A 144,179-nucleotide genomic window follows, 5' to 3' on the forward strand; every position below is an offset into this window, starting at 1 on the left:
AGTGTAAGCTCCAATAATACCAATATAATTCTCATGGCATACATCGCCGCGATGGGCATTGGACTATCCTTTGAACTGACAGATAGAGCGACCTTCATGTACCAATAGTTGGGCCACCACTCACTACGCCACATCTACCTGGAATGTAGCCTTGGTAGCTACTTCGCTAAAATATAACTCAGCGCGGGGCGCGTGGAATAACATGAATAGCGACCTCAGACTGGCCTAAATTTCCACTACCTGAAATGTTTTATTCGTATCTTTAAAACAGGGAAGCCTTATTCTCTCGCTCATTCAGCAAACAATCTATAATAACGATACATTATAGCGCTGAAGTTTGGTGTACCGGGATTAAGCATTTCGGGAGAGACAGCACGGAACATTTTTAGGTCCGCATACTTTCTGTAGAAAAAAAGTTTGTACGGATATTTGTATTGTAATTATGGCACCGACCTTGTTTGAGTGCGGGTGAATTTGCTGATCGCTTTCAGAGTCGTTTGAGACTTCCCTGGGCAAAGTAAAGGTGCTGAGTTCGATTCTGGACACAGTTTGAGGTGAAACACTCTTTTACGTTGATGTTGGTGAGCTAAATATGGTGTAGTGTAGAGTTCGTCTAGGTAACACTTTGTCTCGTGAAGTAGCCTCAATATTGATTGTTTTAGGTCAGTTTTCGGGGTGGGGTCTATTCTACGGAACGGAACGGAACGGAATGATGGACTAAACTACGGAACGGAATGCTTTCTCAAATTGAAGCTTGCAGCTTACCATTGCTGTACAAGTTATCGGTGGCACTTCCAGCTGGTAAACAAACGTACTCCAAGAAAGATAAAACGAACTTAAGGATCGATTGTGGGTTCTTGCTGTTTATCTTGGGATGTATCAAGTAGGGAACTTAATGCATGACTTGTTTTTGCTAATATGTGAGTTGTTTTTGCTTACTTTGACTTTAGAATGTACAATCTGGCCGGGGCTCAGCCTTTCTAATAAGCATAAATCCGGCAGTATGTAGCTACACTACAAATTAAGGATGACAAGCTGAATCAACCCTGTCAGGCTAAACAGAATCTAAAGGAATTTTGTGCAGTGTGTGAGGAGCAAACATTCAGATACCTCAAGGAGGCTATATTGTGTGAACATCAATGATTCATTAACAGAATAGTGGACTACATAATGTCAGATATCTTAGCCTGAGTAGTGAGTTGAATCCAGGATGGGGTCTATTTTACAGAATGGGATGTTTTCTGAATCAAAATTTACAGCTTGTCTAGCCACTATCATTGCTGAAGTTGCATTCATCAGTGGAACTTCCAGGAAATGGAATAGGATAATAATAAAATATTAATAGCTGTTTCATGCATTGCATTGTTCTATTACCTGATATATCAAACAGGTCTCTTCAATTCATTTATTGCATGACGAAGGCAAGTTTTGTTACTACAATACAGTAGCTGATTGGATGTCAGTTGCTTCTGGTGATCTTGACAAGATAAATAGTTTAGAAGACCGCTCAATTTCTTCAGTTTCAGAGCGTAATATCCACAGAGAAATTAACTAGAAAGTTACTGGTGACAGGAAAAGTCTAGGTGATCATGACTTTATTCAGTCTAATAAACAGAATATATGGTTGATTGAGTGAGGTATCACTTGCAGAATGTTTAGACAACCAGCAATGAGATGCATGCATGGATTCATTGAATTTTTGTTACAGTTGGAGACATTAAATATCCAAAAGCAAACTGACTGTATAATATTAATTCACTTGCTTTATATTTTAGCCTGTATATATATATACAAGTAATTAAATTTTTCTCAGTCCTAGAATAAGATGGGAGAGTCTTTGTTTACCTATACTGTACAACTTCAAAGGAAATGAAGAATAAAATTAGTAAAACCACAACAAGGTGAATTACAGATTTAAATGCTAAATATGAATTAGAGCCTTTAGATAATTATTGTTCCAAAGCAAAATTGTAGATGGAAAAAACAAGGACTGGTGAGATCTTGGTTATTTAATGACAGCGGTTGGAGATTAAAAGGGTGGTAACTTCTTGTCCTTGAATATGTTGCAAAGTGGAGGTACAAATCAAAATGGGATATCAATTTCATTATGAAAAATTTGTATACTTAAATAATCTAGCATTACTGCATTCATTTGTCCTCCACTTAAATATGCTACAACAGTGTCGGTACATTGGCAGTCTACCTTGAAATCTCAACTCTAGAGTAGATCCAACAAAGAGCAGCCCACACTGTAACAAATACATGTGATCCCACTGTAATTTCATGGACCAGCTGGACTGGGAATCGCTTGAAAATAGATGAACAAATTTAACCTGTTTTGTTTGAAGTGAAGCATGTGAAATGTTACACTTAAGAAATCCTAGGATTCTTAGGTGGTATGTAATTAATGTGAGTGTTCCATTTCAGGTCTGACTAGATACATTGAAATTACACACAAACACATCTTGGTCCAAATCACATTTGCCTGGTGGCTACGGGCATGGTTTCACATGTATAGCTAGGCTTATAATTGAGATTTGGTTGATCTTGGAGTTTTGGCATTTGACCTGATTCAAGGCTAGCAGTCAGACACATCCTTGAATTTGTGCAACAGAAAAAATCAGTTCACTATTGAATACAGCATTAGTCCACTGCACCGGCTATTAATAACTCCATGCATACAATTCAGTGATGTTCGCAGAATATAGCCCCTTTGCGATCTGCCAAAATATTTGCTCCTCTCACACTGCACAAAATTCTTCAAGTTTTAATTCAGCTGGCTCTTTCCTGTTATTAGTGTTTTCCTGCTTGCTTTATTTGTACACTGACATATGACTTGAAAAGCCGGCCCAGACTGTTTTCTAAAGTCAAAATGAGCAAACCATCTCACATAAAGTTCCCTTCTTGGTATATCCGTAGATGAACCAAGGATGAACATCACTGATACAGCTCATCCCACAATTACTACTTCGTTACTAATGACAACCAACAAGAACCCACAATCGATCCTTTAATTCTTTTTATCTTATGTTTAATCACCCACTGGAGGTGCCACTGATAACTCGTAAGGGCAGTTTCAGCAATGGTAAGTTGCAAGCTTCAATTTGAGAAAGCGTTCCGTTCCGTAGTTTAGTCCATCATTCCGTTCCGTTCCGTTCCGTAGAATAGTCCCCACCAGTTTTCGGTAGCTTATTTTTAGCGGAATTTCGCGAATGCCAGTATTGTAGTTGTGGGGTCATATTATTATGATTATGTGTCTATTGTGTAGAATTGTTAGTGTTAATTGTTGGTTGGAGATGGCCTTGTCACTGCCTTACCTTGGTGAAAACTGTGAGCGAGTTGGAATCTCTGTTCAAGGCATTGTTAACTACATTTTACCAGTCTTACCAGTATCTTCGATTACTAAAGGAGTGGTTTTTGAGTTAAATGCATTTTGAGTTAACTGTAATTTTTCATGGAATTGCTTTTATGAGTGGCTGACATTGATGGTTGATGATGTATTACCATTAACACTGATGGCTATTAAATCACTTGTATTCAGACTGAACAAGAAACGCTGGAAATATGATGCTACAAATGTATCTTTGTTTGCAGAAACAATTTAAAGTCTGTTCCGAAGACCAACACTATCAGTGAGAGAGATTTTGCACAGCTGGATTGCTTCCTCAGAGAAAAACCAAATGCATCCATTTTATCACTAGAAGCTTTGATCTTGTTCTGCAACAACAAAACTGCTAGTTGATTGAATGATAAATCTCCTGCTGAGCACTGTGAGTTGCTACACAAAGCAAGAAGTAGTTCATCTGGGTTAAAGCAACAGTATCAAGTTCGGAGAAAGAAGCTGATTGAAGACTGCGCTAAACTTCTACAGGCAAAACAGGCTTCTTTGCTTCGTTTGCGAGAAAAGAAGGTACGAGAGAAAGAAAACCTTACCAAGGCAGTCATGAAGTTTGGGTTATGGCAGAATGAACAGCACATAGTGGATGGTCTTGCAAAACTAAAATCGAAAACTAGCAAGTTGCATGCTTTGAAAGTTCAATTGGATTTCAGACAAAGTTTTGGAGCAATGCCCTGCAGATAAAAGTATATTCCACCTCTCGAAAAATAAAAAATAAAGCTGTCCGTAGAAGAAGTTTGCAGCAACCTGCACAAACTTTTTTTGTCACCTAGTGAAGACCAAGAAGGACTAATCGGCCAAAGAATTAAACACAGATGGATGGTTGATGGAGAAGAGCAATGGTACTCTGGAATGATTCTAGATGTTGTCCCTGGTACAGATGACTGGTATAATGTCCAATATGACAATGAAGACCAAGTTCTGTCATTAAACTTGCTTTTGAACATTGAACAAGGTGACTTGGAATTTGTGGATTAAGTTTATCTTTGTTTTTGTATAATAGTATGTGATTTTAGTGTGTTCTAGTTATGAATTTGACGAATTCCTGTGAAACCAAAAGTGGGTGTGGCTAGTTAAGTGTGCAATTTGTTTCTATACATGTTTACATTATTGGGTCCAAATTTGGTTGAAAATTTCTCATGTTTACTGAAGTTATGAGTTGTAGAAAATTTGGTGCCATTTTCCCTATGGAGAAACTGTGTACAAAAAAACCCTTACACTGACAGACATTACTAGCCATAAAAAGACAATGGAATAAGATAATGAAAATCTGTTTTCAGATCTGGTATCCTCAATAATTTCTTTACACACCTGTAATGTAAAAATTTCAAAATATGCAATAATTAAAATTGGTCCGAGGTCGCTAACATGAATAACGAAGCACGTGTTGACACCTGCAGGTGCAAATTAAGCGCATGGCCACTGCTACAGCAAATCAAGCAACGAACATAATGTGATATTATGGAGCCTACCGTTCCTGTTCCTTACTGTAGAAGCCGTTGTACGCCCTATACCATAGATTATCGATATGTTCTATACCATAATTATGCGTATTTTGTACCGTACGCGTATGGTAGACCTATGTGCCATACGCGTATGGTACATACTGCTGATTGCACAAATCTTTAAAAATTGCGTGACGCATGCGTTTGTGCGCACACAAGATTTAAAAACATTTTGTTTCACGGAACAGGTTGCTGATGTAGGGGAATAAGATTCTCAATGTAAGCAACTTGTTCCGTGAAACAAAACATTTAATTCTTGTGTGCGCACACACGCATGTTTCACGCAATTTTTAAAGATTCGTGCAATCAGCAGTGCCATACCCATACGCGTACGGTACCATACGCGTACAGTATAGACATGTTCATGACACAAGGTTCAATTTTATCTACCCTTGTGGGGTGTACTTTGTAGAGGTTTCACTCTAGCCAAGTAGCACATTTGCACCATCACGTCTGTAATACTTCTTTAAAGCTCAATTAGTTAATGAATAGACATTTGTTACAAAGATAAAAAAATAAACATTAATGATAGCTGCATGTGCCAATGCCATACGACCTCTATATATGTATAGATAAGCTTTAATTGCAAGAACGTGTGATAATATACTCTTCTTTTATGCTCCTTGAAAATTACATTTTTCCCAACCTCCCCCATCTGCTATATTTTTTATTTACCAATTAAAGTTAATGAGTTCTTTTGTTACAGTATGTTAACAGTAATGTTACTACTTGAACAGTTTACAGTCAACATACTGTATAGATCAACTACCTACCTTATCGAGTCCTTGTTTAATGTTAAGTGTATATATATATACACATAATCTTTTTTTTTAATTTTCCGCAGATGTATTGTATCCAGCCACTCATTATTGATAGCTAATCAGAGGCTGGGGGTCTAGGTTGGTGGTGCCATGGCCTAGTTGTAAGTAGAAGACCAAAAAAAAGACACTACCTGCTGGCAATAGTTGCCCTCCACCAACTAGACCATATCTCCTTATTTATAACTATATACGGCTTGCTACACTGAGAATACTGTGACTGCTCTATTAGAGTATCTCGAATAATTGATGTTATTGAGTTAGGCTCTCCATCACAGCTACAGATAATTTTAGGGGCCTCCCATAATTTTTTTCACAGCTACAGATAATTTTAGGGAGGCTGAGCCCCCATAATTTTTTACAGGAGCTGCAACCTTCCTTGACCCCCCCCCCCCCCCCCCCCCCCCATTTTCTTCACCGCCCCTGCAGCTAATTCTATCAAGTTTGTGCAAGGGATATCTAACTGTATATGTGTGCAAACAGGAAGTGTCTGATATGCCAAGATGAGGATTTCCCAAAAAGAAGTCATGTGATCACTCACTGTAATCATTTTGTCTGTCATAGCAATAAGAGTTGTGTGTATAAGAGTCAACCATCTCCCCCCACCTCCCTGTTGAATTATATCCATATTATTATTACTCTCAATTTTTAAACCAGTAGGTATTTATACCCAGCTACTCTACCTACTCACAATGGCAGCAAGTAATATCTCCTAAAGTAACTGGTTAGTAGTTCTTTCATGCCAACTAGGGTTGTCGAACTGCTACACCTACAGTACATAGCAAATATTGAGTACATGTATGCCAGCACATGTTGTGTGTGCTAGCAATGGCCTACTACATGTGCCAGCAAGAGTATGAGGGTCAGCTAGTGTTATACAATGCCAAAAATTCCATTCGTGATAGCAAGGAATGTGATAACATAAAATCCTCCTACCTAGGAGTTATTGTTTTCTTGTATAATTTTATATCACCATTTTTACCCAAACTAAGAGTTGTGAGCATCAGGAATAGTGTTAATGTACTGTATAGTGTGGAATGTCATTAATATCTCATAGGCATTAAACAATGCAATACTCAAGTCTCAATGTCCTTACCAAACTCCACTTCAATCAGAAGATTTAGTATATAGCATAGGGTTCAATGAACACCAGAGCAGACTGTCTAAGTGGGGCAAAGGACAGATCACAAATTATGCAAGCTGAGGATATTTGATTGTCAAAATTTAATGGTAAGCAACATCGAACAAACTAAAAAATGTTTTGTTATTGCATTCCTACATACATAATCTGTAGCTAAAGTAAAAGTACTAAATAATTAGTATATATATGTATTTCACCAAGTACAAAATAGAATAGGTTAACTGATTTTTTTGTCATAGTTCAAGGAAACTTCCATTAATGGTATGCTGTGGTGGTGTACAGTGTAACAGTATGTATTGCCATAGAAACCTTTGGGCTACAAAGGATTTTCCATTTTTGTGGTGTGATACTTATATACAACCCTGCAGTGAGTCATCATAGCTGTTATGTAGTCCACAAGTCACAACTTGTGTAGATCCTTGTATCCACCTTCATATAAATTACCATGCAACTGTGTATATTGTATGGCACGTATGTGTTTGTTTTGTATATGTCTCTATAGATATTATATCCTATATATACATAGGCCCAGACCACCCAGTACTGCATGGTGTGTACAATAAAACACTATTATAGCAATTATACATGACGTGCACTGGCAGCAACCAACTTGAGATCCAATGTCACTATTAAAGAGTAATGGAATGGATCTATATGAAAGATGATTTGAACATAGCGTAACTAGGAGAATCATTGGTATGGCAGTAAGCTAGTCATGAACAATGCATGCAAATATAGAACCTACAGAACCTTGTTGTATGTTAATTTGTACATACATCAGAAACATTTTGCTACTTTGTAGCTAATGGAAACAATCTGCCCACACATTAATTCCCCAGCTAAGGTTTCAAACTGAGTGATTAGACATATTCCACAACTTAATTGACTTGTCACTCTCCAGTAATAATGAATTAATGACTGCCTGTTTTGTAACATTCAGTTCTCTTGGGTCCCAAGTAGGCTAGGCCTGTGGGAATTATGCTCCAAATTTCCATCATTATTCTATGCTGAATTTCTCCTAAAATTTCACTCATTTTTATTCATTTTGTGCTTCTGATTTTATCATTATTCCCCACTGAATAACTGTTAGTTGGTATATTCACCAAAACATACTAACATGCACATGCAAAAAAACGTCTAGTAAAATACTGCATCAAGACACACGGTAGTGTGCCGTGAGGTCCAAGAAGCCGGCGCGTAACACCCGTGAGTATATTGACAGGAAGAAAGAAAACGCAATTTTCGTAGCTCTGTGCTTCCTTGATGAAACAAGGCGATTTTTGCTGTGGACATGCCCTCCAACTTCAGCACTCCATATTCCAAATTTGAGCGAAATCGCTTCACGCGTTCCCGAGATATGCGACTTAAAAAATTGGCTCAATTTCTTCGTTTTTTCTTCTTATCAAGACTCACGCGCGGCCAGTAAAGCAGAAACTCGCGCCGCAGACAATAAATTACGCGACCACTACGTGAGGATTTTACAAGAACGAACGTTGTCAAATTCGGCCTCCACCCGTCACTTACGCTATCCCTCTGAAACTCTGGAGTTGAACTCATCGTGTCACTAGTAACTACCACACAAGCAGTGAAGCAAATCCATGCCGATTGTTTCGTGATCGAGGTTGCCGACATCAAAGGGGAAGTTTCATTTTTTTTATTATTTTTTTTTTATCGCATGCGGTTAGACGCAACCGGCCCGCAGGTGTATGCCTTGCGTTCCTTTGTGCATTCCGAACATTGATTGCCCTGTTATCGCTTCAGTATTCACTCAATCACCTCAAGATTCACATCATCGATTTCACCATACATGATTACCCTACAGTCGTGATTTCAGCACCAAACGAAGTTTCAGTCGTCCTCAGTCGACCTAGAGGCCAAATACAAATCCCAGATTGTTGTTTTCCGCTATACTCGCTTGGCATGTAGGGCAATGTGTCTTTAAACTGTTCTAAAAGTTTCGTTCAGATTGAAACATTTGTTTTCGAGAATGGCTAGATTGAAATTTGAATTAGTCGCCCCCACGTCATTTGCTCTCTAAGAATTTTACTCGGAATTTAAAGAATGACGCAGAGCACAACTGCGGTCACTGGGTATTGATGAACTAGCGCTCTATGTAGTTACATATAGCCACCAAGAAGTGTGCTGCCATAGATTATAGTCCATAGATATAATCTATGGTGCTGCATACCATCCTTCGTTTTTGAAATTAGTCGCCCCCACATAATTTGTCCTCTAAGGGCGCGGCTTAAAGAATGACACAAGAGTACAACTGCGGTTACCAGTTGTTGACAACACAAGCTGTGAGAAATTAGCACATGTAGCTAGCTTAAAAGGAAGTGTGCAAAATCGCCTAATACAATTGTCACCATGCATTATTGCATTTTATAGCACCCCAAACAAAATTACACATGTAATTACAAACATACAGAGGAGACACATGAATACCAAACACTTTTCACAACAATAATGTAAGAATTACACTATAATGACTGTAATATAACTGCTATGCAAATGTTTTCCAGTGGCCCGCCATGGTAGCAAGTTTCACATGACGGCATGTATATTCATCCAAACACAATGGGAGTAACGAGTAAGTATGATGACAAGTTGGTATGACTCCATTTGTAGAATCCAGATGAGTGGGTGTGGCTCCAGTATGTCTAAACAGTTAACAAACATTCCTGTTATAAATACGTGCTAGAGTTGCAATATAATAGTATAGTATTTAAATGCAATAATACATAGTCTCCATTGCATCACTATCAAACGACACTAAGTGAGGATACTGTTGCATCTCTAGTATGTACACTCTATCAGTACAACCTGTCTTAATGGCCACTAGTATAGAAAGACAACCACTCTTGAAAAGCCAAATAATTTATACACTGTTACCTGCTGAATGAGTGAAGATGGCAATAAACAAGTTCCACCGTAATTTATACACGTGATCTGATCCTGTATATTCTGTCAGTGGATGAGATCCACTTGGCCAGGACAAAATGTGACTCAAGTGTCCTGGATGATCCATACTCAACCAACTTATGACCCAGTGGCACAATAGAACTGACTATTAATAGAGAATACAATTATATTTATTTCTAAGATGTGTGGATGTGTGGACACATTACAACACATTACATATACATACCAGACATGCTACGTACTGTTTTAGCATTTCAAGTCACCACATTATACATGTACCAGTCAACAATGCTTCATAGTGCCCATCAGTAAACCTGAAGAAAAGTTACGAAAAATAAAAATTCACATAAGTACAATGAAACCTCATTAATATGGCCAGCTGTGGGACCAAAAAATTTTGGCCTGAATAACAAGGTGGCCTTATTAATGAGGTCATAAGTAATGCTTAGCTATATTTGGGACCTACTAGAGGTGGTCTTATTAAAGAGGTGGCCACTAAGTGAGGTTTCACTGTACATACAGTTCACAATATTGTGAACAATATTAATGGTTAACAATATACACTGAAACCTGCAGGTCACTTCTTGTGAAAGATTGCTCTCTACACAAAATGACACATTCAGAGATTGTATTTAGATGGATGATACAGTAACGCATAGTGACTTCAATACTCGTGATGTGTCACTGCTAGGCAGCAACCATATACACGGTACTGCCACATCGCACTTGCTCACGCACACAATTTTGCTAAAGATTTTACAAATTGATAATTAAGGGGTGTGGCAACTAGCTGTTTCGCTCGCAAGACTGTGTGGCAGCTGTTTCCCTTCTGTACAAGTGGCCACCAAGACAGGTCCACTGTAGATGAAAGCCAGGCATTAGATATTTGGTATTTCATGTGTTGAAGACATTCCAGGGCTTCTGGTAGTCTCAAATCTCACCACAGTTTAACTCAGGCAGTGTTGTGGTCACCACTAAACTACTGGAATGCTGTGTTATGTTCATCTTATGCTTGGTTACTATATTGTAGAACTGAAATGGATACTCTGAAAAATATATCCTATGGATAATGACTTCATCACTTTCTTCATCAGGAGCTTATAAGGACCAATAGTGAAACTTTTTACACTTGGGGCTGACAGTCAACTGCCTATGTCTGAAGCAGTGCTTTTGGTGCTCTAACAGATTGGCTGCCCCCTTGCTGCCAGCACTCACTATCTCATACGCTGTCATACACTAAATCCATCTCTATAGCCAGTTAGAACAGCACGTTTCTTACCTTTTTTTAAGGCCGCATAATGCAGCTACCTCTTTAAAAGGCAAGGTCAGAAAATTTTGTCCCTACGGCCTGAATAATGACCAGTTTTCACTGTACTATTAGTGATTAGTGATCATGGGGGATTATTTATTAAGATACTAAGATATACAAACGCTACAGCCTCTAAATATAGCAGTAAATTTTTTACCCTGGTCCAATGTCTCGTAATAATCGTGAGACACTCTACTGTGACAAATACATGTTTATCATGATATGTGCTAATCGCCTTTTCACAATTAAGTTTTACAACACAAATACATGTATAGTTAAACTCACCAATTGTGACTAAATCCCTTCAACACGAAAAGACAAGTAATGAGACAACCTTGGAGACAACAGCCTCACAAGCCTATTCTGGTGCGCTTATTTAGCAGTAATATAAATTTTAAAGGCGTTTATTTACAACAGGACATAATTACGCGCTCCTCTATTGTCTCTGTATATACTTGCCTTTTCTTTACTATTCTCATTTCATTTCACAAGATCTCTTGGCAGGGGCGTAGCTTCTTCACTTGAATTAGTCAATGCTTGAAGTAGATCGAGATACTCTAATAGAACAGTCACATTTCTACAAGTGCCATATTTTTATATTATAAAGTCTGTGAGTAGCTAGTAATTTAAACTATACAATCCGATGCTAAGCAGAAGTTATAACTATGCTAAATATTGATTGCTGTGTTACAGCTGTTTTGTGACTGCTCTAATAGAGTATCTTGATCGTTTTAATGCAGTACAAGAAGAAAGGCAAAGTGTTGTTAAGGGTTTACTAGTTAAACTGGGTGTTAGTTGGCTGCAGTTGCATGCCACTAACAGGGCCGTCCAGAGAAATTAAAGGGCCCAGGGAAAAGGGTTAAAGAGGGGCCCAGGGGCAAGGAGGGGTCTAGATCCTGACTGCTCTATTAGAGTATATCGATCTTTCCTTAAACAGGTATTCATGTGGCCCCTTTCGGGCTGTGGCAGGGGGCAAAATACCCCAGTTACCCCCAATGTGGGCGGCCCTGGCCACTAAAATTACAGTTATATTTTAATATTCTGTCACTGTAATCTGGGGTTTCTGTCAAAACCATGGAAACTCACCTACTGTTATCAACAGTGTATTGCTTATTCTAACAAAAAGTATTGAAATCCCATCCAAAACAGCTTATAGCTGTAAAAAAAGTGCGCGTCCAAGTAAAGCAGAGTTAACTGCGACAAAAAGTAATGATATCATAATGCGGCCATGTGCGAGGTGTGCAAGTTGTAAAATTAATATTTGCTAATCAGATAATACAATGTTATTGTTAAAGTGTTAATGAGAACTATGTGATGCTGCTAGTTTTTAAGTGTGTGAGCATCTTCATAAATGCCACATAAATTTAATTCTCAATAAAGCAATGTGTATAGATTCTCTGATAGTAATAAATAGTTTGAGTTTGGCCGCCTTTCCTGTATACTGTAACAGCAATGATACGAACAAAGGAAAGGTGGCCAAACTCAAACTATTTATTACTATCAGAGAATCTATACACATTGCTTTATTGAGAATTAAATTTATGTGGCATTTATGAAGATGCTCACACACTTAAAAACTAGCAGCATCGCATAGTTCTCAATAACACTTTAACAATAACATTGTGTTAACTGATTAGCTAATATTAATTTTACAACTTGCACACCTCGCACATGGCCGCATTATGATATCATCACTTTTTGTCGCAGTTAATTCTGCTTTACTAGGACGCGCACTTTTTTTACAACTATAAGCTGTTTTTGGATGGGTTATTTTCTTCCTCTTGTCGCACACTTACAAAAACTGCTATAAAACGCGAACGCCGCATCCGATTGCCTTGAAATTTGGCACACAGAAGGGGGGTATAAAGGCGCATCTTGGTACCGACCTTGGCTGGAATACGATAAACAGGCAAAGAGTTATGAGCGATTATTCACGAAAAATAACGCCAATATGTACCGCGTATGGGAAGAAGCTGAAAATCGGTGGGTGAATAGGTTAACTATTGAACCTCAAACCTTTTGTGGTTTGAAAGAAATCGAGCTAAAAAACAGGAAGATACAACGAAAAAAACCAACAGTGTGTAACAATTACGCAATCGAGATTAGCTAATAAAAAAAACCACTGCTTGCCACGCCTACCATGCAAATAAACCGCTTAGGGTAATGCTTTGAAAATCGTTGTACAGACGGAGTAATCATCTTAGAAAGACTCATCAATGGTGTAGAAGAATCAGACTTAAAGCCACGGAGTTATAACACGAAATCCAACATGGTGCAGCAAGTGCGAGATCGAGATACTCTAGTAGAGCAGTCATCCTAATAGAGCAGTCACCCTGAAGAGAATTCAAGAGATCAGCTAGAAACAAGAAGCCTGTATAGAGACCAGCTACACACAAGTCACCCTGTAGAGAGATCAGCTAGAAGAAGTTACCTTGTAGGGAGTTCATGCAACTATGGAAAGAGATAGTTCAGCTAGAAGAAATCACCTTGTAGAGTTCAGCTACAAAGAAAACACCATGTAGAGAGTTCAGCTACAAACAAATCGCCCTGTAGAGAGATCAATAGAAGAAGTTACCTTGCAGAGAGTTCAGCTACAAAGAAACCATCATGTAGAGAGTTCAGCAACAAACAAATCTCCCTGTAGAGAGATCAGCTAGAAGAAGTTACCTTGTAGAGAGTTCAGCTTCAAACAAATCACCCTGTAGAAAGATCAGCTAGAAGAAGTCACCTTGTAGAGAGTTCAGTTACAAAGAAACCACCATGTAGAGAGCTCAGCTACAAACTAGTGACCTTGTAGAGACATCAGCTAGAAGAAGTTACCTTGTAGAGAGTTCAGCTTCAAACAAATCACCCTGTAGAAAGATAAGCTAGAAGAAGTCACCTTGTAGAGAGTTCAGTTACAAAGAAACCACCATGTAGAGAGCTCAGCTACAAACTAGTGACCTTGTAGAGACATCAGCTAGAAGAAGTTACCTTGTAGAGAGTTCAGCTACAAAGAAACCACCATGTAGAGAGTTCAGCTGCAAAGAAATCACCCTGTAGAAAATTCAGCCACAAACAAATTGCCCTGTAGAAAGCTCAGTTAGAAGAAGTTACCTTTTAGAGAGTTCAGCTACAAAGAAACCATTCTGTAAAGAGCTCAGCTGCAAACAAATTACTTGTACAGAATTCAGCTACAAACAAACCACCCTGTAGAGAGATTCGCTAGAAGAAGTTACCTTGTAGATCCTTCAGCTACAAACAAATCACCCTGTAGAGAGATCAGCTAGAAGAAGTTACCTTGTAGAGAATTCAGCTACAAAGAAACCACCATGTAGAGAGTTCAGCTGCAAAGAAATCACCCTGTATAAAATTCTTTAACAAACAAATTGCCCTGTAAAAAGATCAGTTAGAAGAAGTTACCTTGTAGAGAGTTCAGCTACAAAGAAACCATTCTGTAAAGAGCTCAGCTGCAAACAAATCGCCTGTACAGAATTCAGCTACAAACAAATCACCCTGTAGAGAGATCAGCTAGAAGAAGTTACCTTGTAGATCGTTCAGCTACAAACAATTCACCCTGTAGAGAGAGCATCTAGAAGAAATCACCTTGTAGAGTGTTCAGTTACAAAGAAACCACCATGGAGATTTCTGTAATCAATATATGTATTATATATGTGACCGGATTTGCAAAAAGGTACCTTTTCCACACATTTTACATACCAGCAAACAAAATGATGTAACTGTTGCATTCGTATACTGATTAATTAGCTCTTAGTATCAAAATATAGCCAGATACTGTAGCTACAATTATGGAAATTGTCAGGCAATTATATGCCAAGACAAAAAAGTTATGAAGCTTCAAAATTCAAAAAATGGGTCAAATTTTGTGTGTGAAAAAGGTACCTTTTTGCAAATCTGGTCACATATATAATTTGTACATTTACTGATAAAATATTTAAAGTATACCTACTTCATCTTTTCTTCTTCCTGTGGTAAAGAAAAAAAGATAGGTTAAAAAAGTCCCAAAGCTGGCCATAGGCCAGCTTTGGGGTATACAAATACAAAAAGAAATGAAATCTAATCCAAAACAGCCAAGCTGTAAAAAAGTGTGCAGCCCTCAAAAAGGCTATGGTGAAAAAATATGTGAAATCCAAGGTGGCGGCCAAGAAATGGCTGTGATGGTAGGTTAATGGTGAAAATTTTAATAACAACAATTCAGGTGAATTTTTGTGCTGCTTGGTCTTGGCACAAAATTCACCTGAATTGTCATTATTAAAATTTTTACCATTAACCTACCATCACAGCCAATTCTTGGCCGCCACCTTGGATTTCACATCTTTTTTCACCATAGCCTTTTTGAGGGCCGCACACTTTTTTTACAGCTTGGCTGTTTTGGATTAGATATTAATTTCTTATATAACTGTCAATAACTGCATTATTATACACACATAATTTTAGTTGTTTTTTTTCTTCTTAAGGCTTTATATTTATAGCACAAGTGCTGAAGGTCTGTAAGACACCTGATCCTACAGCCTGCTCTTCATTGACAAACAAACAAACATTAACTTCATTAAGTATGTTTGAAAAGTTGAAGAAAGAAGAAAAACATCCATGACTGGACCTGGGCAAGCTCGAACCTGCAGCCATCTGATTTAGTGCTCATAGGTAAAGTTTGTGCTCATTATGCTGCAACTTTAATAAGGACACCTCCATGAAGTCTTGTAATGAACTTTGCTGCTGGGAGTTGAAAGAAGACTTCAACAGTAAAAAGATTCACTCAGATGTGGCTGATAATGGCTGCAATGTATTGTTTTCTGTTACTTAGTTTGCCTGGTGTTAGTTGAACGTGCTGATTATTCATGTATTATTCTCATTTATTCATAATGTTCCCAAATTATGCTAGAATAATTCTAACATAGCTTCTGCAATCAAAATTCCCAAATTATTCCAGCATAATTCCCACAGACCTAGTCCCAAGTGCAGGTACAGGTACCAGATAAAATTTTATATAAAAGAAATGGTACTAGTCTGTATTAATGTGCTGCATGCATTCATTTACTAAATAGAAAATGTATCGTGCGCTATATAACAATAAATCTGTTAATGTTGTAACCAAGAGTTATTTTATGAACAGTCAATGTATCAATACATGTAGCTACTGTAATGTTATGTTAGTCATCTAGGAGGTAAAACTATTGCACAGCTATCAATGATCAAAAGACTATATATGGCTTTTAATCCTTCTCCAAACTTGGGCCACTGTACTGGTATATCTTCCTTGGTCGACATCCTCTAAGGCCTTCACACACTCCTACATCTATTTCCTATAAATATATTATTATGAACTTGAAACTACTGTATATGACTATAAGTGCCAGTAGTATGTACATGTGTATGAACAATCCTTACCACTTCTTTTCTGCTAGCCACCTCTCTGTATTTCTCATAGTAACTCTTTCTATAGCACTCAGAAACACATTGGCACTTTTCAATTACTGTAGCCACAGCTATTTCAACTGCAACAGTTGTTTCTTTTATTGGCAGGCAGCTTATCCTATCAACTGTCATTGGGGGGTGAAACAATAAAATTAAACTCTTTCAGTTTATATTGTACAAATACATACACGTTCACACAACCTATATGTATTTTCATACCTCTGCAAGATCCCACGCATTGATTAACTTTTATTGTTGTTTCACTAGGGGTGCCAGCGAAATAAGTCACTTCCTTTTTGACTGCTGTACAAGATGATCCTCCACTTGACAGACACTGACATGACTCAATTATTTCCACTTCTCTTGGTCCAGAATAAAGACGAACAGTTTCTTTCCTTGTCTTTGTAGGTAAACATTGCCCTTGACAGTCTCCAGAGCATTTTCCGACATCTATCATCACATTTGAAAATGTGCCACCCGCTGGAAGACCTAACATACATATTATAAAAAATTTTAGAAGCAACAACAATTTTACTGAATTGCTAACCTGGTCCAAGGTTTTGTACATTCAGCATTCTACGACAAGATATTGCTATGCAAATATTCAATATGACAATTATATAGAATGCATAATATTCAAACCTGGACAGTCTTCCACATCAACACAAGTGGTGTTATCCAGTAACACTTGGCCGGGTGGACAGAAGCAGCCATCTACACAATGTTCAATACAAACTGATGAGTCTGCAGAATTTTTGCAAGTAGCAGGACAAGCTGTTCCACATTCTTGGTAAATCATTCCATTAGGGCAGGTAACAGCTAAAGGAAATATTATCAAAATAATTACATTATGGAACTAACATCTGCTTACGGCAATAAAAATTCTTCCACTTGTTCAACACAACTCCTTTCTCTGCACACTGTTTGGCATAATTCTCAAGACTATCACAATAACATTCTTCACTTTGACTGCTGGGACATCTACAGTAGTCAAATATACAGTCATCAATGTATGGAGCAGGATCTACAACACTATTACAAGCTGAGAAGTATATTCCTCTCAAAACATTACAACGAGCTGCTCCCTGTTGTTGGATTGTGGCTGAACATGGGTCTGGTGGTGGACGTGTGCAATTTTTCACAGAATATCCATCAAGCAACCAACTAAATCCAAATTCGTTAGTAGTGCTTACAATTACACCATCAGGTGTTTGAAAATCATCAGCAGCATTGTCATTGTATGTACCACAAAGGCCACAGAGATCATGCTTTAAATCCTCAGATACCTTAACGCTAATATAGGATGTTCCTGTCCAGGTCACAACCACACCAGTAGTGGTCAATATTACCACTATTGAAGTACTGCTTCGTATAATTTCTAATTCACCGATAGACAGAATCAACCCATTTCCATTATATTAGGAAGCAGTACACCATTGACAAAAAGTTGTCCACCTTGTGAACCCCGTTTGAGTAAAATGTTTAGATTAAGATTGGGCACTACAACTGTTGCTTCAGTGACACATGCAGCAGTACTTCCACAAGGAGTGTTAACAGTGGTGACTGTAAATCTGTTTCTTGTGCAATCCTTTGACAGTACATATTCACAAATACCTTGGAAGTGATGTCGGCTACCATCAAATGTGGTATAGTGTGGATCACCAGCGGCAGAACAAGTAGCTCCATTGAAGCATTCTGTTCTGGAACAAGACCATTCTCCATTTTGGCAAGTGCACTTTGTGGTGCAGTTTGGTTTGATCTGTTCACCATGTTGGTACTCTACACCATTGTGTGTACATGTTGCTGAACTGCAGCATCCTCCAGATTCAATTTTCCTTATAATTTCTTGTATCATGTCTAGGTAGCTTTTATATGCCTCTTCAGTAATGTCCCCTAAAGCCATTTCTCCTTTTTGCCCCTTTTCACCTTGTGTGCCTTTCTGACCCTTTGCTCCATTTATCCCAGGTGTTCCAGTATCTCCAGTATCCCCTTGAGGGCCAACAGAAGGTGGACAATCATCTCCTGTTGGTCCACGTCTTCCCTTTAATCCTATGAAACCCGTATCACCTTTTTGTCCTTTCTGTCCTGTGCTACCAGGCACTCCTCTTGGCAAACAAGTTTGGATGTAGTCTCTTCCTCAATTTCCTTTAGGCCCTATGAATCCCTGTGGTCCTGTTCTTCCTCTATCACCAGTAGGCCCTCGTCTACCAGTTGCTCCTCTTGGTCCAGTGGAACCACGGTCTCCAACATTACCTTTAGTTCCTGTTAACCCACGTGGGCCAGGTGGTCCCCGAACATAGAGGCAGCGAGATGTCTGTCTGCGTTGAGGGCCACGTTGACCATCTGGTGACTGTAATGGAACTTCACACAATGCTGGTAAGGTCTGCCTAATCACTCTATCTAAATCCCGCCCTAATCTAGATCCACTGCAGCACTCAGAGAGCGTTCTTCTTACAATATCAATGGTTTGCTGTAGTTTACGAATCAATGGTGATGATGAAATTGATTTACTGTCTCCTGGTTCACCAGTTTGTCCTCTTGCACTAGCATCACCTTTCCTACCATCAACTCCATCTTCACCAGCCAATCCAGGATGGCCAACTGCTCCTTTTAAGCACAATCCCAGTCTTCCTTGGAAACCTTTGTCTCCAATAGGCCCTGTTGCTCCTGGTGCTCCACGATTTCCTGGTGCTCCCCTGGCTCCTTTAGTGCCTTTATTTTGTCTACAAGGAGAGCAATCCCTAATAGTACCAGGTGGTCCAGTTGGTCCTTTTGAACCAGTGAAACCAAAGTCTCCTTGACTTCCAATACTTCCTTTTGGTCTTGTAAATCCAGTAGCACCAGAAAAACCACGTGAGCCACGCTGTCCTTTTTGTCCCTAACAATTTTCACACAGCATACAGTATAACCTTTTTCATACCTAAAATTCCTAATTCCAACATACTTTCTATCCTGGGAAGCCTACATCACCCCGGGGACCTGGTATAAACTAAAGCAAGCAACTTTTGAAAATTACAATATCAAATTAGTGTCATCTTACTCTTGATGGATATCCAGGAGGGCCAGGTGGGCCAGGCACTGGACGTGGTATACCTGGCTCTGAAGGTAAAAGATCCTATAGTGTGGTTAATATACATGTAACATTGGGTTATATAAACTCCTACACATACCCCATACATCTACACATTATTTACAAACTGTACAAGATAAAATGTGACTGGATTTGCAAAAAGGCACCTTTTCACATACACTTTGGTACTTTATAACTTTTTAATAATTGCATTACATTGTCCCCACAGAGCTTGGCTATATTTTGATATAAAGATAAATTTAATCAGCAAAAGGAATCAACTGTTATAGCATTTGCTTGCTCACTAGCTTGCATGTAAAATGTGTAAGAAAGGTACCTTTTCACTAATTTGGTCAGAAATGTATTGTGTAAAGTGTAAACCCAGTCTCTTCAGCCACCTTATTTCTTTTCTTTTGTCATTTGGTTGCAATTGGAGAAGCAATCCTTTTATTACACACTTTACCATAACTAATGGTAAAATAATAATATTCACGATCCATTAGTAGGTCATTTAACTGGTTAAAGCTGCAGTGCGAGTAGCTATCAAACATGTTATCAGACTGCCTTGTTTCCTGACCAGAAAAAATAGAGTTTACTTATATACAATTTGACTAGGTATTTAGTTGCATCATAAAGTAGGATTGCTTCTATTACACTTAATGGATATGACAGTGGGGCTTAAATGGTAAGACTTTACCTTTGTCATTCGATGTAGTTCCATCCCCCCAAGAACTTTGTATGCAGTATATTAACTGGTTCACCTTTAATGACTACGTTATTACAATGAGGTACGTATATAGTGCATGTAAATAAATAGCTGTACACTGTTAATCTGAATTTTTTTTGTGTCAAATAGTCTTTTGCATGGATAAAAGCCTAATGTAATACATAGGTAAGTGGTCTGCTTGAACTCATTGTACAAATTGCATCAAGCAAAAGTTTGCTTATACCAAATTTTTAGATTTACAGTATAAAGAAATGTGCTTGTGATGTACGGCAAGGTACTTACAGGTTCGGATTCAGTAAATCGTCGTTTTCCTCTTGCACCATCTGTGTACATATAAGCAAAATATTACTTGCTGGCAAGAATGTGTATAGCTCATATACCTTGACTCCTGCAACATTCCTCAATCTGTTAAAAAAAGAAATACATATTATTATTTTGCAACAGTTGTATCGTAGTTAGCATTATTTTGTTTGTACTTACCTGATCTTGCAGTTCCATGATATGCCTCTTCACAAGGCTTTCTTGCTGAAATGTAAATTATTATAAGTGATTATTTCAATATTTATGTAATTCATAGCTGTTTTACTTACCTGACTTAATCCAGTAGTAATTCCCATTTGTCCTTTGTATCCTTTTGGGCCCTACAAATGTAAAAAGTCACCACCATACGTAGATACTAGCTAGTAACATTGTTGCTTATTGTTATTAACTATGGCTTTCTGAAACTTGCAAACTCTCTACAGGATTAAAATTAATGTGCATATATCATTTTAGCATAATTATCTATCGTGACAGTCCTATACAAGTTCAGAACTGACACATAAGCACACAATGTTGTAACTACAATCTAACTTGTATCTACAGCTTACTAAATTATACTGAAAGTAGTGCATAGGTTTTTAGAATGTATTGTGTACTTGTAACTACAGTAAGTTAATTACTTCAGTTTCATGTCCTACCATATATGTAGTAGGAAACTTTGACAGGAGTAAACTCTAATGAATTACCACCTTAGGATATTGGCAAGGTGATTTTTTTTTGTTACATAGCTAATACATATTTTTATTGGACAAACAATTCAATTTGGCAAAACACTTCTCATTCACCAAATTTACTAATCTTTTGGTAGATACGTACATACTTAGTGACTCAATTAGCTATGTACGGAGAATGTAGTTACTTATGTTTAATAATTAGAAGAAAATAATAAGGTGCTACTGTTATAAATCATGACACTTTAGTACATATGCGTGATAGGCTACCTATAGTTACAATATATGGATACTTACAGTTGCTCCTCTTGTTCCAGGTTGGCCTGGGATCCCAGCAGGACCTTGGACACCCTATAACATAATGTGTGATAATTTGTTGTAGCAAATGGTAATGTTTAACAGAATCATGAACTGCACAATTAATAATTGTAAACTGTGCAATTGTAGCTTACCTTTGAACCTTTGACTGGACTTGTACAACAGCTACCCTAAAGAATGCAATAAGCATCATATTGAATAGTACCAGTCACCATAGATAAGCTTTGAGATATACTAACCCTCATTCCCTTTGGTCCTTGTGGTCCAGTTGCTCCTGTAGGTCCCCTTCGTCCCTATTTCAATAATAGTATGTACTGTAGGGCATAGCTGATGGTTATTTTACTTTGACTCCTTTTTCACCCTGGTCCCCTTTAATTCCAGTACCTGGAGCACCAAGAGCAGTGAAGCAGACACCATGATCTCCAGGTAAGCCAGTAGCACCACTTGCTCCTCTGTATCCTTTTGGACCTGTAAATCCCTTTGGTCCTGGAGGTCCTCGAGGGTCAGTGAATCCTCGCAAACCAGTAGAGCCCTTTTGTCCCTATGCACATAACATGATATACATGTATATATACAGTATGATAGAATTTGTTCCATGGTATTTTATGACACCTTCTGTCCTGAAGGTCCACGTGGTCCCTTGAAAAAACTGTAGTTGCAGGTTCCACATCCTCGTTGTGCACTAGCAAACTGTGAAGCGTATGCATACATTCATAAGTACAGTGAAAGTGGCACTAGAGTCTCTAGACTTACTGCAAAGCAGTTTGCTATCACTACAGATGAAAGTAGCAGTACAGGAAGAACTTTTACCATACTCCAGTTATAACACTTGTACCATAAATGACATTGCTTGCTATAGTACCAACTTTTATAGAAAGTGATGACAGGATGATGACATCATTTCACACCTCACATATGACATGCTATTACGTTACACATGCTATCACATGCTATTACACAGTAGTTCCTATTGCTTCCCACAAACCCAAACTTCAACCAGAACAAACTGGCGACCTTGCCCTACAGCATAAAACCTTAAAAGACTGAATCTTTCTATATAGTTTTGATGAGTTTAATTTTTGTTACAGTAGTTTGGGGAGTGTTGTATGCATAGCCATGTAATATGTAACTGCATGTTAATTGTCAAATCTCATGTTACATTATAATTCTACAATACAGCATATATCAGTGTAATAAAATTATATCAATAGCTAAGTGAAATCTCACTAAATATTATTATTGACTTGAAACCACTAACAATAAAGTAGTCAAGGTGCATCATCCCCTGCTGTGTGGGGTTGTTTAATAACAATGATGGAACAGGTGTGTAAACCTGGTATATGAACTCATCAGTAGTGCAAATGGAATCCTTTTTTGTACTCCATAGCAGCAGAAAACTGGTAACTTCTTATAATACTGACTGGCATAAATGCAGCTCTAAATAAATAAATAAAAATGTAGTGTATACAATCAGCTTAATGCAGTTTAAAGAGCTACAGTATCAATTCCAATTTCGCCCTCCAATGCCAAACTGGTAAAGCAGATAAAACAATTTTAAACAGCATCTAACAATGTGTAGACTATACTACAGTAATATTAGAGCCCACTTGTAGACTTGTTTTGTAACACTCATTGTGGTCTGGTGTGAGGTAAAGACCAATTGACACTATCTACCTCAGTGTGTACCATGGAGACATGTTAGCCACATCCTGCCACATGCTCAGCCAGTAATTTGTAGTAGACAATCAATGTTCAACTGCTTACATGGTACTAATATACCTAATTAATGTGAAGAATAAAAAGTCACTCCATGGTTACAAGTACTGTACACACATGTACTGCCTATATGAGATAACATATGATCCTTCACATATGGCCCATGGCCTTATTCAATGAAACAGTTTTATTAAATGCTAGGGACCTGTGAGGAGGCTAAAGCCTGTGAATACAGGGAGTCAGAGAAACATGCAACTAAATGCAGAAAAAATTCCCAAATACAGTGGTGATTTTTAAATGTATATCACATTCATTGATCATAAATAGTACCATAGTTGTTATAGCAAATAACTTGCTTTATGATACAGAACGGTTACAGCTTCACTTAACTTATCATGTGAGCCATTCACTAGTAAAATTATGTTTTTGTAACATTCTCATGATCATAGTATTGTAATGCACAGTGTTGTTGGATTCATACTAACAGATGTGGAGACATTGCAATTTATTTTCTTGTTGAAATGTCTGTATCTCAACATTGCAATAGTATAGTACATGAATAGCTTTTTGTTACATCAAGAGTTCAATTTTAGATTAAGAACTCTTGGTTACATGTAATTGTAATTTCACTAATTTGATTTACTGCACAGTAAATTCAAATGGATCAATTCAACCTCCACGAGTAAATTTAAGCTACAGAAATTTTGGTTAAAATGACCTTCTAAAGGTGGTTGTAACCGGAGTAGACACTTGAACTAAATCAATCAAAAAAGTCAATTTAACGTTCCAAACTAAATAAGAAGCCAAAATTTTTAGTTGTGGCCAGTTTTTCTCAAAACACAGCAACTTTTATGTGATGTATCAAAATTTACCCTTGTGTAAGAAGCATGGTTCCTACACTTGTAGGGCTATACACTGTATATTAGAAATTTTGTAGGAAATATTCCCACAATGTTGAATTTTTTAAGAAAGATTCCTGCACATGGCACAAAGTGTAGGACATTTTCATGCTCTGTAGAAATAATTCCTAAATTTGTAGGAACAATTCTTACACCGCAAGAAGATATCTTACACTTTGTGCCATGTGTAGGAATCTTTCTTACAAAATTCAACAGTGTGCATGGGAATATATAATTTATATATTTCCTACAAAATTCTATATAGCTCTACACTAATGTAAACTTCCTTCCTGCACCTTACCCCAAAATTATGATTTCTTATTTAATTAACGTATTTTGGTGATTTGAGTGTATATTGTCAAAGTCCGCTATGGTAAGGTTTATGATGCCCAGCTACATGGTTAAATTCACATTAGTACACTGGTTGTTATAGCATTTGTGGTTTACACTGTAATAATATAAACAAATTACATGTAAGAAGCATAAGCAAATATTTTGTGACAATTAAGAGTAATTTTACAATGGATGGTTAAAATGACTGTGATGGCATGGTTATTTCAAACACTTAGCTAGAGGTTGAACAGACCATGGGACATCTGGGTAATATGACTTTGGGTCAATACTACCAAACAAATTGGTTGAATTGTATAACCCAAACATTTGGGTCATTTGTACTCATTTGAATTTACAGTGTAGTTGTACAGTAGGTTGCAAAATAAAGTTTACATTTTGTAATTGTAATTACGGTGTGGTTACTAAGTAATTACCATGTTTGTACTGTAATTACATTTTAACCGTAATCCGTAATTATGCAAAAAAAGTAGTTTTTCACCAGCCATATATACAATATACTCATAGTTACCAATAGAGCATAATTCGTAATTACACTTTGTAATTACGCTACTACAGCGTAATTACAATTACGAAACGTTAACTTTTTTCTGCAGCCTACTGTACTTAGTATCTGTTACTATTGTGTATGTCCTGTTTAGGAGACATCACATCACAATATGCATCACAACATGACCAGACAAAGTTGTATATCAGTGCACGATTCATGTTATACAGAACTCCTGACCATACCGATGGAACTCCAGTATTTGGCTAGTAGTGAACTGTTCTATGTTGTGTGTCATTCATCCTGTTTGGATTATGTGAAATACAGGTTGTGTAGCACTTGAACACTGCACAAGTATACTGCCTATATACTGTACAGTTGTAGATCTCACATAGTCAGTTCACAAGCTATCAGACATGTCATGAAAATTTGCATGCAGCATGCACAACTCTGTTAGGAGAATAATTAAACTGACCAAAAACTTACATACATTTATAACACTGGACTAATGCAATGAACTACTGTACGTGCATGCAAGCATATCACTAAGAGTGTCTGTCACCACACTAGGTGTTGACACTGAATACTGAATAAATATCTATATTATCAACAGATTATGATTGAATGGTAGGGATTTTTAGCAACAGAAATATTGACATGTGTGTGCACAGACATTTAACTAGAAATGTAATTGCATTTATATTACATCTATTAGTCAATCAGTGACACTTTATCTTCAGGCTTAGTCTTGTTACCTCCAGTATTACTGGCGTCATTCATGCCTCCATCATTTGTTGATGTGGGCTGACCACCTTGTGGTGTTTGCCAGTCCATGTCACTACCGGGTGTAAACATCTCGAGATTGAGTGACTCACGATTGGCAGAAGTGACTAAGGAATCAGCATAAATATCAGTTATTATTTTGTTTCTTTGCCTCTCCAATGTTGCATCAATGGTGTAAGGATCACTGACATCTTGGTCTTTGGATTTTGATTTTGGCAATGAGTACTGATTAACTGGAGCTGCAGTGGTAGGCTTTTGTTTCCTATCAATACTTTCGTATGCTGTACCAGTGCTTGCTCGTTGATCAGCAGCTGCTTCCATTTTCATCTGATTAGCCTTCACCCTCTTATCAATAGTCTCATAAATGTTAACATCACTGGGTGGTCTGACTCCTTTTACAGATTCTGAGACACGTGGAGGTGGTGGTTTTGGTTGTGATTGTTGTTGTTGTTGTTGTTGTTGTTGTTGTTGTTTTAGTAGTTGAGTTCGTGGCACACCAATTGAAGCCTGACTACTGTGCAGGTGAAAGTTCTCTCGAGACGCAAACTCAAAGGCAGTCTTTGTTAAGCTGAAGCAAGGCAAAATTTCCATGTATATATATGTACAGTGTACTTCTATTGAAAAGATCACTCATTATTTCATACACTACTGCAATGTGTATTGCTAGTATGCATATTGTAACCATACAAAATTCAACATTCACCACATATGTGACTGGATATCAGAAAAACGATCCAAATTGCACATCAGAAGTTTTGAGATAAACGGTTTTTAAAGAATTCCAAGTCAGCATAACTTGCCAAGGATAGCAAGCACGTGTATGAAATTTACACAAGAGATGTATCAATCTATTACCTTTTAGACCACTTCCAGTACTTGTAACTGCTTGTGGAGTTTCCTGCCAAATAATAGAAAATCTGAGCAGTTGGATGAGCTAAGTAGTATCACGAATGCTCACAAAGGAGAGGAGGGTGGCGGGGTGGACAACAAAAATACATTTGGCTAAGCCATCCACCAGTAAACCACTGATTCTTGCCAAGCCAGGCCCTTCACAAATCCAAAAAACACCATTCGAGCTCTCCACACCACCCAGAAAAGGCAGCTGTTAAAACCAGCCTCAAATAGTTTGAGTAGTACTGAGGGTCAAAACTACTAGTATGATAGTGTAGCTATCCACTGGTGGTGTTAGTTTTATTTTGCCTGATGTGCGATTTGGATCAGGTTTGTAAAATTTAGTCGCATGACATGCTCATTGCCACTATAAATTATGTGCTATTTTCATTTGAAAAGGAAGTCACAGACATGCGCACACCGATTCATTCAACAAGCCTTGATGTATTTTAACCTGGATACACACAATTTAATACACAAACGAACATATTATATTTCAAGCATGGAAAGTCTTCAAATTAACCCAATATAATTGACTAGGAGACATAACTTTTTTATGGATACCAAGCATCCTCTTAGTGAATTTATTACAGAGCTTATTATGCACTTACTTGGTTTGAGATTCGTGATCTTCTTTATCCTTTTTCCACTGTCTCCACTGATAAAAGATCAGTATTAGTAGAGCAATCAAACAAATTATGAACAATACAATGAACACTACAGCAACCCCCAACATTGCAGTACAGTCACTTCCTCCCCCACCTCCACTACAAGTTGGTCCTGTACCTAAAATTGTCAATGGCACAGATATATTAAACTATGAAGCACTGTATGCATACTATACATCAACATTGCTGAATAAAGTGCTGCATCAGTTGTTCATTTATTTATTATTGGAATTTTATTACTGAATTCATATTATGTAAATGACATTCCAATATGTGATTGCTACATTAATGGGTTCGTCACCAATGCTTTGAAGTATAATGAAAGATAACACTATTATTTTGAAGTTGGTGTCATGGAACTGAAAGACTTGCTGTGTAAGTGTGTATCAGACATTATTTTAAAATGCATGTAGAACTGTTAAAGAATAAAGTTCCTGATCATGAGCCATACTTCAGTATAAATAATTGCTGATGTACAGTTAATATTACATTTTAAGTTCACAATGTATATCCACATCAGCATAAAATGTGGATAGGTTATTAGGATAATTGGAAGTGTTATATTTATTTAGATCAAATGTAAGACAATTTTTAGCCTACAAAAATAAACGGTATAGTATGGATTTAAAATGTACTATGTACAAATGTTTTGTATTGTGCTAGGGCTACCCTTGGATACATACTCATAGTATACCATGGATCATGACACCTGCTACTAAGCTTACCAGAACTGGGAGCCATAACACTGCTACTGCTTGGACCAGTCATTAGGCCACCACTTGCATTGACAGCCGCTGCAACTGACACTGTATAGGTCTCATCACTGACAAGATTCTCAATCACGGCAAATTTCTCAGAAGTATGGACAGTCTGAGCAGAGCTACCTGACATGGTTGATTGATATTGTACAACATACGTCGGATTTCCTCGGCTTTCACTGGCCAACAGTTCATTCCATGAAACAAAAATTCCGTCAATAAATCTTTTAACTGTAACATTACGAGGAGCAGTAGTTGGAGCTACAAAGGAAGTAAGAATACATGAATACATGCAACATTACTATAACATACTAACATTTAGTATGTGTATCCAAGCGTCTAGTGACCCATGGAATATGCTGTTAAAGCTCCCCATTATTTTCTTTCTAGCAATATGTTTTTCTTCACCTAGTATTCCCAACCCTAATATTTCTTTGAGTGATTTCTGAAAAATGGCAAATCACATCTGCAACTGTATGTTGTATACAATCACTGGACTGGACTAGTGGACTAAACTAATGGACTCAGATTTTTTTTCCTTTTTAGCACATATTTGGGCAAGTAGTTGTAGCTACTGCTTAATATGCATGCAGGCAAATCAGTTTTCTGGGCACTGCCTATTCATCTACTCAATTAACACAACAACAAATCTATAGTTAGCTCAATATCTGTAGTTGAGCGGATATCGCTCACTAGAATTCTGTGCAGAAGCAGCTCTTAGCAACATCACTGTGTTTTAGGGATGCAACAATATATCGGTATATATATCCATATATCGCAATATTTTCTATCGCAATACAATACAATATGCGTGATGAAACATGTCGATATATTGCTTATTGCAATATATTGCTTATTGCAATATATTGCTGCGTTACAATATATTGCATTATATTGCAGGGTTGTAATGAGCTGTGGCTTGTGAATAATTAGCCTATTCAGCTGCCACTCTCCCGGAGGGTGGGAATCAAAGCCACCACAATGTAATTGTTGATGTTTTAGAAGCCACATATCCTAAACAAACAGTGCTGGTTGTAGTACTGCCTAGTTGTACTGTAATACCTATTTAATAACTGTTGGCCATTATAAGCAGCTTTTTACTGGTTGGTGTACACCACATGACACTAATACTATCTGCTGTATCTTATGAAGCTTAAATCCATGAGTTATTTACACAAGTATAGTGCTTTAACATCACCAAAGGCCCTAATCCAAATATTGCAATACAGCAATATATTGCAATATTTTTTAAGGCAATACGCAATATGGTATTTACCCATATTGTTGCATCCTTACTGTGTTTAAATGGAGTATATGATATTAATGAGTTTTTAATAGACCATTTTATGGTCAAACATCTCTCTCTTGCTCCATTAGATGGCCCTACCATTCTTGCAGTATAAATCATACAGTAAGTATAGTCGTAACCATGCATCCTAAAGTATTGGACATCTTGGCCAGTGAAATTAAGTGGTTACAGGTAACTGTCTTGCTATTCCATACATTGGTAGCCATTACATAGCTGCAGCTGGGAAAAGTTGACTAATCTGGCATATGGCCACACCGGTTTTCTTTGTGTGTGAGAGGATTTAACTACATGACACTGCGTATTCTACATTACAACCAATATATTACCCAGATATTGTAAAAAGGGAAAAAACCAGTCCAGTCCACAAGTCCAGTCCAGTGATTGTACACAATCATAATTGCTAGCAAGCATAAAATTTTAGCTTAAAGACTGAGATACTGTAATAGAGCAGTCACATTACATTTTAGCAACTGCTTTATAAGGTAGGTGAATGCTCTATTAGAAATACTTGCAATAACAAAGTATCTAGCTCAAGTGTTATATGTGTCACATCAATGATTAAACCATTGCAATGATGTTAAAAAAATGTACACAAACAGTCTCCAATGGTGTATACAGGGCTTCACTTAAGGGCAGGGGGCACTCCCCCTTCCCTCAAATTTTAAGCATACGTATGTCAAAGTTTTAAGGCTGAGAACTGTTTCTGAGAATGTATATGGAACAACAATAGCTTGAGATTGCTTCTGGTCATTCTCAGGTACCTGAGAATGCATCAGAAGCAATCTGAAAGAGTCTAAATACTGGGAGGGCATGCCCCAACACTCCTAGATGCCATAAGCCCCCTTGAGTCATTTCCTAGACAAAGGCCTGGTATACAATTCTTTTAGAAAATAAGGCACACTTAATTGCTATAATTTTAAGGGAAGTGTTACTACTATTTAGGATATCTGACTGCTCTATTAGAATACAGACTGTACGTCTATTTTGCGGCATACATTGTCTTCAACATACAAGAATTTGCATATACGTACTACAATATCCTATCGACATGCTACATGTGTAGCAGTAAGCATAAGTATAAAAGTAATTCAAAGACAGACCTTTACTTAAAGCAAATATTTGTACAACATTCAGTAAAAATGATATCCTTGCTTCACACATTACAAAACATACCATTATAATGCAAGTCACGTATGAGAACATAAAATGGGGTGTGACTTACTCAACTGACTTCCATAGAACACTTCTCTCACTGAAGGTCCACTACCTTCATCATTTACTGCCATCACTAATACTTCATACAGTATTCCAGATTCTGCAAGAACAAGCATGGCTTACCAACACTTCTATGTGCATATACTGAAAATTCACATTTGATACATGGGAGAGCACCCAACAGAATTATCCATCATATAGCTTTATGGTGATTGGGAATTGGCATGGGTAATAAATAAAGCCAAGGGGACACCTTACATTAATTTATGATATTTATACAGCTTCAAATTAAACTTGCTGCTGATCTTGCAGTTACAGGATACACTTACCCAAATTTCGTAAGGAGTAGGATCTCACATCATCATCCACAGTAAAATCAGTAGGAATTACATCATCAGGACGAGTTATGATCAGTCTGTAGTTAGTGATCATTCCATTGGGATATAGTGGAGGTGTCCATTGTACAGTAGACAATGTATCTGATTGTTGGGTGACTTGTAGTGATGCCACATGACTTGGTACTACATATATATATATATATTAAATGTACGATGGATTTTTTCTCTACATGCAAGTTTCTATATTCAAATTTCTAAATGTCAACTTACAATCTGCTAAAGTTCTGACCATCATTGAAGTAGTAGATGGACCTTCTCCACCTCCAGTTGTAGCCGAAATGTTCGCTGATATTTCTTGATATGGTTGAAGGTCGGCAATGATGTGTGTCTGAGTCTGCAAGTATGACAAATGTAGTTGCAACAATGAATGAAAGATTGTCACCAAAGTACTTACCATAGCTCCAATGCTGGTCAGAGTCAAGGAATTCACAACGCCACCAACAGTGTAATAAAGAGTATAGTGTGATAATATTCCATTGATCATAGCAGGTGTTTCCCAAGACACTGAAACAGTACTTGAGTTCAGAACTGTGACCCCAAATGATTGAGGTTCTGATGGAGCTACGTACACAAATGTGAAATATTTGGTATCACGCATGCTATATATGGGCAACTTTATGCAGATATAATCATTATACCACACTCATAATTATAGTGTGCAATTTAGTTGTCTTTGAATTTGCTGGCAGTTTTGTCATATATTGCAATGGTCCAGATCTGCAAGAATGTGACTGATTTACACATCATATAGTATGGTCTTAGGGATCATGCATGGATGTTTGCACTTCTCACAAAGTAATATTGACCAGAAACCAGCCTCACAATACTTTCATGGAGCCTTGGCAGTATTGGTTAGGTATAACCAAGCCCAAAAGTGCCTTCAGCATGATTCAAAATGCTTTCAATAATAGGTTCCTACAAAATTTAATTTTAAAATTCTTTCTTTGGTGGAATTTTCTGCTGACTGACTAACTGATGCTTTCATACAAATGTAACTTGTTAACAGCTAAGGAGTTTTACTGTTAGATACTGCTTCAGCCTGACAGGTGTCTTTTGGTATGCCACAGTACATACAATGCATACATCATGAGATAACCTTGTGTCTCATTTATCTCTGCTGACAGCCCAAGGTATCAATTCACAACAGTGCATGATGGCTTTACTCTATATTTGTAATGGGATTTTTCTGTAGAGACTGGGTTGATTGCAGAGACACTTCTCGTACTGCTCTTCATTTGTAACGCTGTTTAACAGGCTAAACATAGCTGAAAACGAAGCATAATAGCAATTGATAATAATATTATTGGGATACATATTCAGACAAAAACAACAAGTCTGGAATTATTCTTTCATTTGATACGGTACCTAATCACACTTGAAATTTTTAATCCTTGTATATATATATATACTTGGTAGAATACAGATTGTTGAATATCACGCCTTACAGCAGCTTATTTGTTATATACACTAACTTTTTCCAGGAAATGGAGATATTTTAAGAATCTGCTCATCAATAATTGAGTTGTACTCAGATCAATAATCGGATCGGTAATCAGTAGAAGCTGATAATTAGCTGTTTTTACCATAATCTAGAAATTGGTTATAATGGGCTGTGACCAGCAGATTAGTAGCCTATTCAGCATTAGCAGCGGCAGTATCATTGGAGAGCTGGTGTCAAAGGCTCTGGCATGTACTTAGATAATTTGTTTATGTTTTGTGGTAACCACAAAGCCAACTCTATAATAAACAGTGATAGGTGGAGCCCTAACCCACTTGTCTGATTACTGTGGATTTTCTGTCCATTTGAACATTGCATACTGCATATCACATACTGAGTATTGCATACTACATCATAATCAATGTGATTTATGCAGTATGTGTTTCAAGTACGCAGTACGCAATGTTCAAACGGACAGAAAATCCACAGTAGCAACTTTGAGTTGAGGTAAGAATACAACCTCCACATATTGGCTTTACTAGCTGTACTTTTAGTGAAGTATGAACAAGTGTACCTACTATCGGGAATCAGTTAAAATAGGGTTAAAATATTGGATATCGGTTTTGCCTAAAAGGCGGGAATCAGTACAACGTTAATCAATATTACCACCACTGTGTTGCTACGCCATTACTACTTACAGTTTGGAGCACTTATTTCACACACAGCAAGGTGGAAAAAGCAAGTCTAATAACTTGTAACTGCATGCATGATCATAATTAAAGTGTAGTTTACTGAATTCGTGGATGCCTTTGTGAAACAATTCCACATGCTTAGGTCAATCTAGCATTATCGACAGACTACACACTCCCATTTAATCTTTCAACAGCCTCATACAAAGATAAAGCAGACAACCAACTGAAGCATGAAACGTTTGTGCATCAATATACAACCAACTACAGTAACAGTATCAATTTGAGTTGCAATCTCAAAATTGTTGCTTGCATTAAAAAGTCAGGTTTGGCAGATTTGGTTGCACAAGAAAACAATGTTTTACTTTTAAATTCATTGTTTTAAATTCTAATTCCAAATACAGCTGTAGCTGATTCATTCGTTTTCTAATTTCATATCTTCTCTATGCATATGATAAACTAACAAATTAAATGTTTTGTGTTAATTGCATAACATAGAGTTTTCAAAGGACAACAATTTCATGATTCTCACAGCTAGTACTGAGCAAATTTGATAGACAGTATAATTTTGTTACTTTACCTCATATTGCAATATAATTAAATTATTGGTATGCCTTATACAGTTAGGTGTCATCTTTGACATGATATAGACAAGAAATAAACGTTTTCCTTTAAGTATTTTTACATAATACATATCCTCTCATATAAAAGCTTCTTTATACAGTATGTAGCTACAAATATCACATTTAGTGTTTTAAAATGTACAGTATTGCAGTGATCAAGAAATTTGGCTATTTTAAAACAGATAGTATACCATCGTTAAACTAATGATCAGTATATTACTCAGCACATAGCCACAATGAGAATTTGATATCCTCAAAAGCAGCAGGTTCCATGCCTTAGAATCACCGGGTTTCATGTATTCTCAAAAATATATGAATCAAAATCCATACATTTTTCCTTGGTAATTTCAACGACACATGGTAAGTTTATTAAATTGATACCTGCTTGTAAAGTTGTAATTGATAGTGGATCAGACACAGGACCAACAATTTGAGAGTAACCAAAGATGGTACAAGAATACATTGTGTAGCTTAGGAGACCTGTCACTGCAACACTGCTAACACTGCCATTAACCTGAGTATAGGAGATGGAAGATGCATATAAATACATAGTTATGTACAAATTACTGCACATTAAGACATTTGTACATTTTCCTAAAGAATTGGTGGTAGAAAAACAAGTTTCATTTTCCAAGTTTCAAGTACAATGAATTTTGGGTGGAAGAAAAACTGTTATATGCAAAACAATAATGGCTGGATACAAACTGAAAAAGTCCTTCCTAAAGCTGTTTTGCCTCTGTAATAAGCAACAATACCTAGTGTACATAAATGGTAAATGTTTGTGTTGTACCGACAGTGTTGGGACAGTTACTTTTTAAAGTAACTTGTTACATATTGCATATTACTTGCAACAAAACTATATTTAGTTACAGTTACATATTACCCATAAAATAAAGTAACTTTAATAGTATTACATATTATATTACTTTGTGTCCACAGTCTTAAGCTGTCACGTGTGAAACTACCACTTTATCACGTGACATGATTGTGTTGTTGGACAATGTACAAATCTTGGCTATAAGTAAGAAGCTGGTGAATAAGCTTCATTCAGTAGGCTTCATTACTTCATTGTGGCTAGGCGTTACTCAGTGAATTACTAATGAGATTAGTAACTTTGTTACTTGTAGTAATAATATTATACTGATTACAGTAACTATATTACTTAGGTAACGCATTACATTTGTAAGTAAAGTAACTTGAGTTATATTACCTGTTTTTATAATGTATTTTGTTATATTACTTAGTTACCACAAAAGCAATAATATTACATAACGCGTTACATAAGTAACGTATTACCCTCAACACTGTGTACCGATAATTGGTATCAGGCTGATATTGGCCACTAGCTGATTAATCAATTTGATTAAATCAAAGCCCAGGGGCGGATCCAGAGTCTGGAAAGAGGGGGGCACCTTGCTGAAAAAAAGTTGAAGAGCAAAAAAAAAAAAAAAAGGTCACAACAATAATAGCTAGTTATCCTTTACCAAATATATTATATCACATATGTTATGTAAAATAAAATCCTTTTATAGCTTCATAAATAAGCTGCACTGCCTCATGAACATTGTGACTGCTCTATTAGAGTATCTCGATCTTGTATGCAATTTCTTGAAGGGGGGGGGGGGGGGGGGGCATTTGCCCTAAATGCCCCATCCTGGATCCGCCATTGAAGCCGATGTTAATCTTCACTGCACTGTGTAGTATAATAGCTAGACATAAGAAGTCATGCATTAACGGTGACTACAAGCCATGCCTAAAGTAAACTGTGAGGTATTAGGTTTCTGTGTAGCACCAGCAGTCAATTGTATAGCAGTAGTAAAATGTATTTAAAACTTGGTTAGCTACCATGAGTAGCTTTTATATACTTGTGATATACATCTCTTTACATTTTTTAGCCTAGTAACCCTGAATATCAGTGCTTACATCACTAATTTAATATTGGTTATTGGAATAATCAGCTGATTTAATTATCGGTGCAACACTAGTAAATGTCACTCAAATAAAACATACCCACCCTATACAACATACTGTACAATTGCAGCATACCCTAATTAGGTCATTTCCTGGATTACATGTAATATCATATCCTATTTGAAGACCACCTGGTTGGAAGCCAGGTATGGGAGTCCATGATAATGTAAAAGATTCAGAAGTAATGGATGTAGCTGCAAAGTTCTGTGGAGGCATTGTTGGGCCTGTACAAACAATAACATATATTTGTGAACAATAAAAATGTTTGCATAATATAACCACATACCACCAAGAGATATTGAATTAGATCTGCTCCCTCCACTAAACACAGGGATCATGTATGTGCATGTATAAACACCATAATCATCAGGACTCAGTGATGGAATAGTGTACTGTATGAAATGTTGACTTGTTTCAGTATCATGTGTTATAGCATCATAGTCATCATCAATTACTACACCATTTCTGGTCATGAAAAACTGGTCTGGTGGAGGCCCATTAGCCAAACAGCCAACAGTTAACGTAACTTCATTGGTATAGTTAGCATCTGGAATAAATGGTCCTGATAGGCTTGGTGCTATAATACAACAGAGAAAGATCCTTATTGGCTAAATTAGCAACATAAAATATGATTAATATTTTGTACATGTGTATGGTAGATACTTAACAACTAAGCAAGAAACAGCTTACTTCCTTCTCTGCGGATATAAAATCCAACTTCAAGCACATGTAGTTGAAAGTCAATATCCATTATTCTACAAGTGTATAATCCTTCAGATTGAAGGTGTAACTGGAAACCACCAAAACCACCACACTGTACTAATGACAATACACCAGGATTAGAAGATGATGGTGTTTCAACTGCAAAACTTGTACTAGCTGGACAATTCACAGGATCATCGCCAATTGGTTGATCATTGAAGAACCATCCTCCAAGAGATGATGTGTTGCCAGATAGACCAGATTTGCAATAGATAACTGGTGGCACATTGTCATGATAATAGAATGTGTAATTTCCTATGTCCATGGCATTTTTATCTTCTCCTGTCTCAAGCACAGCTCCTATTATGAAACATATATCAGTTAAATTTATGCCTATAAATAGAATTAGCTAGCTATAATGATAAGATATTTTTTATCATAAACTTACCAGTTACTCTTACAGCAAATGGTACACTAAAAATCATCAAACCATCAACAACAGGACGACACTCATATGTCCCACTATCATAAGGTTGTAATCTACTGGTACCAATAGTAGCTGTGGTTAGTCCACCACTCCCAAAACAAGGTGGACTCCCACCATCTCTGTTACAAGTTTCAACCCACTCATATGATACTGAAACACCATCACCAGGTGTTGGTGTAATCACACATGTTAGATTAAGTGCAGTAGAAATGGGGAAACCATTTGAACCATCTCCTGCTGGACTACTAACCACTGTGGCAGTGGTCTGTGCTTGACCTATATAAAGTACATAAATAATACATTTGTAATACATCCATTAATGGTAGCTACACACAGATATATTTTGAAAGGGGAATAGGGATTGCCGAAAACAGCCATGGAACACGAAGGGGTCACTGGGGTCATAATGTGAACCACAAATCCCCATTTTGACTCTCTGTCATAAATTTTAGCTACATGCTCCATCATTTTGGGATTAGTCAAAATAGGGATTTGTGTTACAATACCACCCCAGCAATCCCTTCTTGTTTCATGGCTTTTTCAGTGGTCCCTTTTCCCCTTTTAAATTTTTTATTCATCTAGTTTATAATAGATTTGTTTTATTGATAATCATTATGATGATTGTTGTAGATAAAGCATTTGCATTAGTGTCTTTAATGCATAGCTGTCACGTTCAGTGAGTGCAAGCTTTGTTGTTATCAGGCACACTCGACTGCATTATTAGAGTATTTACGTGACTGCTCTTGGTTGTGCACGAAACTATGAGCAGCTGTTGTCATACTACATATGTAGTTGTAGTTTCAGGACTCTTGGTCATGAACCCACTATCGTGCATGTGATTCATGATAATATACAGTAACTAGAATAACCCATGGAATGAAACACAGCAGCAAAAACCACAAGATAAAATACTGTATATTGTAGTTAACTGTATGCTTGTTGAGACAGATCCCCAGAAAATATATTGTTCTAGATTTGTAAAGCATGGAAGCATAGATAAAATGCTGAAAGTAAAGTCATGGCTACAACACAAGACATGTACAGAGTCAGACTTAGTAAATTCAGTTTTAGCCTTGCTTTCTTTATGTAGCAATGAATAATTGTGGTGTGCGCTATAATTTCTTGGCTGTGCAACTCACTACTGTGAGTCTTGATATAATAAAAATACGTCAGGCAGCAATCAGCACTACTATTATACTATTGCAATCAAGGAGTCTGCAACTCCCTTGAAATACATACACCCTGTAAAGATTTTGAAATCTGAAATCTTATCTCACAATAGAATTCTCGTATCTTCCTGGGTGCTTAACATCATATGGATCAAATATTCTGCTTTCATAAAATCTTCAAATCTTGGAAAATTTTAAAGATTTGGAATCTTGTACAGGATTTTTTTGAGTTGCAGACCCCCAGTTGTAGCACTGTATAATCGCCAGCACAATATTTGGCATACGTACAGTATCAGGATGACAAAAGCATCTAATAGTATGTTGAATGATAGCAGAATCTCCACCATTCACCAAATAAGGTAGCTAAATGGTTGGTAGCTACAGTACAAGTTTGGTTTGAGTTATCAAACCATTAACCTTATGTTCATGGCTATCATCAGATGCATACATACAAAATTTTGCTGCAGGAAATGCCAAAAAAAACATAGCTACGTAGCTAAAATAATAATGGGTGAATTGTAATACATCACTGACAGACAAAAGCCTACTGTACTGGAGTCAGACAAGCATGAGTATAAAGCGTATCGCGTACTGTCCCATCCATTCGCTGAAAAGTAAACTGTACACGCCTTGTTTTCTTTGTGGTGTCCTCCCCTATGAGATCACCATGGATACGACTGTAAACAAATCGCTATAACTATAATTGTACTGGAGTTCCACGCTGTTTCCTATGGGATTGTATGAACATACATACTGTATATTTAACTTGATGACGACTAAATGCTTTGTGTGCTCATTTTGTTCTAGACAGCCACACCCACTTTGGAAACTCATGTCGGCACACGTAACTGACTGTATTAGCACGCAGTGCAACACGCATAACATAATATGAACAACACTTACAAAGTTCAGTTAACAGTGTAAGCTCCAATAACACCAATATAATCCTCATAGTATACATCGCCGCGATAAAACAGGTAGATTTGAATCAATAATCCAATTTCGAACAACCAAAACCCACTATGTAAACTACGTGACTCAGGGTCAATTAACTCTATTACGTCGTAACTGTGTCATCATTACCACAATAAGTCTTTTGCCACACTGATTTAGTGCTAATCGTGAGCTATAGGAACCTATAGTGCTAAGAAAACACTAGATACACTCCCAAATTGATTACGATTAGTTCTCAATGTTCTCACTTATCCATTGTCATTGGGCCAACAAAGAGACAAATTAAGGACTTAAAATTTTCTTTTATCCCCTCTCAGTGTTATGAATGTACTGACAGAAAAAAAATATCTGTAGCTATATACTAGATGTGACAGACTCATTACAGGAAACTCTACTGACAGATGTTTAACTTGTTTGCTGGTGAAGCACACTTGTCTGATCATCAATTTGAAGTGTCGTGTGTGGTGGCTACATATATGTTATGAAGTACTGTAGCTATTGAATCCACAGTATCTAATACTGACTGAGTATCACTACATTGTAACTGCTATCTCACTAGGGACCTCAGTGTGTGTATATCAGTGGTTGCGCATGTGATTGTATTGTGGCTAATGGATGAACTGTTATGTAAACCATTGTGGGCTTTGTAGCTATAAGTGGCTATACCACAGAACACACACATAAAAGCCTGTGACCCACTAGTAGTGGATATTTCCTATACATCTACATTGCTACAGTTTTGTTCACAATATATATATATATAATATGTATTGTATATACCATCATACATTACAACAAAATCAAATCCCATTAACAAAATCAATGGCCAACATGTCATATTATACATCTACCATCTCCAACTTTTGTGTTCCTTGATTTGAGGAATCACTGCTGTGTGGGTGAGATATGGATGCAAGTGCAGCATTTGCAAAACAAACCCATTTAACATGGCAGTACTAACAGTAGGGATCAGCATGAGGTTGATATCAGTAGAGATCAACGGCTAATTGGAGGCTTAAGATGGATGTTCCGCCCAATCCATTATGAACACTGAAACCCTCCAATATTGTGTAAAATCAATGGACATGAAAAATGTGGAACTTAGTTTTCATCCCTTCTTACAAAATATAACAACAACATCTTTCAAATTTAAAGTTGAAACACTTCACTATTAGGGACGGATATACTTCCTGGACCCCTTAATGTACTGCTACTTATACATAATACATAAATAATGGTGTGCACCATGCAAACTCTGTACATATAACTATCATTGACCCTATAATACACACATTCCATATATCACTCAAAATTCATAATTGTGCATTCATTACTGAATTCAGATTTTATAATATTACAATTCTATACTCAAGTTTTATTGAAAAGTGCAATGACCAATCCTCAATCCTCTACATACACATGCATGCATCTGAAAGCCATAATGAATGAAAAACAAACTGAAATCCCACATATAAGGGTAAGTGGGATATATACAGTACATGGTCACCAGGTACTTATATACAAATTTCAAAGTGGTATTAATTGGCTATAATAAAATTGCAAAGTTTGTCATGAAGTTTTTTAGACCTTTAGCACACACTTGAGTTCATCACATTTCTAGTCTGTCTTTGATCTCTTTTGGCCTTAAGAGGATTGTAGACATAATTTAGGCTGATAAAGTCCATCTCTCAAAAATAGTGGATCCAATGAGTTTAAGGAACAAATAATGTAAAAATTTAATGGTTTTCAACACAATATTAATGTGACTGAGTCTGGGAAAACCGGTCTTATTGCCTATGACAGCAGGTTTGATTTCTCACCAAGAACACAAAGCTGCATAAACTATCAAATTTCACAATCAAAGTCAGCTAAACTTGAGCAGTCTGCTTTTGCTGGCTGCTTTTCCCAAACACAGTGGTGAGTGGTCTGGGGCCCTGATGGAGCTCTGGACAGCCTGAGGATGGCTGTATATACAGCTGTGTGGTGTTGAACTAAAACCTGTGCTGCAAATATCCTTTCAATTCAGCCAGTTTTGATATCTGAATGGTCCATAGTTTGACCAAAGTGTCCCTCTCATTTTTAAAGACAATTTCTTAACGCTTGCCTAATACAGTCAACATCAAGTTAAAAACTATTTAAATGGCAGGAACTTTAACTGTTGTCTACTTGTACAGTGGATGCTCTATCAAGTAAGGAATCTGTGTAAAACGTGTAGGAATTTGGTACAAGCACAATGTAGCTTCAATTATTGGTGAGCTACAATGTAATAAATGCTTAAATTCAGCATTTCTTGATACTTATAAATGGATGATCAGACTGGTTTTCCCATTATTGTATTAATAAATGAGCTCTTTATAAAATTATTGGATCACCAATACAAGCATATCTGATCTTTCTTTATGCATATGATTGTAATTACGGTTAGAATCTGTACATGTAATACATTTTTATGGAAAAGTTTAATATTGTGCAACCTCCACATTGCAAGATTAATGACACTCTCTCTACGTTATAATTACTTAAAACTGAAATTTGTGATACTGGACTATCAAAATACTCACGTACTTGGATTGAGACTCATGATCTACTCTTCTACTTTTCAACTGCTTCCACTGGTAAAAGACAAGAATAAAGGCTATCAAACATATAGTCAGGAACAGAACTATGAACAATACTAATAGCACCAATATAGCAGTACAGTCACTTCCTTCTCCATGTTCTTCACTTTCTCCAACACATGTTGCTAATAAAAATGGTTATATGTTAAACTTCTAATTCATACATACACATTATCAATATTTGACAAAGTAGTTTTAGGAGAGTCTCTGGGATAATACTCTTTTAAAAATACCCATGCATAGAATTAACACTCCATTAAAGCAACTAAGTCAGTGAACTTTGACTTGGCCTTTCCAAGAGAAGACAACACTTTGAAAGTAAAGTAACAATGTCTAAGAATCAGTTTTTTAGAGATGCTTAATACAGTAATTTACATTACTTTTGTGCAAAAAGTTTCATGTAAAATGATTTATGCCGAATGCATTTAAATTTGCATGACTGCTCTATTAGAGTAATCTCAACCATTTGCAGGACTGGTATTACTAGTAAATAAAATGGTTAAATAGATTGTCAGCAACTTTCTTTAACACTTGATGCATCTCAGTGAAAGCTACAGAATTTAAAGGGAGTAAGCCACACAAAAATTTAGCCATAGCTTTTAGTTAGGTATAATTTTTGCATACAAGATTATTTTACAATGAAAAGTAAATTGCACAGTAGATCTCGATATAACATTTCAGGGGCGGATCCAGAGTCTGGAAAGAGGAGGGGCACCTTGCTGAAAAAAAAGTTGAAGAGCAAAAAAAAAAAAAAAAAAAGGTCACAACAATAATAGCTAGTTATCCTTTACCAAATATATTATATCACGTATGTTAATATGTAAAATATAATCCTATTTATAGCTTCATAAATAAGCTGCACTGCCTCATGAACATTGTGACTGCTTTATTAGAGTAATTGACTGCTCTATTAGAGTATCTCGATCTTGTATGCAATTTCTTGAAGGGGCATTTGCCCCAAATTCCCCATCCTGGATCCGCCATTGCATTTAGTGAGAAAGTACAAAATATTTAACAAGTGCTTTTGCCATACCTCAACTAGAGTGTATATTTGGTCAATTAATGTGCATTGTTTTACAGTTTTCCATCCAAATGTTTATCCAGACAGTGTGTATCCCATCCATACAATACATAATACATGTAGATAATATTGTGTGTTATTCAGATAATACACCCACTATAAATTCATACTGTAAGTTTTGCCAGTACATAGTGTTTTTTAAGCTACTACAACAGCAACTGTACATTACTTACCAGGACTGGGACCCATAACACTTGGAGCCATCACACTAGCGCTACTTGGCCCAAACATTAGTTTGCCATTTATTATGACAGCTGCTGCAACTGATACTGTGTAATTTTTGTCACTTGCAAGATTCTTGATCACAGCAAATTTCTCTAAAGTGGTAACATTTTGTGAGGAACTCCCTGGCATGGTTGATTGGTACTGTACAACGTATGTTGGGTTTCCTCGACTTTCACTGGCAGACAGTTTATTCCATGTAACAAAAATCCCATCAGCAAATCTTATAATTGTAACATTATGAGGTGCAATTGTTGGAGCTATAGAAGAATAATGATCAGCATATGCAAACAGCATGGCAGCTTTTCTCCATTACATTTTGTGCGTGTAGTGTGTGCATTAGCCCACACCATAGCTACCAGATAAACAGTGTACCATACAGTTACTGTATTAATTGTCACAATGAAATACGTGACCATGTAGTTCTATATAGTCAAACTTCCAAGTTTTCCAGGCTACTCATAGCTCCTCTTGTTTTGACCTATCACCTTAAAAATACACCTAGCAATAGTGTTAGGTGTATTTTTAAGGTGACCTGATACCTTAAAAATACACCTAGGTGACCTCGTATGTGACCTCGTGACCTGATACTGCACCTAGCAATAGTGTTTGGGGTATATACGATGTGACCAAACTTCAAGATAGTACTTTATTCATAAGTCACGTTGTAGGTTGCCATGTACATGCAATTGGAAAGGCATATTAAACATACACTCCACAATAATTATATGGTTAAATTTAATGTAGATATGTATGCTGTAATGCTGTAAACATCAACAGAGAGATTAAAATAAACATTGCACATACAATACTTTTTAACAAGTGTAAGGGAAAATTAGAAATTTTACATTTAAGTAGTCACAGAAAATATCAATGAAACAAGAGTGGTCATCTACATCTGCAGCAATAATAGCTGATAATAGCTGAGATTTAACTCCTACTTCAGCTTAGCTATGACTGAAGTAGGGATTAAATATTAACTAGCATAGCTCCAGGTATATCTTGTTTGAGTTGTTTCATTGCTGCTTCTTTTGTCTGTGATCCCTACTCTCATCTAATTTTTCCTTACACTTGTTTGTTTATTCTATTTGCAGTAACATAATTCCAGATGCATTAATCGTGCAACTGCATGAACATACACCCTAAATGAAATGCAAAGTCACTATTCCATTTTGTTTCTATTTCAGCTATATGTTCCACCAGCAATAAATGAAGAATACAAGAAGTACCTCTGCAATCAATCTAGTTATGCTACTGAAAATAAAGTACTGAAGTCATGCTGCAAGTTACTGCCAATCAACACGAAAGGAATGGGACACAAGGAGGACAAAGGTAGGTCCATGATGCATGTATTGTAGCTGTTGTGGTTGAAAAGGTAATTAAGTGATGTTGAACGGTGAAGAAATCTTATCCATAGTTGAGTTATGCTTGGCTGGAGGCAGTCTGTCATTTAGCAGAAAATTCATTTTAATGTTTTAGAAATGAAGTGTTTGGGGTCATTCTGAAGAAATTTATGGGCTTAGATATACCTAGTCTCGCGTGGCCAGACCCTTTCCATGCAGCTACTTATCGATTGGAGATTATAAGCGTTTAAAAATCACGAACTATTCCAGACCCTTGTAGTGTGCTGCTTATAATCTCCAATCAATAAGCGGCTGCGCGGAAAGGGTCTGGCCACATGAGACTAGGATATACCTACCTGATACTGCAAAACTGTTATGAAGGAATTGTGAGGCTGGGTTTTGGGTGATAATCTTGGGCAATAAAACCCTAATCTCCATGATTCCTACTATACATACAGTACTACCATACCGAATGATAAGTTAGAGCTAGTCTAAAGAGCATTGCATCTCAATACTGTTGGCATTACAGGATGTATTAAGTACACACAGTATGTTATAGAGCATATTTACACATATGCTAAAGTGCAACATACTTAGATGACTTCCATAGAACACTTCTCTCACTGAAGGACCAGCACCTGCACTGTTTATTGCCATCACTAACACTTCATAAAGTATTCCAGATTCTGCATAATTAGAAAAGTCAATTAAAAGAATGAATTTCTTGTGAGCTATAGTACATTGTACACTTTGTGGTGCATTTCGGAACTTTGCATAATTACATGCATTTTAAAACTGCAAGTTTCTATGGAAGCAACAAGTTAACAATTAACAACATAGTTTGTATAAAATTAATGCATTGTTCTTCACTATATGTATATAGTATAACCTCATTTATTATGACATACGATACTCTTGTTGCTGTTTTGGAAAGTATATGCATGTTTTGTACATTCAACCAACCCAGCAAAATACAGTATTATTTACAGTATGTTGATAGAAATCATTGTAGGTGTATAAACTAGGGCCCAAACGAACTTGGATTGTCAGGGTTCGAACATTCATCAACTAAAGTTCATGAATCTTTCGAACTTTTAAATGGAGCTGGTTCCTGTTTACAAATCACAGCATATTAAATGTTAAATGCATGTCTCAAAAGTTTGCAACACACGCATGCAGTTGTACTGACTCAACAGTTTTACTGAGAAAACTTGAATACCACAAGTAAAAATACCTGTGGTTACTAGGTTTTAAATACATTTTACTACTGCTATAGAGTTGAGACAAGTGACTGCCACCACATAGAAACCTTAAAACCTCATAGAGGCATGGCCTTGTGACCACCACTAAACCATCAACACATAACTCAGCCAAATACCATATGTCTAGCTTCCCCCACATCATTATGGAACACTGTATCGCTATCTAATTAGTAGCTATAGTTCGAACTGTTCAACCTGCATTCGAATGTTCGTTCATTCGAACGAACCTTCGAATTCACCTAAGTTCGTTTGGGCCCTAGTATAAACATCTCACACTTAGCTGTGTTAATATCAGTAGCAGAGTAAGTAGTTGAGGTGAGGGGGCTGACCATAATATAGAATCTCTGCAGCAGAGGGTCAAGCTATAGCCATTTTGGCTTTAACGGTGTCTCAAAGCTCACCAGAATCGAGGGGGCTGACCATAATATAGAATCTCTGCAGCAGAGGGTCAAGCTATAGCCATTTTGGCTTTAATGGTGTCTCAAAGCTCACCAGAATCAATTAATAGGTCAAGTTGTAGCATTTTAACTAAACACTAACCCATTTAGCTAGTAAGTATATAAAACAGGCTATTTGCAGTCAACAAATAGCTAATTTGAAAAAGTTATTAGAATTTCAAAACTTACACTGCATTTATATAAAGTGGATGGAAAACATTTTTTTTTCATTTGTAGAGAACAAAGTTTCATGAAGTGTTTGACTGCTTTATTAAGGTATTTGAATGTTCTATTAGAGTCTATCAATCTTTTATGCAGTTTTCAGCCCTACTTTAAGAAGAACAATAATTGGCATTCTTATGCAGGACCAAGGGGCTTCAGCCCAATTCCTACACTTACCCAAATTTGGTAAGGGATAGGACCTCACAGTATCATCCACAGTAACATCAGTAGGAATTACATCATCAGGATGAGTTATGATCAGTCTGTAGTTAGTAATCATTCCATTGGGATAGAGTGGAGATATCCATTGTACAGTGGACAATGTATCTGATTGTTGGGTGACTTGTAGTGATGCCACGTGACTGGGTACTACATATGTATAACAAAAATGAGTACAATAAGCATTCACATCAATAGTGATTTCATTACATGCATGGATGGACTAATGTGAATCATACATCCACCTTCTGTAAACTTTATTGCTATGTGCTTTATGTAAGTCTTCAAGTGATGTGATGATCTTTGGGCATACATAACTATTAGACAGCAGCATCATGTAAAGGGAGCAATCAGAATTTTAATAGAGCAACTACAATAGTAGTGATTCTAGTGGTGGTAGCTTCTGTGATATATATACCACTGCATGAGGCAACCAAAGCAGAACTATATTATTATGTCTCTAAATGCTCAGAATTTGCAATGGCAACAACACAGTGGACAGCAATCAGTCAATCAACTGAAGCTGTGAATATGTTTATAACACTAATAGCTAAATTTTTAAGCATCATACTATGTGCTATATATGACATCACACCAGGCATCTATTATCAATCAAATAGCAATATAAACTAACTTGAATTGTCATTCAAATTCCAAGTCCATGGCCTAATTTCACATTTTTGTCACAAGACACAATTGATTCCACTATATTATAGCAGAGGAAGTAGCAAAGTGTAATCAAAGTAATGTGATGATTTCTGGGAATGCTTGGAGTGCATTAATTACTGAGAAATGGAGGTAGTATATCAAATCAGTAGAAGGAAAAATTACGTTCGATTAGGGATTATAGCAATAAAACGTAGTGAAGCAAGAGAGGTTGCCTACACCTGCAGATATACTAGTGGAAATGTAATCCCTATATTCATGACTGAAGTAAGAATTAAATGTCCACTAGTATATCTGTATGTATAGATGACCTCCCTTGTTTCACTAATTTTTATGGTTATGATCCCTAATCAAACTTAAGAAATTTCATAATTTTTCCTCCTACTTGTTTACTTAAATTGCAGCAAATAATTTGAATGTAAGCCTTAGTCTGACAAACAGTGTGACCACTGCAGAAAAGATAACCCTAGATATTGACAATGTTTTGTTAACTGGAGTTTAGTATATAGCAAAATGTGATGAGAGACAATGATCTAGCTCTTACACATTGCTAACATTCAATACATTGCCACATTCCATCCATGGTATTACCTGTATTATGTGTTGCAGCTACACAATGACATGTGCATGATTTCATTTTATGTCAACTCACAGGCTGCTAAGGTTCTGACTGTCATTGATAAAGTAAATGGACCCTCTCCACCTCCAGTTGTAGCTGAAATGTTCACTGTAATTTCTTGATATGGCTGAAGGTTAGCAATGATGTGTGTGTGGGTCTGCAAGAGTAATAAAATACAGTTACAACAACGAATAAAAAATTATCATAATGTTTACCATATTTTCCACAGGCATAGAGTCCCCAACACCACCAATAGAGTAGTACAGGGTATAGCGTGATAATATTCCATTGATCATGGCAGGTTCTTCCCATGACACAAAAACAGCACTTGAGTTAACAACTGTGACCCCAAATGACTGAGGTTCTGATGGAGCTGCAAAAAGGATGAATACACTACATATAGCAGTGTTCTTGCATGACACTTGCAGTTATGTGTTCATAAGTATATTATACAATTAACTTTGTTATGTGGTTCTGCTTGTTAGATATCTTGTTAGCAATTACAAGTTGATGTGCTACTTCAAAAAGTAATGCTCACGTGAATGTGCTGACAGACACGCAGACACAGGAATTTTTAAAACAATTTCAGGCCTGACCTGACACTAGCTGTGGGCACACTCATGGTTTAAATAATTATATTAATATACATATTATATTATATTAGCATTATAAGTGTGACCGAATGTGCATATTATGAATGCATATTTTCATACCTGCTTGTAATGTAGTGATAGACAGTGGATCAGACACAGGACCAACAATTTGAGAGTAACCAAAGATGGTACAAGAATACATTGTGTAGCTTAGGAGACTTGTCACTACAACACTGCTAACACTACCAATAAACTATAGCATATACATACCGACATGCTGTATATGTACATAAATGTACTGCAGTTAAATATGAAAGTATCTACATAAAGTATGTGTTTTTGTTTCTAGACCATAAATAATGCTAAGCACAACACAGCATGATTTTTTGCTTTATACCCAAATCAATTCATTCAATTGTTATGTAATGTACTCAGGCATACCTTTTTTATTTATTTATTTATTTCTTTTTTATTTATTTATTTATTGAGGCTTTACAGCACAAGTGCTGAACTGGAAGGTCTGTAGGACACCTGGTCCTACAGCCTGTTTAAACATGTTATATTATACCCATGGTGTGCTGTTTCCGGGATCATACTTTGGAAACAGAAATTAACTTTATACAGTAGTGGTGATAGACTTTATGGAATTACAATTGTTTAAATCAGCAGGACATACCTTTAATTTAACTCAAGTACTTCAGATAGAGCATGCAGTAGTACAGTCACTCAGAGCAAGAATGAACCCCTCAAAGATCTTCATTCTCCCCATCCCCCATCTAAGAACTAAATTACAGCTATACATTTACCCTGATGAGACGGTTTCCTGGGTTGCACATGATATCATATCCAATTTGAATACCACCTGGTTGGAAGCCAGCCATGGGGGTCCATGATAATGTGAATGATTCAGTTGTAATAGATGTAGCTGTAAAGTTCTGTGGAGGAATCGTTGGACCTGCATGTACAGAACACAGTTCACCTTATAAAGAAATTTAATGTGTTCACATACCACCAAGAGGTATTGAATTAGATCTGTTCCCTCCACTAAACACAGGGATCATGTATGTACATGTGTAAACACCATAGTCATCAGGACTCAGTGATGGAATAGGATGCTGAATGAAAAACTGACCGGATGAAGCACTGTATTCTATAGTACTGTAGCTATCATCAATTACTACACCATTTCTGGTCATGAAAAACTGATCTGGTGGAGGCCCATTAGCCAAACAGCCAACATTTAATGTGACTCCAATGGTATAGTTAGCATCTGGAATAAATGGTCCTGATAGGCTTGGTGCTATAATAAAACAGAGAAAGAGATCAGTTATTGGCTAAACTAGGAGCAGCTATTATGATTAATATTTTGTACATGTGATAGATACTTAAATTAACAATTAAGCAAGAAACACCTTACCTCCTCTGCGAAAATAAAATCCAACTTGAAGCACATGTATCTGAAAGTCAATATCCATTATTCTACAAGTATATAATCCTTCAGATTGAAGGTGTAACTGAAAACCACCAAAACCACTACACTGTACTAATGGCAATACACCAGGATTAGAAGATGATGGTGTTTCAGCTGCAAAACTTGTACTAGCTGGACAATTCACAGGATCGTCGCCAATTGGTTGATCATTGAAGAACCATCCTCCAAGAGATAATGTGTTACCAGATAGACCAGATTTGCAATAGATAACTGGTGGCACATTGTCATGATAATAGAATGTGTAATTTCCAATATCCATGGCATTTATACCGTCTACTGTCTCAAGCACAGCCCCTATTATAAAGCATATATCGGTTAAAGTTATATGCCTAGAAATAGATTTAGCTAGTTATAATGGTAAGGTATAATACATTATACTGTTTTTGTGGTAAACTTACCAGTTACTCTTACAGCAAATGGTCCACTAAAAATCATCAAACCATCAACAACAGGACGACACTCATATGTCCCACTATCATAAGGTTGTAATCTACTGGTACCAATAGTAGCTGTGGTTAGTCCACCACTCCCAAAACAAGGTGGACTCCCACCATCTCTGTTACAAGTTTCAACCCATTCATAAGATACTGAAACACCATCGCCAGGTGTTGGTGTAATCACACATGTTAGAGTAAGTGCAGTAGAGACGGGGAAACCATTTGACCCATTTTCTGCTGGACTACTAACCACTGTAGCAGAAGGCTGTGCTTGACCTGAAAATTTAAAATTCATTAATTATGCATGTATAAATATAAATTTCAAAGTCTTGTACATCTGAATCAGGTGCACAAGACTACAAGATCCCAGCCATGCATTCATTTTAGTCTACACGATTGTTACCAGATTCCTGTTTACAACTGGTGTATGTCCATGCTTGTGGTAGATATTTAGCCTAGCTGGCCAGCTAGACACTAGCATTATTTCAATACCATGATGGTAAAAAGCCAAACTCTGCAGTTATAATTGTTTGACAACTTCATGTTATTTTACTCATAGGGTGGATCTGAGGGGGGCCAAAGGGTTGTTTTTTTCCCCTTTGGCCCCTCTGTTGCCCCCCTTGGACTGACTATATTGGAACCAGAGCAGGAATCATGCATCCATACTGTATTCAGAAGCACAGAAAGCCAACAGACAAATAGAAAACAACAGTTATAAGTGCACTTCACAATTATAAACTGTACACTGTGAAGAAAATGAGACAAATAAGTTTGAATTTTTTATGCTAAAGATTGAGATATTCTAATAGAGCAATCACTACTTTAATAGAACAGTTACAATTCTAATGTCATTAACAGACTATTTTTGTAAAAATTAATATTACAATACTTTCAAACAGGCTTACCATCAAACAGGTTTATCTAACCAATTTTATATGCTTTGCAAAGCATGCATTTTGTTAGCTAAATATAGCTATGAAAATGCTCCCAAATTCAAACCTATGAGGCCTAATTTAATTTTTTTTTCTCAGAAGATATCCAACTAGAGTCTTTGAAAGTGTGTTCCCTTCATTCATCCAGCTATGCCTGACAAAGTTATGTAAATGGATATAAATTGCATTGTGTACTAGACTTCCATTCTTCTCCTTTTATCCTTGCCCCCCAGCAGTGTCTCCTAGATCCACCTATGATTTTACTGGATACAATGCATTACATAGCACAGGTTGTTGGGACTCTAGCATCAAGTACAATGTCCTGTATATGTATTATATGACATTATATTCATCGTTCTATGCAGTTACTTTTTTAAATTCCTCGGAGCTTTCAAAAAATTGTAGTTGTGCAGTACAGTACATTAGACCAAGCAAACTTGATTACTTGTTTCTCATCAACAAAAATTCGAATTTTCATGCGTGCGGGAGTCATTTTTCATTATTCATTATACTCCAAATCAAGCTGTCTGTTACTACAAAGGTTAGCTAAAGCCTTTTTTTAAGAACTAGTACTTACATTTTACCACCATTTCTGAGATGCAAGTGACATTTGCTGTGCTGTAAAAACAATAGCCAGCCTTCTTAGCATCAGAATACGTGTGCACATGATTGATAACAGCAATAACGAAGTTAGAGACGGTGGGGTTAAAAGGGATGCGGCTGGGGATGAGAAACAATTAATCAAGTTATCAAGTTTGCCCTTACAGTACATTTTAAACGAATGATGCAGTTACTTAGTGTAACTGCATATTATGTGTAGCCACTTTTTTCACAACAATTTATTAAGGTTGATGTTTGTAATGTATCTGATTCTGCATTTAATGCTTTACTCATGCGCCAGCTTGAAAACGTATTTAAATGATCATTTTTCACTTAGTGATCTTTGTGCTTGTATCCAAGCTCTTTGTAGCTAACTAGCACACAGGTTTCACATTCGCTTGTTCAGCAACCAGACATCAGGCAAGTAGCTACTTAATGCAAGGATCAAATGTATTTGTATATGCACCTCAGGGCCAATTAAAGCTCCTACTTATAGCATTGGTTTTACAGGTCATAATATACAGAAACGGTTCACATTAAGGGGTATAGCTATACTATTGGAAAGAAATGTGTCCTCATTTTAGCAGTTTGCATAGAAGTATATCAGCATTTTATATACTACAGTCACCAGAGCAGAAGTATAAATCCGCATTCGCGTTAGTGGTTAAGCAACGCTAATTATTAATGAAAGCATATACAGCCACGCCCACACAGTGTTGCATGCTCCTGTCACCACACAAAATAGCTATACATTCAATAGACTTACAAACTCCAAAAAAGAGTACAAGTTCCAATAATGTTAATGTAACCGTCATAGTATCCCCTCGCGCAATGCTCAAAAATTATGAACCAAAACCCACAATTGTTTAAATCGAGAGACACATTGAATATTGATATACAATCTCGTTATGTATAGACTTGCTCAACCACAAAATTACGTAATACAGGAAACTGGGTTGTTACGTGATCACCACACATGCAGTTTTGTGGTCAACAAGTTTTCTGCATAACAATGACGATTGAGTGACCTTTATTTAAAGATTTTTTTTACAGTGGAGTGGATATGTACAACAGGTAACCTCAAGCTCAGCGGCGGAGGAAGTAGTTGATATGAGGGGGGGCTGGGCTGACCCAGACTTATTTCTATAGTTTGGTAAGGTGAGACCAAAAAAAAAAAAAAAAAAAAAGGTCGCAACCAACTGACAAGAGCTTTTCACCTCACCAGCTACCATTTCTAGCTGATAAACTACATAAAAATCCTTTCATAGCTCGCTGCATACTGACTACCTTATTAGAGTGACTGCTCTATTAGAGTATCTCGATCTTTATCACGGTTTTCAGCCCCACTCCAAGAAAGATAATTTCGGTGTGATATCATTCTGAGGGGGGGGGGGGGGCTTTAGCCCCCTAGCTCCCCCCTTTCCGCCGCCTATGCTCAAGCTACCCTATATCTTGGCTTCTGCTTCATGGAAGGTATTATAAAACTCAAGTTGTGTGGCTATGCTAACTAACTGAGGAGTGAGTTAAATACCTAGAGTAATAAGTAGTCAGTATAGTGTACTGGTAGTTGTGTATGCCAAGTAGTACTTTCATTACATGGATTCTAAGTAGTGATTGAGCCTTGAGCTAATAATGCATGGCATTGTCATCAGGTGGTTACAAATCAACCAAGCTTACCAACCAATGCCTGTCATGGGCATTTACCGGTTGCTTGCAAAATGTAAAAACAAAATCACATGCACATTTCACTTGAAGAATTTCTGATGAAAATTTGACAATCAGAATACTTATACATCATGTTTTGCTGGCAAACTGTTAACTACAATCCTTGCTATATAGTTCAAGATATTCGTATCACAGGTCACGTGTTTGATCATGTATTGTTCTTATACATTTTTGCAATTAACCTGAAAAATCAGTAGAAACATGATCAGTATATCCCAACTTCACGGCTTGTGTTGTACTCTTCTTGATGTTTTCCACGAACTCTATACAGCATTCTTCACTTCGTCATTTAATAGCACTGTTGCACAGAATGTTCAGAAATTATGACTGGTATTCATTTGATACTTGACGTTTGTTTAGTAGAACAATTGCTTGTATCCTCCCTATTGTGTTGTACATGTCAATCTTATACCGATTGTTTTATTTTGCAGAGTATTACAACAAGATGTCACAGAATTCACCAGCTTGGACAATCCTGATGTAAGTGTTTGTGATTTTACTATAAACTATATGCAGTCATGAACATGGTTATGTAAAAAAAGCTGTAGGTGTTGATCGATCCAACTATTCTAAATGCCATTACTACTGTACAGTATTTCTTTATATAAAAGCCCGGTCTTGTGTTTCCTTCCTAGCAGTATTGACACAGCCTGTAAATGTATCAGGCAGGCCCCAGTATTTATTTTCAAAGTGTGCTGGAAACTCCCTGGCTTATAATCAAGACAGGCGTTTATTTGCATATGCCTTTTATACGAAATATGGTATACAAGTACCGTGGAATTTGTTAATCAGGGTACTTAAAAATAAGGACACCTGCATATTCTGGTCACTTTGTAATGGTTAACAGTTAAACATAAGCATTAAAAATCTTCCCAGCATAGAATGATAAAGAATTTCTTGCTCTCAAAATAATGGAGTATGTGTAGTGCATATTAAGAGGACCATGTTCTAGATTACACATACAAGGAATACCCATCTACTCTAAGTTACATGGAACTGAATTGAGCGTCCTTAGTAGGGAGCTTGATTTAAGTGATGGTTATTTGCATTACCTATATAGGTTTGTAGTTGTAGATAAAGTAACCTCAGTGCCAGTAACTGTCTATCCAGTGCTTTTTTTTACAAAATTTGTCAGTAGTATGATCAGAGGAGGAAGGAAACAATTTAGGATTATTAAAAATACAAATAGTTGTTTTCTGGGACAAACTAAAATGAGTGGATGATGTGAAGTGTGATCACTTGTTTAAAGTATATGCCTAGTTAGTGTTACAATGTTACGAGCGAAACACTATTTTATAGATTTCATTTTGGAAAACTAATTATAAGTGTTTTAACAAAAGAAATGCTGACACAAAGTGCAATCTGAATACAACAACCCCTGCTTGCTAGTGTTGTATTGTAACTATTGAGGTGCTTATGTGGTAAAATTCCAGATACACTATGCAATTAACAAAATAGTTTTGAGTAGGGCTTTTATAAAGTGTTACCGACCTCTGTATAATGATAATTAAAGTGGGTTGGGCACCAACTAGGCTTTAAAATAAAGGACGAAAACAACAAGACTGGAGGGGGCTGTATTGGCTCTTTAGAAAATGTAATGCATTAAAATTTGTAAAGAAAATCGTACATCCTTCCTCCTCACCCCATACACACAGACTAACACAACGATATTTACATCATTCTTTCCTGCTGAGCCAGAAGGATGCCAAGGCCCAAACTGTCATTTGAATGGCACCTCTCAAAACTACCTTTACAGTAGCAGGGAACATTATATTTATTAATTTGTGGTTATAATAGTACATGGAGATATTTGTTTATATAACTTTGGTTGTAAATATTGTTATTATTTTGTTTTATACGTAGCTACTTTCAGACATAAGCAGAAATGGGTGATAATAATTACAAACCAGCACTATCCCTACCCAAGGTATATATTATGTGCTGAACCCTGGGACCAAGGACCTGCGGGATCCAACTTTTCTTGGAATTTTATACACTTCCCTGTGTTTACACGTTCAAGTCACGACATTTCATCTCGCATGGTCAGACCACTTTTATATCATCATTACCTCATATAATATCTATGATTAAAGCATCTTGAACAGTCTGGACTGGCTGCTCATTGGTTACCCCATGAATGCACTATTATATTACCTAACTGGAGACAAACTATTTTTACAAGAAGCGATCACTACTGGCTATACAAGCAGTTAGGCTTGTGTGCTTCTACATGAAGGCAAAATGTTTAGTTTTTATAAAGGTCACTATGTGGCTGGATTCGCTGGAAGTGTGAAAATCAGCATCCATCAGGCCTGTGCTAACCAGTCTTTCAGAGTAGGCCGGCACTAAATGCTAGGCATCATATGAAGCATTGTGATGGAGAGTAAGTGGTCTGGCCATGCAAGTCTGGACGCTGGCATGTGACTTGGAGGTACCAATAAATATTGTGAGTTATAGTTGGTCCCCACCCAACTTTTCTGAGGACTCCTCAGTACTGCTTGTATTATGTACACTAGTATCACTATTGTTATTTATATTCCAGGAGGTGAGAAGTCTATGTGATTGCAGGTGTGCTCATTCAGCACTGCCCATTTTATAGTGAAGAACCTTTGGTGATGATGTCCAGATAGGGTCAACCTTAAGGCAGCAATCAATCTGTAAAGTTGTGAATTTGTGTAACTGACAATTTGATTGTAGCTAGCTATCTACAGTACCAGTGTTGTTCTTTACTTTACATAAGTATTTGTGGAATAATCTATAATATATAGACGTGGGATTTTAGTTTGCAACACGCACTCCGATGTTGAACAATAACATCAGTATAATATTTACCACAGCAAGAATATTAACCCTCGTGTCGGTATTGTAATTGCTAATGTCTCTCTATACTGATACAATATGAATCACAAATCTATAACTGACTGCAATGCTATTCAGTATTGGGGCCTGTGGCCTGTTTTTGTTTGAGCCTAGGTAAATTTTTTGACTAGTGTGTAGTTCCAAGACCGTAACATAGACGGAATAAATACAGTTGTGTATGAATTATGTTGTGTACATAGTTAGAATTTTTATGCCCCAAGTGTTAAGGTCACACATCTGGTGAATGTGCGGATAGTACATTTGATGAAATTATGTATCTCACCACTTAAATAATTGTTTTGCAAGTCTTGCCTTTTCTATACCTCTCATGTCTTCTTTTTCACAGAAAATCTACTAGTGCCTTTCCATGCTCATCTTGTGTTAAGCTCACTCCACCTACCAATTCTCCCCTCACAGACCAAGGTCTGCCAGTCCACAGTCCAGGATGAGCATCCACCAGTCTTTATCTTGTCTGGCTGCTTCATACTACAGTATAGCCTGACAGACCAAATTAAGTCTTAGAATTAATTTTTTTTCCAACAGTTATGCACTTATATTGTCGAGCTATGCTGACTTTGTTCATGATTTGGATGTAGCATATCAATGGATAAAATCTTAATATTTAAAGGAAAAGTTGAAGGTAAAACTCTGATCCAATGATTTTAAGTTGTCATAGTGAGAGTGCAACAGGAAATTTTTGAGGTGATAAATTTGCATATTGAAATTCAGCAAGTTAAGAATCATTACAGCATAGCGGACCTACTTTACAACATGCAACGGGTGTAAACAAGTAATAACATCCACAACTCATTTTCTAAAGTGACAAACAGTAGGCAATTAGAATGTATACTATAAACTAATTGTGTGTTGTGTCTTCCCATAACCTTCAGTGTAGACAGCATGCAGTAGCTCCTTCGAACAGTAGATACCTGTACGGAATGTAAAAGAGGAGTTAAGAAATTTTTACAGTTGAGTAGGGACAGAAGCTAAAGTTTTGGTAGGGATCACAGAAGACAATCAAATCAGCAAGGGAAGCCATCACAAACCCACAAATTGACACTTCTAGATCAGTGGAGTAAGGAATTAGATAAAAGGTAATTCGACAATGCACATAATCTTGCAGCTGTGATGGTTGGCATAAGCCTATTTTAGGCCTAAATAATGTCTAACAGTGAAGAAACTGAGCCTTAAGTTGTGTTTGGCTGAAGCCATCTTTTAGTCAATGCAAATTTAAGATTTAATAACTTCTCAGAAGCATTTCAGATCACTCTGAAAGCATATTTGGGCTTTATTCTGCCTACCCAGTGCAGCCAAGTAAATTTCGAGTGAGAATTTTAGTCAATCTACATACATCATCCTTACTAGCCAGTACTGAATGAACTGAACAAGTGATGATGTTTGATTGATGATTTAATTGTCTATATGGTATATACGTACATCACTAAAACTTTGTGACAATAGACTTACCTCAGTGGTATCTTGAGGACTTTACATGTCATCCCAACAATACAAGCATCTCTGTGCCACTAGTACCTACAGTAAAATGAAGAAGAACATTCACTACTTGTGAAAGCAGTTGCTTCTCTAAACTAAAAATCACACAATATGTAGGTGATTTTGTGAACCAGACCCTCCAGTCAACATGTTGAATTGTTGGAAACTAATGATAAACACCATAGTCCCTGTCTAAGGTAACCCGAAACACTCCTTGAAATGAGTAATGGATGTTTAAAATATCATATGCTAGCTACAAAAAGAGTACAGTATATAATAGAAACCAAGAGTGTTGAACGGTACATTAGCCTGTGATTAATGATCGCATATAATAACATGGATATTTCAGTAATTGTTCATTTATGTGAAATGGTAATTTGAAATGTGTACGTGGCAACGGGCCTTTGTTCGCCAGTTTTCTGTGTTATTCAACCAAGTATTCAACAGTTATTGTACAAGGAAAGTGCACTAAGGACCCCCAGTTCGCTAAAACAATAGTTGAACAAATGAGAGTGTTGCCACGCCTTCAGGGATCCACTTAGCGTTTCCAGAACTTTAACATTAGCCATTTTCCCTTTACTGCTATCATGTTTCCACTGGCCGAATTGGGCTAAACACGGCAACCCTTAATGGCACTATAAACGAACAATTACTGAAATATCCATGTTACTTTAGGCAATCATTTATCATGGGTAATACACCCATTCAGTACTCTTGGTTTCTATTATATACTCTCGCTACAAATTATGAATTGGACTTTGTTATAGGTTGTGAACAGATAAATCATGCCAGTATCACTCATTTACACCCATGTCAATGTACAGTAAAGCACACCAATGTACAAATGTCACAATTCACAACCAAAGTTATAACAGGTAGTTCCATTTATGACTGCACCAAATTAAGCAGTAAACGCATGTTCCTAGGTAGTAGTAGTTTTACATCGCCAAAAATTAAATAAGATTACACACACAACAAATACCCAGTGATTGCAATTTATATGGAGGTGACTTTAGTAAGGAGCTTAATTTAAGCCCCCACATACTAGGGGTTGGAAACTAGCCACCTGCTACTGAGGATGTGGTCACCATTAATTTGTAAGCAAAATCTACAGCATTACATGCTGGAAAAATATTAAATACTCATAATTAAGGGAACCTTAAGACTATTACTATAGTGTTCTTGTGATACTTCAGGATGGTCATATCATGTACGATCAACACTTTCAATTTTTTTTATAAAACCATGTCCAAAGACTGGACATGGTCTATATTAAACAAATAATACACTTACATCAGGATTGTTCAAACTGGTGAATTCTCTGACATCTTGTTTTAATACTCTGCAAAATAAAACAAACAATCAGTATAAGGCACAACACAATAGGGAGGATACAAGTAATTGTTCAACTAAACAAATGCCAGGTATCAAATGAATACCAGGCATAATTTCCAAACACTCTGTGTGCAACACTGCTATTCAGGGGCGTAGCTAGCCAGAAGGTGATGGAGGGGCAGGCATGCCCCCACGAAACATTCAAAATCATTCATGATTGCAAAAAAAGGCTAATAACCCAATGGTGGGCTAGCCAACATACGGTGTTGTATTATTACAGCTTAAATAACTAGCTACGTAACTATTTCAGTACTGACTGCTTCCAATCGAGGTAGCTACATTCGTCGAGCATCATCGCACGTGCCACAACTGTACTCCAACAAATTCATCCACAGTCCGGTAGAGCTAATACTTTAGTGCAAATACAAACGTTAGCCACAGCCTGTGCTGCAGTCCTAGCACGCTGCTGACAGGATGACGTATTCACTCACTTCACTCGGCGACATTCAAATGCCATGTATTGCACGAAATCCCACCTGTCTTGCTAGTAGAACTTGTAAGCTTGACTGATCCACCTGACTGACTGACAAAGTAAAAACAGACTGCACTGCCGTACGTACAAAGGTCCAGTGTGATCGACTCGATAATGGTACATTTATTTAGCTAACACTTTATCACCTCGTAGGCAGTAGGTTCATAGCGTCATCTGGTCTCCTTTGTTACTTGTGAGTTGTGACTCCTGCCGAGGAGAAGCGGGTCACTCTTTTTAGATTCAAAAATGTTCTATCACGCGAGTAATCTAGGCTAAATTGTACGCAGAAAACTTGTTGACCACAAAACGGCTTGTGCGGTGATCACGTGACAACCCAGTTTCCTGTATTACGTAATTTTGTGGTTGAGCAAGTCTGTACATAACGAGATTGGACTTCAGCTAGGCGTCAAAGCGTTAATGTGTTAATGTGTGACGATTAAGATGTATCCATAAAAGTAAACAGGTATGCTATTAAATATATCCAAGATTTTTCAAGTAGTGCAGTTTCAATTTTTTTTCATTTTGAGAGTTATCGTTGCTAGTATAGCCGTTTCACTACGTTTCTCTTTTTTGTGTTTCCAATATGGACGACGTTTACAGCAACATGTCTGCAGACATTGAGCCAGTACAGGGGCAAGATTTCGAAGCAGTTGAGCTAAGCAACTTTCCAGCTATGAATGGTGAAGTAGTGAGTGACAGTCGCTTCATATCATTCCATAATATAACCTACACTGTGGAACAACGTGTATGTTTCAAGAAACGACCACCTAAAGTTATCCTAAACGACGTCAGGTAGCTAGCTATCATGTAATGTTATTTGAGATTTTGTAATGATGTTACCAATAGTTGTGATAACGAAGTGCATTATGGACATATGGCATCACCTTATTGTATAGTATTGTGTAATCAATGGACTGAACTGTTGTTGCAGTGCATATTGCAATTAATTTCCCTGTAGTTTCATGTACACTTGTAACTGCTGTGTCCTTGTGGTTGGTCATGCATCATAACCCTATGAAGTTTTGGGCATAGGGTTTCTGTTAGCTATAGAGTGGCCGGTAGGTATACATTTAAGCTGAAGAAATAAATATAAGAAGCCTAGAAGAATAGTATTGTGAAATTATGCCAAATAGCACCAACACTTGTTGGTTTTTTTTTTTTTTTAGCTGGGAGAGCACCACTTTGTGTGCTGAAAGGTCCTTTGATGCATCTGGCATGGATATGCAATTCGTCCATGCCATCATGCAATAGGAGGCGTCAATGTTGAATGATAACACACGACCAACCACCTCTGCCTTTAGTCTTTGTATTTTTTGTACATTAGTGTTTTTGTCTAGACATGCAATTAGCCTCACTTAGCAACCACCTCTTTCATAAGACCACCTCATTATAATGGTATAGGTCCCAACACAGCTAAACTGTACTTTATCACCTCATTAGTAAGACCACCTTGTTATGTAGTTCAAACTTTTGGTCCCACTGGTCCAGTAGTCCTATTAATAAAGTTTCACTGTATTTGCAAATAAATTTGTGTGTCATGATATGGTGCATAATGTATAGTGTAATACATTTTGTATGATTGTGCATACACTATGTACTTCATATCCTATAGTGGAATGATGAAGGTTGGGTTACATGCTATTATGGGGCCTACAGGAAGTGGAAAGACGTCGTAAGTGTGTATAGCACAAGTTATATAGCTTTGGACGAAAACTGTTCAAACATAAAATTGCTGTAGACAACTGTATCAAAGTGTTGGAGCCCATGTCTAGAACCTTAAATATGGCCTTTTAATGTTCATGATTGTTATTTTGACTCAAAGTCTAACTACACATGTTTATCAATGAATACATGGGTAAAGGACACATATTGACCATGCTTAAACAGCTTGTACATGTGTTACGATGACCATACATTGCATGATAAAGTTAAGACCTTCTTTGAGTATCAAACAGCTGCTTTGTGACTTTGACTCTTACTCTTTGTAATTAGACCTAAAATAATGTCATTTATCGCTGACAGCTTTAACAAAGATGGTGATAATATATGTTACAATTGTGTGAGCATTCCTCCACAAGGTGCTAAATTACTCAATTTAAAAGTTAGCTATTTAAGCTTCCCAACCTTTGAGACTTATATACTTCCAGCATTTGGTTATGGGCTTTGCTGTCAAGTTCTTGTATACAGATTCAGTGTATACGCCTTTGTTTTGTTATACTACCTTTGAAATTTTCCCCTTATAGATTTTCCATTAAGACATGTGAGTGAAACAGAGTGCTATTAAGAAAAAAATAATTATATATAGTGTTTTAAATTACTTTTAGCAAAGACTTTTTTTGAATGGTTAGAATTTGTGGTAGAGTGGTAAGTAACAGGGAAATACTGCACTGAATATTGCTAATCATTACAAAGTTCATTAGTTTAGTTTCTGACTCCCTGCTTCACAGTCTTAGTGTAGTACCTCCCTAGAGGGATAATTGAAAACAACTACAAGTCTTCCTTTAACCTATTACAGATTACTTGATGTCCTAGCTGACCGCAAGGCTAAGAAGGGACTATCAGGACATGTTCTTATTAATGGTAGGAGACAACCACGGAACTTCAAGTGTGCCTCTGCCTATGTAGTCCAGGCTAGTTTGTGTGCGTGCATGCGTACGTACATACGTGCGTGCGTGTGTGTGATAGAAGTGGATGTGGATAGTTTATATTCTTCATACTACTATACAGGATGATATTTTAAAGGGAACACTTTCTGTGAAGGAAAACCTCATGTTTTCTGCTGCCTTGCGACTACCAGCATCATACAGTTGGTCAGATAGAAAGGAGAAGGTTGATAAAGTGATCGATGAGCTGGGGCTGCTGAAAGTTGCCAAAAGTCGGGTATGTAAATCATTAACAAGTATGTGTACTGTTTTACACTACACACACACACACACACACACACACACACACACACACACACACACGCACGCACACACACACATACACACACTTTGTATATGCACTGCAAGAATTCTTTTTATGACTGATATGCCCACAGGTTGGTACAGAAGTTTTAAGAGGTATTTCCGGTGGTGAGAGGAAGCGTACCAGTATTGGAATGGAACTTATCATATCACCTGACATTGTATTCCTGGATGAGCCCACTACTGGTCTAGACTCATCTACAGCAATTTCAGTTATCAAATTGTTGAAGGAGTGAGTGAACTAGATGTGCACCTAAAGATGTGTAGTAAAAACTGTCAAGTTTTGTGTATAGTGTATTAACAGATGCACAATTTTTTTTGATACCTTCTAATTAAAAATTTACTCTCTTGTTTTTAAGTACATCTTTCATGGGCATGCATACATTATGCTGGAATAATTTTTTTGGAAATAATAGGAGGATCTTCTGTTAGAATTCTTGTGTATTTCTTGCAGTATCACAGAAAAGGCACATGCTTAAGCATTGCTGGCATAAATTGGCACTAAAGATTGAACTACTACCCTAACAAAACAGTCACCATTTGACTGCTCTATTAGAGTATATTGATCTCCAAAGAGTTTTTATCCTTGCTAGTAGTTATATGTTAGTTCCAGAAGAAATGCATGTAATTTGATATCTCATGAATTACTCTAGGAAACATTTTGGAATTCATTTTGAAGAAATACCAGAAAGAATAATGGATAATTTTTAAAAGCATAATGTATTCTTTCATTTCCTTGTGTATGTTTGTTATATGTAGTGTTGTGTTCGTACAGTTTGAGTGGTGCTGGTAGGGTAATTGTGATGGCAATACACCAGCCTCGGTATGCCATCTTTAAACTGTTTGACTCACTAACACTTCTCTCTAATGGAGAGCTGGTCTACCATGGACCAGCTGTAAGTGCACTTGACTACTTCTCCAAACTTGGTAAGCAAACTGTATTCACATTTCAGTTACCGTATTTCTATATTTATAAACTGTTAAAAATATTTTGTCGAAGCTAGTATCTGGCAAAAATTAATTACACGAAACATTTTTATCAATGTAATGTCGAGAAGTTGAAAAATTTCGGTTAACAGCTTTCTGGCCACCTGGATCGAGGCTTGGCCATTGACGTGTCAAGCATATTATGTCTTTGCTGCAGACTTTTAAAAAACAAAGGCCTCAGAGAGAGGGAGCTGTCTTCGCCGGTCTATTTCACCGCACATTGGTAATGATCAAGGTAATGATGCCATTCTGTGATAGACAGCTACTACAGGACACATTAAATGAAGTATATATGCACATATGCATCTAGCTACAGCAATTCCACTCCAGTCCATTGCTTGATTTGTAACAGACAACTTCTGAATCTGGAATGCAGCCTCCATGGAATGGAGATGCCATACTTCAGTTTCGCTGCTTGTCATTCTGCTTCTCTTATATACAAAAAAGGCTGTATAGAATTAATAAAGTTACATAATTCATTGTTACAAAAGTTTCGTCACTTGAGGACACAGGTGAAAATTTTTTAACACGAAAATTTAACTCGTGAAAATTTCTCGCAGCTTATATTTATAGAAATACGGTATTATATGTTTGTGCATATTTATTAGCAATGTTTCTCTTTCATGCTTTGTGGGTGTTCCATATTCAAGTAAACATTATCCATGTTAATATTTTGTGCATATCAGCTAAGCATATATGCACTATATACATCTTCTTGTAAACACTTGTCTTCAAAGTTCATGCTCTGGTTGTAGGTTATGTGTGTGAACAACACAATAATCCAGCTGACTTCTTCCTTGATGTGATCAGTATGAATGAAAGTTCAGTGACCAGTGGTAAGTACTTTAGGAGATGCAGTACATCATGCACTAGTCTAGATAATAATTATATATATATAATTTTTAGCCCTCTTCACAAAAGTATTGAAACATTTGTGACATTATATTGTGTATGGTGTAAGCATTTGCAACTAAATGCTCTAACAGAACAATCACTCCTAGCATTCAAATCAGAAATTTCAGGTTGTACTGCACCCACCCTGTATATGGGTTGAAGCTTTCCATTATAATAAATGGCTGCATTCAGCAGATTATATGGCATTTTAATTATTCACCCAAGTAGTAAGAATAATAAGAAATGCGGTTAACATTAGTCATAAATAATTATGAATAAATAAATAATGTTTGAGAAAACTACAAAGCCTAAGGCTTCGCACTCACTGGAAATAGAATCCATATTGAACAAAGAGACAATCGTATAATGGGCGGGTGTTTTCGTGGAGGTGATAGAAACGGAATGACAATTTTATTTAACGCCAATCAAAACACTTAAGCACATGACCTGTGTTCCACTGTGGGTGCGTGTTCGCTTGCTCATCAATCAGAGAGAGATGACGGGTTGGAAAGCAGATGTACAACAGGTTAGTGATAATTAGTCAGGTTACACGTGTTTTATCAGAGCTGGTTGTTTACAGGCAACTTATTAAATACCGCTAATGGTAGGTTTCATCAGCCTGTTGGAGAAATGACGCTTGCAAGATAGTTAATGTAAGAAGGCTGGAAGTAAGTATTTTATAAAAATACTGTACAATCGAGATACTCTAATAGAGCAGTATCTCCATGTTTGATTGGCTATCTTATAGCAAGAAATTAAATCACTAAAGTAGCTAAGTTGTGCGTGTTCATCTTGCAGACGTGCTTAGATTGAATATATTCTAATAGAGCAGTCACTTACCCTAATGTAGCAGTCAGTTTCTAACTTTTGATTCTGTTGTAGTAATCATGTCTATGGTTAATTACCAACTTAGACAACCATGCTGGTGCCATGCAATTACATAATACTGTTGTATGACTGGTGTTTATAACTTTATATTGCACCACTGGGAGTAGCTTATTCTCCTGACCACAGTGTGCTAGCTACATAGTATATGCCTTGCCCTGTTGTTAGTTTGTCCCAGGTACTTGGTTGTATGTGACCCTATAAGGTATAAAGATAATATATATATGTAGCTATGTGAAGTGACCTGCTTAAAGTAGACATCATATTTTCATTACATGTAAATGCAATTGTAAGAAGAAAGTGTTGTTTTAATTCCCTACAGCATAGTGATTTAGTCGTACTACTATTGCAGTACGAAATAAAAGCATGCAATATACATAAACTTCATTAACATTATGAAATATGCAACATGCATGTTATTAATAAGCAATCTAAAGTTCAAAGATCTCCCATACAGACCACGTAGTCTTGATACAGTGTTTATATTCACCTATATACATACGTGACCGGATCTGCGACAACAGGACATGATCGCATTTTTCCGGATTCCTGTTTATTGAATATTTATAATCTACGTAGACAAGTGTACCCACTGGCAAATTTTCAGCTTTATATGCCAAATACTCTGGGAGTTACAGTCCTACAAAGGAGCAACAACAGAAAAATCGCAAGTATAGGGAGAATAAATTACAGGCGCTTACAAAAACGGTTGTAACTTACCAACGGATCAAGGTACAGAACTTTTCTCCATTATATTCGCCATGAACAGGGGAATGAATTACTGGGTAAGGTTTTCCTTTACTCGCCCTTCTTCACTGCATACAAAGGCGAAATTCATGAAGAAAAATCGATCGCATACGATCGCTTTGACATGACATAAACAAACGCTCATAACTTACGTGCCCTTGGGTCTACTGCAACGAAACAAAGGTTTCCGATTCCTCTTGAGCAGGCGAATAAGATGATATCCAGGTTTTTATTGTTAGTCCCTTCCTTCACTAAAAAAGAGGAGTTAAAAACATTTACAGAATTTTTCAATAATACGCAAGTATTTCACCCAATGTATTCAATGCTTTGTACTGGAAATTTAGGCTTGTGCGATTATGTCCCTTTTTCACAGATCCGGTCACATACATTACTTTGCAGACCCAGACAAAAATACTCCACTTGCAACTTACTACAAGGAGAGTGGTGAGATTAAGGAGCTACACAGTCACCTGGAGCCCATGTTGACTAAGGCCTTCAATGAACCAAGAGGCATATCTCCTCAATACAACACTCATTTCCCATGGCAGGTGAGGATCACTGTGTACTACACTGATAATTATTTTGTACAATACTGTGTGTTGCAGCTGCATCACATGATCTGCCCTATAATTACATACATATGGCTGTATGTATTTCACTACTGTAAGGTCAACATTAATATAATTATGTGCCTGGCTGAGCAAAACCAGTCATTTCCGCACCTTCCTTGAGTTCTATTGTATTGCCTCTCTGTTATCTATAGTAACAAAAGTAGTGGACAGCCAAAGTTTCAGTCTTTTATGATGTATAGTCTTGGAGGTACAGTTTGAACAGGAGTAAATTTGATTTGTGCAGCAGCGATTGAATTACAGGCACTCATTTAATTGATCATAGCTCGTGACTGAAACAAGCTAAGAAGACGAGAATTGGCTCAATCTGTTCGCCATGAACTGGCAAATCCATTGAGGTGTGTATAGTGTTTTCTCTGTGTGAACAAAGAAGAAGGCCAGGAATAATGATGGCAAACTATATTTCTACCAAGCATCCATAACTTACATACCATTTGCTGTATGAACACGAAACAAAAATTTTCTGAACAGACAAATCCATTGGTATACAAGATTTATTGCTTTGTTTCAATACATACCAAAACAATTAAAACGTGTGTAAAATTATTTTTATGTAGCGCATGCATGTATTTTTACCCAGTACATTATCGTAGTAAAATAGAATTTGGCCAGTTATTGCTTAGCAGTTCACATACTGTTTGTTCCCCATCCCTAGCAAAACAGATATGAGGTGACTGTTGATTAATAATTATACACTCAACTGTATTGCATGTCATTTAACTGTTAATTACTGTTTTGTACTCACAGTTGTTGATGGTCTCCATGAGAACTGTTACTAACATTATCAGAGACCCACTACTGGCTATGATGCAAGTATGTGACACACAGGGATTGTATACTATACATGCTGTATGCCCATCTAAATCTACTGTTACTGTATGTAAAGAAACAGAGCAGTGTTGCTTGCATTTGTTGTTGAAACCTGGATACCCTGGGACTACCCAAAGGTATCCTGATTTTCAAGGTGTCTCAATTTTTGTTGTTCAGTTCATGTGTATATTAAAGAATAATCTGTGACCTTAACTACTAAGTGTCTTAATGCAGGTACCCTCCTTAGTGTCTGCATTAATGGGTATACACTGCTCATGACATGTCTTTATGTAAGTGAGTGTGTATTTGTTGTATACTCACAGATCGTCTTGATGGCATTGTTTGCTGCCTTGGTTGGAGTTATATTTTTTCAACTTGATAACTCCTTTGTTGGGGTACAGGACAGGTTGGTCTATTGTTTTCTGTGTAAATTCACTTACAGCTTTGAGGATGTTATGGATGAAATGTGTGTTACTGTTTAATAACTACGTACTGTACAGAAACCCTCTATAACAGACACTTTTAGAACATATTAAATTTTTGGTCCATTTTCTTGAATTTTTCTTTATAGGTACAAATTTATACGTGGAACCAGACCCAAAGTAATTTTGTGGAGGGTGTGTTTATAAAGCCATTAATGTGGACAAATAGTTTCACTGAATTCATTGATGTAAATACCACTGTTTGATGGTATCAGTCATGTACGTACATGTGCGATCCTTAGGTAGCACTCCATCATTGTCTATATTGAACAGTTGTTTGCTTTGACTACAAGGGTTATCAAACGAATAAATAAAATCTCCAATTATTCGCCAGCACAAAGATTGCATGATGAAATACATCTTAGTCCTTTTTTAGTAGTTCTGTACTATAATACTAATCCAAACTTCAAACATGATTGTTCTGTTAGAGTAGTGAGTGTTCTATTAGAATGATTGAAAATTTCATTAAATTAAGGCTTTTTAGACATTACAACTGAGATTGGTACCTTGTGTAAGAACTCTGTGCCTTTTTTTAATGTGGTAGTATGAGTGTAGGCACTGATGTCAACGTTGGATCTGCAAAGTGATACATCATGTAGTATAGTACGTATGTACTTTAGTTTGCTTATCATGCTATGCAAAGATTTTATATGCATGTACCCGGTAGAGCAAGTAGTACAGATTTATTGTTGATTTGATTGTATATCTAAATTCTTTAGCACCTATATAGCTTCCAGTTGATGCTGTGCCTATTATGCACACATTTTCTGTGCAGTGGTATATGCAACTAATGCAGCATGGGTAGTTAGCTGTTTTGTAGAAACATAATTGCATATACATTATGGTGTGATGTATGCCCTGGGGATATAAATGCACTTTAGACTATCAGTCTAAAGGCTGTAGGGGGAAGCTCACCTAATTACTTTTAGCTTTCTGTGGCTGATTTTATAGGTTTTTGTAACATGTTTGTTGTAGGGTTCCCCAAAGCCTTTAGACTTAGCGCATGTATCATTGTAAGCAATGATACTGTATGATCAAGTTGAAGGTTAACAGAGACCCTGTTTATACACCTACCAAACCAACTACCATCAGTTGACTACTTCGTATTATGGTCATGCAAAATGAGCCACATTAACCAATTCCATTATCCGAACAGTAGAAATGACTAGTGCTATTCTATTAAAGTTTTTTAAATTTCAATTGAGTAGGCCTCTGTATAATTATATAAATGAATGAACTTTATTTATTCAAACTATTCAATTGTCTCAACACACTCAGGGCTCAATGAGGTTGGATAATAGAGGGACCACTGTATTTTGACTTGTTTTCAATACACACAGAATTGGAGCTTTCTTCTTCATTATTATGAACCTGGTGTTTGGAAATTTAAACTCAATCGAGTTGTTCATCAAAGAAAAGGTTTTGTTCAGGTAAATACAATGATAAAATTATCTCTATACTATTCTACACCACTGAACATGACAGACATGAGAACATCAGTGGATATTACCGTGTCTCAGCTTACTTCTTGGCCAAAGTGATATGTGATGTGTTACCTTTGAGAGTCCTCCCTACTATGGTATTTGGAGCAATTTCCTACTGGATGATAGGTGAGTACTGGCATATTAGTACATCAACTTGCTATCTGAAATGTATAGTACAGCAGAACCTCTCTTAAAGGACCCTCCCAGTAAAGGATACTGTATATTTAACCTCCTTATAACAGTTGATCCAAAAGTGTCCATTAAATAGAGATTTCAATATATGTACCTCTTTGTAGTAGACACCATAAGTTTATAGTATTTTATTGTTAGATATACAGAACTAGACTAGTATTGTTGTTACAATAGCACATCCTTGGTTATTGAACATCTTCGTTATCCGGATATACCAAAAGTGACTGTCCAATTGGAGTACAGTAAACCCTCAGTTATTTGACTTTCGTTTATCCGTACCCTCGAAATTGGAAATGACTAGAGTATTTTGAGTACAGGTGTATGTTCTATTAGAGTATTTCAACAGAGCTTTGTATATAAATGTATGGGCTTCAGTTACCGAACACTTCACTTATCTGAACACGTCTACTGTTGCTTGAGACACATTGGGGTTCAGATAACCGAGGTTCCACTACAATTCATTACTTGGATTAAATGCTTCTAAATAATTGAATGAAGGTGTGTTCTTATAAATCAAATAGCTTTAGTTGTCTGAACAAATCTGCCTATGAGTATCTGAATACTTTGCAAAACTTAAGGGTGTTTGGATAACTGAGAATCTACTGTATATGTCTTAGCCCCACAGTGTGCACATGTACATCATATACATGTATATACCTTACCGGTGAATGTATTGTTCTACTGTATACATACACATTTTAATTTACACAGGTCTGGAGGCTCATGTATCCAACTTCTTCATATATTTGTTAACATTGATATTAACATCAGTGGCTGCCTCTGGTGTGGCCTTCGTGTTCAGTGCATTAGTGGATGTGTTTGCTCTGGCTAATATCATGGCAGCGTTCACCTATGTGATCATGATGGTATGTTGCAGTTATGTTTTGTACATTTTTGTGTATTCTAGTAAAAGAGGTGTACCAATATGGGTTTTTGCATGTACCGATATCCGATAGTGATGCCACCAAAAGAAGCCGATAACCGATAGTTGATCCGATACTTGCATTATAGAACAAAAGTGTACATTTACCTACCAATAACATGTGCATGTATTCATGGCTATACTATGCCTGTGGTGGCATACAGCTTGGGTTTCTATTGTGCAATCCAGACAAATAGGCACCCACAAACATTTTTATGTATACTCGCCAGCTCTTGTGAAGCCTTAAATGGATATTTCTACATTACTCTGCATTCTAATGGCTTGTGAGAAAGCTGGTACAGCAAGTTTCCTTGGATATCCTGTGACCCTTCTTTTTTACAAAGGTACTATATAACTGCATCATTTGTAAAGACTGTGATAAGCTTTCCAGCAACAAACACTAGAATTGCCTGTATTTATATAGCTTCTCGTAACGTAGCGCTTGTTGCAGAGTGAACAATAAGCCACTGGCACTAAAGAGCACATGGATGGCATAGAAAGCCAATGCATAAACTGTTTATGTACAAACTATTGCTATTGTATAAATATCAGTAGCGATATTGGTCCTCCTGCTGTTCTGTACCGATACCGATACTGGTAAAAATTACCATATCAATGGCCGATGTTTTAGCCGATCCAATTATCGGTACACCTCTACTTGTAAACATGAAATATGCAGTACTATAGTTAAAGTTTGTAAGTCCTTTATCTGTGACACATGGTACAACCTTCTTCAGCATAACAGTTTTGTCCCCAGGAGGATTTGTGTGCACTTCTGCATGAGTAATGCACAGGGTAGTGTACTTAGTTCCCAATGACTTTGAGTTATCTCCTGTATGCGTGTGTGCGTGCATGCGTGCATGTGCGTGTGTGTGTGTGACTCAGATTGTAAAAGTGCTTTTTTATATACTGAATGCCATATTGTTATAAACTCACTACACAATGTTATAAATCAATTATTTACAAGTTTGTTGTCATTTTGTGCAGGTATTTGCAGGGTTTCTGATAAACCTTAACAGCCTTGCAGACTGGCTATCCTGGCTGCAGTACATCAGTGTCTTCAGATATTCATTACATGTGTGTTGCCATAATATCATGTACCACGGTAGTGGTACATAATAGGGATCAGGCAGAAATTTTTCAAAACACTCTAATAGAACGCACGCCAAAAGCAGCCTTCCGGGCTTTAGATTTTATTTCTAAAACATTCTAGACCTTTCTTTTGTGTTTACAACACTAGCCAACAAGTATTAAAAGTAAGGGAAATGGTTTTAGGTGTTTTTTTAAAATTTTAAAAATGGTTAGATTCTCCATCTTCTTCTTTCTTTCTTCTTTCTTTCTTGTTTCGCGCGCCTACAGCTCGTAGGAAGTAGATATCAGCCCTAAAAACGTATGGCGTATTTAAAAAACATTCGTACCCAGGTCTGTGTGGTATTAAAATCTTCCCTCTCTAATGCGATTGCGAGATATAGAGCAAGAATCACTCTTCGAGACGCCATTCGATCGAGAAGCCATACAGATGATAATATAGAATTGTTTAAAATTCCATTGCTTTAGCTCACAGGACTAAAATGCATCAAGTTGTATCACACTAAACATTAAACATAACTATTGTTCACTGAAACTCGGGTTTTAGACTTCCTTCATTACGAGACAGTGAAGGGGGTGTGGCCCGTACCTCGTCACTTAAACTATTACTGTACGCCTTTCGTGTATACTTTCTATTATATTCTTCAGCTGTTTACCAGCTAAGAGTCGACATAACAAGGCTTGTAAGCTATTGGAACACACTGGTAAATTTCGAATTGAAAAGGGGTGTGTCCCTTCCGTACGCGATTGAAAAATAAAAAGCGGGATACTCCGTATACTCAGCACTTTAATTGGAGTCGACCACGTTTTGTCAAGCGTGTGTTTTACTCGTGTTGAGATTTCGCACCGCTTCGTTGCAGTAAACGGTTACACTAGTGGATTTATCTACTCGTCAAAGGAAAGTGGTATTGTTTACTGTATTGTTAACTGTATTGTTAACTAATTGTTTATTAAACTTATTTATGTAATTGTTTATTGCCAGTTGATATTACAATGGGTTTCTTTATTAAACAATCATGTACTGTTGAACGTATATTTAAGAAGTAGTCCATGTGCATGGACATGAAAAAAATCATGAAACTAGTGGGGCAAAAAAATTATTAATTTTCAACAAGTAGAATAGGGATCAAAGATTTGATTTTGAAAAAAACTGCGTAAACAAGAAGTAATAGGGATGATAATCCACAAAATTCTATGCATCATCAGTTCAAAGCAAGTTATTTGAATAGTGTACACTCAATTTGCGATTCCTATTTCAACTTGTGGTTAAATTTTGTTAAAATGTTGAAATAGGAATCGCAAATTGAGTGTACACTATTCAAATAACTTGCTTTGAACTGATGATGCATAGAATTTTGTGGATTATCATCCCTATTACTTCTTGTTTACGCAGTTTTTTTCAAAATCAAATCTTTGATCCCTATTCTACTTGTTGAAAATTAATAATTTTTTTGCCCCACTAGTTATGTATAGCAATGTTAGTATCATACACTCTTAAAATGAGAGTGTTTACTAATGGTCACAAATATCTCTACAAGATTTATGATGAGACCAGTAGTATATCAATGTGGATGCCTTGCAACCAACTAAATCGTCCTTGTTATAACGCTCTTTATTTTTATGAACTTTGTTAATGTAGAGAAGGTCCTGCATGTAGGGCAGGTACCAGTGCTGGTAATTTTAAAGTAACCAATGATTTGTACATGATTGTATATATGGTAGCGTTTATTTCATGGTAATGTTGCAATTATTATACAGTGTGATAGTACTGTATAGTAGGGACCACAAAGGTGTAGGTGTGGCCCATGGAGTAACATTATCCAAAAACCAGCTTCACTTTTCCCTGACAACAATGAAGCAGTATTGATTAGGTAAAACTCAGCCTAAACAAGTCTTCAGATTGACCCGAAACACTTTCAACAAGTTGGTACGGATTTTTTATATTAAATGGAATTTTCTACTGACTGAGTAACTGACTGACAGACAAGCGTAACTCAATAACAGCTAAGGCAGCTAAGGCTATGGGTTGATCTTTTCACTGTTCGACGTTGCTTCGGGCCGAGAGGTGTTTTTTGGCATACCACAGTACGTACAATGCATTCTTCATGAACTTACCAGTGCACAGCAAAAAGTGTTGATTTGATGGTAGCACATGATGGCTTCCCTTTGTAACAGACTGTATTTTTCATTGTGGCTACTTTGATTGCAGAGATGCTTTTTGAGCAATTCTTGATTTGTAATGCTGTGTAATGAACAGGTTGAACATAGCTGACTACGAAGTGTAATGGATGCTTCACTTTTCAGATGATAATTGTAGCTGGGGTGCTTGGCGTCATTTCTTTCTTTTGATGCGGTATGCGTGGGTTCACCAGTCATAATAATTCTATTTTACAAAAAAAGTTAGTAAACAAGTACACAAAAAAATTTGGAATTTTAAACTAGAGTAGGGACCATAGCACATCGATAATAAGTACTGAAACAAGCTGGAGTAGTGCACGATATTAAATCACAGTAAAACAATAGGAAGTGTTATATCCCTACTGTACACAACACTTCCTATTGTTATACTGTGATTTAATATCATGCATTACTCCAACTCATTTCAGTACTTTTTATCGATGTGCTATGGTCCCTACTCTAGTTTAAAATTCCAAATTTTGTTGTACTTGTGTACGTACAAGTTGAGTTGAGCCCTGCAAAAGCAGCTAAATAGAAAGGTGGATTTTTTCTCAAGAGGAATGACACTTTAGCCAACCATGTGATTAGTGGTGACAGTAAAGGTGTCAAGAGCATACATGTGTGGTTTGGCTCCATTACAAGTGTGGAAAAGGAACACAACAAACAATGAATTTTATGGCTTCCCTGGCCCATTGGAAATGTATGGAGAGATTGGTCATAAAATATTTTGTCTGTCATTTGAATGAAAAGATTTTGAAGTATTTTTAGTGGGTCAAGCAGTACTACAAATGATCTAAATTTCAAGAACTTGTGTAATTCCATTCTTTGAGTTATCAAATGTTCCGCTCAATGTGTACATACTATAGTGTGTACAATGATGGCATTGCAGGCATTGGCTGAAAATGAATTATCAGACAGAGTGTTTTGTGATAAAGCATCTACTTTTGATGGCATTACTAATGAGACACAATTGATATGGTTAGTGTGTGTGTGTGTGTGTGTGTGTGTGTGTGTGTGTGTGTGTGTGTGTGCAGGGGCGGGGGGGTTCCGAAGGGTTCAGGAACCCCCTCTCTAAAATTTAGACTTCTGAATTTCAGCATGCAGGACCCTAACATATCGTGTAGTGTGGCAGGACAAAATGAGTGAGTAATATAATGTATGGCACAGCACAACATTTGATAAAGCTTGCATTAAATCATCTCTCAGGGAAGGATTTACAGAGGTAACAAGATACATGAGTCCTCTTCAAAACTTGTTAAAAAGATCAATATACTCTAATAGAGCAGTCAGGTATATACTCTAATAGAGCAGTCACGTATACTCTAATAAAATATGCATGTGAATATCCATATCCATATATTAAGGAATTAGTGAAGTTTATTAGACATTCTAACATTACATGCATAACTGAGCATGACCTTATACAGCGTATAAAGATATAGAACTCCAATAATTTGTTATGCAAAATGAATCTATGCTATGCATATTTTGTAATTAATTATAATGTTTTGATTGTAAGTCATTCTACTTGTATCAGTGCATGGATTCATGGTTCTTATATACCAGTGAGATAACTATCACTTACAGATTACTATAGTGTCTCTATGTATTATGCTGTCTGTTTCCACTAGGTAGCTTTATCTAGTACTAGCTTCATCCCAAAGGCACTTATATGCATCATAATTAATGTACTTTTTTGCATAAAATATAACAATTTGCTGAGTTTTGATTCATTAAAATATTGAAAGTCTCTCAGCGGCTAGGGGCTGTGCCCCCAGACCCCTGCTTCTGGTAACTCTATACTGCTCTTGGAACCCCCCTTCAGAAAATCCTGGCTACGCCCCTGGTGTGTGTGTGTGTGCGTGTGTGTACACATCAATATTAACCTCAACACTGTTATCCAACTTCTTTTAATCAAAATATGTTTACAAGCGACATCCCTGTTGCAGTGCTTACGTACCTCTACAATTTGCAAATAAAAGAAATATACAACACAATAATATAATTATATGTGACCAACTGAGCAACAACTGGTTCTTTTTGGACATTCCTCAAATTCCATTTTATTGCTTCTCTGTTATCTATAGTAAAAAGTGTGGATAGCCAAAGTTTCAGCTTCTTATGATGAATAGTTTTGGAGTTCTAGCGCTAGACAGTTGGAATAGCAATCAACTTGATTTGTACACAGCAACAATACTGCAAATAAATTAACAGGCACTTATTTAATCAATCATAACTCATGACTGAAATGTGTTACAAAGATGGGACTTGGCTTAATCTGTTCACCGTGAACTTGCAAATCCATCAAGGTACTGTATAGTGTTTTTCCTGTGTGAACAAAGAAGAAACCCATTCCAGAAAAGAAATGACAATGGTGGTAAACTTTATTTCTATCACATCATAAATAAGCACCCATAACTCACATCAAGCGTTTTGCTGTATGAACACAAAACAAAGATTTTTTATTCTCCCATGAGCAGGTGAATCCAGATATTGTTGGTTAGAGCTTTGTTCAAGTATGTACCAAAGGGATTAAAAATATGCATTAACTTTTATATGTAGCACACGTGTTTATTTCAATATATTTTTATATAGTTTACATAAATGGCCAGTTATCACTCAGCAGGTCACATATAGTAACCATGCAGTACCCAGTATCTCTCCATGCAGGGGTCTCAGCTACCTGACAGTTTACAATAAAATATTTAGTCTTTACACTGTAAATATGTGGTACTGTTTTGGTTTCTTTGTAGCAATGATTCCAGGACTATTGATGGTAATGAGTTTCTGGATGATCAGAATTACAGTGAAAATGACCTGTGGATAAATGAACTAGCACTATTATTGTTCACCATATTCTTCCTCATGCTAGCTTACATCATCCTGCGACTTAGCAAGAAAGAGAAATAACTTTTCCATTATTTGTACACATCCCTTATTATAAATTATTATAACATTCTTTGTGTTGTACATTACTAGCATAGTATATCGTAAATCAGAAAAAATTTGTCGTCAAAAACTTTTCGTCACTAGCTTTATCGATGAAAATTAAAATGACGAATTATTTTTTAGCTATATGAATAATTTGTGCATATGTGTAGTTATTCCATCAAACTTTTTTGTCGATTATGCCAGTGACGAAAATATGTTGCATTGAAATTTTAATAGATGAAAAAATTTCTATGCCGAAATTTCCTGATTTACAGTATAGTACAGTGTCTACACACTTGAAATTGTTGGGGCAATTCCCTCTTTAATTTTGAGCATGTATATGACATCATGAGTAACATAGTTTGGATTTAATGAACTGCTTTTACGGTCACCTGGCTTAGGATTGTTTTATGATAGACCCTTTTTTCTTTCACACCTGATGAACAGTAATTTTGACACATCTGGCCTACACCTCTTAAATTAATCATAACATGCTCAATCATAATTACGTATATAGCATGCATCTACTCTCTGTGACCATAAAGTCTATTGGCATAAAGTTATACACATGCATTAATCACCAATGACTTAAAGTCACAGTGGTTGAAGAAGTAGAACCAGTTGTTGTTCGATCATGCCACCTTAAGCTTAAAGTCAGTTGCAATCAACCACGCATACTCTTATTATTATATTGTTCCTCAAAACCTTGAGTATTCTAAGGCTGACATAATTATTATACAATCACATAAAAAACCAAAAAATTCTGATTCCTTGTGAATAAACTTAATTGCTAGCTAAACACACACAGTATTTCAACAAATACATGATCAATTTCAGATATACATTTGCTAGCTAGATTTGCTAGGTACAACCACAAAATGTCACAACCTCAAATTCAAGTCTCAGAGTATGACATGGTGCTACTTATTTCCTCAGGAGAATTTCTATTGTGCAACTAGATAGCTATGCATGCACAAGGACAGTAACAGGATCTGATCACAGCCCTGTTAATTAATTGAGTAACCGCTAGAGAGCAGCAGCTCTCCCAACTACTTTGAATTTAATACTAAAGAAGCTACACCTCCCTTCAATTTCCACAAAATTTTCCAGACTTATAGCTAGATTTGGTGAATGCAGTATTTTCCATTCATTTGGCTTTACAGCACAGCTAGTGCTGAAGGTCTGTAGGGCACCTGGTCCTACAGTCTGCAGGCTGTTTAAAGATGTTGTGCTTGAAAAGTTGCAGAAAGGAGACAAAATACCATGACTGATCGACCTAGCTAGGCAGCCTCCATCCTGCAGCCATCCGATTTACACTTTGAACGTTTACAAGAATACAGTCTGCCGGCTAGCCATGGTCAGGATGTTTAACATTAGCTTTAAATGTGTCAAGCGTGAAAAGTTTAAGATCCAGATTAGCCAGGACATAGAAAAATAAGGCAAATTTTATGATGAGGAATTATTAGTTTTATTATTAGTAGTACTTTACAGTGGTGACCAGCACTGAAGGTCTGACAGCAACATGTGCTGCAGCCTTAGGATTGCCTAACTTAACAAGAACTGGAGACTTTAAATGATTACTTAACCTAGCTAACAATGAGGTGAAACAGAAAAGGGCCAAAGAAAGGAAAAAAAATCCTTCCTACCCCAGGATTCGAACTGCAGGCCACCCAATGTCTAGTCGAGCACCATGTTCAGTCTCCTCCAGGAGGGATGGATTTTCTTCCTTTAAACCTAAGTAATTATTATTGGTAGTACTTTACAGTGACCAGCACTGAAGGTCTGACAGCAACATGTGCTGCAGAATAATTAATTGTTGCCCTAAGCACAAGGTCTAATCAATCAGGGCAAAAAAATACAACACTTTTTTAGAAAGTAGTTTTCCCAGGGGCAAAATCATATCCTTTTTGGGAAATTAATCACAGATAATGTAGCTATTGGATTAAAAGTCATATCTCATGACCTATATAGGGGCCTCGGTTAAGGCTGTTCTGATTCCCGACCGTAGCGACATGTCATGGCAACTACCGCAATAACCGGCAAAAACCCACTAGCTAGCTATACGCTATAAACGAAACCATGACGAGCAATTTAATTACATGGGGCTCGCCGGGAATGTCTATTTCACGGACCGGACCGGAAGTTCCTGCTTAGCAAGCCAAGTGTTTATTTTACGGACCAGACTAGAAATACTCTGTGTGCCAGCCCATGAACATTTCGCCAGCTCTGTCGTGCCCGGATGATTGTAGCTTCGCATTAGTCTGGTCACTCTCCTGCTGGGCGTATGCATCTAGCTAGCCATATATAGCCCTGCAAAGCCATTTTAACTACAGTAACTGTAACTTACAGTAAATAGCAACCTCGATAGCAACTGTTCAAGGGTGAAGCTTGCTCGTTCATATCAGAGACGACAGCAATCTTGCTAGCCAATGCTCTTAGCTACCCACTGGCAGCAACAAACGTTTAGCTAATATAGCCGTGTCGAGCATGCTAGCGCTTTTCAGGTGATAGAACAAATCAAATGATTGAAAATAGTGGCTATTCATTACAACAATATATCAGTCTGTACCATAGGCGGTGGAAGGGGGGGGGGGGGGGGGGGGGCTAGGGGCCTGAAGCCCCCCTCGGTTTATTGAGGGGGGGCAGACTATTACGTCGAAATTATCCTTTTTGGAGTGGGGCTGAAAACCGTGATAAAGATCGATAGAGTATAGTCACTCTAATAAAGCAGTCACAGTATTAGAGGAACTCACGTAATATCGGACGGGCTCCAAAATCGGACGCAATTACTCGAGCTACAACAGGATTTTTTTTTTTTAAGATGTATTTGAGATTTTTTTTTTAACAATACAAATTACTCGACAACTAAACTACAAACACAATTAATTACAACAGGGGTTTGGGGAAAGGAAAATCAGAGTCCTCACACTGCAAAGCCCAGTACCGTAAAATTATACGGGCATTGTTCGTCCATAAAGAAACTGAAAGTTGTTGTAACAAATGTTTACTAGCCTGTTTGGTTGATGCACCACTTCTGGCTGTAGTGCGTTCAGCGATGGTACGAAGGGTCTGAAGCGCAAATGGTGACCACAAAGTTTCTACAACAAGTGGGACAAAGTCACACCCTGCCTCCTCTACAGCATCTTGATGTCTCTGGTCCTTGGCTAACTCACCTGCTGCAGCAGCTACCCCAGCACAAGAAGAAAAAGAAATGTGAGAAGACCGGGTAGTGCTACGAACAGACACATCAAAATAAGCTGGACGACCATGCTGAAAGTCAGACTGGTACACATCACCTGGGCGAGAATTATCTTCATAAGAAACACGTTGTTCCTTCAAAACTCCTAAGTGACTCTGGGACAAAGCATGACAAACAATGTCAACTAGAGCATCATGGCGACGAATTCTCATATGGCGTTAGATAGTTCTCCTGAGTGATTCACAGGAATTTTTGAACAACTCATATGGCATTAGATAGTTCAAAGCTGTGGGACTTTGGGCACCAAGTATCAGCTTTCTCGGCTTCTTTGTCAGGTGGCAGCAGTCCTGCAAAGTCGTTTCCGATTAATACGTATAATCGGAAAAAACAGTCAATTCATGGACACTCACCGTGTACATATCAGACTTGCATTCGATCAACAGTTTTCTACCTTAAAGTAGTAGAGTAACTCATCTACTTTCTAAATATTCCTGGTTTATTTAATCAAATCCTTTTAATCACGAATTACAAATCAAATAAAATGAGATGTCACTGGAGTAATAATCGCACTATGAATTTGTAAAAGTATACGGTGAACATTTCCCGTTAACGTATCTCAAACAACGTATACTTAATCAAGTTTTTGCATCAAGTCCTCCCATGCAATATAAATACACGACATACGAGTCCATCTCACTGTGGACTCTTGCACATCTCTATAGAAATCTTATTAAAGTGCATGGTTGTGTCTAGCTAGCTAAATATACTGCTACACTGCTGTTTCTGCAGCTAATCGACCCTACAACCTACGCTCAGCATGCAATTTTACCTCTTTTTTTTTCCCGGGCTAGATGTGATGTCCTTTCCTACCACCCCCAGCACAAGAGGCAAACGTGCTGGACAAGAACTGAAAAACGGGACATCTAAAAGTCCCTAGGGCCATTTGCTAGGCCCATTTCCGGGGAAGCATCTGGTGATCTAAACGAGATGGAGCGGCTTCCACGGATGCACATCGTCACTGACCTCAACAAGGAGAAAGACAGGGTACAGCGAATCCACGCCAAAATACTACTGTACGATAAAGCACTACGTCTGGAAAGGAGCTCAGCAAGCCGGTGATAAAATGTGATGGCTTCCTTCCCCATGCCCCCAGTTGTGGCAAACACCAATGAAGTAAAGGATGCAAACTCCACCTCACGGACACGGTCACCATACTCCCTCTTCTTCTGCATCTCATGACGCCTATACACAGATGGTATCGAAACATTGTGGTAGCTTTGTGCGTTTGGGTGAAAAACCCTTACATCGAAAAAGGCACTTTACCGCCGCCCCCAAAATCCGTGTGCATGAATGTAATTTTACCTAGTTTCTTCTTCCACAGCTCTCACGGATTAACTCTTGATCCAAATTTTAATCGGCTAGCAACATGTCACACATCAGCACTGCAGTGTTGGAGATCCGCTAAACCACAGCAGGCATTAAAAGGAATGCGTAGTAGCATGTGCCTCATCATCTTGACAATCTCCTTAGTATCATAGGTCTAATCTCCAATCACTATCAGCTCACTATTCACAACCTTTTGCAGTGAGCATTAAAAGGAATACTTCATTTATTAAACCTCTTGCACGTCTTCTTTCAAGAACACCTCACTCAACACCTGTCGTAGTATGTTATCACCTTGACTTGATATAATCACGATGCGTACAGCCTCATTTTACTGACACCTTCCCTCCAACTCACATTTGAACTCGCGATCACGTGATAGTGGGCATTTAATGGAATTTTAAGTTTCTTTGTCCTCTGATGTTAGTAATAGCGAAATAACAAGAAATTGTATCTGCAGCGAAGATATTCATATAAAAATCTGCATGGTAGCGTTGTGAAAAATCGTCGCGCGTAGAATAACGTGACTTGCAACATTTACTGACGGTGCAGTGGCGGATCCAGGATGGGACATTTGGGGCAAATGCCCCCCCCCCTCCTTCAAGAAATTGCATACAAGATCGATATACTCTAATAGAGCAGTCAATTACTCTAATAAAGCAGTCACAATGTTCATGAGGCAGTGTAGCTTACCTATGAAGCTACAAATAGGATTTTATTTTACATAACAGACGTGATATAGTAGGTAAGGATAACTAGCTATTATTGTTGTGACCTTTTTTTTTTTTTTTTGGTCTTCAACTGGTTTTCAGCAAGTTTTTTTGGTCTTCAACTGTTTTTCAGAAAGGTGCCCCCCCTCTTTCGAAACTCTGGATCCGCCCCTGCGGTGGGGCCTGGAAAGCTGACGGTGGGGCACAGGCCCCAGTGTAGCTACGCCACTGCCGAAAACCCGCGATAACATCAGCTCTCACAAGCTTTCAACCTTTAGAGCCTTGCACACGGAATTCAAAAAGCATGCACGATCATGAAAGCATCGATTCATGTGCGTGCATGCCTTAGGCCACTCCAAATAAATTCTCTGTTTCCGTCCTGGATTCAAGCATATTTGTATGCGGGCGTTCCATTTCCATTATTTCATTATAAGATTGGCAGCTTTTCAAGCCATTATTTGCCTGGCATAATCATAAAAAGCTGCATAAAAGCCGGCATGCTTAAGCTTGTTCCTTCCCTTTTAAGTTGCAAAAATAACACAAACGTGAAGTTTGTGCTGACTTGATAGCACTGCTAACACGTGAGCTGACCCTGTTTCGAGATAGCTTTTACTGAGCCTGTCAGCATGCAAAAATAATGGAAGAATACGGAATAATGGAATATTTAGAGCTGACAGTAATTAGATGCGGGCGGTGGATGGGAAACAGAGAATTTATTTGGAGTGGCCTTAATTATACCTCTTCCAGTCTGGTTCGTAAAATAGACCTGCTAAACACCTAGCTTGCTAAGCAAGAACTTCCGGTCCGGTCCGGTCCGTAAAATAGACACCCCCGGGCTCGCCTTACATCCTCGTCGTCTTCGTGACTTGAAGCTAACAGGAAGCCGGTATTGTGTTAATGTGTGATAATTAATACATAGCCATAAAGAGTTAACAGGTATGCTATACCAAATGTATTGCTCGGGTTTCATGTATCGCAAAGTGTCAATTTTCACCTTGAGACGATATCGTTGCTAGCTATAGTACCTGCTATTCGTTGGTCGTTTGTACATCTCCGAAATGGACGACGTTTACAGCAACATGTCTGCAGACACTGGGCCGGTGAAGGGACAAGACTTCGAAACAGTTGAGCTAAGCAACTTCCCAGCTATGAATGGTGAGGCAGTGTACGAAGACCGCTTCATATCCTTCCATAATATAACCTACACTGTGGAACAACGTGTGTGTTTCAAGAAGCGACCGCCTACAGTTATCCTAAACGACGTCAGGTATCCGCAGGCAATATTACTGTGATGTTATAATAGAGTTAGCTATAATTAACGTAGCTAATGTTTAGTTGTCAGTGCCTATGAGGCATATAATGATCTTCTCAGTTATGTAAACAGTAAACTGTGTATAACTGTATATAGTTTGCATCCTATATTTTAACTGACTTGAGATGTCAATTATTGGCTTAGTTCAACATATCAATACAGATAATAATGCATTAAAAACTTCCTTTGCCCTATAAACATAGATTTTACAATATCAATATGCCTTAGCACTTGCTCCCATGTTTAGTACACATGATAGGATTATGATGTAGCTATAGCTATGAATCTCCCTCTGACCTATATATGAGGGGTCCGACACGAAGACCTTAGATTCAATATTTGCAAAATTTTAGCAGGGATTTGGGATTTTGACCAGGATTTAATGTATTTCAAATAGTTTGAAATACATTGAAATAAACCACTAGAGTTGTGCAAAGTATTTAATTACAGAATAGCAGTGCAAGATCTACTAAATTTGAAGAATTCTGAATTATATTTTGGCTTTTTCTTCTTCAATATCTGTTTAACATTATGAATATTCTATTAGAATAGTTTCAACTGCTACAGTTGACTGCTCTATTAGAGTATCTCGATCTTGTACAAAGAATAAACGGAGAATTGAGGAATAGAAAACAAAAATTTATGGAATTTTAGGAAAGTTAAGGATTTAAAGATTCGTTCAGCCTTAGAGATTTAAAGGATTTTATCCAAGATTTAAGGATTTGAATCCTGCTTAATGCTAGATTCCATACATGTCGGACCCCTCGCCTATATAGCTATATAGTGTATATGTAGTACTGATGATGGATGATACATGTATTCTACTCTATGTCTCTGTTCTAGTGGAATGATGAAGGTTGGGTTACATGCTATTATGGGACCTACAGGAAGTGGAAAGACATCGTAAGTTTGAGTAATACATACTGTAGACTATACATAACATAATAATAGCCTTTATGTAGACTATACATAACATAATAATAGCCTTTATGTTCTAAAAAGGTGTTATTTAGAAAGACTTCATTGTTGCTTTATGGCAACTTGTGAAATTTAGCAGTTTTCTTGTTGGAACCCATGACTATGAAACCTTAACTGTGGCCTTTCAAGCTGAAGCCAATATGCGTGTAAACCCATACATGTACAGATTACTGTACATGTACATTTACTTTGTAGCTTTGACTGTGACTCTTGTAACAACTTTCCAACTTAAAATAGTGTTGTTTATCAAAGTCACTCACACACACAACAAAGAACTTTTTTTTTGAGCATACCTCACTGTTATGCGATTTTCAGTATTATACAGTATGCTTGCTACAATTTTTTTTTTTAAATTTTTTTCGATGGAATTTTCTACTGACTGCCTGACTAATGCCTTCAGGACTCAATAACAGCTAACTGTTTGACATCTCTTCAGCCTGACAGGTGCCTTTAGTCATACCTCAGTACTTACAATGCATGCCCCACAATGGAAACCATCATGTGGCGCTACCATGAGTCGACACTTTGAACTGTCAACAGAGATTAATGGGACCAAAGGAGGACACTGGTAAATTCATGTGACTGGATTGATTGCAGAGATCCTTCTCGTGGTATTCTTCATTTGTAATGCTGTGTAATGGGCTGGGCATAGCTGAAAACAAAGCATAATGACCACTTCACTATATTTCAGTAATTGATAGTTTGGGCACGCATTTAGACGAAAACAATTAGCCTTGCACCATTCTTCTAATGTAGTATGCACAGGTTCACTAGTCAATTATAAATTTTAAATTCGAGTAAGAATCAAAGAGTACTAAATGTCCAGTAGTATATCTTCAGATGTATGCGACCTCCCTTGTTTTTTTAATTAGAAAATGGTATGTATAGAATGCTTTGATGTTTCAATTAATTTGAAGTTTATTATTTACTAAGAAACTTGACCACAAGTCTTTTAGTAGTAAGAGACTTGTGACTTGTGGTTACCAAACAAACAAACAATCACATGTAACTACAAATTCACTAGCCAAAACCAAAAGTTCAAAGTGCGTCAGTAACCTAGTTAGAACTAGGCAAGTTGTAGTTAAAGTTTATAATTATGTTACTTGCATTACCAAAGTCCATTTTGGGAACCATCACAGGTTGAGCAAGCATTGTACCACTAGACACTTTGGCATCAGTATCAGTATCCATTTTAGGTTGACCAGACACAGTATCACTAGGATTAAGAGACACTTTGTCTTCAGTTTCACTATCCTCCATTTTTGTCTTCTTAGTCATCAGTCCTTGATTAAGAACATTAGAAGACAACTCCTTCAGCTTGTCAGGAGATCTTTTGTATACTCGGACACCTCCTGTTGATCTATGGCCCGTCCTCTCCATTATAGTGGCTTCGTCTACCTGTGCTTCATATAACTGTGTAGTAGTGGTAGCACGCAGAGAATGATTGGTAAAATATCCAGGGATTCCTGCTGTTGTCATAAGTTTAGGAACCACTTGTGCTAATTTACAGTGGCCTAATGGGGCTTTCTTAAACCAGCACTCTCCTACAGGATTTTGTAAAGGAGCAAGGTAAAAGGCACCATCGGGTCGATCTCTGGGACAATGTGAGTTGTACAGCTTGTAAAGTCGTACCAAGCATCTTCTTTGTTCACATGATGTATCACTTCCTTTGGAACACACTTACGATTATGCAAGCCAGCTTGGTTAGTCTTGGAAATATCTTCTTTATAGTGCAGATATGGAGAGCAACCAGGTCGATTTACCAGCTTGATTTGTGATGGGTTATGATGTAACCTTCTGTGCTCTTCACCAGACCTTAGTGTAAAACAAAACCCTATCATGTATACTAATGTATTAGATAAAACTTCCGGTGTATGGTCACCAAGCAAGCCATTTTCCCACAACACCTCTTCCATTTCAATAGTTATAACATTAGCTTTCTTCTTTTCTACATAATTTCCTGTAGCATTAAGCCATTTAAGTTCAGCATCGAGAACTGCATGCTCGAACTTCTGCAAACTCAAATTGTTCAAATATATTTACATCTTGGCCAGCTTACTGCAAAGCTCTCTGTACAGCACAACATGCCTGGTACAAACTGTCAGGACTGTATTAGCTCCCATTAGATTTGTGCACTTCTAATATAAACCTCTGAAGCCAAAACACAACATCTGTTATTTTCATTTTAGTTATGTCACTGAGCAAGTGGCAGCCAGTTTCAGCAGGTAAGATAGTTTCTGCACGGCATACAGACCACTGTCGCCAAAGGTTTAGTGCCCAACTTGTATTTGCTTGCATTTTTTTAGGCACACGAGATTGCTTTACACTTTCAACATCCATCGGAGAAAAGGGCACTCCAAACCAGCCTGTTGAACACACTGAGCGTAGTTCTGTTACATCACCTTCATCAGGTCACAAAGATACCCTCGCCACCTGCTGCTGCTGCTGCTGCTGCTGCTGCTGCTGCTGCTGCTGCTGCTGCTGCTGCTGCTGCTGCTGCTGCTGCTGCTGCTGCTGCTGCTGCTGCTGCTGCTGCTGCTGCTGCTGCTGCTGCTGCTGCTGCTGCTGCTGCTGCTGCTGCTGCTGCTGCTGCTGCTGCTGCTGCTGCTGCTGCTGCTGCTGCTGCTGCTGCTGCTGCTGCTGCTGCTGCTGCTGCTGCTGCTGCTGCTGCTGCTGCTGCTGCTGCTGCTGCTGCTGCTGCTGCTGCTGCTGCTGCTGCTGCTGCTGCTGCTGCTGCTGCTGCTGCTGCTGCTGCTGCTGCTGCTGCTGCTGCTGCTGCTGCTGCTGCTGCTGCTGCTGCTGCTGCTGCTGCTGCTGCTGCTGCTGCTGCTGCTGCTGCTGCTGCTGCTGCTGCTGCTGCTGCTGCTGCTGCTGCTGCTGCTGCTGCTGCTGCTGCTGCTGCTGCTGCTGCTGCTGCTGCTGCTGCTGCTGCTGCTGCTGCTGCTGCTGCTGCTGCTGCTGCTGCTGCTGCTGCTGCTGCTGCTGCTGCTGCTGCTGCTGCTGCTGCTGCTGCTGCTGCTGCTGCTGCTGCTGCTGCTGCTGCTGCTGCTGCTGCTGCTGCTGCTGCTGCTGCTGCTGCTGCTGCTGCTGCTGCTGCTGCTGCTGCTGCTGCTGCTGCTGCTGCTGCTGCTGCTGCTGCTGCTGCTGCTGCTGCTGCTGCTGCTGCTGCGATGCTCGAATTGTTGCGATGCTTCTAATAACAACCTATCAAGTTCTTCGTCTTCATTCTTCATAATAGCTTCTTCAGTAACTGTCGCTCTTTCTACGAGTACTGGTCCTTCAACATAATCTTCAAAGTTAGCACTCTCCACCACAGACGGATCAAACTTAAACCCAGAAAGTGCTCTCTGGAGCACAGCGGGACTAGCTACGGGTCGCTCTCGCTCCATTTTCTAAAACACTAAGACGCTTCAACTAGCACCTTTGAAGTATAAACGCCTCGGAGTCAGTGTTAGAATACAATAAAAACCTCGGCTCCGCCTTGGTTTTCATTGCATCATTCTAACACCTCCTCCTCAGACGTTTATACTTCGAAGATGCTAGTTTGGAGCGTCTTACTATAACTTAAAAGTCCTATATTTTTCTTGTACTTCTGGAATAGATTGCACTACTTGATAGTGGACAAATTTGTATGGAAAGTCTTTGTGTGCGCAATTGTATATTTTTTTATAATTTAATTTAACCTCTAACATTACATAAACTTTTATTGTGTTTAATTTTGGCAGTTAAAATTTAGAATGTTTATAATTTTGCGTTTTCACTGTTACACTGCAAGTAGCATAACAATATTATACTTTTAGAACCCTCACAAAATTTCTGTATGTGTAGCATCAAGAGTTGTAGCAATGCTCTTGATGATTAGATAGTATTGCATGCTTCCTTTACTGTAGACTGCTTGACATTCTGGCCGACCGCAAGGCTAAGAAGGGACTATTGGGACATGTTCTTATTAATGGTAGGAGACAACCACATAACTTCAAGTGTGCCTCAGCCTATGTAGTCCAGGTTAGTAGTGTGTTGTGTGTGTGTGTGTGTGTGTGTGTGTGTGTGTGTGTGTGTGTGTGTGTGTGTGTGTGTGTGTGTGTGTGTGTGTGTGTGTGTGTGTGTGTGTGTGTGTGTGTGTGTGTGCACCGAGCATGGTTGATGGTTTATATTCATAGGATGATATTGTAGTGGGAACACTTTCTGTAAAGGAGAACCTCATGTTTTCTGCTGCCTTGCGACTACCACCATCATACAGTTGGTTAGAACGGAAGGAGAAGGTTGACACAGTGATCGATGAGCTGGGGTTGCAGAAAGTTGCCAAAAGTCGGGTATGTACATATTTATAAGTTGTTACACAGCTTGTACCAACATGCACACACTATATATATGCACAAACACACACATCACTACATATCACACGCACGCACGCACGCACACACACACACACACACACACACACACTACAGATCCATAGATGATTACATAATGCAGGTATTGCATGTCCAATAAAACGCATGTCACCATATGCCCACAGGTTGGCACAGAAGTGTTAAGAGGTGTTTCTGGTGGTGAGAGGAAGCGTACCAGTATTGGAATGGAACTTATCATATCACCCGACATTGTATTCCTGGATGAGCCCACTACTGGTCTAGACTCATCTACAGCAATATCAGTCATCAGACTGTTGAAGGAGTGAGTATACATACATCATTCTAGAGACTTGCAAAAAATGGGTACTAAATACTAGACCACATGGACAATTGTCAATAGGACTTTTACACCTTTTTGGGCACTTGTACATTAGCTACATTTAGCGATGTTACTAGCCTTTCTGTAGCATAGGATTTTCTATATATGGACTATATTTATATTGTACTCTGCGTGGGAGGATCAAAAGTGCCGTGCCACATACTGTAATTTCCATACAGTGCTAGCTATATAACTACTGTATAAGTCATTCAGTATAGTTATGTGCACAATTGGGCAAATACAGTACAATTATGTGAAAATTGAAGCGATTCAGGTACTTGAGATGAATGCTCCAAGCAAGAGGACCAAGAATACCACCTACATGTATGCATGCTTGTGTGTACGAAAAATACAGCACTCAGGAGGGGGTGTCTTGAGGCAATTGTACTGTATTTTTTTAAAACTTTTTGACACGCTCCCTCATGCTGTATTTTTCGTACACACACAACAGTACTTTAACTATAATGAAACTTTTGCTTAGATAGGCTGCTGAAACAGAATTGTATTGAATGGGAATTAACATTTAAATAGGAACCATTCCGATTAGGTACATTTAATGGGTTACTTATTAGTAAACCATAATTTTCACCATATATACTGTACAATACAGTTTAGTTATCAATTTAACAAATCAAGCTTGTAAGTAAGCATCTGCTAACTTAAAGCTTAGCATTAATTTTAAACCGCAAGAGCTTACCCCATGAATACCACTCAAGAGACTTTCATGCACAGCTTGACTTGGCGGCAATGTTATGGAACGCATGTTGCATCCTGTTATCAAACAACTAGGTAGTCTGAAAGTAAAGCATTGCATCTTGTAATGCTACTGCACTCTAGTGGTATATCTGTAATGTAAATGTTTATCGCAAGAAATGCATACGTGTAGTGTTGCAAGTTTTCTGAATAGGAATGTCATGTACATCCTGTTACAAAATTGAATAATTAAATTTGCCTTGTATTGTACATTGTGGTATCTCATTGATATGGCTTTAACATTATTGTAAGAAGATATATTATTGCTGAATGGCTAGAAGTGTATTGCAGCTATTGTTGCATCATTGCATATAATTATTGTGACCAAAACTGATTTGTAAAACTGAGTATAGATGGAAGAACTAGTTTGAACAGTTTTGGTGTATGATGATGAAGACATGCACAGTATTATGATGGAGTAATGCAGTACAGATTTTTTACAAGTCTTGACTAATATAAGTTGGAAGAGTGGGAGGGCCCTATTGAGTAGGCAAATAAAATTACTGTTAGCTACTGTAGGTTTAAGGGTGCTCTGTACAGTTGCGCGTATGGCTTCCCGTAAATTATGTTTTCTGCTATAACTTACGAACGGATTAAACTATTTTGCTAAACTCTTTTTATTTGCAATAAGCTATTACTACTTCACAGTTTAGTCCAAATCCCATGTATTAACTCACTGTAGAAGGCGAGTTATAAATTTTCGCTTCAAACTAGAACTAGTTCCACAGTTTGTGCCCTAGAGACTTGATTCTTTAAAATACATTATTGAAAACTGTACAAACAAACGTGCGTCTCTATTTTTGTCCTCTGGCTTCTCAGTCATCAGATACTCTTCTTCCGCTTTTGTGCTGGCACTAATCAGTCTTCTTTACCTCCATGCCATTTCTCGCCAGAAGGAGCTATCAAAAAATGACAAACGTTGTTTTAATGCATAAATATCATGGTTGCCCATCTGAAATTTTCATGCCTATCAGGTCTAAAATGACAAACTAGTTCTAATTTTAGTATCAAGGTGTAGAAACTGAGGCGGCCGCAGCTGTTCTATGGCCACAGTTATTGTTTCTTAATTGTGTAACCAGAAGATAATGGGTAAATTACGGATCGCTATATTCATTAGACCACGATGAAGAAGATACAACACTTACTTCGCTTCCTTCATGTATATCGCTCTTCTTTCTTCGTTTGTGGCAGGTTATTTCATCATAAAAGACATTTTCTCATTGGGTGCGCCGCGCGTTAAACAAGCCACAGACTAATTAGATAATTACTGGTGACCATGGGAATCCATTAGTAAACCCCAGCTGTACTAACCTCAGAAGCTATACGTGGAACTGTACAGAGCACCCTTAACCAAGTCCCTAGTTCCTGTTAGGTAATCCAAAGGCTACAGTACATGTTGCTGTCAGACCTTCAGTGCTGGCCACTGTAAAGCTCTAACTATACAACCAAGTACTAAAGATAATAAGAAATGCAGTTAAAATTATGTGATAAATAAATAAATAATTAAAGTTTGAGAAAACTACAAGGCCTACGAACTTGCACTAACTGGGGTTCGGATTGCTATCGAGATACTCTAATAGAGCAGTCAGTCACTTTACTGTGTAATAGAACACACACTTAATTGCCAGTAAAAGTCTAATTTCCATCCTAATAATAATTGGTCCTAACTATCCAGTTTACAAAAGCTAAGCTCTGTGTGTCCAGCTTGCAAACTTGATATACTCTAATAGAGCAGTCACTTACCTTAATATAGCAGGCAGTTTCATACTACGTGTGTTTTATTCTCTTGAACAGTAGTGTGGTAGCTACACACTATATATGCCTATACTTGGTTGTATGTGACGTGGTCCTAGTAATAATAACAATAATAAGATAATGTCCAAATTTCAGTAAGAAAAAAGCATTATAAAAATTTACGGTTTCTTTAAACACACGAGTAATTTACCGATTGTAATCAGTGGCTTATACTGTCGATTTAGGCTTGCACCATTATGCCAGATTTTTGCAGATCCTGTCACATATCTTGACTCTGAAATGGCACAGAGTAGTTTTAAAACCTTTGTTTAATTGAGGCAGATCTTGCAGTAGACCAAAAGATATGTGAGTTATGGGCATTTGTTTATGCCATATCAAAGCGATCATACATGATCGATCTTATTTCGTTTCTGTATGTAGTGAAGAATGTTTATATTTTTCAAATTCTTTTATTTATAATCTACATGGCAAATGTATGCTCTGGAAAAATTTTGGCCACATATGCTAATAGCTTTTGGATTTACAGTCCTACAAAGTAGTAACAACAGAAACAGCAAATTGCACAGCAAGTATGTATTAATAATGAAGTTTTATTTCATGAAGTGTGTGTCAAATCACACAACTCATCAAAAGTTACTCATCCATAATATATATAGTAGATTTCTCATTTAATGCATTGTCCTATATAGTATTTGTCAACTTTTCAATACCATTACTTAATACAAAACACATGTAGTTACAGTCATGTTGTGTTCATACAGTTTGAGTGGTGCTGGTAGGGTGATTGTGATGGCAATACACCAGCCTCGGTATGCCATCTTTAAACTGTTTGACTCACTAACACTTCTCTCTAATGGAGAGCTGGTCTACCATGGACCAACTGTAAATGCACTTGACTACTTCTCCAAACTTGGTAAGCAAACTGTAATCATTATAACTATTTAGAAATTTGCATGTTTTATCAGTAGTGTTAGTTTGATTCATAGAATTGTGAGTTGTTATAGCAACTAGCTACAGGGACGGATTTTAAACCTTTATTTTAGTTAAGCAATGGAATCAATATTAATTTTAGTTTAGTATATGAGTTTTAAAAATGTGATATAGATAATACTCTAATAATACAGTCAGTAAAAATTTATTCTTATAGAACAGTCACTTAGTAACAGTGAAAATCTTTAAGTTTCTAGTATTATATACTACAGCAGACCTTCAGTTATCTGACCCTCGTTTATCCGTACCTTCGTTTATCCGAAATCAGAAATTACTGTTTTATTAGAGTATTTTGAGTACAAGTGTATGTTCTATTAGAGTATTTCAACAGAGCTCTGTATATAAATTCAGTTATCCAAACTATTCACTTATCTGAACACTTTTACCAATGCCTGAGACACATTGGCATTCGGATAACCGAGGTTCCACTGTATTATAAACACAGTCTGAGTTGGGGATCATGAGGACTCTTTTAACAAAATTAGTTTAGTAAATGAGCTTAACTGCCAACCAAATAGAGATATATGCTTATACACACTTTTTACAAGCGTCACCAAATCTCAGCAGAGCATGTTGTTGTTGTACTCTTTTCTGTGCTTTGCAAGCATTATACAGTATGTTATGTCAGAGCATTACTTGTGCATACACACTATTGCTAATGGTAACTACTTGCATGATATGGCCCGTTGTTGTAGGTTATGTGTGTGAACAGCATAATAATCCAGCTGACTTCTTTCTTGATGTGATCAGTATGAATGAAAGTTCAGTGACCAGTGGTAAGTATATTGTGTATATATGTAGTACATTACTGAATCAAAAATCACCATATTATTTGTTACTACAGATTACAAAAATTAAAGCATTTGTGATATTGTATCGTATACTGTATGTGGACAAACATTCATTACTTCTTTAAAGCGCTTGCATGGGTGAAGATCTAATGAATATAAGTGCATGAAAGGGAAAATACAACACTGTTGATCACATGTGTAACATTTTAAATCACCAGAAGTAGCCAAAATGATGCTATCTGTTTGTTTTATGACCAAGCTTGTACTATATAGACTCTTACCAATTGTCTGGTGACTGAAAACCGAGTCTACAATATAAACACTCCAAACAAAGCCAACCAGAAAGCACTTTAAACCAGTTAAAGCACCACCATGCTTCTGCAATATGAAAAAATAGCACTCTGGTGTGGTCTCGAGCCGAATACAGCACTCAGCTTTGTCTCATGCTATATTATCTCTCACCCATGCCCTCGTACTATTTTTTCCATATTGTACTCGCGGCAGTGCTTTAAAACTAGTATATATAGCATTCAAGGGTTTGAAATTCGTATATTATTTGTATACATAATATTTATATAAATCTCACTACATTATACCCTCTTGCAGACCCAGACAAGAATGCTCCACTCACAACTTACTACAAGCAGAGTAGTGCGATTAAGGAGCTACACAGTCACCTGGAGCCCATGTTGACTAAGGCCTTCAATGAACCAAGAGGCATATCCCCTCAATACAACACTCATTTCCCATGGCAGGTGAGGACCACTGTGTGCTCATGGTTTTTACATCTGCACCTAACATTTGTGACCAGCTGAGCAAAAACTGGGTGTTTTTGCACATTCCTCAAATTCTCTGTTATCTATTGCAACTAAGGAGTGGACAGGTAACGTTTTAGCCTATTGTGAAGAACAGTCTTGGAATTATAGTACTAGAGAGTTGGAACAGGAATAAATACAGCAACAATATGGCAAATAAATTACAGGTGTAGCTTTGTATTAGTGCATACCAAATGAAAAATTTTATGTATATATATATAGCACCCATATTTTTACTCTGTTTACATTGTTATTGCAAAGCAGAATTGTACAAAAATGGCCGGTTTTCACACAGTGGGTCACATTTGTTAGTAGAAAATGCATGGAGAGTGATTTACATGTATGATTAGTTTTGTGTTATTTAAGAAAAGTTATTACTGTGTTGCACTCACAGTTGTTGATGGTCTCCATAAGAACTCTGACTAACATTATCAGAAACCCACTACTAGCTATGTTGCAGGTATGGTATGCATATATATGCCATACAGGATCTGTTGCTGCATACATGCTTAATGCTGTGTGTGTATTTTCATAAAGAAATAACAAGATGTCGCTCACACTTCGTGACTTGTTGCATCTACAGTATGGAACATGTATATATACATACAGAGGTATACTTTGGCAAATAGCAAGCTAAATTGCATTTGGCAAAATAAACTTTGGGGAGTACAAGCTTAATCTTTAGCTATGAAGATGCTAATCTCAGGTGCTACAAGTATTTGGTGGGTTATATTTTGGTGAATTTGTAGCAAATCTCCAAATTTACCACCAAAGTTTCCCTCTGTATGGTACTAGATATGTCGTCACCTTGGTACCAACCCCAAAATTGTCCTGATTGTATAATAGTGTCCTGATTTTCTGGATCGGTCATTCTTAGGGATATATACGTACTTTAAGACCGCATAAATGCATTCATTTTGGGGTGTCCTCATAACAAGTACGTACAATGAGGCTATACTAGAGTCAAACATTTTGTATATCCACAGGTCATCATTATGGCATTGTTCGCAGCAATTGTTGGGGTAATATTTTTTCAAGTTGACAACTCCTTTGTTGGGGTACAAGACAGGTTGGTATACAGTGTGTGGTCTCCTACAACTTAGAGGGCTATTTCACAAACTACCTATGTACAGTGTTCTGTTTAACAAGTACCGTACAAGTTCCTTGCTTTTAAACCTTTCTATGACAGACATTTTAGTACTAAAAATTTTGTCTCATATTTCTCCTGTCTTTAAGCCAGACATACAGAATATTAGCATTAAATTCTTGATTCTTCTTATTCTAAAGTGAATCCACTGTATTTGCTTAACCTAGAAAAGCATTTGGCAGTGAAGAATGTATTGGACACATTGTCCATTGCTCTTCAAGAAGTGTACTATGTGATGTGTGTTGTGTACTCTTTGTTAATATTCTACTCCTAAAACAGTGATCTTTGAATTGCCATGTTGTACAGACAGTGAAACCAAACAACATGGAATCAAATGATTTTCAAATTTACTGTTATATATAGGAGATTGTCCTTTCTGATGATATAATTACTATTGTTAATTGAATGTACGTATATAGAACTCTGTAGGGGCCTCAATAATTACCCTTTATAATGAGGATATGAATATGTGCAGCGTAGCATACTTTAAAGAATAAATTTTAAAGTTCCTCTTGATATTTCAGAATTGGAGCTTTTTTCTTTGTCATTATGAACCTGGTGTTTGGAAACTTAAACTCAATTGAGTTGTTCATCAAAGAGAAAGTTCTGTTTAAGTAAGTACAATATTAAAACTTACTCTTACAGTTATTATAAACTATTTTATACCACTTGACAGACATGAGAACATCAGTGGGTATTACCGTGTGTCAGCTTACTACTTGGCCAAAGTGATATGTGATGTTATACCACTGAGAGTACTACCTACTATAGTATTTGGTGCAATCTCATACTGGATGGTAGGTAAGTGCTGGCTAACAATTGTTACACATCACATGGATGTACAAACATCGTGTAGCATATTATTAGAAGTACAGTTATTACAGCTGTAAAGTTAGCTAATTTCATTAGCTATATCAATACGTAATTGGTAGCAGTAGATTTCTGTTTACAAAATTTTTTCTTGTACTACAGTGCAGCATAAGCATAAAATGTGACTGGATTTTGGAAAAATGATCCAACTTGCACATTAGAAGTTTCAAGATAAACGGTTTTAAAGAATTCAACTTGGCATAACTCGCCATGGATATCAAGCACGCGTATCAAGAGATACATCAATCTATTGCCTTTCAGACCACTTCCAGTACTTGTAGCTGTTTTGTAGAGTTACCCGCCAAATAAGATAGAAAATCTGAGCAGTAGGACGAGCGAAGTAGTATCACAAGTGCTCACAAAGGGGTGGGGGGTGGCATGGTGGGCAAGATGGAGGCAGACCACAGTCCAGGTACAAGATTACAGGGCTTTGCTAGCTTCTTAGTGGCTGATATGCAGTAAAATCAATGTCTGGCCAACAACATCAGGCCATCTGTTAGCAAACCACTAATTCTTGCCAAGACAGGCCCTTCACAAAGCCAGAAACTACCATTCAAGCACCCAGAAAAGATGTCTGTTAAAACCAGCCCCAATTAGTATGAGGGTCAAAACTTGTAGTATGATAGTACAGCTATCCACTGCCAGTGGTGTTAGTTTTTATTTTGCCTGATGTACAATTTGGATCGGTTTTGCATAATCTGGTCATGAAATGACTAAATGGTTACAATAATAACAATACCTTCTCTGGTGACAAAAATACAATGCTGTATCCAGTTATTGTCCTTGTTGTAGTTGCCAATGATTGTTCACAATACTGTGAAGTACTTTATAACACACCTCATTGGAATATGAAGAAACACCTGCACATTCGTTCTCTAACACACAATAGGGAATTGCCACTTCATCACTATTCACTAAGTTGTTTTATACCTTAAGGTGACTAAATTTAGCGATTTTAGCAATTTTGGTTTTTTTGCTAAATTTAGTACTCACTAAACCTGCAAAATTTATCTTAATTCATTACATCAATTCACAAATTCATAAAATCGTTAAATTTTCTATGCGCTAATTTCGCTAATATACAAAATCACTAAATTTAGTGTATCACTAAATTTAGTCACCTTAAGGTATTTAAATGATACAGTAGACCCTTGGTTAAAGCCATTATTCAGGCTATAACAATAGCATCCAGATGAGTGCATTGTTAAAATGAAGCCATACAGAGCTTTGTTTTAGTGCACTAATAGAACATACACTTAGTATAATAAAACTTATACATACTCTCAAAATACTCTACTACCATTTTTATTTCAGATGAAACAAATCTACTGCACTTACGTAGTATATATCAGTACAGCCCATGACATGAGGTGTCCTATTGCAGTTAGTATTTATGTCCAGTTATATTAAATATCCTCTTATTATTAGTGTATATAAAATTATTTTACTTTTGTTTGTAATACAAATTTATTTACACAGGTCTGGAGGCTCAAGCATCCAACTTCTTCATATACTTGTTAACACTGGTATTGACATCAGTGGCTGCCTCTGGTGTGGCCTTCGTGTTCAGTGCATTAGTGGATGTGTTTGCTCTGGCTAATATCATGACAGCATTTACCTATGTGATCATGATGGTATACTAGTTTGTGTGTGGCGTGTAGTTTTGTATGCCTACATTGTCCTCTGTGTATGCATGTACGGGTGAGCGGTAATGCATATATAAACCGGTAAGGCATGGCACATCCTCCTGTGAGGTACAAGCTGATACAGGAAGGTTTGCCTACACTTACTCTTAGAACCTGAGTATATAGTGCATAGGTGGACAGTGTATTTCAATGGGTTGGTGAACTTGGTGTAACCATGTGCATGGAAGCCAAATAATTATTTTTGCTTATTGTGCGTGCATGCGTGTGTGCAGTGGGTGTGTATGTACGTAATAGATTTGTATTGTGTGTAAAGATTACAAATTTTGCATTTCACTTACTACTGTAAACACCAAATCAATAGATTTGCTATAAAGTATAATTTATATAAGTGTTTATTTTATTGTGATTTTAATTGTGCAGGTGTTTGCAGGATATCTGATCAACCTCAACAGCCTTGAAAACTGGCTATCCTGGCTGCAGTACATCAGTATCTTCAGATATTCATTACATGTGTGTTGTGCTATAGCTGCTTGTAGCGTCACTTGTGTAACAGGATAAAAACTTTGACAAATTTGAAAAAATATATATTGGCAGTTGCATGCATAGCCAGCCTTTCACAAATACCAGGGGGTCCAGCAGTCACCAACAGAAATGTTCTTTCACCAGGGCTAACTGTGACAGAGTTAGCTCCATGCAGTACCCAGGACTTAGGCTGGGCTCGGTTCATGGTTTAGCTATATACCACTGTTTATTGACTATATAAATCAGATTTGTGTTGCCAGAATGCAAAGAACAAAATGTTTCTAACCAAACTGCCCTGCTAGTAATGTTGCACTGTAGAAATGACTTGAGGGGTAAGTAATGACCTTAAAACTTTGTAGATCAGCTCTGAGATTATTTCTGAAAGATAAAATATCAACATCCCTGAAAATTATAGATATTTTTAAAATTAGAAGTTCACAATCACAACATGTAACAGATGTTTGCAGAATTTTACAGAAATTGAAGGTATATGGGAGAAAGGTGAATTTAAAATGTGGGCATTTTAAAAATTTCATAGACAATTTTTTCTATACACTCAAAATAACAGCTGTAATATTTGTACTTCAGCCAACAATCTATAAACTATTTTACAGTGGAACCTGCACAGTTTGGACACCTAGCTAGGGTTCTGATTATTGGGAGTCCTGTTTTGTCAGCTTGTGCACTAAAGTTGTAGCTACTGATATACAAAATGTGTCCTCAATTTTGGGTGCCCATATATTATATACATTACAAAAATCCTCACTATATACAAGCTTGAACTACTGTATTACATAGTGTTATCTTATCAAATTGTTGTCAATGGGTATATAGCACATGCATTTTTATTATTTAGTGGAGGTTTATAAATCAGATTAGTGCATGCATTTGAAGTACTGTTTGTAATGTGTACAATAGGCACTGACTGGGAATGAGCTAGCAGACAGGGTGTTTTGTGATAAAATGTCCACTTTTGATGAACTCACAAATGAGACAGTTTTGATGTGGTTAGCGTACATGTCTGTGGTGTGTGCATAATGTATAGTTATGTGCATTTTATGAAAATCATCCAGTCATTGTTTCCTTTTTAGTCAAGTGTATACAATATTTTCTCTATTCAGGCATTTTCATGAGACTACTTTATGATGTTACATACTAAATGCTTCACAGTACAGCAAAGTAGTGAAGTTTATAAATCCTGTTGTATTTTATAGAAGCTACTCCATAAGTAAATTACATTTTAATATTGATTATCTTACTGCACAGCAATATCCACACACGATGTTAGAGATGTGAAATCTATAGTTTACTATTCTTCCTGTATCTATAATGTCACTACTTTGTGTCTTCTAGTATCTATAATGTATTTGGCTACACAATACCCAGTACATTTAATATTAATGTAAGGTGTTATTGTTTCTTTTGTAGCAATGCTTCTAGAACTATTGATGGTAATCAGTTTCTGGATGATCAGAATTACAGTGAAAATGACCTGTGGATAAATGAACTAGCACTATTTTTGTTCACCATATTCTTCTTCGTAGTAGCTTACATCATCCTGCGGCTAATAAAGAAAGATAAATAGCTTTATTATTAATATATTTGTACTGTTGATTCATTGCAATGTATATTAACATTGTGTACCATACGCATGTGGTGCATACTATATACTGTACACATACAGTATCATGAATTATACATATATATATATAACATATTCTATAAAATAGACACTGTTAGGGGGCACAGGAGACCTGAGGATGGCAAGAAGTTTTAGATTAAAACTGATTATTCCACTAGAAGAAGTATGGAACTCATGTTATACAAGTTATATTCTTCCTCACTACTTAAGTTACGTATATGGCTTGTTAGTTAGATGTCTTCTGATATTTGAAATTAGACTCCCTATAACTAATACATGTTTGAATATGAGGGGCATTTTTGATAGTTATTAAATCTATACTTATGCTTTGAAAAGCATGTGTGTTCAGTGCTTTCAAAATCAAAATGGTTGATATAATTTGTATTCAGTATCAATTGAACATTCTGTTAGATTATTGACTGCTCAACAATAATTCAAACATATTTACACCACTTTATTCACAGTGCACATACCTGTATTATAACTTGTTTTCTATTCACCCATCAATTGACTTTCTGTATACTTCAAAACAGTCTTATAAATTCCAGCCTGTGTTTGGCATGAATATTGTAAGTCCAAGGAGGGGGACAGGCAACTTGAGGCAAGAAAAAAGCCCCTTGGTCCCCCTCACTATGTGATCATGTATGGGATACACTTGGAAGGTTTTCTGTTGCATGTGCTGACTGTTCTATTAGAGTATTTTATAGAGTAACTCGATCTTGTATAAATGATTCTTTTTGTTTTGATGATTGGATGAGTAAGGGAAGGGGGAGGGGAGCCCATCCCTTTTGGATTCACCACTTAGTTGTTTTTAAGAGTTAAAGCATTATCAAACAGTATGGTAGTACTGTTTAAGTAGAGATTCCCCGAAAATGATGCGCGCCGCCTAAAATGCTGCCTTTAAAAATCATCCTAGAGACACCTTACACCACGAAAATCACCTTTATGGAATAATATTAGTCCATCTAACATGAAGTACAGCATTAAAAACAAGAAAACACTTACCAGTGACCGGATATAGAATTTTAAAAATCTCCAAAACTGAGAAAAACCGAGTTTGTGTTATGTAATAAAACAAGCTACCAAACTAATTACAAGAAGCTAAACCACATACAAGCTACACCTACTTAGAGTAAGCCACCAATGTTTATTTATTTATTTATTTAAAACTTTATGGTGTAAACACACCAAAGGCCTGAAGGTAACTTGTACCAACAGCCTTGTACATTACCCTATATTACTTATTTACATATTTATTTACATACATACATACATACGTACAGTTGCTAAGGAGAGTTTAGATTGAAGGTGGGTGGCTGTAACTGATAAATTCTTGAGAAAGAAGTTAAGTAACATGTACAGTTGCTCTTATCGTCAAAGTTAATAACTTAATGATCATTGGTAGTAATAGGAGTCATTACATATGATTCTGTGCTGCTGGACCTTTCAATTGTGCCAAAGAGACTCTTGTTGACATAAATGTTGTTTCCTCTTAGCTTGACAAAATTCTTGTCAGTGCCATTCTGAGCTAATTGCCACCTTGTTCTCAGATAGACTGCTTCGATTGCTCTTTCTTCTCTGGTCATGACAGGTTTGATTAGAATTGGTCTTGGTACTGAGGATCTTTTAGATAAGACAGATGTTGCATCAAAAGTGCGAAGAAATTTAATTAATATAGGTCTGGGTTTTGGATTGGAGGTATTGTATTTTCCTAGTCGATGGAAATCCCTAATAGATGACTTAGAGAGAGCAGGATCAATATTAGTCAGCACATTTTGCATGGCTTCCATGTCATGTTTTAGTCTAGTGGCTCGTGAACTGTTTGGTTGGGATTCTTTAATTCCATACATGACCACATTAAACAGTTTATCAGATTTTGCCTTGGGAGGTTCAACAAGACCTGAGGAAGGAGTACGAAGGTGATTATGATTACTTATTGGAGTTTCAGAAGTTGTGATGGAGTGGTTAGCTTCTATTAAATTCGGAGTTTTGGAAGTTGAGTTAGACGTGATAGAGTTGTTGGATTCCAAGCTAGAAATTTTTTCAGTCGAAGACTCAACAAGTTGTTTTAGGATGTTAATTTCATCTCTTTGATGTGTAAAAATGCAGTGACAACAGCGGTAAGGTTCTTTCGATTCATTACTAAGGATATCAAATAAGGTTGAAGATAGTCCACTGCATTTAGGTGGGGACTATTCTACGGAACGGAACGGAACGGAACGGAACGGAATGATGGACTAAACCACGGAACGGAACGCTTTCTCAAATTGAAGCTTGCAACTTACCATTGCTGAAACTTCCCTTATAAGTTAGCAGTGGCATCTCCAGTGGGTGATTAAACATAAGATAAAAAGAATTAACGGATCGATTGTGGGTTTTTGTTGGTTGTCATTAGTAACGAAGTATTATTGTGGGATGAGCTGTATCAGTGATGTTCATCCATACGGAAGGGAACTTTATGTGAGCTGTTTTTCTTATTTAGACTTTAGAAAACAGTCTGGACCGGTCTTTCAAGTCATAAGTCAGTGTATAAATAAAGCAAGCAGGAAGATACTGGTAACAGGAAAGAGCCAGCTGAATTAAAACTTGAAGAATTTTGTGCAGTGTGTGAGGAGCAAATATTTTGGCAGACCGCAAGGAGGGTACATTCTGCAAACATCACTGAAGTGTATGCATGGAGTTATTTATATATTAACAGCTGGTGCAGTGGACTAATGCCGTATTCAATAGTGAGCTGATTTTATCTGTTGCACAATTCAAAGATGTGTCTGACTGCTAGCCTTGAATCAGGCTAAATGTCAAAACTCCAAGATCAGCCAAATCTCTATTATAAGCCGCATGTGAAACCATGTCCATAGCCACCAGGCAGACGTGATTTGGACCAGGATGTGTGTGTAATTTCAATGTATCTAGTCAGACCTGAAATGGAACACTCACATTAATTACATACCACCTAAGAATCCTAGGATTTCTTAAGTGTAACATTTCACATGCTTCACTTCAAACAAAACAGGTTAAAATTTGTTCGTCTATTTTCAAGTGATTCCCAGTCCAGCTGGTCCATGAAATTACAATAGGATCACATGTATTTGTTACAGTACTGGCTGTCCTGTGTTGGATCTACTCTAGAGTTGAAATTTCAAGGTAGACTCACTGCCAATGTACTGACACCAGTACTGTTGTAGCATGTTTAAGTGGAGGACAAATGAAATAGTAATGCTAGATTATTTATGTATACAAATTTTTCATAATGAAATTGTTATCCCATTTTGAGTTGTACTTCCACTTTGCAACATATTCAAGAAGCTACCACACTTAATTTCCAACCACTGTCATTAACCAAGATCTCACTAGTCTGTAATTCACCTTACTGTAGTGAATTTATTGATTCATCTGTATGTTTTCTTCATTTTCCTTTGAAGTTGTACCAAGAGTTCATAATAAGGTGGAGAGTGTCTAACTTGAATGCATTCACCAAACACCCTGCTTAAAGTAACACCTCGGCCTTATTTCAGAACAAAGGCTTTACCTTCTTCAGCAACACTAATCAACAGTTTTCTATCCCCCAGTAAAGGTGTTGATTTGATGAAAGGTGAACTTTACGCAGGGTGTTTGTACAGGCCATACTGAGAGTTAGACACTCTCCCCCATACAAATCAGTATTACGAACTCTTGGTTGTACAGTATAGGTAAACAAAGATGAGTTTCTCTCCCATCTTATTCTAGGATTTCTATTGACAAGGAAAATTCAATTACTTGTATACAGGCTCAAAATTGAGAAAATATAAAGAAAGTGAATTAATATTATACAGTCAGTTTGCTTTTGGATATTTAATGTCTCCAACCACAACAAAAATTCGATGAATCCATGCATCTCATCACTGGTCGTCTGAACATTCTGAAAGTGATACCTCACTCAATCAACCATATATTCTGTTTATTAGACTGAATAAAGTCATGATTACCTAAACAATCAATTAATGTTTTATAATTATCCTATTCCATTTTCCTGGAGGTTCCACTGATAAAATGCAACTTCAGCAATGATAGCAGTTAGCCAAGCTGCAAGTTGATTCAGAAAGCATTCCATTCTGTAAAATAGACCCCATCCAGAATTCAACTCAGTACTCAGGCTGAGATATCTGACAATAGTCCACTACTCTGTTAATGAATCATTGATGTTCACACAATATAGCCTCCTTGAGGTATCTGAATGTTTGCTCCTTACACACTGCACAAAATTCCTTTAGATTCTGCTTAGACTGAGTTGATTCAGCTTGTCACCATACTTGTTTCCTTTGTAGTGTAGCTATACACATACTGATTTATGCCGATTAGAAAGGCTGGGCCTCAGACTGTACATTCTAAAGTCAAGTAAGTAAAAATAACTCACATACTAGTAAAAACAAGTCATGCATTAAGTTCCCTACTTGATATATCCGAAGATGAACACACTGAGTCAGCTATTCCCACAATTAGTACTTCGTTACTAATGACAACCAACAAGAACCCACAATCGATCCTTAAATTCGTTTTATCTTTCTTGGGGTACGTTTGATTACCTGCTGGAAGTGCCACTGATAACTTGTACAGCAATGGTAAGCTGCAAGCTTCAATCTGAGAAAGCATTCCGTTCCGCAGTTTAGTCCATCATTCCGTTCCGTTCCGTTCCGTTCCGTAGAATAGACCCCACCCTGCATTTACCATTTACGGTGCATCCAGGCATTACAACGGCCTTCGCAAAATATAGCCTCCTGTCCATCACTAGTTTCTGACCATTCTAAGATTGGTTCGTCACACAAAGCACATATATCCTCTGGTTCAGTTCGACCATCATCGGTTCGGACGCGATGTTTCTTTAAACCCACAAAGAATATTTCTGCTCTTGCTATGCCTTTGGAGAGGTCTAGGCCATAAACTCTTGCATGCGAAATTTCAGACCTGCAACTTTCTTTGTCTGGCTGCAGGAGCAGCAAAAGTGACCTGTCTGAATGTTCTCAATTCTTGGACAAAAATATATATTATCAGTCGAGTGGCACTGCTAGTAATGCTTGAAGCTGATCAGGTCTTTCTGTGCTTGATATGAAAGAGCATCTCTTATACTCTCCAAATATATGCAGATATTTGGCTTAGTCCTTATTGGCTGTGAATTATAAAGCTCCAAAGTCACCTCTGTCGTGCAAATATAAATTCGGCCACATGTGAAGCTCGTGAAAATCAAATAGTTACGTATATCGAATTCAAAGCTATTTTTTGTGAACATTGAGAGCATCACTTACCGTTCAATAGTAATAAGATACATGCACGATGACAGCACCTTGATTTTTGCCCGAATAGCTACATTGCATTTAGGCTTCCCTGACAGTAGCAGCCTAGCTACAGCACACATATACACAATCCAAATCCACTTAAATGGGGTTTTGACTATCCCCTGTCTTAAAAAAGTTTCTCTTCAAAATGTCCAGGACATTAGTCAGATCGAAATACTCTAATAGAGCAGTCAATTACTCTAATATAACAATCATCCAATGTATTATCACATGTATTATCACATGTAATCAACAAAATTCACATATTAATAGTGTGAATATGCCTGGGTGTGGCCCTCGCATTTTCTGACTGCTCCAATTGTATGATAGGTGACTGTTCTATTAGAGTGTTTCGATCTGGCTAATGTCCTGGACATTTTGGAGAGAAACGTTTGACATTTTTAAGACAGGGGATAGTCAAAACTCCATTTAAGTGGATTTGGATTGTGTTTATGTGTGCTGGATGCAGTAGCCAGGCTGCCACTGTCAGAGAAGCCTAAATGCAATGTAGCTATTTGGAATCAAAGCTATTTTTATGAACATTGAGAGCATCAGCTACCATTCAATATTAAATAGATACATGCACGATGACCGCACTTGATTTTTGCCCGATATAGGTAACTATTTGATTTTCACAAGCTTCACATGTGGCCGAATTTAAGACTGCACGATAGAGGTTACTTTGGAGCTTTGTAATTCTGAGCCAATAAGGACTAAGCCAAATATCTGTATATATTTGGAGAGTACTAGAGTTACTCTTTCATATCAAGCACAGAAAGGCTTGATCGGCTTCAAGCATTACGAGCAGTGCCACTCAACCGATAATACATATTTTTGTCTGAGAATTGAGAACATTCGGACAGGTCACTTTTGCTGCTCCTGCAGCCAGACGAAGAAAGCTGCAGGTCTGAAATTTTGCATGCAAGAGTTTACCTTAAAATGCACCAGAAGCAATCTAAGAAAGTCTGAAATGTAAAGATTTTCTGGATATTCTCAGGTACCTTAGAATGCATCAGAAAGCAATCTAAGAGAGTATGAAATGTAAAAATTTCTGGAGCAGCATGTTATTCTCAGGTACCTTATAATATACCAGAAGCAATCTAACAGTCTAAAATCCCAAAAATTCCTGGTGGACAGACCCCTAGATGCCATGTGCGTAATAGTAAGCACACAGATCTTTACACTATTGCCCCCCCTTACTCTCATAAAACTACACCCCCCTCCCGAGTCATTTCGTAGATGAAGGCCTGGTGTGTAGTCAGTGTGATGTATGCGTGAACCATGTGACATTTTCCCACAAAGCCATGAAGGGTATCTAATGACACGTAACAAATTTAGACTCATGCAAATAGTTATTATTATAAAAAATCCTGGGCTTTATACAGCTGTACTTTGTGTACATTTCGTATGGCCTTGCTCTTCGAAAGGAATTATATCCCAACGGTACAATGTGCGACTCTACTCTTTTCGTAACTACAAGCAATATGGTGTCTATTTAGCGGACAAGAGGTCAGAGAATTATAGAACGCTCTTCATTAGGTTTAATCCTATGGTAAGTTTATATTTATGATCAGGTGCTTACAAAACTGTCACGAGAAACGACAACCCGCGTGCTCTTAACATGAACATGTGGCAAACACAGTGACCCACCTCAGTCTTGACCGCTAGAGTAGTAGAAATAGACTGGTGAAAAAAGTGGAATTGGCTCACCCTGGTTCTCTCTGACTGTTAAATAGGTAGACCACCTCACAATGTCATCTTCATGCGTCTCCACGTAAGCCAACTTCCTCTGGTTAGGATCAGGGGTAAGCGCACCTGTTAGTATACAAAGTAATATGGAAAAAAGGGTATGTCAAAAAATGCATCAAAAGTCTGGAAGAAAGAAGAAACCATCATGAATGATGAAAATATGTACAAGGATATACTAGGCACGTGAGTCCTCGGGCAACATGCGTCCACAAATAGGACCACGAATGGAACCAATGTGGGCATGGCAAGGAAAAAAAATTATGAGTTACATAAGTACTTTACTTAATTAGTGTTCCACTCCTTACAATCCCTTGCCAGAAAGATTCTTCTTGAAGCCAACATACTTGCAGAAGCAGCATTGTCAAGACATTCCTTGATGGAAGACTTTGTTGTAGTCACATCAGGATGGACAAATTTTAACAAATTAAGCAGATTCTTGATCGTAGATAGTTGGTAGTGGCCCAACACTGTTATCTCAATTGTGTCATAGTAGTTAGGGATGTTAAGGCAGTCAAATTCAGCCAGCAACTGAAGATACTCAGCTTTGTTTTGTTTCCTGCTTCGGGCAGCCTGAATATGCTGGGCAGAGTCAAGACGACAGGTTAATTCCAGTATGGAGATAGATGGGCACTGAGAATTGTATATCACAATGTCTGGACGATAGGAAGTGATTATATGATCAGTTGGGATTGTTGCTTGGGGGGCATCATCAGCATAGAAATTTGGTAAATCAGCATACACCTTGACAAATGGAGTATCACAGCAAGAGTCGACGCCAGAATGAAAAGAACTTGATTATGCCTGTAAGTATACCGTTGTTGGTTTAAAGCAGTAGGGCAACTACTTAAACCATGGGCTGTAGTGGGACGGTTTGAGTCACAAAGCGAACATTTTGCTTCACATTGAATTGACCACCGCTGCAAATTAACAGCAGTAGGCAGAGTATCAGCTGCTGCATGTAGGAGCCTAGGAGGAAGGATAGTTGACCAGGGTGGAAATCTCCCAATAGCCGATTCCAAGTTTTACAGGAATCTTCTAACTCAGCTGAGCCTTCAAACTTGGACTGAACAGTCAGTGTCTGTAAGTGATCTTTACATTGAGTTGTGGCATGATCCCTCAACAGATGTTTGGCTTTGATATACAGGGATCGAGCTGATGAAAGTGTTGATAACTGTTTTTGAGCCTTTGACAAGATGGAATAATTATTATCTTGCAACATTGCCAAGACGCAACTGGAGGCCAAGTTCCTGAAGTCGCAGGTCAGCGGAAGCACTGACACACGCTAATAAACTTAGTTCAGCTTCTCTTGAGACATGGGTAATGCTTGGGCAACAAACCCCAGGATAGTACAATACAACATGAGTAGCACTCCGAGGCAAATTTAGCCATTTCTTTAGAAAATGCGTAGCAACAGATTCCAGCTTTGAAATGGACCAGCTGGAAACAGCATCAACACACAGGTGAAATCGGAGCAATGAAGTTATATAGTTCCTGTATATCCACAGCTTATACTCGCCTCGAATGGGGAGTGAATCAGTAGCGGTAAGCAAGTCAGTCAGACGACAACATGCGCTTGCTTGCAGCCTTCTTAAGGAGACATCAATTATCTTTCCCAAAAACTTTGTATGTCCTTCTGTGATGGATCTGGTCATGCCTTTAGACAGAGCTAGGCCTTGTGAAATAACTTTGGCACCATCAAATAGGAAAGAAACACATTTTGCAGGTTTAAAAGATAAATCTAAATCAGTTGCTTTCAGGTCAATAAGTTGTAAAACAGACTTATGAACATCAAAGTCAGTCACAAGAGATCGAAGTCACATCGTCAGCATAAGCTTTAATAGAATGTTCCATTGAGTCAGCAAATTTCAATGATGGCTTCCAGCTGACTTTGGTAAAGGCAGGTTTACCATCCAAGGGTACAAATTGTCTTGCTCTTTTAGAACATGGTTTCCATTCTGTTTCATGTAGTGCAACAACTTCAAAAGCCTCATTACCATCACTGTCATCATAAACAATCTTGCAAGAAAGTATTGGTCAATTTGTACTTTGTACCATCCAGGTGGCTCTTCTCCAGTTTCTGTCTATTTCACATACACAAAGGAATTGAGAGCTTCCGACTTTTCAATAGGTATCTTGATACGATAACCATGTGGATGGTTCAGTGATTCAGCAAAGCTTTAAAAGCTTAATGCAAGTAACAATATCACAGGGGATAAAGTATCACCTTGGAAAACACCTCTTTGGAATGGTATAGGCTCAGTTTCCCACAGTTTACTTGTTATAATCACTGATAGAGTTGAATAGTGAATGTAATGAATTATGGATGAGGGCACCTTGACAGCTTCCAACATGTTAAAAATCAGCCTGTGGGGGACAGACCCAAAAGCATTCTTCAAGTCAAGGAATGTCATCAATTTTTTTTGTAATGAAGATGGGTGAAAACGTTGCTGTTTGCTGAGCCCTGGCCGCTCCAAATGTTTGTTTAAGTCTATCAGAAGCAAGGGGCAAGATTTTGATACCTGATATTTTGCATAGGGAGATGCGGTGAGTGCATAGCAGTTTTGTATAATGATCTATAGAGGATCTAAACCCAACTGGTAATAGACAGTACGTGATAACAATGATGGTATGCTGGCCTCTCCAAACGCACATAGATTCCAATGGCGCTGCTACTGTGATACCACTGTGGTGTACTGAGTTAGACCAAAGAAGCGGCAATGTAAGATTAGGCTTTATAGTGGTAGTTGTCATTGACCCGCTGTACTATAGCGCACCTTATTTTTATGAAGGGGAGTGTCGCTTTATAGTTGGTTATGAATGTAACTTGGACAACAGTTGATGGACTATTTGACATTGTGAGTGATATTTGTTGTGAAAGTACAGTAAATGGGTGTGGTGTTGATCATGATTTGTTAAAAAAATCATTCAAGCTATTAAATGGAGCTGTTTGATTTGTTGGTAGACTGTATAAAAGTTTTATTTATTTGGCCACTTATAGGAATCACATATGAAGCCAAGCAGAGTGAAGTCTGGCTTTTGTTACTGGCCGAAATGTAAAGATGGTTGATTTTCATCACACTTGGTAATATTAAATTTGGTTTTCAGTTGCTGTCTACCACTACTCTACCTTCAGTATTGAAAATGCTAACTAAAAAACAAGTATGGGTGTATCATAAAACTTCAAGATTGCATCTGCATGTGTGCATTGATACAAATGAGACCATTGACATTATCAAGGTGTCTATATTGGTGGGGTGTCCTGATACAAAAGCATTCATATCACATAGGAAACTAGGCAAAGGGCATCTATTGTTGAGGCTAAGAAACATGAACCGGTCAGGAATCATATACTATTTGCCCAGCCATGCATCAGCCTAGCCACACCACAGCTGATAATCACAGTTAAACCCTGAGTTCAATCTGTCCTGTTGCCCCTGGTAATCATGAAAGGCTGGCTACCTTTCTGCCATGCAACATTGAAATACATCATGCCCAAAGTTCAGACACAACTTAAGTAAATTATAGCTGTCACCTGCTGTGGTAAGAGGTGGTCCGGTTACCAAGAATTGCAGAGGTGAAGTACACCTTTAGCTATGTTGGGACCTACTTGACATGAGTCACTAGAGTCACTGACCAACACAAGAAGGTAGGGATATAACATGGTTGGTAAAATCAAATCTGTGGCCATTACCATCCATGACAGCAATAATTAGCCACCATGTGAATACTAATACTAGTGCTGGCACTCATAACAACATCTCACCACCTGATGCAGATAGCCACATTTATCCATCAGTAAGATATACAATATAATATCTAGCCACATTTATCCATCAGTAAGATATATATATATATATATACATCCAATAACTGAGAAGGTGACATGCACACTAGTAACATTGCTTGCAAGCATGTTGAACAATTAAAGCATAACCACTTGAGGATGACTTGTTGATGGACATGACTTGTTGAGGACACCTTACTAATAGGACACCTTGATAATCAGGACAGTCATCCATGGTCCCATTTGTGTTAGTGTACACACATTTCAACCCCTGAAATCATGACTGGCATCATGCTGTGATAAGAATAGCTATATTGTTATATTGGATAATTGATTGTATACAGTCGGAAGCTCAGCAGCACAACATTTAATAATGCCTCTCATTGTAGAGGCAAGCTTACACTAGTAAAGAAGGAATTTTAGACTGCAGGGATTATAGCTATAGCCATTATACTCTGAAGGAGTAGTATACAGCAGCATTTACAGATGTTGTATTGTTCTTTTTCCTGGGAGGAGCTGACAACTGGTTTTTTTGTTAAACTACAGTAATGTTGCTGAGTTTGACGTGATGCTCAAGGTGTCTCTTAGATTATGGTATTCATACAGTATGCCATATTGAGGTTGAGCTTACTGTATTACAGTTGATTGCTAATTGAAACCACATTGCACAAATTTGCTTCTTATGTAAAACCTCTCAAAACGCTTCTAATGTACATTGAAGTGCTCATTGAAGTGCTCGTTGAAGTGTAATGTGAAAAGGTCTTAAGACCAAGGCTGAGGTTAACCAACTGTTACCAGACCAAATTACAAAGCAGATAAGGGCGTTTGTGCCTTGCAGCACTTTAGAGAGCCTGTAAATAGCAGTGCTGACAAAACTGACATGAATTTTGTCATATGCCATGGCAGCTGACTCGCTTATTATTCATAAAGTTTTCTCACCTATCTTATTCCACTGGCCTGGCAACCTGTGAAGCTCATTTACGTTTAGACGCAACCGCTGTATCGTTCTTTTAAAAAGCACTTGAATAATTAGTTTACAGCTTCCTGCGCCGTAACTTGTGGCGCGGATAGTGAAATCAAAAAATTCAATAATTATAATTAGTGGCAAAAAAGTTAACTTAATTACATATGGCTTCTAAAGCACTTGCCATGGTTTCTTTTACTGGTATACCGCCACCTTACTGCTCTCTATTGTCAGTTACTTAATTGATTTTGTAATTATTTTCTGTATGTTTTGTGTTGTATTCTTGTGGTCGTATCATGTGTCATGTACTATATACCATAATGTATGTGTGTTTGTAGTTGTTTTTTTTGTTGTGTGTACTCAACCAGGGAAGAACGGCTGGGGCCAACTGGTTTTGAGTTTAAATTATAAATCAAATCAAATCTCTCTATAAGGACATGTGGCTGCAAAAGCATTTCACAGAAGATAGAACACAGCTATATCATGAGTGTTATGCTCCTTTGCACCTTGCGGTGCTTATGAACTCCTGTTGTTATCAAGCTTGTACCATAAAATCATTGTCTTATACTATGAAATTTTACTAAGTATAGTTGCTTCATTGATACGAACATCATGCATTATAATCAAGACACTCTCTAAAACTATATGCACATAGCTAAGTAACCTGAACAATCAGGCAGTTATGCCGCTGTACAAGGTAGATACCAAATGAGAACAAAAGTCTAGTAATTAAACTAGTATGTGCATGGTACTTTCAAATTATCAACACGTTGCTTTCTATTCTATAAGTTAACAGCTAGTTCTTCTTATCAAGTTCCTTCATCCAGTCAATGTAGTCACTAAGATGTTCTCTTAGCTTGTCCTCATCTACACCAAGACTGGATAGGCTTCGATTATACTTAGGATCATATGTATTCTTCCTCTTTGTGCGATTATGTGTGCTGCTCTGTAGTGCAGAGGCTTTAGACAACATTTCAACTGGTAAGGGAATGTTTAAAAATGAGTAAATGTTTTGAAGTGTACCAGTCAAGTTATTAACATAACTAGTAAAAGAGATGGCAAGTTTATTTCTTCTGTTCTCTTCAGACTGATTATAGAACAACATTTCCTCTTCACAATAAGATATCTGCATTTCTAACGAATAATCACGTACTACTCTCCATGTCGATGGAAATAGTCCAAGAATTTTATGTGGTGGACAATCAAAGGAAAGCACTTTTGTCCAATTAACTAAACTTTGATATTGTGCAACAGGATCTCGTACTATGGTGATAAATTTTGCACCATGATAACTGTTCTCCAAAATTTTAGCAGCAAACAAAAAGTGTCCTTTAACCACCATACGTTGTTTAGGTGAGCCTCGGTGATACATCACTTTCTTCAGTATACAATCACTTAGCTCAACAAAACATTTGCAAAACTCTCTGTCCACTGGATGGCTCTTTAAGGCACAAAAGACAAACCCCCACTTGTAAAATGAACAACCTAAATATTGACAGACAAAAGTAAAAAAGTGCCCTATGCCAAGCATAACATCCCAAGTTTCAGGTTTGCATAAACTTAAGTTGTGACGTTTCTTGAACTCTTCTCCAAACGCTGATAAAAACTTTGCCTCAATATGCTCACTTATTCTCAGCATTTTCAAACTTGGTAACACCATGTACAGTCTCCAAACCCAAATGTAAGGAAAGAAAGCTTCAATCATTAAAGGATGAAGAAAATTTTCTTTATCCTGATCTTCTAAATAATCGGTTAACTGTGTGGAACCACTGCGGTTAGCCGATAAGATAAAGACCGGATCCTTAATATCAGTTTTGTGGTATGAAGGATAAAGGAGTTCATCCAGGAACCAACAAACTCCTTTAATGGGTGACTTTATTACAGCGTCAAGTATGGTCTGGAATACCAAAATTCTATTAGTGAAAGGAATACTATCCTCTGGTTTTCCATCCCTCCACGTAGCAGTTAAATACCTGTAGAATCTAGACCATGGTGGTATTGTAGGGGGTCGTCCCCATACGATCAGACCAGGCAGGTATAATGGTACACACACTAGTGATAACGGGATCCACAATAACGTTGTGATGCACTGAAACAGGATAGATTTAAAAGCGCTGAAAATACTTGGTCTTAGAGGTAGGTCTTCAACTGTGTTTATATCCTTGTAGTACTCCTTTCGTCCTGACATTACACGATCGTCTAGCCAGCTAATCACCTGACTTCTTTACGCGCCTTAAGGTTGCGGGATACCCATCGCTACCGGATGTAATTAATAACCTGACTGAAAAAATTTCTTACGTAATTTTGCACGTGTAGTGAGTAATATGCTACCTCGCGGTTAATGAGGAAGACAGAGCAAGAAAGAAGGATATAATAGTAGTTACAACAGTGATATTATTAGTGTACAAGTAATAACGGTATTTAGTCTATCTTCAAGGAACAAAAGTGTGAAAAACGATCGCTACACTTTCTTTTCAAGATTTACAGTACATCATAGAGAAGTTCAAGGGGAAGACGAGGATTCCACTTGCTGCATCCACAATGTTTCGTCAGTTATCCACTCCTTGGGTTCGCGTATTGGCTGACGAGGAACGGTCAGCTCTGGCAGAATGGCACAAAAGTAGAAGCGTTTCAATTTGGGGAGTAGTGACAAGCAAAACTCTTCATCGTACCTGATTCTCTCCCCGAAACTGTCCTTGGCAGAAATAAAGAAATCACACCAGGTTCGACCAGTACAAAGCATTGCAAACTGTACTTGATGGTAGTACTCGTGGCTGTGTTTCAACGAAAAACGCCCTTCAACATCGGTCAAACAACAGCATTTCTTGTTGTCAATCGCATCTTGTAACAGGCTATCCCTGTAGCTGTATGGATTTTTAAATTCTACTAGGCCTTCTGGTGGTAGAGGTGAAGCTGATGGATCAATCACTAGTCCATCAGGTGTGGCAGCTAACCAGGAATAAGTGGATGAAACAACGAGCCCACAGTTCTGGTTTACTGAGGCTCCTACTGATCCACAGTCAGTCCGTAGCCATTCAAGGTACTTAATTGAGCTAGCCTTTTCTTGTGTCAATCCGTATCTAGTTGCTGCGTTACCTTTAAAACTGTTGTACAACTCTGCTTTACTAGAGGTGCAGCTGGTGTGGTTGCACGTCGCTGACAAATGGCCTTCACATTGGTTGAGGTGATTCTTAGTCTCCTTTCAGACTTCCAGATCACTGAAGCATGGTCATCATCACTGTGCTTGGAAGTAAGCAGCTCAATCTCCTTCATTTTGGTGCTACTGATAACAACGGTGGTTCTATAGAACCTTAGCACAAGGTCCTGAAGATGAGAAGAAGGAAGTTTGTTTGGAACATCATCTACATCAACTCCACCATCATGCCTAAAAAGAACATTTTAGTAAGTTGTAATTAGTGTGTGCTTGTATGTAGAATGTGTTTATATGGTACGGTGTGCATGTGTAGTTTGTATGTATGTGGTGTGTGTATTACCTGGCATACGCTCTTCTTGAACTTAGACTGTTGTCAACAGCACTGTATTTAGCTTTCTTCCTCTGCTGTTTAGATTTATCGATTGCCTTCCGTTTTCGATCCTGCTCCACTTGTTGTTTCATCTTCGACGCAGCAGTTTGGAACACCTTGGATGGTGGAACTCCTACAGCCTCCTGCCATGCCTCTGGTCCCCAAGATGGTCCCATGTTACATCGGAGACCGGCACCAGCACAACGACCCTGCCATGAACCACTTTGGATCCGGTTAATCTGTTTTCCACCGTCAAACTTGGAACAGATATGCATCCAACTCTCTGCAAGGTTAGTTGTGAAATTACCTATAATATACGTAGCTGTTGTAAAATAATGGTTTGTATTCTATTTACCTTACCGATTAGTTCTGGAGCTTTTCCTACCAACCTACTGAGGGCTCGTTGGATATCACAGATCATTGCTGGATCAATAACACTCTCCTTGGCTGCTGGAATATCGCGTACTTCTTCAAGGCATTCATCATTTGTGGCATCTACCCAGTGCTCTTCATGCTCTATAGTCAGCTCACAGAGATCTTGTGGACTTATATCACAGACGGAGTTTGATGGAGGAGGAACAGAACAGGTACTAGATGTGGTGGGGTTATTGATGGGTGTTCTATCACTGTATGCTGTTGGCCTAGGAACACTTGGTGTTTGGGGTGAATTGGTGCCACTTGATGGACTGGAGCAACCTGAGAAACTTGATAGGCTGGAGACACTCAACAGGCTTGATGGAGTGGAGACACTGGATGGACTGGAGACAAGACTCAATGGGCTGGAGATACTGGATGGATGGACTGGAGACAAGACTCAATGGGCTGGAGACACTCGACAGGCTGGAAACAACTGACACGCTGGAGACACTCGACAGGCTGGAAACAACTGACACGCTGGAGACACTCGACAGGCTGGAAACAACTGACACGCTGGAGACACTCGACAGGCTGGAAACAACTGACACGCTGGAGACACTCGACAGGCTGGAAACAACTGATACACTGGAGACACTCGACAGGCTGGAAACAACTGACACGCTGGAGACACTCGACAGGCTGGAAACAACTGATACACTGGAGACACTCGACAGGCTGGAAACAACTGATACACTGGAGACAATTGACTCGCTGAAGCTACTTGATGTTGACTTACTCTTTTGAGCTGTTTTGCAAAAGTCTGTGCTACATTTAGAATGGTCACCAAAACAGTGATAAGGGGCATTCATCAAATCCTTTTGCAACTTGGCAATAGCTGACAATCTATCTGATTCCTTGCTTCTCATCGCTATAGCACAGCGAGCTGCCTTGGTAAGTCGTTTACGCATAGCTTCTGTTAACTTTCCCCTTCCTTTGTAGCGTGGATTGTCAACTACTACTGTCTCAAGATGTGTACGCAAGCACTTGACAGCATGATTGGCACACTCAATCTTCTCAATGGCAAAGCCCCAAGGAATACTGCTGACTAGAGCATGCCGAACGGAGCTATCACCATCTCCAATAAATTTACTGTACTTCACACCATGTTGTTGAACACACATTTTGAAGCCCTCTACAATGATATCTGTCTCCATTGCTGATGAGGAGCCGTCCCAGTTTTTGAAGCAGGTATGTTCAGGTGGTTTATCATTGGTGGCTAGGGCACATACACTGCAATACTTATTTCGGACTCCCATAAACAAAATTTTCCCAGTTTCATACCCAATAATGATGGCCACACCAGACTTGGCATTGTAAGAGTGCTTATGGGTGCATTTGCTCCAACCTCCATCCAGTATGACAGTGATGGCTGGATCCCCCAGACATGTAGTGCCCCTAGCTATAGCAAGCTCCCGCTCCTCTTGACCAGCTAATTTCATTGATTCCTCCAGAAGTGCACCCCACCATTCCCCAATTCTTCACCATTCCCCAATTCTTCTTTCTGTAGATATGAAACAACGTTTGTTCATAACAGGTACACCAAGCACCGCCATAGTTTCCACAAGTGTTGAATGACCACCACCAGTAGACATCTGACCCCACACAGCTGCTACGTTGGCTTCCCAGTGAGGTTTGCCAGTTAGACCCTTCACTTTGGATGACGTCCGGAGGGTAAAGTCTTCACTACAATTATGACAGTGAGTAATAAGTGTCGATGACAAACCATCACGACGTTCTTTAACTGTGACAGGTTCACTGGAAAAACTGCAGCTGGAGGATGAATGGCAAGAAGCAGCATGGCTAGTGATGACTTGTAGGTGGTCCTGAAGGTGTTCCAGATTGATTATTCTGCTACCATTTAATGGTGGCATTGGATTGATAGGGACCACTTGTGATGGCTTTACTGGAGGCCTTCTCTTCTTAAATTTCCCTCTGGATACATGAGTACTGGCATTCTTTTTGCAGCCCATGTAGCTAGCATCATCTATTATTGCATCATATAAATTGTGTATGGATTGTAATATTACATAGCTGCATGCAATACTGTGTCTTACCTGTAAAAGCACCAGTAATCTACAGCTGAAAATCGTTCGCGTACAAGAAGAGCTCACAATGATAGCTAATGAATAATATTAACATCTGATGCGGTTACTTGTCGCGCCAGATTAATGGAACGCATGCGTAAAAATGGTTGGGCTTGCACAGTGAGTTTTTTAGCCAAAAATTTCGATTGTCGATGTAGCTATTCTTATTTTAGAGGTAGAGACCACTAAAATAAGTTCACGGCTAGGGACAGACGAGCCGATTTTTGAATGTCACCTTCGAGTGGTCGAGTGCGGTATTGGTAAAACCGGGAGCGGGAGATTGCTTGGTAAAATCAGGAACCGGGAATCGGGAGATCACGTGTCAATCTTTGCTGTCACAAGTAACACACATACGTAGCTAGAGCGCCTGCAGTGCTGTGACGAAGAAACTAATATAAACTAGTAAATTATGAGCTTGAGGGGAAAAATAGCTATAGCTAGATAAAGTTTGCATGATGGCCGTATATTAAAGGCTTTCATTAGAGCTTTATAGTTATTAGCAGTGAATGCATAAAATTGTATTGTGTGGGTTTTTAGCACAGTAATTCACAAAGTGGCTATTTTAGTGGACATAAAATTTCTGAAAGGTAATTTCAGTGAATACATGCAGCAGTTATTTGGCATATTGGATTGTCTTACAATAATGAATGATAAGCAACAGGCCTCCAGTCCTAGCTACATGGTTCTGCCCCAGTCTATACTAAAGTTCATGCACCCTACCAATCTAAAATCCATTCAACTAAACGTGATTAGACTTCCCATCATTGCCAGCAGACTTTCAATGGATAGACTAAAGTACAGTACACCAAGCATGATTATTCTCTGAGTATACAAAACACATTAATAAATCATAAAGTGTTAATTAGCTACAACATACAGTATGTAAAATCAAAGCTGCCTAAAGTAATATGCATATGACCCAGTTTTGTTCTGGAAATCATTAAGTTTAAAAGGTTGAATCCTGTGGCTTCTCATGCCATCATAATATAATGTTTGACCATACCAGAAGCAAACTGCAGTAAAATGATTGTCACTACAAACACTGCAGCCAGCTAGTTGATATCCATGACCATATATAGTTAAAACTTTTGGAATTGTCAATATTGATCTACCAGTCAAGGACTGGATATCAATCGGGATCATCCAAGGCACTCGATTAAGAAATGACGAATATCTGCAAATTATTGCTGAGCTTGACCGCTTGGGTTTTGTTAGTCATTACCACACAGTTGAAATTGGTTGCCTTGGCCATTACCTTACAGAGACAGTAACATCTATGAAAAGAGTTTCAAATTTGAGTTTTTCCAAGACGAAAGCATTGCTTGATAGAGCAGCTGCTGTGGCTATAACTTCCTCTCAGAGAATCTTTTATGCACGTAGTAATCCAACCTGGACACTTTAAGTTAAGTTTTGTAGTTAATTATTTTTGTATGTATCCTTGCCATGCCTACGCGGATCTTATCTTTGTAGTCGCATGTGTCCGAGGCTCTGTATGTAATTTTGTCATTTCATCATTATTCTGATGGTTTCAAAAAAAAAAAAAAAGTCACCCTAATAAAGCATTCAGCTGCATGTATAATTTACACAGTTATATTACATTGCAAGTTATTCTGTAGGGAATTCAGCTACAAACAAGTCACCCTGTAGTCAGATCAGCTAGAAGAAGGTACCTAATAGAGAGTTCAGCTACAAAGAAGCCATCATGTAGAGAGTTCAGCTCAAATAAATCACCCTGTAGAGAATTCAGCTACAAACAAATTGCCCTGTAGAGAGATCAGCTAGAAGAAGTTACCTTGTAGAGAGTTCAGTTACAAAGAAACAATCATGCAAAGAGTTTAGCTGCAAACAAATCACCCAGTAGAAAGTTTCGCTATGAACAGATAACACTGTAGAGAGTTCAGTTAGAAACAAGTCATCCTGTAGATAGATCAGCTAGAAGAAGCCACTTTGTAGAGAGTTCGGCTACAAAGAAACCACCATGTAAGAGAGTTCAGATGCAAACAAATCACCTGTAGAGAGTTCAGCTAGGAACAAGTCACCCTGTAGAGAGTTCAGCTAGAAGAAGTTACCTTGTAGAGAGTTCAGCTACAAACAAATCACCCTGCAGAGAATTCAGCTACAAATAAATCACCCTGTAGAAAGATCAGCTAGAAGAAGTTACCTTGTAGAGAGTTCAGCTACAAACAAATCACCCTGTAGAGAGTTCAGCTAGAAACAAGTCACCCTGTAGAGAGATCAGCTAGAAGAAGTTACACTGTAGAGAGTTCAGCTACAAAGAAACTACCATGTAGAGAGTTCAGCTGCAAACAAGTCACCCTGTAGAGAGTTCAGCTAGAAGAAGTTACATTGTAGAGAGTTCAGCTACAAAGAAACTACCATGTAGAGAGTTCAGCTGCAAACAAATTTCCCTGTAGAGACAAACAAATCACCCTGTAGAAAGATCAGCTAGAAGATGTTACCTTGTAGAGAGTTCAGCTACAAACAAATCACCCTGTAGAGAGTTCAGCTAGAAACAAGTCACCCTGTAGAGAGATCAGCTAGAAACAAGTCACCCGTAGAGAGTTCAGCTAGAAGAAGTTACATTGTAGAGAGTTCAGCTACAAAGAAACTACCATGTAGAGAGTTCAGCAGCAAACAAATCGCCCTGTAGAGAATTCAGCTACAAACAAATCACCCTGTAGAAGATCAGCTAGAAGAAGTTACCTTGTAGAGAGTTCAGCTACAAACAAATCACCTTGTAGAGGGTTCAGCTACAAACAAGTCACCCTGTAGAGAATTCAGCTAGAAGAAGTTACATTGTAGAGAGTTCAGCTACAAAGAAACTACCATGTAGAGAGTTCAGGTGCAAACAAATTGTCCTGTAGAGAATTCAGCTACAAACAAATCACTCTGTAGAAAGATCAGCTTGAAGAAGTTACCTTGTAGAGAGTTCAGCTACAAACAAATCACCCTGTAGAGACAAACAAATCACCCTGTAGAAAGATCAGCTAGAAGACGTTACCTTGTAGAGAGTTCAGCTACAAACAAATCACCCTGTAGAGAGTTCAGCTAGAAACAAGTCACCCTGTAGAGAGATCAGCTAGAAACAAGTCACCCTGTAGAGAGTTCAGCTAGAAGAAGTTACATTGTAAAGAGTTCAGCTACAAAGAAACTACCATGTAGAGAGTTCAGCAGCAAACAAATTACCCTGTAGAGAATTCAGCTACAGACAAATCACCTTGTAGAAAGATCAGCTAGAAGAAGTTACCTTGTAGAGAGTTCAGTTACAAACAAATCACCCTGTAGAGAGTTCAGCTAGAAACAAGTCACCCTGTAGAGAGTTCAGCTAGAAGAAGTTACATTGTAGAGAGTTCAGCTACAAAGAAACTACCATGTAGAGAGTTCAGCAGCAAACAAATCGCCCTGTAGAGAATTCAGCTACAAACAAATCACCCTGTAGAAGATCAGCTAGAAGAAGTTACCTTGTAGAGAGTTCAGCTACAAACAAGTCACCCTGTAGAGAGTTCAGCTAGAAGAAGTTACATTGTAGAGAGTTCAGCTACAAAGAAACTACCATGTAGAGAGTTCAGCAGCAAACAAATTACCCTGTAGAGAATTCAGCTACAGACAAATCACCTTGTAGAAAGATCAGCTAGAAGAAGTTACCTTGTAGAGAGTTCAGTTACAAACAAATCACCCTGTAGAGAGTTCAGCTAGAAACAAGTCACCCTGTAGAGAGTTCAGCTAGAAGAAGTTACATTGTAGAGAGTTCAGCTACAAAGAAACTACCATGTAGAGAGTTCAGCAGCAAACAAATTACCCTGTAGAGAATTCAGCTACAGACAAATCACCTTGTAGAAAGATCAGCTAGAAGAAGTTACCTTGTAGAGAGTTCAGTTACAAACAAATCACCCTGTAGAGAGTTCAGCTAGAAACAAGTCACCCTGTAGAGAGTTCAGCTAGAAGAAGTTACATTGTAGAGAGTTCAGCTACAAAGAAACTACCATGTAGAGAGTTCAGCAGCAAACAAATCGCCCTGTAGAGAATTCAGCTACAAACAAATCACCCTGTAGAAGATCAGCTAGAAGAAGTTACCTTGTAGAGAGTTCAGCTACAAACAAGTCACCCTGTAGAGAGTTCAGCTAGAAGAAGTTACATTGTAGAGAGTTCAGCTACAAAGAAACTACCATGTAGAGAGTTCAGCAGCAAACAAATTGCCCTGTAGAGAATTCAGCTACAGACAAATCACCTTGTAGAAAGATCAGCCAGAAGAAGTTACCTTGTAGAGAGTTCAGCTACAAACAAATCACCCTGTAGAGAGTTCAGCTAGAAACAAGTCACCCTGTAGAGAGTTCAGCTAGAAGAAGTTACATTGTAGAGAGTTCAGCTACAAAGAAACTACCATGTAGAGAGTTCAGCTGCAAACAAATTTCTCTGTAGAGACAAACAAATCACCCTGTAGAAAGATCAGCTAGAAGACGTTACCTTGTAGAGAGTTCAGCTACAAACAAATCACCCTGTAGAGAGTTCAGCTAGAATCAAGTCACCCTGTAGAGAGATCAGCTAGAAACAAGTCACCCTGTAGAGAGTTCAGCTAGAAGAAGTTACATTGTAGAGAGTTCAGCTACAAAGAAACTACCATGTAGAGAGTTCAGCAGCAAACAAATCGCCCTGTAGAGAATTCAGCTACAAACAAATCACCCTGTAGAAAGATCAGCTAGAAGAAGTTACATTGTAGAGAGTTCAGCTACAAAGAAACTACCGTGTAGAGATTTCAGCAGCAAACAAATTGCCCTGTAGAGAATTCAGCTACAGACAAATCACCTTGTAGAAAGATCAGCTAGAAGAAGTTATCTTGTAGAGAGTTCAGTTACAAACAAATCACCCTGTAAAGAGTTTAGCTAGAAACAAATCACCCTGTAGAGAGATCAGCTAGAAACAAGTCACCCTGTAGAGAGTTCAGCTAGAAGAAGTTACATTGTAGAGAGTTCAGCTACAAAGAAACTACCATGTAGAGAGTTCAGCAGCAAACAAATTGCCCTGTAGAGAATTCAGCTACAAACAAATCATCCTGTAGAAAGATCATCTAGAAGAAGTTACCTTGTAGAGAATTCAGCTACAAACAAATCACCCTGTAGAGAGTTCAGCTAGAAACAAGTTACCCTGTAGAGAGTTCAGCTAGAAGAAGTTACATTGTAGAGAGTTCAGCTACAAAGAAACTACAATGTAGAGAGTTCAGCTGCAAACAAATTGCCCTGTAGAGACAAACAAATCACCCTGTAGAAAGATCAGCTAGAAGAAGTTACCTTGTAGAGAATTCAGTTACAAACAAATCACCCTTTAGAGAGTTCAGCTAGAAACAAGTTACACTGTAGAGAGATCAGCTAGAAACAAGTCACCCTGTAGAGAGTTCAGCTAGAAGAAGTCACATTGTAGAGAGTTCAGCTACAAAGAAACTACCATGTAGAGAGTTCAGCTAGAAACAAGCCACCCGTAGAGAGTTCAGCTAGAAGAAGTTACATTGTAGAGAGTTCAGCAGTTTAGCTGCAAACAAATCGCCCTGTAGAGAATTCAGCTACAAACAAATCACCCTGTAGAAAGATCAGCTAGAAGAAATTACCTTGTAGAGAGTTCAGCTACAAACAAATCACCCTGTAGAGAGTTCAGCTACAAACAAGTCATCCGGTAGAGAGATCAGCTAGAAGGATCACCTTGCAGAGAGGTCAGCTACAAAGAAATCACCCTGCTTCATCTTTTCTTCTTCCTGTAGTAAAGAAAAAATGACAAGTTAAAAAGCCCTAAAGCCGGCCATAGGCCGGCTTTGAGGTATACAAATACAAAAAGGAGTGATATCTAATCCAAAACAGCCAAGCTGTAAAAAAAGAGTGCGGCCCTCAGAAAGGCTATGGTGAAAAAAGATGTGAAATCCAAGGTGGCAGCCAAGAAATGGCTGTGATGGTAGGTTAATGGTAAAAATTTTAATAACGACAATTCAAGTGAATTTTGTGCCAAGACCAAGCGGCACCAAATTCACCTGAATTGTTGTTATTAAAATTTTTACCATTAACCTACCATCACAGCCATTTCTTGGCCGCCACCTTGGATTTCACATCTTTTTTCACCATAGCCTTTCTGAGGGCCGCACTCTTTTTTTACAGCTTGGCTGTTTTGGATTAGATAGATAATACTCTAATAATACAGTCAGTAAAAATTTATTCTTATAGAACAGTCACTTAGTTACAGTGGAAATCTTTAAGTTTCTAGTATTATATACTACAGTAGACCTTCAGTTATCTGACCCTCGTTTATCCGTACCTTCGTTTATCCGAAATCAGAAATTACTGTTTTATTAGAGTATTTTGAGTACAAGTGTATGTTCTATTAGAGTATTTCAACAGAGCTCTGTATATAAATTCAGTTATCCAAACTATTCACTTATCTGAACACTTTTACCAATGCCTGAGACACATTGGCATTTGGATAACCGAGGTTCCACTGTATTATAAACACAGTCTGAGTTGGGGATCATGAGGACTCTTTAACAAAATTAGTTTAGTAAATGAGCTTAACTGCCAACCAAATAGAGGTATATGCTTATATACACTTTTTACAAGCGTCACCAAATCTCAGCAGAGCATGTTGTTGTTGTACTCTTTTCTGTGCTTTGCAAGCATTATACAGTATGTTATGTCAGAGCATTACTTGTGCATACACACTATTGCTAATGGTAACTACTTGCATGATATGGCCTGTTGTTGTAGGTTATGTGTGTGAACAGCATAATAATCCAGCTGACTTCTTTCTTGATGTGATCAGTATGAATGAAAGTTCAGTGACCAGTGGTAAGTATATTGTATATATATATGTAGTACATTACTGAATCAAAAATCACCATATTATTTGTTACTACAGATTACAAAAATTAAAGCATTTGTGATATTGTATCGTACACTGCATGTGGACAAACGTTCATTACTTCTTTAAACCGCTTGCATGAGTGAAGATAAAATGAATATAAGTGCAATTATTTCCTGAAAGGGAAAATACAACACTGTTGATCACATGTGTAACATTTTAAATCACCAGAAGTAGCCAAAATGATGCTATCTGTTTGTTTTATGACCAAGCTTGTACTATATAGACTCTTACCAATTGTCTGGTGACTGAAAACCGAGTCTACAATATAAACACTCCAAACAAAGCCAACCAGAAAGCACTTTAAACCAGTTAAAGCACCACCATGCTTCTGCAATATGAAAAAATAGCACTCTGGTGTGGTCTCGAGCCGAATACAGCACTCAGCTTTGTCTCATGCTATATTATCTCTCACCCATGCCCTCGTACTATTTTTCCATATTGTACTCGCGGCAGTGCTTTAAAACTAGTATATATAGCATTCAAGGGTTTGAAATTCATATATTATTTGTATACAGAATATTTATATAAATCTCACTACATTATACCCTCTTGCAGACCCAGACAAGAATGCTCCACTCACAACTTACTACAAGCAGAGTAGTGCGATTAAGGAGCTACACAGTCACCTGGAGCCCATGTTGACTAAGGCCTTCAATGAACCAAGAGGCATATCCCCTCAATACAACACTCATTTCCCATGGCAGGTGAGGACCACTGTGTGCTCATGGTTTTTACATCTGCACCTAACATTTGTGACCAGCTGAGCAAAAACTGGGTGTTTTTGCACATTCCTCAAATTCTCTGTTATCTATTGCAACTAAGGAGTGGACAGGTAACGTTTTAGCCTATTGTGAAGAACAGTCTTGGAATTATAGTACTAGAGAGTTGGAACAGGAATAAATACAGCAACAATATGGCAAATAAATTACAGGTGTAGCTTTGTATTAGTGCATACCAAATGAAAAATTTTATGTATATATATATAGCACCCATATTTTTACTCTGTTTACATTGTTATTGCAAAGCAGAATTGTACAAAAATGGCCGGTTTTCACACAGTGGGTCACATTTGTTAGTAGAAAATGCATGGAGAGTGATTTACATGTATGATTAGTTTTGTGTTATTTAAGAAAAGTTATTACTGTGTTGCACTCACAGTTGTTGATGGTCTCCATAAGAACTCTGACTAACATTATCAGAAACCCACTACTAGCTATGTTGCAGGTATGGTATGCATATATATGCCATACAGGATCTGTTGCTGCATACATGCTTAATGCTGAGTGTGTATTTTCATAAAGAAATAACAAGATGTCGCTCACACTTCGTGACTTGTTGCATCTACAGTGTGGAACATGTATATATACGTACAGAGGTATACTTTGGCAAATAGCAAGCTAAATTGCATTTGGCAAAATAAACTTTGGGGAGTACAAGCTTAATCTTTAGCTATGAAGATGCTAATCTCAGGTGCTACAAGTACATGTATTTGGTGGGTTATATTTTGGTGAATTTGTAGCAAATCTCCAAATTCACCACCAAAGTTTCCCTCTGTATGGTACTAGATATGTCGTCACCTTGGTACCAACCCCAAAATTGTCCTGATTGTATAATAGTGTCCTGATTTTCTGGATCGGTCATTCTTAGGGATATATACGTACTTTTAGACCGCATAAATGTATTCATTTTGGGATGTCCTTATAACAAGTATGTACAATGAGGCTATACTAGAGTCAAACATTTTGTATATCCACAGGTCATCATTATGGCATTGTTCGCAGCAATTGTTGGGGTAATATTTTTTCAAGTTGACAACTCCTTTGTTGGGGTACAAGACAGGTTGGTATACAGTGTGTGGTCTCCTACAACTTAGAGGGCTATTTAACAAACTACCTATGTACAGTGTTCTGTTTAACAAGTACCGTACAAGTTCCTTGCTTTTAAACCTTTCTATGACAGACATTTTGGTACCAAAAATTTTGTCCCATATTTCTCCTGTCTTTAAGCCAGACATACAGAATATTAGCATTAAATTCTTGATTCTTCTTATTCTAAAGTGAATCCACTGTATTTGCTTAACCTAGAAAAGCATTTGGCAGTGAAGAATGTATTGGACACATTGTCCATTGCTCTTCAAGAAGTGTACTATGTGATGTGTGTTGTGTACTCTTTGTTAATATTCTACTCCTAAAACAGTGATCTTTGAATTGCCATGTTGTACAGACAGTGAAACCAAACAACATGGAATCAAATGATTTTCAAATTTACTGTTATATATAGGAGATTGTCCTTTCTGATGATATAATTACTATTGTTAATTGAATGTACGTATATAGAACTCTGTAGGGGCCTCAATAATTACCCTTTATAATGAGGGTATGAATATGTGCAGCGTAGCATACTTTAAAGAATAAATTTTAAAGTTCCTCTTGATATTTCAGAATTGGAGCTTTTTTCTTCGTCATTATGAACCTGGTGTTTGGAAACTTAAACTCAATTGAGTTGTTCATCAAAGAGAAAGTTCTGTTTAAGTAAGTACAATATTAAAACTTACTCTTACAGTTATTATAAACTATTTTATACCACTTGACAGACATGAGAACATCAGTGGGTATTACCGTGTGTCAGCTTACTACTTGGCCAAAGTGATATGTGATGTTATACCACTGAGAGTACTACCTACTATAGTATTTGGTGCAATCTCATACTGGATGGTAGGTAAGTGCTGGTTAACAATTGTTACACATCACATGTATGTACAAACATCGTGTAGCATATTATTAGAAGTACAGTTATTACAGCTGTAGAGTTAGCTAATTTCATTAGCTATATCAATACTTATAGAACTTTGCGTGGGCGAGATCAAAGGAAAAAGTGTACTTTAAATTTCATAAAGTACACTCTCAGCCGGCCAACTGCTTCATCGACCACAAAGAGTGCTTTATTGCACCGCAAAGAGTGCTTTATTCGTTCAATAAAGCACTCTTTGTGGGCAATAAAGCACAGTTGCCCACGTGCCTTAGTGTAGGCTAATAGCCTACGGGGCTCGCGCCAGTACGACTAATCACCCAAGCCTGTGAAGGCTGATAGCCTCGCCGCACTGAGTGATCAATCACCCCAGCCAATACGAGTTCCACCACTGGATTGCTTTTATAGACATACCTAAATGCTTCGATGATGGGTGGGAGAAGGTAACGTTGCTGTTACGTTTGTTAATGTAAACGGACAAGTCCTGGAGATATCACGGAAATACTTCACCATGTGACTCACAATAGAATCGATTGTGGGTTGTGAGCAAAACCTGCCAAAATACGCGATGGATGTCTACTATGCCAAACTATGGTGAAATACGCGTGAGTTACTTTGTTAAACTAGTTTGTGTGCGTTCAGGCTGCTAATAGTTCGTGCAACACTTGTTAATTACGAGTCCTAGTGTATGGTGAAGCTACACGACTAGAAAGTTCCATAAATCATTTAAAGCATAGCCTTGCTCGTGCTATACTTTAACATATACTTAATTGGTAGCAGTAGATTTCTGTTTACAAAATTTTTTCTTGTACTACAGTGCAGCATAAGCATAAAATGTGACTGGATTTTGGAAAAATGATCCAAATTGCACATTAGAAGTTTCAAGATAAACGGTTTTAAAGAATTCAAGTTGGCATAACTCGCCATGGATATCAAGCACGCGTATCAAGAGATACATCAATCTATTACCTTTCAGACCACTTCCAGTACTTGTAGCTGCTTTGTAGAGTTACCCGCCAAATAAGATAGAAAATCTGAGCAGTGGGACAAGCGAAGTAGTATCACAAGTGCTCACAAAGGGGTGGGGGGTGGCATGGTGGGCAAGATGGAAGCAGACCACAGTCCAGGTACAAGATTACAGGGCTTTACTAGCTTCTTAGTGGCTGATATGCAGTAAAATCAATGTCTGGCCAACAACATCAGGCCATCCACTAGCAAACCACTAATTCTTGCCAAGACAGGCCCTTCACAAAGCCAGAAACTACCATTCGAGCACCCAGAAAAGATGTCTGTTAAAACCATCCCCAAGTAGTATGAGGGTCAAAACTTGTAGTATGATAGTACAGCTATCCACTGCCAGTGGTGTTAGTTTTTATTTTGCCTGATGTACAATTTGGATCGGTTTTGCAAAATCTGGTCATGAAATGACTAAATGGTTACAATAATAACAATACCTTCTCTGGTGACAAAAACACAATGCTGTATCCAGTTATTGTCCTTGTTGTAGTTGCCAATGATTGTTCACAATACTGTGAAGTACTTTATAACACACCTCATTGGAATATGAAGAAACACCTGCACATTCGTTCTCTAACACACAATAGGGAATTGCCACTTCATCACTATTCACTAAGTTGTTTTATACCTTAAGGTGACTAAATTTAGCGATTTTAGCAATTTTGGTTTTTTTGCTAAATTTAGTACTCGCTAAACCTGCAAAATTTATCTTAATTTATTACATCAATTCACAAATTCATAAAATCGTTAAATTTTCTATGCGCTAATTTCGCTAATATACAAAATCACTAAATTTAGTGTATCACTAAATTTAGGTATTTAAATGATACAGTAGACCCTTGGTTAAAGCCATTATTCAGGCTATAACAATAGCATCCAGATGAGTGAATTGTTAAAATGAAGCCATACAGAGCTTTGTTCTAGTGCACTAATAGAACATACACTTAGTATAATAAAACTTATACATACTCTCAAAATACTCTACTACCATTTTTATTTCAGATGAAACAAATCTACTGCACTTACGTAGTATATATCAGTACAGCCCATGACATGAGGTGTCCTATTGCAGTTAGTATTTATGCCCCGTTATATTACATATCCTCTTACTATTAGTGTATATAAAATTATTTTACTTTTGTTTGTAATACAAATTTATTTACACAGGTCTGGAGGCTCAAGCATCCAACTTCTTCATATACTTGTTAACACTGGTATTGGCATCAGTGGCTGCCTCTGGTGTGGCCTTCGTGTTCAGTGCATTAGTGGATGTGTTTGCTCTGGCTAATATCATGACAGCATTTACCTATGTGATCATGATGGTATACTAGTTTGTGTGTGGCGTGTAGTTTTGTATGCCTACATTGTCCTCTGTGTATGCATGTACGGGTGAGCGGTAATGCATATATAAACCGGTAAGGCATGGCACATCCTCCTGTGAGGTACAAGCTGATACAGGAAGGTTTGCCTACACTTACTCTTAGAACCTGAGTATATAGTGCATAGGTGGACAGTGTATTTCAATGGGTTGGTGAACTTGGTGTAACCATGTGCATGGAAGCCAAATAATTATTTTTGCTTATTGTGCGTGCGTGCGTGCGTGCGTGCGTGCGTGCGTGCGTGCGTGCGTGTGTGCAGTGGGTGTGTATGTACGTAATGGATTTGTATTGTGTGTAAAGATTACAAATTTTGAAGCATTTCACTTACTACTGTAAATGCCAAATCAATAGACTTGCTATAAAGTATAATTTATATAAGTGTTTATTTTATTGTGATTTTAATTGTGCAGGTGTTTGCAGGATACACGTATCTGATCAACCTCAACAGCCTTGAAAACTGGCTATCCTGGCTGCAGTACATCAGTATCTTCAGATATTCATTACATGTGTGTTGTGCTATAGCTGCTTGTAGCGTCACTTGTGTAACAGGATAAAAACTTTGACAAATTTGAAAAAACATATATTGGCAGTTGCATAGCCAGCCTTTCACAAATACCAGGGGGTCCAGCAGTCACCAACAGAAATGTTCTTTCACCAGGGCTAACTGTGACAGAGTTAACTCCATGCAGTACCCAGGACTTAGGCTGGGCTCTGTTCATGGTTTAGCTATATACCACTGTTTATTGACTATATAAATCAGATTTGTGTTGCCAGAATGCAAAGAACAAAATGTTTCTAACCAAACTGCCCTGCTAGTAATGTTAGTATCATGCACTGTAGAAATGACTTGAGGGGTAAGTAATGACCTAAAATTTTGTAGATCAGCTCTGAGATTATTTCTGAAAGATAAAATATCAATATCCCTGAAAATTATACATATTTTTAAAATTAGAAGTTCACAATCACAACATGTAACAGATGTTTGCGGAATTTTACGGTATATGGGAGAAAGGTGAATTTAAAATGTGGGCATTTTAAAAATTTCATAGACAATTTTTTCTATACACTCAAAATAACAGCTGTAATATTTGTACTTCAGCCAACAATCTATAAACTATTTTACAGTGGAACCTGCACAGTTTGGACACCTAGCTAGGGTTCTGATTATTGGGAGTCCTGTTTTGTCAGCTTGTGCACTAAAGTTGTAGCTACTGATATACAAAATGTGTCCTCAATTTTGGGTGCCCATATATTATATACATTACAAAAATCCTCACTATATACAAGCTTGAACTACTGTATTACATAGTGTTATCTTATCAAATTGTTGTCAATGGGTATATAGCACATGCATTTTTATTATTTAGTGGAGGTTTATAAATCAGATTAGTGCATGCATTTGAAGTACTGTTTGTAATGTGTACAATAGGCACTGACTGGGAATGAGCTAGCAGACAGGGTGTTTTGTGATAAAATGTCCACTTTTGATGAACTCACAAATGAGACAGTTTTGATGTGGTTAGCGTACATGTCTGTGGTGTGTGCATAATGTATAGTTATGTGCATTTTATGAAAATCATCCAGTCATTGTTTCCTTTTTAGTCAAGTGTATACAATATTTTCTCTATTCAGGCATTTTCATGAGACTACTTTATGATGTTACATACTAAATGCTTCACAGTACAGCAAAGTAGTGAAGTTTATAAATCCTGTTGTATTTTATAGAAGCTACTCCATCAAGTAAATTACATTTTAAATAATAGTTAGACGTCAAGAACCAGGGTTCTACGGGATTTAGAAAACTCGAAGGCCCTGGGCTGTAGCGCCTGAGCGCAGCGAGGGCGCTACTAAGGGCCTGAGGGTTTTCTAAATCCCGTAGAACCCAGTGGTTCTTGACGTCTAACTTATTTAGACTACAACTCGTTATTGTACCTTGAGTTGACAGCTGCTTGTAAATAGGAAATGTATGGCTAATTACTAGAAACAAGCCCTCTACACCTCCCGACATGGCGGGACCTCAGCGTGGCTGTTGCTACCCGTTTAAACGCCCATGCGTTGCCAATGTTACAGGCGCGTGCTATGTATCGAAGTACTGGACTCAGCGAGTGGACTACAACTCATTGTTGCTGTTGTTGTGCCTCGACAGCTGCTTGTAAGCAAGTAATGTAGTGTTGATTAGTACAAACAAGCCCATTACACCTCCCTCTAATTCAGTACGGCTGTTACTAGCCATTTAAATGCCCATGCGTTGCCAATGTTACAGGCGCGTAATTATCGTGTTTCGTATCGCCTCAGAGCGTGGTCTCTATTGGACATGACCGTGGCTCTACGAGATTTAGAGACCACGTTTTCAGCCAATCAAATTTCAGTATCAAACTTGTTGTAGTCTAATATTGATTAACTATCTTACTGCACAGCAATATCCACACACGATGTTAGAGATGTGAAATCTATAGTTTACTATTCTTCCTGGGATTTCAGCATTATAACTGTGGTTACACCATAGTATCTATAATGTATTTGGCTACACAATACCCAGTACATTTAATATTAATGTAAGGTGTTATTGTTTCTTTTGTAGCAATGCTTCTAGAACTATTGATGGTAATCAGTTTCTGGATGATCAGAATTACAGTGAAAATGACCTGTGGATAAATGAACTAGCACTATTTTTGTTCACCATATTCTTCTTCGTAGTAGCTTACATCATCCTGCGGCTAATAAAGAAAGATAAATAGCTTTATTATTAATATATTTGTACTGTTGATTCATTGCAATGTATATTAACATTGTGTACCATACGCATGTGGTGCATACTATATACTGTACACATACAGTACCATGAATTATACATATATATATATAACATATTCTATAAAATAGACACTGTTAGGGGGCACAGGAGACCTGAGGAGGGCAAGAAGTTTTAGATTAAAACGGATTATTCCACTAGAAGAAGTATGGAACTCATGTTATACAAGTTATATTCTTCCTCACTACTTAAGTTACGTATATGGCTTGTTAGTTAGATGTCTTCTGATATTTGAAATTAGACTCCCTATAACTAATACATGTTTGAATATGAGGGGCATTTTTGATAGTTATTAAATCTATACTTATGCTTTGAAAAGCATGTGTGTTCAGTGCTTTCAAAATCAAAATGGTTGATATAATTTGTATTCAGTATCAATTGAACATTCTGTTAGATTATTGACTGCTCAACAATAATTCAAACGTATTTACACCACTTTATTCACAGTGCACATACCTGTATTATAACTTGTTTTCTATTCACCCATCAATTGACTTTCTGTATACTTCAAAACAGTCTTATAAATTCCAGCCTGTGTTTGGCATGAATATTGTAAGTCCAAGGAGGGGGACAGGCAACTTGAGGCAAGAAAAAAGCCCCTTGGTCCCCCTCACTATGTGATCATGTATGGGATACACTTGGAAGGTTTTCTGTTGCATGTGCTGACTGTTCTATTAGAGTATTTTATAGAGTAACTCGATCTTGTATAAATGATTCTTTTTGTTTTGATGATTGGATGAGTAAGGGAAGGGGGAGGGGAGCCCATCCCTTTTGGATTCACCACTTAGTTGTTTTTAAGAGTTAAAGCATTATCAAACAGTATGGTAGTACTGTTTAAGTAGAGATTCCCCGAAAATGATGCGCGCCGCCTAAAATGCTGCCTTTAAAAATCATCCTAGAGACACCTTACACCACGAAAATCACCTTTATGGAATAATATTAGTCCATCTAACATGAAGTACAGCATTAAAAACAAGAAAACACTTACCAGTGACCGGATATAGAATTTTAAAAATCTCCAAAACTGAGAAAAACCGAGTTTGTGTTATGTAATAAAACAAGCTACCAAACTAATTACAAGAAGCTAAACCACATACAAGCTACACCTACTTAGAGTAAGCCACCAATGTTTATTTATTTATTTATTTAAAACTTTATGGTGTAAACACACCAAAGGCCTGAAGGTAACATGCACCAACAGCCTTGTACATTACCCTATATTACTTATTTACATATTTATTTACATACATACATACATACGTACAGTTGCTAAGGAGAGTTTAGATTGAAGGTGGGTGGCTGTAACTGATAAATTCTTGAGAAAGAAGTTAAGTAACATGTACAGTTGCTCTTATCGTCAAAGTTAATAACTTAATGATCATTGGTAGTAATAGGAGTCATTACATATGATTCTGTGCTGCTGGACCTTTCAATTGTGCCAAAGAGACTCTTGTTGACATAAATGTTGTTTCCTCTTAGCTTGACAAAATTCTTGTCAGTGCCATTCTGAGCTAATTGCCACCTTGTTCTCAGATAGACTGCTTCGATTGCTCTTTCTTCTCTGGTCATGACAGGTTTGATTAGAATTGGTCTTGGTACTGAGGATCTTTTAGATAAGACAGATGTTGCATCAAAAGTGTGAAGAAATTTAATTAATATAGGTCTGGGTTTTGGATTGGAGGTATTGTATTTTCCTAGTCGATGGAAATCCCTAATAGATGACTTAGAGAGAGCAGGATCAATATTAGTAAGCACATTTTGCATGGCTTCCATATCATGTTTTAGTCTAGTGGCTCGTGAACTGTTTGGTTGGGATTCTTTAATTCCATACATGACCACATTAAACAGTTTATCAGATTTTGCCTTGGGAGGTTCAACAAGACCTGAGGAAGGAGTAAGAAGGTGATTATGATTACTTATTGGAGTTTCAGAAGTTGTGATGGAGTGGTTAGCTCAAATTCGGAGTTTTGGAAGTTGAGTTGGACGTGATAGAGTTGTTGGATTCCAAGCTAGAAATTTTTTCAGTCAAAGACTCAACAAGTTGTTTTAGGATGTTAATTTCATCTCTTTGATGTGTAAAAATGCAGTGACAACAGCGGTAAGGTTCTTTCGATTCATTACTAAGGATACCAAATAAGGTTGAAGATAGTCCACTGCATTTAGGTGGGGACTATTCTACGGAACGGAACGGAACGGAACGGAACGGAACGGAACGGAACGGAATGATGGACTAAACCACGGAACGGAACGCTTTCTCAAATTGAAGCTTGCAACTTACCATTGCTGAAACTTCCCTTATAAGTTAGCAGTGGCATCTCCAGTGGGTGATTAAACATAAGATAAAAAGAATTAACGGATCGATTGTGGGTTTTCGTTGGTTGTCATTAGTAACGAAGTATTATTGTGGGATGAGCTGTATCAGTGATGTTCATCCATACGGAAGGGAACTTTATGTGAGCTGTTTTTCTTATTTAGACTTTAGAAAACAGTCTGGACCGGTCTTTCAAGTCATAAGTCAGTGTATAAATAAAGCAAGCAGGAAGATACTGGTAACAGGAAAGAGCCAGCTGAATTAAAACTTGAAGAATTTTGTGCAGTGTGTGAGGAGCAAATATTTTGGCAGACCGCAAGGAGGGTACATTCTGCAAACATCACTGAAGTGTATGCATGGAGTTATTTATATATTAACAGCTGGTGCAGTGGACTAATGCCGTATTCAATAGTGAGCTGATTTTATCTGTTGCACAATTCAAGGATGTGTCTGACTGCTAGCCTTGAATCAGGCTAAATGTCAAAACTCCAAGATCAGCCAAATCTCTATTATAAGCCGCATGTGAAACCATGCCCATAGCCACCAGGCAGACGTGATTTGGACCAGGATGTGTGTGTAATTTCAATGTATCTAGTCAGACCTGAAATGGAACACTCACATTAATTACATACCACCTAAGAATCCTAGGATTTCTTAAGTGTAACATTTCACATGCTTCACTTCAAACAAAACAGGTTAAAATTTGTTCGTCTATTTTCAAGTGATTCCCAGTCCAGCTGGTCCATGAAATTACAATGGGATCACATGTATTTGTTACAGTACTGGCTGTCCTGTGTTGGATCTACTCTAGAGTTGAAATTTCAAGGTAGACTCACTGCCAATGTACTGACACCAGTACTGTTGTAGCATGTTTAAGTGGAGGACAAATGAAATAGTAATGCTAGATTATTTATGTATACAAATTTTTCATAATGAAATTGTTATCCCATTTTGAGTTGTACTTCCACTTTGCAACATATTCAAGAAGCTACCACACTTAATTTCCAACCACTGTCATTAACCAAGATCTCACTAGTCTGTAATTCACCTTACTGTAGTGAATTTATTGATTCATCTGTATGTTTTCTTCATTTTCCTTTGAAGTTGTACCAAGAGTTCATAATAAGGTGGAGAGTGTCTAACTTGAATGCATTCACCAAACACCCTGCTTAAAGTAACACCTCGGCCTTATTTCAGAACAAAGGCTTTACCTTCTTCAGCAACACTAATCAACAGTTTTCTATCCCCCAGTAAAGGTGTTGATTTGATGAAAGGTGAACTTTACGAGCAGGGTGTTTGTACAGGCCAGACTGAGAGTTAGACACTCTCCCCCATACAAATCAGTATTACGAACTCTTGGTTGTACAGTATAGGTAAACAAAGATGAGTTTCTCTCCCATCTTATTCTAGGATTTCTATTGACAAGGAAAATTCAATTACTTGTATACAGGCTCAAAATTGAGAAAATATAAAGAAAGTGAATTAATATTATACAGTCAGTTTGCTTTTGGATATTTAATGTCTCCAACCACAACAAAAATTCGATGAATCCATGCATCTCATCACTGGTCGTCTGAACATTCTGAAAGTGATACCTCACTCAATCAACCATATATTCTGTTTATTAGACTGAATAAAGTCATGATTACCTAAACAATCAATTAATGTTTTATAATTATCCTATTCCATTTTCCTGGAGGTTCCACTGATAAAATGCAACTTCAGCAATGATAGCAGTTAGCCAAGCTGCAAGTTGATTCAGAAAGCATTCCATTCTGTAAAATAGACCCCATCCAGAATTCAACTCAGTACTCAGGCTGAGATATCTGACAATAGTCCACTACTCTGTTAATGAATCATTGATGTTCACACAATATAGCCTCCTTGAGGTATCTGAATGTTTGCTCCTTACACACTGCACAAAATTCCTTTAGATTCTGCTTAGACTGAGTTGATTCAGCTTGTCACCATACTTGTTTCCTTTGTAGTGTAGCTATACACATACTGATTTATGCCGATTAGAAAGGCTGGGCCTCAGACTGTACATTCTAAAGTCAAGTAAGTAAAAATAACTCACATACTAGTAAAAACAAGTCATGCATTAAGTTCCCTACTTGATATATCCGAAGATGAACACACTGAGTCAGCTATTCCCACAATTAGTACTTCGTTACTAATGACAACCAACAAGAACCCACAATCGATCCTTAAATTCGTTTTATCTTTCTTGGGGTACGTTTGATTACCTGCTGGAAGTGCCACTGATAACTTGTACAGCAATGGTAAGCTGCAAGCTTCAATCTGAGAAAGCATTCCGTTCCGCAGTTTAGTCCATCATTCCGTTCCGTTCCGTTCCGTTCCGTAGAATAGACCCCACCCTGCATTTACCATTTACGGTGCATCCAGGCATTACAACGGCCTTCGCAAAATATAGCCTCCTGTCCATCACTAGTTTCTGACCATTCTAAGATTGGTTCGTCACACAAAGCACATATATCCTCTGGTTCAGTTCGACCATCATCGGTTCGGACGCGATTTTTCTTTAAACCCACAAAGAATATTTCTGCTCTTGCTATGCCTTTGGAGAGGTCTAGGCCATAAACTCTTGCATGCGAAATTTCAGACCTGCAACTTTCTTTGTCTGGCTGCAGGAGCAGCAAAAGTGACCTGTCTGAATGTTCTCAATTCTTGGACAAAAATATATTATCAGTCGAGTGGCACTGCTAGTAATGCTTGAAGCTGATCAGGTCTTTCTGTGCTTGATATGAAAGAGCATCTCTTATACTCTCCAAATATATGCAGATATTTGGCTTAGTCCTTATTGGCTGTGAATTATAAAGCTCCAAAGTCACCTCTGTCGTGCAAATATAAATTCGGCCACATGTGAAGCTCGTGAAAATCAAATAGTTACGTATATCGAATTCAAAGCTATTTTTTGTGAACATTGAGAGCATCACTTACCGTTCAATAGTAATAAGATACATGCACGATGACAGCACCTTGATTTTTGCCCGAATAGCTACATTGCATTTAGGCTTCCCTGACAGTAGCAGCCTAGCTACAGCACACATATACACAATCCAAATCCACTTAAATGGGGTTTTGACTATCCCCTGTCTTAAAAAAGTTTCTCTTCAAAATGTCCAGGACATTAGTCAGATCGAAATACTCTAATAGAGCAGTCAATTACTCTAATATAACAATCATCCAATGTATTATCACATGTATTATCACATGTAATCAACAAAATTCACATATTAATAGTCTTATTGAAGTGAATATGCCTGGGTGTGGCCCTCGCATTTTCTGACTGCTCCAATTGTATGATAGGTGACTGTTCTATTAGAGTGTTTCGATCTGGCTAATGTCCTGGACATTTTGGAGAGAAACGTTTGACATTTTTAAGACAGGGGATAGTCAAAACTCCATTTAAGTGGATTTGGATTGTGTTTATGTGTGCTGGATGCAGTAGCCAGGCTGCCACTGTCAGAGAAGCCTAAATGCAATGTAGCTATTTGGAATCAAAGCTATTTTTATGAACATTGAGAGCATCAGCTACCATTCAATATTAAATAGATACATGCACGATGACCGCACTTGATTTTTGCCCGATATAGGTAACTATTTGATTTTCACAAGCTTCACATGTGGCCGAATTTAAGACTGCACGATAGAGGTTACTTTGGAGCTTTGTAATTCTGAGCCAATAAGGACTAAGCCAAATATCTGTATATATTTGGAGAGTACTAGAGTTACTCTTTCATATCAAGCACAGAAAGACTTGATCGGCTTCAAGCATTACGAGCAGTGCCACTCAACCGATAATACATATTTTTGTCTGAGAATTGAGAACATTCGGACAGGTCACTTTTGCTGCTCCTGCAGCCAGACTAAGAAAGCTGCAGGTCTGAAATTTTGCATGCAAGAGTTTACCTTAAAATGCACCAGAAGCAATCTAAGAAAGTCTGAAATGTAAAGATTTTCTGGATATTCTCAGGTACCTTAGAATGCATCAGAAAGCAATCTAAGAGAGTATGAAATGTAAAAATTTCTGGAGCAGCATGTTATTCTCAGGTACCTTATAATATACCAGAAGCAATCTAACAGTCTAAAATCCCAAAAATTCCTGGTGGACAGACCCCTAGATGCCATGTGCGTAATAGTAAGCACACAGATCTTTACACTATTGCCCCCCCCCTTACTCTCATAAAACTACACCCCCCCCCCCCCCCCCCCTTACTCTCATAAAACTACACCCACCCCCCCCCCCCCCCCGAGTCATTTCGTAGATGAAGGCCTGGTGTGTAGTCAGTGTGATGTATGCGTGAACCATGTGACATTTTCCCACAAAGCCATGAAGGGTATCTAATGACACGTAACAAATTTAGACTCATGCAAATAGTTATTATTATAAAAAATCCTGGGCTTTATACAGCTGTACTTTGTGTACATTTCGTATGGCCTTGCTCTTCGAAAGGAATTATATCCCAACGGTACAATGTGCGACTCTACTCTTTTCGTAACTACAAGCAATATGGTGTCTATTTAGCGGACAAGAGGTCAGAGAATTATAGAACGCTCTTCATTAGGTTTAATCCTATGGTAAGTTTATATTTATGATCAGGTGCTTACAAAACTGTCACGAGAAACGACAACCCGCGTGCTCTTAACATGAACATGTGGCAAACACAGTGACCCACCTCAGTCTTGACCGCTAGAGTAGTAGAAATAGACTGGTGAAAAAAGTGGAATTGGCTCACCCTGGTTCTCTCTGACTGTTAAATAGATAGACCACCTCACAATGTCATCTTCATGCGTCTCCACGTAAGCCAACTTCCTCTGGTTAGGATCAGGGGTAAGCGCACCTGTTAGTGTACAAAGTAATATGGAAAAAAGGGTATGTCAAAAAATGCATCAAAAGTCTGGAAGAAAGAAGAAACCATCATGAATGATGAAAATATGTACAAGGATATACTAGGCACGTGAGTCCTCGGGCAACATGCGTCCACAAATAGGACCACGAATGGAACCAATGTGGGCATGGCAAGGAAAAAAAATTATGAGTTACATAAGTACTTTACTTAATTAGTGTTCCACTCCTTACAATCCCTTGCCAGAAAGATTCTTCTTGAAGCCAACATACTTGCAGCAGCATTGTCAAGACATTCCTTGATGGAAGACTTTGTTGTAGTCACATCAGGATGGACAAATTTTAACAAATTAAGCAGATTCTTGATCGTAGATAGTCGGTAGTGGCCCAACACTGTTATCTCAATTGTGTCATAGTAGTTAGGGATGTTAAGGCAGTCAAATTCAGCCAGCAACTGAAGATACTCAGCTTTGTTTTGTTTCCTGCTTCGGGCAGCCTGAATATGCTGGGCAGAGTCAAGACGACAGGTTAATTCCAGTATGGAGATAGATGGGCACTGAGAATTGTATATCACAATGTCTGGACGATAGGAAGTGATTATATGATCAGTTGGGATTGTTGCTTGGGGGGCATCATCAGCATAGAAATTTGGTAAATCAGCATACACCTTGACAAATGGAGTATCACAGCAAGAGTCGACGCCAGAATGGAAAGAACTTGATTATGCCTGTAAGTATACCGTTGTTGGTTTAAAGCAGTAGGGCAACTACTTAAACCATGGGCTGTAGTGGGACGGTTTGAGTCACAAAGTGAACATTTTGCTTCACATTGAATTGACCACCGCTGCAAATTAACGGCAGTAGGCAGAGTATCAGATGCTGCATGTAGGAGGAAGGATAGTTGACCAGGGTGGAAATCTCCCAATAGCCGATTCCAAGTTTTACAGGAATCTTCTAACTCAGCTGAGCCTTCAAACTTGGATTGAACAGTCAGTGTCTGTAAGTGATCTTTACATTGAGTTGTGGCATGATCCCTCAACAGATGTTTGGCTTTGATATACAGGGATTGAGCTGATGGAAGTGTTGATAACTGTTTTTGAGCCTTTGACAAGATGGAATAATTATTATCTTGCAACATTGCCAAGACGCAACTGGAGGCCAAGTTCCTGAAGTCGCAGGTCAGCGGAAGCACTGACACACGCTAATAAACTTAGTTCAGCTTCTCTTGAGACATGGGTAATGCTTGGGCAACAAATCCCAGGATAGTACAATACAACACGAGTAGCACTCCGAGGCAAATTTAGCCATTTCTTTAGAAAATGCATAGCAACAGATTCCAGCTTTGAAATGGACCAGCTGGAAACAGCATCAACACACAGGTGAAATCGGCGAAATGAAGTTATATAGTTCCTGTATATCCACAGCTTATACTCGCCTCGAATGGGGAGTGAATCAGTAGCAGTAAGCAAGTCAGTCAGACGACACAACATGCGCTTGCTTGCAGCCTTCTTTGTAGAACTTAAGGAGACATCAATTATCTTTCCCAAAAACTTTGTATGTCCTTCTGTGATGGATCTGGTCATGCCTTTAGACAAAGCTAGTCCTTGTGAAATAACTTTGGCACCATCAAATAGGAAAGAAACACATTTTGCAGGTTTAAAAGATAAATCTAAATCAGTTGCTTTCAGGTCAATAAGTTGTAAAACAGACTTATGAACATCAAAGTCACAAGAGATCGAAGTCACATCGTCAGCATAAGCTTTAATAGAATGTTCCATTGAGTCAGCAAATTTCAATGATGGCTTCCAGCTGACTTTGGTAAAGGCAGGTTTACCATCCAAGGGTACAAATTGTCTTGCTCTTTTAGAACATGGTTTCCATTCTGTTTCATGTAGTGCAACAACTTCAAAAGCCTCATTACCATCACTGTCATCATAAACAATCTTGCAAGAAAGTATTGGTCAATTTGTACTTTGTACCATCCAGGTGGCTCTTCTCCAGTTTCTGTCTATTTCACATACACAAAGGAATTGAGAGCTTCCGAGTTTTCAATAGGCATCTTGATACGATAACCATGTGGATGGTTCAGTGATTCAGTAAAGCTTTAAAAGGGGGTTAATGCAAGTAACAATATCACAGGGGATAAAGTATCACCTTGGAAAACACCTCTTTGGAATGGTATAGGCTCAGTTTCCCACAGTTTACTTGTTATAATCACTGATAGAGTTGAATAGTGAATGTAATGAATTATGGGTGAGGGCACCTTGACAGCTTCCAACATGTTAAAAATCAGCCTGTGGGGGACAGACCCAAAAGCATTCTTCAAGTCAAGGAATGTCATCAATTTTTTTAGATTTTGTGGTCGATGGGTAGATTATTGTAATGAAGATGGGTGAAAACGTTGCTGTTTGCTGAGCCCTGGCCGCTCCAAATGTTTGTTTAAGTCTATCAGAAGCAAGGGGCAAGATTTTGATACCTGATATTTTGCATAGGGAGATGCGGTGAGTGCATAGCAGTTTTGTATAATGATCTATAGAGGATCTAAACCCAACTGGTAATAGACAGTACGTGATAACAATGATGGTATGCTGGCCTCTCCAAACGCACATAGATTCCAATGGCGCTGCTACTGTGATACCACTGTGGTGTACTGAGTTAGACCAAAGAAGCGGCAATGTAAGATTAGGCTTTATAGTGGTAGTTGTCATTGACCCGCTGTACTATAGCGCACCTTATTTTTATGAAGGGGAGTGTCGCTTTATAGTTGGTTATGAATGTAACTTGGACAACAGTTGATGGACTATTTGACATTGTGAGTGATATTTGTTGTGAAAGTACAGTAAATGGGTGTGGTGTTGATCATGATTTGTTAAAAAAATCATTCAAGCTATTAAATGGAGCTGTTTGATTTGTTGGTAGACTGTATAAAAGTTTTATTCATTTGGCCACTTATAGGAATCACATATGAAGCCAAGCAGAGTGAAGTCTGGCTTTTGTTACTGGCCGAAATGTAAAGATGGTTGATTTTCATCACACTTGGTAATATTACATTTGGTTTTCAGTTGCTGTCTACCACTACTCTACCTTCAGTATATACATTGAAAATGCTAACTAAAAAACAAGTATGGGTGTATCATAAAACTTCAAGATTGCATCTGCATGTGTGCATTGATACAAATGGGACCATTGACATTATCAAGGTGTCTATATTGGTGGGGTGTCCTGATACAAAGGCATTCATATCACATAGGAAACTAGGCAAAGGGCATCTATTGTTGAGGCTAAGAAACATGAACCGGTCAGGAATCATATACTATTTGCCCAACCATGCATCAGCCTAGCCACACCACAGCTGATAATCACAGTTAAACCCTGAGCTCAATCTGTCCTGTTGGCCCTGGTAATCATGAAAGGCTGGCTATCTTTCTGCCATGCAACATTGAAATACATCATGCCCAAAGTTCAGACACAACTTAAGTAAATTATAGCTGTCACCTGCTGTGGTAAGAGGTGGTCCGGTTACCAAGAATTGCAGAGGTGAAGTACACCTTTAGCTATGTTGGGACCTACTTGACATGAGTCACTAGAGTCACTGACCAACACAAGAAGGTAGGGATATAACATGGTTGGTAAAATCAAATCTGTGGCCATTACCATCCATGACAGCAATAATTAGCCACCATGTGAATACTAATACTAGTGCTGGCACTCATAACAACATCTCACCACCTGATGCAGATAGCCACATTTATCCATCAGTAAGATATACAATATAATATCTAGCCACATTTATCCATCAGTAAGATATTATATATCTCCAATAACTGAGAAGGTGACATGCACACTAGTAACATTGCTTGCAAGCATGTTGAACAATTAAAGTATAACCACTTGACGATGACTTGTTGAGGACACCTCACTAATAGGACACCTTGATAATCAGGACAGTCATCCATGGTCCCATTTGTGTTAGTGCACACACATTTCAACCCTTGAAATCATGACTGGCATCATCGGCTGTGATAAGAATAGCTATATTGTTATATTGGATAATTGATTGTA

The 144,179-nt window shown here is 37.7% G+C and overlaps 8 protein-coding genes and 3 long non-coding RNA genes across 18 annotated transcripts; 5 read left to right on the forward strand and 6 right to left on the reverse strand.

Annotated features, from left to right (window-relative positions):
- Positions 1–9,577: 9,577 nt before the first annotated feature.
- On the reverse strand, positions 9,578–11,466 carry LOC136255919 (uncharacterized). Its single transcript, XR_010701207.1, has 4 exons — positions 11,378–11,466; positions 10,026–10,097; positions 9,754–9,928; positions 9,578–9,699 (listed from the first exon to the last, which is right to left on the reverse strand). It is a non-coding gene; the product is annotated as an uncharacterized lncRNA (long non-coding RNA).
- Positions 11,467–17,765: 6,299 nt separating this feature from the next.
- LOC136255920 (collagen alpha-2(IX) chain-like) lies at positions 17,766–22,474 on the reverse strand. 2 transcript variants are annotated; one of them, XM_066048837.1, is made up of 13 exons: positions 22,368–22,474; positions 22,227–22,304; positions 21,958–22,155; positions 21,854–21,907; positions 21,749–21,784; positions 21,594–21,647; positions 20,895–20,945; positions 20,785–20,829; positions 20,685–20,709; positions 20,587–20,627; positions 19,548–19,622; positions 19,458–19,496; positions 17,766–18,590 (listed from the first exon to the last, which is right to left on the reverse strand). In XM_066048837.1, the coding sequence occupies exons 1-13, from the start codon at positions 22,425–22,427 to the stop codon at positions 17,907–17,909; spliced, it is 1,440 nt and encodes a 479-aa protein (XP_065904909.1). In that variant the 5' UTR covers positions 22,428–22,474; the 3' UTR covers positions 17,766–17,906. The 2 variants fall into 2 exon arrangements, with proteins under 2 accessions (XP_065904909.1, XP_065904910.1); XM_066048838.1 differs by lacking the exon at positions 17,766–18,590 and adding an exon at positions 19,255–19,385 and having other exon boundaries at positions 19,452–19,496.
- On the reverse strand, positions 18,584–19,425 carry LOC136256423 (collagen alpha-2(I) chain-like). The gene is made up of 2 exons (XM_066049378.1): positions 19,417–19,425; positions 18,584–19,385 (listed from the first exon to the last, which is right to left on the reverse strand). Exons 1-2 carry the CDS (start codon positions 19,423–19,425, stop codon positions 18,645–18,647), a joined length of 750 nt encoding a protein of 249 aa, XP_065905450.1. The 3' UTR covers positions 18,584–18,644.
- Positions 22,475–25,644: 3,170 nt separating the features above from the next.
- On the reverse strand, positions 25,645–39,208 carry LOC136256435 (uncharacterized). Its single transcript, XM_066049392.1, has 13 exons — positions 39,072–39,208; positions 36,961–37,275; positions 36,501–36,872; positions 36,097–36,387; positions 35,886–36,034; positions 34,221–34,353; positions 31,484–31,650; positions 31,300–31,423; positions 31,021–31,212; positions 30,699–30,791; positions 28,135–28,428; positions 27,353–27,527; positions 25,645–26,418 (listed from the first exon to the last, which is right to left on the reverse strand). The coding sequence occupies exons 1-13, from the start codon at positions 39,127–39,129 to the stop codon at positions 25,779–25,781; spliced, it is 3,003 nt and encodes a 1,000-aa protein (XP_065905464.1). The 5' UTR covers positions 39,130–39,208; the 3' UTR covers positions 25,645–25,778.
- A 723-nt stretch (positions 39,209–39,931) lies between these two features.
- LOC136257025 (netrin receptor unc-40-like) lies at positions 39,932–52,741 on the reverse strand. Its single transcript, XM_066050122.1, has 13 exons — positions 52,632–52,741; positions 50,295–50,609; positions 49,822–50,190; positions 49,414–49,704; positions 49,211–49,359; positions 48,525–48,657; positions 48,027–48,184; positions 47,845–47,968; positions 46,485–46,676; positions 44,980–45,072; positions 42,995–43,303; positions 41,688–41,865; positions 39,932–40,013 (listed from the first exon to the last, which is right to left on the reverse strand). Exons 1-13 carry the CDS (start codon positions 52,678–52,680, stop codon positions 39,962–39,964), a joined length of 2,412 nt encoding a protein of 803 aa, XP_065906194.1. The 5' UTR covers positions 52,681–52,741; the 3' UTR covers positions 39,932–39,961.
- A 558-nt stretch (positions 52,742–53,299) lies between these two features.
- Positions 53,300–56,353, forward strand: LOC136257026 (uncharacterized). Of its 2 annotated transcripts, XR_010701778.1 has the most exons (3): positions 53,300–53,383; positions 54,022–54,070; positions 56,133–56,353. It is a non-coding gene; the product is annotated as an uncharacterized lncRNA (long non-coding RNA). The 2 variants fall into 2 exon arrangements; XR_010701777.1 differs by lacking the exon at positions 53,300–53,383 and having other exon boundaries at positions 53,390–54,070.
- Positions 56,354–57,243: 890 nt separating this feature from the next.
- Positions 57,244–60,115, reverse strand: LOC136257027 (uncharacterized). The gene is made up of 3 exons (XR_010701779.1): positions 59,237–60,115; positions 57,917–57,982; positions 57,244–57,378 (listed from the first exon to the last, which is right to left on the reverse strand). It is a non-coding gene; the product is annotated as an uncharacterized lncRNA (long non-coding RNA).
- Positions 60,116–60,151: 36 nt separating this feature from the next.
- Positions 60,152–77,045, forward strand: LOC136257044 (broad substrate specificity ATP-binding cassette transporter ABCG2-like). Of its 4 annotated transcripts, XM_066050159.1 has the most exons (17): positions 60,152–60,273; positions 60,411–60,602; positions 61,423–61,482; positions 62,326–62,440; positions 62,538–62,690; positions 62,851–63,008; positions 63,552–63,703; positions 64,519–64,599; positions 66,689–66,837; positions 67,666–67,731; positions 68,052–68,134; positions 69,551–69,640; positions 69,696–69,820; positions 70,598–70,752; positions 71,796–71,885; positions 74,965–75,053; positions 76,829–77,045. In XM_066050159.1, exons 2-17 carry the CDS (start codon positions 60,415–60,417, stop codon positions 76,983–76,985), a joined length of 1,911 nt encoding a protein of 636 aa, XP_065906231.1. In that variant the 5' UTR covers positions 60,152–60,273; positions 60,411–60,414; the 3' UTR covers positions 76,986–77,045. The 4 variants fall into 4 exon arrangements, 3 of the variants coding, with proteins under 3 accessions (XP_065906231.1, XP_065906230.1, XP_065906232.1); XR_010701780.1 differs by lacking the exon at positions 60,152–60,273 and having other exon boundaries at positions 60,298–60,602; positions 74,942–75,053; positions 76,829–76,887; XM_066050158.1 differs by lacking the exon at positions 60,152–60,273 and having other exon boundaries at positions 60,298–60,602.
- Positions 77,046–83,128: 6,083 nt separating this feature from the next.
- Positions 83,129–100,254, forward strand: LOC136257046 (broad substrate specificity ATP-binding cassette transporter ABCG2-like). Of its 2 annotated transcripts, XM_066050162.1 has the most exons (17): positions 83,129–83,234; positions 83,315–83,565; positions 84,454–84,513; positions 88,479–88,593; positions 88,749–88,901; positions 89,108–89,265; positions 92,592–92,743; positions 93,516–93,596; positions 94,218–94,366; positions 94,821–94,886; positions 95,413–95,495; positions 96,098–96,187; positions 96,250–96,374; positions 97,923–98,077; positions 98,510–98,599; positions 99,530–99,618; positions 100,040–100,254. In XM_066050162.1, exons 2-17 carry the CDS (start codon positions 83,357–83,359, stop codon positions 100,194–100,196), a joined length of 1,932 nt encoding a protein of 643 aa, XP_065906234.1. In that variant the 5' UTR covers positions 83,129–83,234; positions 83,315–83,356; the 3' UTR covers positions 100,197–100,254. The 2 variants fall into 2 exon arrangements, with proteins under 2 accessions (XP_065906234.1, XP_065906233.1); XM_066050161.1 differs by lacking the exon at positions 83,129–83,234 and having other exon boundaries at positions 83,278–83,565.
- A 14,123-nt stretch (positions 100,255–114,377) lies between these two features.
- LOC136257054 (uncharacterized) lies at positions 114,378–118,147 on the forward strand. 2 transcript variants are annotated; one of them, XM_066050171.1, is made up of 8 exons: positions 114,378–115,099; positions 115,189–115,461; positions 115,627–115,873; positions 115,951–116,170; positions 116,229–116,891; positions 116,940–117,188; positions 117,535–117,697; positions 117,751–118,145. In XM_066050171.1, the coding sequence occupies exons 3-5, from the start codon at positions 115,758–115,760 to the stop codon at positions 116,742–116,744; spliced, it is 852 nt and encodes a 283-aa protein (XP_065906243.1). In that variant the 5' UTR covers positions 114,378–115,099; positions 115,189–115,461; positions 115,627–115,757; the 3' UTR covers positions 116,745–116,891; positions 116,940–117,188; positions 117,535–117,697; positions 117,751–118,145. The 2 variants fall into 2 exon arrangements, with proteins under 2 accessions (XP_065906243.1, XP_065906244.1); XM_066050172.1 differs by having other exon boundaries at positions 114,378–115,461; positions 117,508–117,697; positions 117,751–118,147.
- Positions 118,148–124,745: 6,598 nt separating this feature from the next.
- Positions 124,746–130,077, forward strand: LOC136254999 (broad substrate specificity ATP-binding cassette transporter ABCG2-like). The gene is made up of 8 exons (XM_066047721.1): positions 124,746–124,752; positions 124,825–124,905; positions 125,537–125,685; positions 126,140–126,205; positions 126,738–126,820; positions 127,423–127,512; positions 127,575–127,699; positions 129,914–130,077. Exons 1-8 carry the CDS (start codon positions 124,746–124,748, stop codon positions 130,075–130,077), a joined length of 765 nt encoding a protein of 254 aa, XP_065903793.1.
- The last annotated feature ends 14,102 nt before the right edge of the window (positions 130,078–144,179 follow it).

The sequence above is a fragment of the Dysidea avara genome, chromosome 5, assembly GCF_963678975.1.
Source record: "Dysidea avara chromosome 5, odDysAvar1.4, whole genome shotgun sequence".
NCBI classification, from domain to species: Eukaryota; Metazoa; Porifera; class Demospongiae; order Dictyoceratida; family Dysideidae; genus Dysidea; species Dysidea avara.

Excerpts from the sequence above, each read along its gene's own strand:
- LOC136255920 (XM_066048837.1), bottom strand. The coding sequence starts at position 22,427 with ATGGTAAAAGTTCTTCCTGTACTGCTACTTTCATCTGTAGTGATAGCA. Across the intron at positions 21,908-21,957 it reads AGGGTGAAAAAGGAGTCAAA|GGACGAAGGGGACCTACAGG; the intron begins GTAAAATAACCA and ends TTATTGAAATAG. Across the intron at positions 20,628-20,684 it reads GGAATGTTGCAGGAGTCAAG|ATGGTGCAAGAGGAAAACGA; the intron begins GTATATGAGCTA and ends ATATGTACACAG.
- LOC136256435 (XM_066049392.1), bottom strand. The coding sequence starts at position 39,129 with ATGTATACTATGAGGATTATATTGGTGTTATTGGAGCTTACACTGTTA. Across the intron at positions 37,276-39,071 it reads TACACTGTTAACTGAACTTT|GTCAAGCACAGACCACTGCC; the intron begins GTAAGTGTTGTT and ends TACTTTATATAG. Across the intron at positions 31,213-31,299 it reads GGTCAGAACTTTAGCAGATT|TACCAAGTCATGTGGCATCA; the intron begins GTAAGTTGACAT and ends ATATATATGTAG.
- LOC136257025 (XM_066050122.1), bottom strand. The coding sequence starts at position 52,680 with ATGACGGTTACATTAACATTATTGGAACTTGTACTCTTTTTTGGAGTT. Across the intron at positions 50,191-50,294 it reads ATTTGCTGTAAGAGTAACTG|GGGCTGTGCTTGAGACAGTA; the intron begins GTAAGTTTACCA and ends GCTTTATAATAG. Across the intron at positions 45,073-46,484 it reads CTATCCCTTACCAAATTTGG|AATCTGGAATACTTTATGAA; the intron begins GTAAGTGTAGGA and ends CTAATTATGCAG.
- LOC136257044 (XM_066050158.1), top strand. The coding sequence starts at position 60,394 with ATGGACGACGTTTACAGCAACATGTCTGCAGACATTGAGCCAGTACAG. Across the intron at positions 62,441-62,537 it reads CCTCTGCCTATGTAGTCCAG|GATGATATTTTAAAGGGAAC; the intron begins GCTAGTTTGTGT and ends ACTACTATACAG. Across the intron at positions 63,009-63,551 it reads GTTATCAAATTGTTGAAGGA|TTTGAGTGGTGCTGGTAGGG; the intron begins GTGAGTGAACTA and ends GTGTTCGTACAG.
- LOC136257046 (XM_066050162.1), top strand. The coding sequence starts at position 83,357 with ATGGACGACGTTTACAGCAACATGTCTGCAGACACTGGGCCGGTGAAG. Across the intron at positions 88,902-89,107 it reads AGAAAGTTGCCAAAAGTCGG|GTTGGCACAGAAGTGTTAAG; the intron begins GTATGTACATAT and ends ATATGCCCACAG. Across the intron at positions 92,744-93,515 it reads TGACTACTTCTCCAAACTTG|GTTATGTGTGTGAACAGCAT; the intron begins GTAAGCAAACTG and ends CCGTTGTTGTAG.
- LOC136257054 (XM_066050172.1), top strand. The coding sequence starts at position 115,758 with ATGTTACATCGGAGACCGGCACCAGCACAACGACCCTGCCATGAACCA. Across the intron at positions 115,874-115,950 it reads TGCATCCAACTCTCTGCAAG|TTCTGGAGCTTTTCCTACCA; the intron begins GTTAGTTGTGAA and ends CTTACCGATTAG. Across the intron at positions 116,171-116,228 it reads ATGGAGGAGGAACAGAACAG|GAACACTTGGTGTTTGGGGT; the intron begins GTACTAGATGTG and ends CTGTTGGCCTAG.
- LOC136254999 (XM_066047721.1), top strand. Across the intron at positions 126,821-127,422 it reads TTTGTTGGGGTACAAGACAG|AATTGGAGCTTTTTTCTTCG; the intron begins GTTGGTATACAG and ends TTGATATTTCAG. Across the intron at positions 127,513-127,574 it reads AAAGAGAAAGTTCTGTTTAA|ACATGAGAACATCAGTGGGT; the intron begins GTAAGTACAATA and ends ACCACTTGACAG.